This window comes from Helianthus annuus, chromosome 6 (assembly GCF_002127325.2).
Source record: "Helianthus annuus cultivar XRQ/B chromosome 6, HanXRQr2.0-SUNRISE, whole genome shotgun sequence".
Classification (NCBI taxonomy): Eukaryota; Viridiplantae; Streptophyta; class Magnoliopsida; order Asterales; family Asteraceae; genus Helianthus; species Helianthus annuus.
This window is the reverse complement of record NC_035438.2, coordinates 42,181,228-42,325,406: the sequence shown is the minus strand read 5'-3', so window position 1 is coordinate 42,325,406 and position 144,179 is coordinate 42,181,228. Positions and strand designations below refer to the sequence as shown.

The 144,179-nt window shown below is 39.4% G+C and overlaps 4 protein-coding genes, 2 long non-coding RNA genes and 1 other non-coding gene across 7 annotated transcripts; 4 read left to right on the top strand and 3 right to left on the bottom strand.

The window, feature by feature from the left end:
- Nucleotides 1-19,805: 19,805 nt before the first annotated feature.
- LOC118479941 lies at nucleotides 19,806-19,912 on the bottom strand. The gene has a single exon (XR_004861583.1). It is a non-coding gene; the product is annotated as a small nucleolar RNA R71 (small nucleolar RNA).
- A 32,117-nt stretch (nucleotides 19,913-52,029) lies between these two features.
- On the top strand, nucleotides 52,030-54,646 carry LOC110880934. The gene is made up of 3 exons (XR_002559513.2): nucleotides 52,030-52,241; nucleotides 53,863-53,921; nucleotides 54,393-54,646. It is a non-coding gene; the product is annotated as an uncharacterized LOC110880934 (long non-coding RNA).
- Nucleotides 54,647-59,416: 4,770 nt separating this feature from the next.
- On the top strand, nucleotides 59,417-61,143 carry LOC110884185 (zeatin O-xylosyltransferase). The gene has a single exon (XM_022131871.2). It carries the CDS (start codon nucleotides 59,449-59,451, stop codon nucleotides 60,853-60,855), a length of 1,407 nt encoding a protein of 468 aa, XP_021987563.1. The 5' UTR covers nucleotides 59,417-59,448; the 3' UTR covers nucleotides 60,856-61,143.
- Nucleotides 61,144-91,422: 30,279 nt separating this feature from the next.
- LOC118479787 lies at nucleotides 91,423-95,752 on the top strand. Its single transcript, XR_004860667.1, has 2 exons — nucleotides 91,423-91,725; nucleotides 95,368-95,752. It is a non-coding gene; the product is annotated as an uncharacterized LOC118479787 (long non-coding RNA).
- Nucleotides 95,753-97,649: 1,897 nt separating this feature from the next.
- LOC110884183 (zeatin O-xylosyltransferase) lies at nucleotides 97,650-99,235 on the top strand. The gene has a single exon (XM_022131870.2). The coding sequence runs from the start codon at nucleotides 97,665-97,667 to the stop codon at nucleotides 99,072-99,074; it is 1,410 nt and encodes a 469-aa protein (XP_021987562.1). The 5' UTR covers nucleotides 97,650-97,664; the 3' UTR covers nucleotides 99,075-99,235.
- Nucleotides 99,236-99,450: 215 nt separating this feature from the next.
- Nucleotides 99,451-102,624, bottom strand: LOC110884182 (transcription initiation factor IIB-2). The gene is made up of 7 exons (XM_022131868.2): nucleotides 102,156-102,624; nucleotides 100,833-100,857; nucleotides 100,545-100,674; nucleotides 100,322-100,452; nucleotides 100,136-100,224; nucleotides 99,964-100,040; nucleotides 99,451-99,866 (listed from the first exon to the last, which is right to left on the bottom strand). Exons 1-7 carry the CDS (start codon nucleotides 102,503-102,505, stop codon nucleotides 99,733-99,735), a joined length of 936 nt encoding a protein of 311 aa, XP_021987560.1. The 5' UTR covers nucleotides 102,506-102,624; the 3' UTR covers nucleotides 99,451-99,732.
- A 32,020-nt stretch (nucleotides 102,625-134,644) lies between these two features.
- Nucleotides 134,645-139,722, bottom strand: LOC110884181 (kinesin-like protein KIN-14L). Its single transcript, XM_022131867.2, has 17 exons — nucleotides 139,438-139,722; nucleotides 139,194-139,351; nucleotides 138,954-139,103; nucleotides 138,641-138,866; nucleotides 138,437-138,528; nucleotides 138,269-138,340; nucleotides 138,079-138,180; nucleotides 137,922-137,984; nucleotides 137,743-137,824; nucleotides 137,561-137,656; nucleotides 137,300-137,473; nucleotides 137,093-137,199; nucleotides 136,645-136,991; nucleotides 135,821-136,071; nucleotides 135,201-135,744; nucleotides 134,985-135,124; nucleotides 134,645-134,893 (listed from the first exon to the last, which is right to left on the bottom strand). Exons 1-17 carry the CDS (start codon nucleotides 139,505-139,507, stop codon nucleotides 134,823-134,825), a joined length of 2,745 nt encoding a protein of 914 aa, XP_021987559.1. The 5' UTR covers nucleotides 139,508-139,722; the 3' UTR covers nucleotides 134,645-134,822.
- Between the last annotated feature and the right edge of the window lie 4,457 nt (nucleotides 139,723-144,179).

Sequence of the window (144,179 nt, the reverse complement as noted above, 5' to 3'; positions counted from 1 at the left end):
ATCTCCGATAATATCCCGCAAGCCATAAAAAGCTTCGGATTTCCGAGGGATTTCTTGGAGGGCTCCATTTCGACACAGCTTCTATCTTGGATGGGTCTACTAGTACCCCATCAGCACTAATAAGATGCCGAAGAAACTGTACCTCCCGTAACCAGAAAGCACACTTCGTGAATTTTGCATACAGTTTCTCTCGTCTGAGTGTGTCTAATATTTCCCGCAAATGACACACGTGCTCGGCTTCACTTTTTGAATATACCAGAATGTCGTCGATAAATACAATTACCGACTTATCTAGCATGGGTTTGCAAACCCGGTTCATGAGGTCCATGAAAGCCGCGGGCGCATTGGTCAATCCGAAAGGCATTACGAGGAATTCATAATGCCCGTACCTCGTACGGAAAGCCGTTTTGGGTACGTCCTCCTCCTTGACTTTCAATTGGTGATAACCGGATCGGAGATCAATTTTGGAAAACCAACTTGCTCCTTGCAGTTGGTCGAATAAATCGTCAATTCTTGGAAGTGGGTATCGATTCTTCACCGTGAGTTTGTTTAACTCCCGGTAATCGATACACATGCGCATACTGCCATCCTTCTTCTTCACGAATAAGACTGGTGCGCCCCACGGAGACACACTCGGTCGGATAAACCCCTTGTCAAGGAATTCCTGAATTTGAGACATCAATTCTTGTAACTCCGACGGTGCAAGCCGGTATGGCGCCTTGGCCACGGGTTTTGCGCCCGGAATCAATTCGATTCCGAACTCTACCTCCCGTTCTGGCGGTATCCCCGGTAGTTCTTCCGGGAACACGTCTTCATAATCTCGCACGACTGGTACATCCCCAATTTTGAGGAGTTCCTTTTCCGTTTCGCTCGCATATACCATAAAGGCCTTGCATCCATGTTTCATGAGTTTGCGAGCTTCTAGCATTGTGCATATCACCGGGTTACCTCCCTTTTCTCCATATATCGTAACTTGCTTTCCGCTAGGAGACGTTAGTTTTATTTCCTTTCGGAAACAAACCACTTTTGCGTGGTAACGGGATAGCCAATCCATTCCCACTACCACTTGGAATTCTCCCATCGACATCGGGATCAAGTCTATTGCATATTCCTCGTCATCAATATTCATCGTGCAGTTTTCACATACATCACAGACAATAAAGCTTTTATTATTACCTATCTCTACCTCTAAAGGCATAGGTAATTTTGTTAGAACAAATGAAGGGTGTCGAATAAATCCATATGAAACAAAGGATTTATTCGCACCAGTATCAAATAACACACGTGCGGGAATTGAATTTATAGTGAATATACCTGAGACCACGTCAGGTTCGACCTTTGCTTCAGCAGCGGTCAATTGAAAAGATCTTGCTTTGGCTTTTGCGGCTTCACCTTTTGAGTATTGCCCTTCTTTCTTTCCCGCCAATTATGGGCACTCCGATCTTTTATGACCCGTTCGGTAACAGTTGTAACAAACGGTCACTTTTTCCGGGCATGATATAGCCATATGTCCCATTTTTCGACATATAGGACAAGGCTTATCTTTGAAGCGACATTCACCCTTATGATTCTTGCCGCAGATTTTGCAACTTGATGTACCGCCCTTTGCATCTGATTTCTTCGTCGTTTCATTCGTTCTTGCTTTCTTGGTAGGGCTTGGATTTATATCCTGTGCCCTTCGTTCACCCCGCTCTATACTCTTTTTCAACTCAATCTCCCTTTCCCGAGCAGCATTGACAATCTCGGTAAGGGTCTCATACTTTGAAGGGGTTATGAACTCCCTATATTCTGCGCTCAGCATGTTATGGTAGTAATAAACTTTTTGTTCTTCGTTTGTTATCAGATCGTCACAGAATTTCATTTTGTCCATAAACACCCCCGTGATCTTGTCTATGGATTCACCCTTGTGTCTGAGTTGCATGAACTCTTCCTTGATCTTGTTTATAACCGCTTTGGGGCTATGGTGTTTAAGAAACGGTGTCTTAAACTCTTCCCACGTCATGGCCTTGGCCGCTTCGCTTCGAATTTCCTTCTTTTTATTATCCCACCAGTCTTTCGCTTGACCTCTTAACTGACCCGTGCCATAAGCTACGTAGTCATTCTCGTCACAGTGGGTTCTCTCGAATACTCCCTCGATATCGCCTATCCATCGCTGACACACGATTGGATCAACCTCCCCATTATATATAGGTGGTTTACAAGCTATGAATTCCTTGTATGAACAAGGTTTTCGTTCCCCAGATTTTTCCTTTGCTAGATTTGAATTATCTTCTAGCTTCTTGATTCTCTCTTCTACCACTGATAAAACCGTATTTTGGATTTTATCAATGAAGTTCGACAAACTGTTTTCGATCGCCTTTCCAACTTCTTCGGCAATCACTATTCTCATTTGTTCGGTGACTCTTGGCACCGCATCACCATCACCTCCGCTTGCCATCTTTGATACTGAAATGTTTACATACATTGTTAAACATTTCATTTGTAATACATGTTTTACTTGTTTTGATTTGGTCAAGTTCGTAACTTGACTCAATCATTCTTGTTTCATGCCTTTCTTGTGTTTGAGTGTGCTTACACACTCTTGATTCTATTATTCTTATTTCATGCTTTTCTTGTGTTTGAGTGTGTTTACACACTCTTTTCCATGCATATTTGTTCGTGAATTATTTCTATACTCCTTAAAATTTACTTAAGCAATTACTCTTACCGGATGTTGATCAAGCTTGAACCGAACACTTATTGGCAACCTTAAGCTCTGATTACCAACTTGTAAGACCCAGTTTATAATACCCATTTTTAATAGCAAATAAGCTTTACATAATACACTAAAAGTAGTTTTTACAAAATAACTTCAAGATTCGAAACCATTTAATAAAACATTTACATGTTTAACCTACAACAATGTTCCAAAATAAACTACTAGAGTTTACATAATAACAAAACGAGGTTCAAGTGCGGAAGCGTAACGTTAGGTGTTCGGTCCGAATCGATTGCTTGATCATCATCCTTCACTTGAGTACCTGAAAACTAATGTTTTTAAACAGGCATTAGTGTTATTAACGATGGGAATTCACGTATTTGGATTAGGATCGATAACTCGTTCAAATCAAGAAGTAAAATTTCAGCAAAACTGGGCTTCACCGTAATTTACGGTATCACCGTAAATTACGGTGGGTCCTGGGCATTTGGGGTACCTACCGTAAATCAGTAGATCCCCACCGTAACATTTTAATAGCCACCGTAAATTACGGTGTCACCGTAATTTACGGTGGGCCCTGCATTTGTTTTCTTGCTTTTTGACCTTGAGCATTCAAGTTCCATTTTGCAGCAAAGTGACCTTGAACAGGTTTATTACCCACCCAAGGTTAATTACCCAATTTAGGACTATCACCCGTTATCACTTTTGCTATCCCAAGAGGGAAACACTCCCACATCAATCTATATATGACTATATCCAAACTTTCGTATTTGCCATCTACACAACTATTCACAATTATCAATCAAGATCACAACTCCTATATAAGGAATTTAAACTTTACAACTATCATGGCATGTCTAAATTATGACTTACACAAAGGATATATCCAAGCATTAAGCGATAGTGTCTAGCTTCATGTTTAATACAAGACTTGTTTTGACCCGTTTGGGTGCTGAATTCAAGCACCATTCAGGGCATGTAAGTATCCATGTTTGTCACTCGTTTTGACCCATTTCGCTTGTTTAGGTCACTAATCATTTTCATGGCATTTTGGTAACCTTGATTATCATGTTTCAGAATTTATTACATAAACTAGCAATTAGGTATAATGTATCGAAACAATAAATTTCGTACCTTTTAGAGCGCGTCTTTTCCTCGTGAACTCCCTCCGGCTTGTCCGCTAGATGAACCGGACTCTTTGCCTAGAAGATTCAGTTTTATAACATGTTTAGAACTCCTTTTTATGACCACAATCACATAATTATGGACCATTATCAAATCTACGTTTTTATCCAAATTTCACATTTAAATCCCCACTTAGGCATTTCTACGAACACCTAGCGGGTCAGATTTTCCCACCTTCATAAACAAGTTCATGACTTTATGATTCGACATCAATTTTCACTATAATAGTAATTTTTGCATACATTTAGTATCAATATCACAGGAGTTACTTCCTATGATGAAATTTATACTATGATTACACTCAAAATCCTAATGTTCATCATCAACATTTAAAACCCATAACCTATCATCCATGGATTCATGGAATTTTCCTGAATTAGGGCATGATTTCATATATAGTTGTCTAGGTTTTAATCCTAGACACTATATCATCTTTAATCTAACTAATTACTGTCATGCATCAACAAAATTTCAGATTTGCTTAGATTCATGAGGATTTCAAGTAGTGAATTCTCATAAAATTTTACATACCTCTTAATCCTCTTGCGATGAGGAACACAATTCTAAGCTCGGATTTCGTTTTGGTTAGGATTTGAGCCTTCAATTTGCAAGAAATGGTGACTTTAGGGTTTTGGAACAATGGGGGTCGCCCCTTTTCTTGCTTCTGTTGACCAGACACACCAATTTGGTGTGTTTGGTTTAGTTTTGTTACAATTAAAAATTAAACTTTTGATTCTTGGCAAGCTTAGTCCCTTAACTACCATTTCTTTTTAAATGCTAGAGTTTTAACCAAGTGTAGGTTATTTTCAAGACTTGTAAACTTTGACTAGGTTAAAGTTTCTACATGATTATTTCTTGTTTATGGAATCCTTAAATTCTTATATAAAGATTTATATTTTCGGGGTGTTACACTGGTGTGAACCAAAGTTTTATTAATACTTCATTTTGCAAACTTCTCAACCAACCATTAACTAAACTTCCACAAGAATATCTAGTAGAGACAACAAATGGGGAAACCGTTAGGATTTCTGAAATCTTGCAGGGAGCAAGAATAGAATTTTTTAAATCAAAAGTTTATTGCAAACCTTTATCAAATGAATCTGGCAGGATTTGATGTTGTATTAGGAATGGATTGGTTAATAGCCAATAAAGCCAGTATTTTATGTGATCAAAAGTCAATCCAAGTAAATTCACCAAGGGGTGAAAAGATCACAATTAAAGGAGATAAGCCATCTAGATCCACGAAATTCATCTCTGTAATGAAAACAGCAAGTTATGTAAGAAAAGGACCGTTAGTGTATTTGATTTCTATAATCACTAACACTAAAGGAAAAGAATTGAAAGATATTCCAGTAGTGTCTCAGTTTTCAGATGTGTTTCCAGAAGAATTACCAGGACTACAGCCAGACAGAGAAGTTGAATTCATAATCCACCTACTGCGAGGGACAACACCAATTGCCAAAGCACCTTACCGTTTGGAACCCGCGGAAATGCAGGAACTGAAGAAACAGTTAGATGAACTGTTGGAGAAGGGATTCGTACAGCCAAGTTCATTGCCATGGGGAGCGCCGTTCTTATTCGTTAAAAAGAAAGACGGATCAATGCGTATGTGCATTGACTACCGTGAATTGAACAAAGTCACGATTAAGAATCGGTATCCATTACCAAGGATCGATGATCTGTTCGATCAGTTGCAAGGAGCTCGATTTTTCTCTAAAATCGATTTACGGATAGGATACATCAGTTAAGGGTACAGGAAGAGGACATTCCTAAAACTGCTTTTAGATCAAGGTATGGCCATTATGAATTTACTGTCATGCCATTTGGTTTAACCAATGCCCCAGTTGCATTTATGGACATGATGAACCGAATATGTAAGCCATATTTGGATAAATTAATAATTGTCTTTATAGATGATATTCTCATTTACTCTAAGAGTAAAGAGGAACATGCAAAGCATTTGCACGCACTTTTAGGTTTATTGAGAAAAGAAAAGCTTTATGCTAAGTTTTCAAAGTGCGAGTTTTGATTAGAACATGTACAGTTTCTTGGACATTTAGTTAATGATGAAGGAATTCATGTGGATCCCACCAAGATCGAGGCAATTACTAAATGGAAAACCCCTGAGTCACCAACCGAGGTTAGAAGTTTCTTAGGATTGGCCGGTTATTATAGAAAATTTATTCGAGATTTTTCTAGAATAGCCATTCCCTTAACTAAACTAACCTGTAAATCTATTAAGTTTGAATGGGGACCAAAACAAGAAGAAGCCTTTAGAATTCTTAAGCAAAGATTAACCAACGCACCCATACTAGCGTTACCAGAAGGAACTGAAGACTTTGTAGTCTATTGTGACGCTTCTAAGTTAGGTTATGGATGTGTATTGATGCAATGTCAAAAGGTTATAGCTTATGCATCTAGACAACTTAAGAATCATGAAGAGAATTATTCGACCCATGATTTAGAATTAGGAGCTATAATTTTTGCCCTTAAGATTTGGAGACATTACCTTTACGGTAGTAAGTTTACCATTTTCACCGAACTGAATATGTTATGAAAAGGAACTGAATATTGTGACGCTTCTAAGTAAGATTTGGGCAAAAGGAACTGAATATGAGGCAAAGACGCTGGATGGAGATACTTAGTGATTATGATTGTAATATCCAATATCTTGCAGGAAAGGCAAATGTAGTGGCTGATCCTTTAAGTCGAAAGTATCATGAAAAGCCAGAAATAGTGTGTTCTCTTAAATTAAATCTACAGATAGATTTAAATGAACAGATTAGAAAAGCACAAGAATCAATAATCAAGGATGATACTGAAAAATTAAAAGGAATGATTAAGGAATTAGAACAAGGAACAGATGGAATTTGGAGATTCCATAAGAAGAGAATGTGGATACCTAAATTAGGAAACCTACGCCACCGCATACTTGAAGAAGCCCATAAGTCTAAGTATACGATGCATCCTGGAAGTGATAAGATGTATCAAGATTTAAGAAAGAATTTTTGGTGGATAGGAATGAAAAAGGATATAGCAACTTATGTTTCTAAGCGTTTAACCTGTTCCCAAGTCAAGGCTGAACACCAGAAACCCTCAGGTTTATTGCAGCAGTTAGGAATGGCAGTGTGGAAATGGGAATTGATAACAATGGATTTTGTTACCAAATTACCCAAAACAAGGAAAGGTAATGATATAATCTGGGTGATTGTAGTGAGGTGCACAAAATGCAACATATAAATTACATCAATTGTGGCATAAAACTAGCCCTTTTTAGTACTAATGTTGGAAAAAGTGTGTTTTTGTCTTCCTTTTGTATTTTCAGGATTAAATGAGCTCAAATGAACAAAAGAAGCAAAAAGGCAACTAAATCTAACATAAATACGAGAAAAGGAACAAACGTGGCATGCCCGACCTCCCAGAAAGCATCTTCCCAAGCAAAACAAGAGAACAGAAGGCTGAACACGCCCTGTTCTCACTGAGCACGGGGGCGTGCCCAAGTGTTAGCAGAAAAGACAAAGTTGTAGAAGCTTCTATCGCCCACCACGGGGGCGTGCCCACTGGACATGGGGCCGTGGTCAACTCTAAGATTCACAGAATCTAGGGAAATCTTGATAGTACAGATACGCTTCTACACATGGGGTCGTGCTTAGCGGACACGGGGGCGTGGTCAACTAATGCAGACAAACTACAATTAATGAAGAAAGAGAAGGGGGATGGACATGGGGCCGTGACCGAGCTGCTGTTCAGGCTATAAATAGGGGTGCTTGGCTCATTTGCAAACCATCCCTTGGCACACCACCTCTCTCACACTTCACCCACCACCCACCACCATCACAACACCATCATCCACCACCATCATCCATCATAGAGTGTGTGAGTCGTCTCGGGATCCAAGATTGATCGTAAGAGTTCTTGACAATCAAAGGCCATGTTTGCCTAAGTCTCTTACATCACTTGGTGAAGACAAGTGTTTAGTGTAATACTTTTTATTTTTAATCTTTTCGCACTTTTTATTTGGTTATGTATTAATGACTTTAATAATAGTTTCTTATGTTGAAGGTGATTCTTCCTTATCGTTTGTCCGTGGTGTCTTGGCATTATTTTACTGTCTATATAAAATAAAAGATTTTCACCATTCATATCTCTACGGTCTATATGGAGATATGTTGGCTACCTGGTCGGGGGTTAAGGGAACGGTTTGGTAAGAGTCTTGCCATTGTTCAGTGTATAGATCCTGCAAAGGACCTGGGTAAAATTTAGTAGGACCTCCTTCAATACCCACCGGTATTGGATGGCGGGGGTCCAAACTCTTTGATCCCCTCATAAGTAAGCTACTATTAAAACTTTAACCCGGCTACTTAGGATTGTATCCCTGCTGACTCAGACTACTTAGCCGAGGGTAACGTTACCTTCAAAAGAGGGGCCTACCAAATTATGCATTAATAACTTAATTAATTATCTTTCAATAATCCGACCCTTTAGGATTGTATCCTTGCTGACTCAAACTACTGGGTTGAGGGTAACATCACCTTCAAAAGAGGGGCCTACTACAATAACTAAGATAATCTCTTAAAAATGCAAAAGTGCAGAAATAATCAAAGGTTACTGTTGGTGCACTGAATGTCTGTTAACTACGTCTGTATTGAGTCTTAGGTCTAGATAGGTTGTACGGAGTCAAAAAACAGGTTTTGTAATGTTAGAGGTTAATTTCGCTCCTAATGACACATAGGTCATTAGAAGCGAAATCAGTTAGTCATGCTATTTCGCTCCTGGTGCACATGTTAGGTTGATTTCGCCCGAAGTTCACACAAGGGGTTTCGCTCCTGGCTGTTTGGAGCGAAATCAGATGTACTATATATACCTTGTTGTGTGATTTCATTTGGTAACGGGTTGGAGCGAAATCTAAGCTGAGGTGCTGCCGGATTTTTGTCAGAATACATTGTAAAAGCTTGGATTTTAGTAATATAAAGAGGAATTAAAGAGGAAAAGCTGTTGTTACTTTGTTTACACTGATTCCGCCTTTGTACACAAAGATGAACTGCCTTAACTGACTATTTAGGGTCATACCGGTCCAACAAGTGGTATCAGAGCTCAGGACGAGGAGTTCATACTACTACAGCTTGATTCTACCAGATTCTCTTACTTCTACTCACTTCTTCTCATACTTTTCTGATTTGAACTGGTTCCTACGGTTGAAATGGACTGAATTTCGAATATAACGTGTAAAACACAGAACTAACAAACCCTAGAAAGAATCAGGTTAAAATACGAATTAAAAATGGTAAAAATTCACTAAAAACTTGATTTCGCTCCTACTGTTCATTGAAGGATTTCGCTTGAAAACAGCTTATTTCGCTCGAAAGTTATCTGGTCAATTGGAGCGAAATACCTAATTTCGCTCGAAGGAAACATAAAGTCTAATTTCGCTCGTGGGAACATTCGCTGATTTCGCTCGAAATCAGTCAAAAACTGATTTCGCTCGAACCATTTTACTGATTTCGCTCGAAATCAGTCAAAAACTGATTTCGCTTGAACTTGTTTGCTGATTTCTCTCATAATCAGATAGTTATCTGATTTCGCTCAACAGTGATTGTTGATTTCGCTCGAAATAGCTAATTTCGCTCGAAATCACCATTTTTCAAAATTTCGAAAATTTTTCTAAGTATTTGCTGATCTTTTAGGTACATTCAAGATGGATGACATTTTCTTGAACCCGTTTAGTGACATGTATGCATTTGCTGGAAATTCGGGAGATGATACATCTACAAGCAACCACAATGAGAACCCGCCAAATGCCAAGCAGAAATTATCAGATGCTTTGGAGGTTGAAAGTGCTTTCGGAACTTACAACAAACCACCGAAGTTGATGGCTATCGAGGAATATAGTCGGTGGGCAAAGAAATTCGAAGATTGGTTGATGGCTTTTGCTTTTCCTAGCTGGAAGAGTCTCAAAAATGGATACGATGTTGGAGGCAAAAAGGGTGAAACTTTATCAACATCTGATGAGATAGAGTCGTTTGTTGCTGAACAGAAATGTGTGGTGTTGTTGTTTCAATCTGTTCGTGAAGATATTATCTCTCTGATCGAATACTCTAGTTCTAAAGATCTCTGGGATAAGTTAGAAAAGAAATGTTTAGGAAGTACTGAAATTGTGAAAAACAAAAAGAAACTTCTTAGGAAAGAATTTGATTTGTTTGGGTGTTTAAAGAATGAATCAGTTTCAAAAATGATCGAGAGGTTTGGGCACCTGAAGCTGGAACTAGCTAGACATGGAATTAAGTATCCTGAAGATGAGCTAGTAGACAAATTGTTCGATTCGTTGCCAGACGAGATGGATTGGCAATATTATGCGATGATGCTGAAAAATACTATCAAAGCGCCAGAAGTGTTGACTGTAGATTTGCTGATTGAGAAACTCGAGAGTCATGAGTTGGAACTGAAGAAGACATTCAAAGTCACTCACTCATCATATCAGCAGAATTTGGATTTGTATTATCCAAAGAGCATGATGCCAAAAACAACATCTCCCAAGACTGCGTTTTCTGCTGAGAATGTGTCCACAACTAGCAAAGAAAGTCAAAGCAGTGGATATCACAGTGGATCTTCATCAAATTCAAACCAGTCTGATGCAAAGAATTTGTTTCATTGCAACATCGCTGTAGACATGAAGAATGCTCAGAATTTCAGCGAGGAGTCGGCTAAGCAGCAGATGGTTTTCCTAGCATCGGTTTTGGAATCGTATGAAAGCCTTGTAGCTGGGAAGATTGGCAACACCAACTTGACAGAAGAAGATTATGATCAAATAGATCCTGAAGAAATGGAACTGGTCGACATAAGGTGGTGCATGGCCAGTGTTGTTCGTCGAGTACAGCGTTTCATGGAAATAACCGGCAGGAAGTCAATTGGTGGACCATCTACCAAGTTGGGGTTTGACAAGTCCAAGGTGACATGCTTCAAGTGTAAGCAAAAAGGTCACTTCAAGCGTGAATGCAGAAACGCGTATGCTGATGAGTCTGAGAATCCGTTCAGGAAGATTACTACAAGAAGGCGATATATCATCAAAACAAATCGGAGCCGCCAAGAATGAAGCATATTGAAGAGAACAAAGAGAAATCTAGAGCTCTTGCGGTGATTTATGATGATGAGGGTTATGACTGGAGTGAACTGTTACCTGAGGAAGATGCGGTTGGATACGCTTTCATGGCAAAGAATGAACCTGTTCCGTGGAAAGACAACAGAACTGAAGAACAGAAGTATAATTACAGAAGGTTGTTGGCCACAAACAGAATGATCAGAATATCTGGTATCTTTTCGGAAGCAAAGAGAGCAAATAGATGGGATCCAGATAGGGAGTGTTATCTTGATCCATATGGAAACATTGCTATTGATCATAACACTCTTGATTTAGAGGCCATAATCAAAGAGTTAAAAGATGATGATGATTATTGGCAGAATAAATGGTGGGGAACTGGAGATGAGAAGGAGAAAGAAGAGAAAGAGAAGAAGGAGAAAGAAGAGAAAGAGAAGTCAAAGAAGGTTGATACTGGGATCATTGACACTACTCAGGAGTTGACTGCTGAAAACCTTGGAAAGATGGCTGACAAGGTGATGGCAGCTAAGGCGATTGAGGTAGATTCTAAATCCGTCTCTGAGTCTAAAAGCCAGGTCAGTTCAAACACGTCAACGACTGAATCAGGTAAGAAAGTCAATGGGGATGTTGATTGCAAAAATTGCATCAAAGAATGCAAATTTTGTAATACGGTCACGTATCTCAACGGAAAGAAGATTGAAGATCTGACAGCGAAAGTCAGAAACGTTGAGGATCAAATTCTTGATCGTGACAAGATGGTTAAAGCTTCAACTGAACGGATAAAAGAATTAACTAACAAAATTGAAAATGATAAAACTGATCATGAAAGAATTAGACAAGAAAATGAAAAGTTAGTTCTTGAAAACCGTCAAATTACTGAAAAATTTGAGAAGCTGAAAAACACAATGAAAGATAATGATGATCGAAATGGTAAAACTTATAAAGAAAATATTCAACTAAAAGCCGTGCTTAGGGTAAAAGAAGAATCAATCAACCAACAACTGGATGAAATCGCTAAATTGAAACTAAAAGTTCAAGAGGCTGAAATTGAAAATGAGCGAATCCAGTTGAAGCTTAACAGTTACAACTCCGCAAGCTTTGTTTTGCAACACATTGTTCCCAAACCCATCGGGAAAAACAAAGCAGGCGAAGATGTGTACTCAGATGGAACTAGGGTGGGTTTTCATCAAGTTCCACCACCGATTCTGGAAAATTATACGAAAAAGCAATTTGGGTTGGTTGAAATCGAGGAAGAGAATGAAGTTAGACTTCCGGAGAACATTGATGTTACTTTTACATCATCTGATGATAGTGTTCAAACAGAGATTGTTAAGAGCACAGCTGAAAGTGTTTTGATGTCTGATTCAGCTGAAGATGATGGATGTTTTCTGGACAAATACATTCCGAAACAAAAATCCAAAAACAACTTAAATGATGAACCTACTCTTGTCATGTACAAGATATCGGGATCTGATAAGTTGTATTCGGATTCAGAGTTTCCAATTGAGAATGTGAATGTGAAAAAGTTAACAAATGTTTTCAAGTTGGTTGAAGTTGAATTGTCAGAAGTGAACAGTTTGAGTCAAACAAAAAGACAAATGAACTTTGAAAAAGATAAATCATACTACAAGAAACATGTTGTTCCACCACGTTTTTATAATAACAAGAATCGAAACAAGTGGTCAGGTGGTTATCAGGGTGGTAAGAGTTATCAAAAGAGAAATGTTCAGAACAAGAGGTTTGTTGAAAAGAAAAAGTTTGTGAATAGTTCGAGTTCACTTGCTGATGAAGAGAAAGAGATTTTTTCAAAATCAAATGAAGAATTCTTTGAGAAGAGAGCTTCACAGTCTCAGTCTGAAGGCACAAGTCGAGTTGTTGACACTCGAACATGTTTTAGATGTAATCAAGTTGGTCACATTGCATGAAAGTGTACCAATGCGAAGCCTAAGACTGAAACTGTGAAGATTCAACAGAAGAAAGTTGAGGTGAGGGTAAAGCACAAGTGGTTGATGAGAAAAAGAGTGTGAAAAATGACAACATCAAAGTGAAAAATGAACCCGTAAAGAAAGTGGTAACTAAAAATGACAAATTTTACAAACGGGTAGCATTATCTCAACAAGTTTGGAAACCTAAAACTGAGAAAAAGATTTCACCTTCTGAGGATTCAATTAAGATTGAATATGATGCAAATTTTCCACCTCTTAAGGCTGAAAACTTTAAAATTCAAGCTGCGAGAGTTAAAAGTACCAAGGTTACACCCAAGACTGATGAGGCTTGGGTGGACACAATGTTTGACTAAGCAGTTTGAATTGCCGGAGCTTCCTTGATCGTGAAGCATGAATCGGCATCCTTATTGAAGTGTTTGAATCATGTTGTTATATGTGCAGGATCTTCCGAGATTAGTCTCACGCTGGATTATGGATAGTGGAGCGTCTCGACATATGACAGGGAAGACTGCATTGTTGTATGATGTGAAGAATATCAATGGAGGTTATGTTGGTTTTGCAGGTAATCAAGGAGGAAGGATCATTGGTGAAGGAACGTTATCCAACGGGATTGTGACGTTTGAAAGAGTTAACTACATTGCTGAGCTGGAGAACAATCTGCTGAGTATCTCGCAGATCTGTGACAGGATGTATACCACTCACTTCACTGATAAAGAATGTTTGATCTTGAAGCCAGGATTTGTTATCCCTGAGGAATGGATTATCATGAGGGCACCGAGAGTTAATGATCTGTATGTGTTGGATATGAGCGTAGCTACTACAACCACAGGTCAGGCTCATTGCTTCGTGTCCAGAGCAACTGAAAAAGAATCGAGATTGTGGCACCGGAAGATGGGACATATACATCTTAGAAAAATGAATCACTTGGTGCACAACGATTTGGTTACAGGAGTTCATGTCAAAGGTTTTCATCTGGAAGGGGAGTGCATTAGCTGTGTTAAAGGCAAGCAAAAGAAAAAGTCACACCCTACAAAGCAAGTCAATTCAGTCTCAAGACCCCTGGAGAGACTTCACATGGATTTGTTTGGTCCGGTGAATGTCAAGAGTATTACGGGAGACAAATATTGTCTTGTGGTTGTTCAAAAGAATTGAGAATCTGTACCAAAGGCGTATCAAAAGAATTCGAAGTGATAATGGTACTGAATTCAAGAACAGCAAGATGGAAGAATTTTGTGATGAAAGAGGTATTTTGCATGAGTTTAGTGCTCCGCACACTCCGTAGCAGAATGGAGTCGCAGAACGCAAAAAACGGACACTAATCGAGACGGCTAGAATGATGCTCGCAGATTCAAAGTTACCGATTAATTTTTGGGCTGAAGCTGTTTCCGTCGCATGCTATACGCTCAACAGAGTTCTCACTGTCAAGAAGTTCAACAAAACATGCTTTGAGCTAATCAATAACCGCAAACCGAATTTGAAGTATCTTGAACCGTTCGGGTCACCCTGTACTGTTATAGAGCCTTTTGGAAAGTTTGGTCCGAAGTGCATTGAGGGTATATTTGTTGGCTATGCAAGTCCTTCGCGACGTGTCTTCGTTCCAAGTGAGAAGCGGATTATTGAAGCTGAAAATGTTGAATGTCAAGGTTATACTATGCCGCAAAATCCAGGAGATTCATGGCGATATCATTATGACAAGTTGTGGGATTCGTTTGACATGAGAGAAGAAGAAGAAGAAGATTTCTTTGATGAGTTGGATATTTTTCGTGAGTACGAGTCACAGCAAAGGTTCCCAGCTGAATATTCAAGGCGACCACGGGAAACTTCAAATGACGATGAAGCAGGTCCGAGTAATGCTGGTGAACACGATGATGTCCAACAGAATAAAGTTGCTCAAGATAATCAGATGGTTGAGAATGACAATCAAGAATCTGAGAACATGCCGATATTTGATCGAGGAGATTCAGATTCTGAGGGGGAGCTGATTCAGGATTTAAGTCAAACAAACCAAATAAGTGAACAAGGTGCAAATCAAAATGTTACTAATCTGGAAGGTGATGTGGATGTTCCTAGCGAAGCAATGCCGCGAACTCTTTTATATCATCCAGAGGAGTTGATCATAGGAGAATTGCAAGCAGGCGTTCGCACGAGACGTCAAATTGACCAAGGGCTTACATGTTTTTATTCTACAGTAGCACCTTTACAAACTGAATTTTCATTGATTTGTTTTATTTCGCAGATCGAACCAAGAACATACAAAGAGGCGCTTACTGAAGACTCTTGTGTCATTGCGATGCAAGAAGAGTTAAGTCAGTTTGAAAAGTTGGGTGTGTGGAAGCTAGTGGATTTACCGGATGGTCACAGGAAAATCAATACAAAATGGGTATTTAAGTGTAAGAGAGACGACAGAGGAGTTGTTGTACGGAACAAAGCTCGACTCGTTGTTCAGGGCTTAAGTCAACAGGAGGGGATTGATTTTACAGAAGTCTATGCTCTTGTGGCATGACTAGAGGCAATCAGAATTTTCCTTGCATTTGCGTCTTGGAAGAACTTCAAAGTTTATCAGCTAGATGTAAAATTGGCGTTTCTTTATGGGAAGGTTAAAGAGGAGGTTTATGTCGGTCAGCCACCGGGCTTTACCGATCCAATCCACAAAAACAAGGTCTATTTATTGGACAAAGCGCTGTATGGTTTACACCAGGCCCCGAGAGCCTGGTACGAGACTTTGTCTCAACACCTACTAGCCAACAGCTTTATTCGTGGAAAAGTGGATGCCACTCTCTTCACTAAAGAGGTCGACGGACATCTTCTGATAGTTCAGATTTATGTGGACGATATAATCTTTGGGTCGAAGAATGAGAATCTGTGCAAAGATTTCGAACAGGTGATGAAGCAAAAAATTCGAAATGTCATCAATGGGGGAGATGAAATTCTTTCTGGGTCTACAAGTTGAACAACTACCTGAGGGAATTTTCATTCACCAGACGAAGTACGTCCATGATATTCTAGAGAAATTTGGAATGTCAAGTTCTACTCCAGCTGCTACCCCTCTTGCAACAAATCATGGGATTCACCCAGATCTCACCGGAGACAGGGCTGATGAGACGTTTTATCGATCCATGTTAGGTTCATTGATGTACTTAACTGCTTCACGTCCTGATATCATGTACCCAACGTGCCTCGCAGCAAGATATCAATCTAACCCGAGAGCTTTGCACATGATTATTGTGAAGACGATATTACGCTACCTGAAGGGAACTCCTACATTGGGGTTGTGGTATCCTAGAACAGGCGACTTTACGCTCGAAGGGTATTCCGATTCGGATTTCGGATGCTGCAAAGTCAATTCAAAACCAACAACTGCAGGATGCCAGTTCTTTGGACCTAGATTGGTTACCTGGCAGTGTAAGAAACAAACGTCTGTGGCGCTATCTACATGTGAAGCGGAGTACATATCTGCTAGCAGTTGCTGCTCTCAGATCCTATGGATACAGCAACAGATGCGCGACTACGGTTTGCAGTTTCTTAACACACCTCTTTTTGTTGATAATGAGGTCGCAATTAATATAACAAAGAATCCAGTACATCACGCTAAAACTAAACATATAGAAATTCGTCATCACTTTATTCGCGATTGTTTCGAGGAAAAGTTGATACGAATTGAGAAAATCCACACTGACGAACAGAAAGCTGATTTACATACCAAAGCTTTTGATAAAACACGGTTTAAATATCTGTTAAAACTGAATGGTATGAAGCTTCTTTCGGTGTCGGATGGCATAATTGGCGTTGATGAGAGTACTGTTGCGGATGAAGATGAGAAACAATCTGCAATGGTTTGTCGATTTTTTACTTGTTTTGGTATTTAGGGGGAGTAGATATATTTTTCAGAAAATACAAAAACAGTAAAAAATGCAAAAATACAAAAAACATGATAAAATTTCAAAATCCAAAAACAATAGAAAACTGAAAAAGAGCTTGTGTAAAAAGGGAAAATGATAGTACATCGGCTAGACAATTACAGTATGCTAAAGATTTGTTAAGAATTAAATGGGTTAAACAGTCTCACTGATGATGTGCCGATAGGTTTTCGCACATTTAGTAGATTTATTCGGGATATAAACATAAAATTTCAAATTTGCGTAATTCATGGGGAACACTACTTGGATATATAGGTAACCCCTGAAATCTTGTTTGAATGGTCCCGTATTCTTAGATACTAGGTCTTTATACTCAGTGATATCTAGGGTATTATTCCGGGACTTCTGCTGAATGGAAGTTCTGACCTAGTCCCCGAATAATACTTTCCGCATTGCTTGAAATATAGCAACCACCCTCAGCATAAAAAACGATGAAACATTGCAAAATGCTAATCGTGTGTTGTTGTAACTAAAAGATCCTCTAAAGGGGACACACCGAAAAGTCGAAGCCGTCATCTCTCTGCGTATACGGAAGTATCGACCTGAGCTCTCACGGCCCTCGCATTTAACCCCTGACAGATATCATATGTGGTATACTCACCTGTAAGATTGAATATTTTGGATTCTGGATACGGGAGTATATTCAAGAGGTGGGACACATGAATGAGCTAAGTTCATAAGACATCTAAATCGTATCCTGAATAGATTGAAATTTTTGTAAGAATTTAAAATGGATCAGTATATCGACAATCGACGTGAATTGTTTAAGTCTGAGTATGAAATGAAGCTTAACGGTACTTGTAATTTGTCTGATAAGCAGATATGATTCCCTGACACGCTCACCAAAAATATGTTTGTAAATAGTTTAATTTCTTTAATTTCTGCAACTTAAGTTTCTGTATTTCATTTCTTAGTTTCTGTATTTCATGAGGGTTCTCTCCAACCAACAATGCTGGGCACGGCCCGTGTCCGACCAGGCACGGCCCGTGCTGAGCTCTGCAGGAACTGAAAAATTAAGAAAATCCTAAAAAAACAGAAAAATTAGAAAAAACGATTAGGCCGTTGATTCCTAACTTTCTTAAAATCCTTGTGTCCCCGGCAACGGCGCCAAAAACTTGATGTGCGTGAAGTGTGCTATATTTTTAATGTATATTTTAAGCCCTTTCATACTTTTTTGCCAAGTTTTAAATTTATAAAACACGATATTTACTAACACTAAACACACATATGGGCAAGTGCACCCATCGTGGACGTAGTATAGTGTTGGTAAGATACCGAGGTCGTCTAAGGACACAAGAGCTTTTAGTACCGGTTTATCCTCAATGTCTAATCAAATCAAAAAGTTAGAAAAAAGGTTTTTGAACTAGAAAAAAAACTAACTAAAATGCTGAAAAATAAAATAAAAGTAAAAACATATAGACAAGATGAATCACTTGGATCCGACTCGTGTGTAGTGTAACTGTTGGACCGTTGTATGACCCTAAATAGTCAGTTAAGGCAGTTTATCTTTGTGTACAAAGGCGGAATCAGTGTAAACAAAGTAACAACAGCTTTTTCTGCCGGATTTTTGTCAGAATACATTGTAAAAGCTTGGATTTCAGTAATATAAAGAGGAATTAAAGAGGAAAAGCTGTTATTACTTTGTTTACACTGATTCCGCCTTTGTACACAAAGATGAACTGCCTTAACTGACTATTTAGGGTCATACAACGGTCCAACTGTTACACTACACACGAGTCGGATCCAAGTGATTCATCTTGTCTATATGTTTTTACTTTTATTTTATTTTTCAGCATTTTAGTTAGTTTTTTTTTTCTAGTTCAAAAACCTTTTTTCAAACTTTTTGATTTGATTAGACATTGAGGATAAACCGGTACTAAAAGCTCTTGTGTCCTTGGACGACCTCGGTATCTTACCAACACTATACTACGTCCACGATGGGTGCACTTGCCCATATGTGTGTTTAGTGTTAGTAAATATTGTGTTTTATAAATTTAAAACTTGGCAAAAAAGTATGAAAGAGCTTAAAATATACATTAAAAATATAGCACACTTCACGCACATCAAGTTTTTGGCGCCGTTGCCGGGGACACAAGGATTTTAAGAAAGTTAGGAATCAACGGCCTAATCGTTTTTTCTAATTTTTCTGTTTTTTTAGGATTTTCTTAATTTTTCAGTTCCTGCAGAGCTCAGCACGGGTCGTGCCTGGTCGGACACGGGCCATGACCAGCATTGTTACTGGCAGTTTTTATTTTCTGAGTTACAGAGAGTTGAGCACAGGGCCGTGTCGGTGCAACACGGGGCCGTGTCGAACTCCCCAGTAACAGGGATCCGGAAAACAATCACTGTATCTCCGACCACGGGCCGTGTTCATCTGAACACAGAGCCGTGGTGAAGCTTCTGACCAATGTTCTTTTTTGTTTTATTGTAGGACTTGGAACTCAGGCGCCACATCTGAACTCTCCACGTAGTGTATGAGCTCCAGTTCTAATAGAGACATAAAAGAACCCCTAGACGAACCCGAACGCTTTCTAAGAAAAAGACTTAAAGCTAAAAACCAAGAGAAAGTTTCGGGGGACCCATTTCCAATGGCGGACCAACGTACCTTTATGGATTACTTACGACCCACCGTAGGTAATCTCGGCGCCGCTATCAATGCACCGAATGTCGAAGCCAACAACTTCGAACTTCGGCCACATTTGATACAAATGCTTCAAAACTCCGCAACCTTCCATGGGCTTGCGGACGAGGATCCTCATCTACATATTACTAATTTCTTAGAAATATGTGATACCTTCCGGATCAAGGGAGCATCAAACGACGCCATCCGCCTTCGAATGTTTCCATTTTCACTAAAAGACCAAGCTAAGGCTTGGCTTAACGCCCTCCCAGTTGGCTCGGTAAACACCTGGGATGAACTAGCCCAAAAGTTTCTATATAAGCATTTCCCTCCTGCTAAAACGGCTAAATTAATGACTGAAATTAATACATATTCACAAGAGGAGGGGGAATCCTAATATGAAACATGGGAAAGGTTCAAGGAGCTACTAAGAAAGTGTCCTCATCACGGTTTTGCGGTGTGGCAAGAAGTATCCACTTTCTACAATGGGTTGTTGCCACACACAAGACAAACACTTGACTCTAGCTCCGGGGGACTCTTAGGTAATCGTCGCCCAAATGAAATATATAATCAAATTAAGGAAATTGCTCAAACCAATTTTCAGTGGCACACTCCCCGAGGCAATAAATCTATTGCCCCGGGTGCCCTTAAGGTTGATGAAAGCACTTCTTTACAAGCCCAAATCGAGGCCCTTTTTTCAAAAATCAAAAGGCTAGAAATGGCAAAAACAGCCTCGGTCATGGCCTGTGAAGGGTGTGGTGGGCCACATGAAAATTGGAGTTGTATGAAAGAAATAGATGATCAAACAGAGTCGGTAAACTACATTGATAATAGACCTAGGCCGTCGGATCCTCCAACGGGTACCTACAACCAAGGATGGCGTAACCACCCTAACCTTGGTTAGAGAGAACCCGACAATGGTAGTAACCAACAAAACCAAAGAACAAACTTTCAACAACCAAGAGTCGAGTTACAAAATTTCTCTCAACAACAAGGTGGAAGAGAAAGGCTTGAAGATACTGTATCTCGCCTCATCTCCGACACCGAAAAGAAAAACTCGGATCGATTTCAACAATTGGAATCGAATTTTAGAAATCAACAAGCTAGTATACAAAACATTGAAAAGCAATTAAATCAAATAGTTCAGAATATCTCCGAGAGACCACAAGGCGCGTTACCAAGTAATACCGAGACCAACCCAAAAGCGCAAGTCCATCTCATAACATTGAGAAACCGTACCGTGGGTTCCGAAGAGGCTCCATTACCGCCAACTGAAAGAAGCTAAACCACAACTCCGCCCCAACAAGAGAAGGCTTCTCCACCAATTTAAGAGCCTACTAAGACTCCTCCGGTTCCATACCCCGGTCGGTTAATTCGTCAAAAGACCGATGAGCAATTCGCAAAGTTCGAAAATTTATTAAAACAATTGCATGTTAATATTCCATTTATCGAAGTCCTAACTCAAATGCCTAAATATTCAAAATTTATAAGGGACTTCCTCACTCATAAAAGGAAAATTGAATCATTGCAATTAGTTAATTTAGGTGAAGAATGCTCCGCCTTACTACTCAACAAACTCCCGCAAAAGAAGCTTGACCCCGGAAGCTTCACAGTTCCTTGCTCGATTGGGGAATCCCCCGTTCGTAATGCACTAGCCGATCTTGGGGCAAGCATCAACCTCATGCCCTCATCAATGTTCAACCGACTCGGCTTAGGGAAAACAAGCCCTACAAAAATAAGCATACAACTCGCTGATAGATCCGTCAAATATCCACAAGGTGTCGCTGAAAATCTACTAGTCAAAGTCGGCGAATTTGTCTTTCCGGCCGACTTTGTCATACTAGATATGGAGGAAGATGCAAAGTACCACTCATCCTAGGGAGGCCATTCCTAGCTACGGCCCAAGCAGTGGTAGATATGAATGATGGAACACTAACATTGAGGATTGGGGACGAGGAAATGAAGTTTGGAGTTGGAAAAAGAGTAAAAGACGACGACCCGGTCAACTACATGAAGGTCATTGACTCAAGTTTGGATGATGCTCTCCGAAGGTGTAGCATGGGATGCAAAACATCCCACCTGGGTAACATATGACCAGGCATTGGGTCTAGCCAAGGACCCTTATAAATATGGCGCACCACGGAGGCATTCCGCGGAACTATCCTTTAGTTTAGTTTAGATTAATTTTTATGTTTTCTAGTTTAGTTTTAATTTTCAGGAATAAAACACACTCGGGATGGTAAAGGATAACAAGGGAAACTTGAACCAGCACCCCATACACGAAAACAGGGCCCTCCGACAAAATTTTCTTCATTACACCAAGTTCAGCACGGGCCGTGCCCCCCAACACGGCCTCGTGCTGCACAATCTGCAGAAAATGCCCAGTTCAGGTAACTGGACACGGGGCGTGCTCATTGAACACGCCCCCGTGCCCAGGCTTCTGTTTTTTTTTTACAAACTTTTGTTACTGGCGATCTGAACACGGGGCCGTGCCCGGACACCACAGGGCCGTGTCCAGACGCCCAGTAACATAAACTTTTGCTTTTTCACATTTTTTTTACACATTCAATCAACCTAAAAACTTATTTTTGGGACACATTGAGGACAATGTGTAATTTAAGTGTAGGGGGATGCTAAAACCTTGAATCTTGCAAATCCTAAATACAAGCCTTACACAAAACTCCATTGGAACCACTAATCACCCCAAATTTTTTTCAAAAATTTTTCATTTTTTTTGTCTAGGTTTAAGTTGGGATATTCAAGTCCTAAAAAGGTTATATTTTTACAAATTTACAACCGATAGCGTCGTGATAAAAAGAACCAACATAAGAAAATTATGAAACGGCATGACAAGTTTAGTTAAAATTTGATTATATATACTTGATCACATAAAAACCCATTCCCACAAAAAGTGAGTTTTGAGCCTTTATTGAGAATACAAATACATATCTTTAAACTAATTGCTCATTTTTCGTTTCTTGTGTGAATAGCCGCTTGTTTCTTACGACTCTAGAACTTGCCATGACGATACATTCCCGGTCCTTACCAACCTAAACCCAAGTAAGTAAATGATGGAGGCATTAGGACTAACCCTTTTTATTTCTACACCATTATTTTTCTTTTTTTTACCACCTACCCAAAATCCCCCTAGTTAACCCCTTTGAGCCTAAACCTTTTCATTTCTTAACCCAAAACAAACACCCGTTTACCCATCAAAACCCTTTTTTTTATTTTAAACCCCTTTATTTTAGTAACAAGGCTCGGTTTTTCTTTTGACTTACTTATTGAAAAAAATGATCATGATGATGATGAAGCCAAAAGAAATAAACAAACAAGTTTATCAAAAAGAACTTTGTTTGAAAGAAATGCTTCATCAAAATAAAAAGTTATGAAAAATAAAAAGTCTTCCGAAAACCGACGCTTTTTACGCCTTTCACCCTTTTACTAACCACTAACCCAACCACCTATCTTTAGCCCAAGCCTAACCCTTCACCCCAAAAGTCCTCTTGATATTTACAAAGGTCTATAGTTAAAAACGAGGAAGATTGATTGCTTGTCAAGCTTATGGTAAGAGTAAGTTTCATGCCGCTCTCGAGTGATTCACTAAAATACATCTTCGGCCGAGTATTGAGTGATCCCCCGTGAGGTATGTGAACTTCTATATAAATGGAATTTTAAAAAGGCACGTTATGCCCTAATAAGTAATTTATCTTATGTAATGTTTTTAATAAATCATGACGAATAGGATTGTAAATAAATAAAAATAAAACTTAATAAAGAATCTTGGAAATCCTGACACTCTATGACAAGCCCAAAAACCTTCTCTTCTACCCATTCCATTTGGGAGTGTAAAGCCACATTATAAAGAATTTTGCTTGAGAACAAGCAAAGATTCAAGTGTGGGGGTATTTGATGTGCACAAAATGCAACATATAAATTACATCAATTGTGGCATAAAACTAACCCCTTTTTAGTACTAATGTTAGAAAAAGTGTTTTTTTGTCTTCCTTTTGTATTTTCAGGATTAAATGAGCTCAAATGAACAAAAGAAGCAAAAAGGCAGCTAAATCAAACATAAATACAAGAAAAGGAACAAACGTGGCATGCCCGACCTCCTCGACAGCATCTTCCCAAGCAAAACAAGAGAACAGAAGGTTGAACACGCCCCGTGCTCACTGAGCACGGGGGCGTGCCTAAGTGTCAGCAGAAAAGACAAAGTTGTAGAAGCTTCTATCGCCCACCACGGGGGCGTGCCCACTGGACACGGGGTCGTGGTCAACTCTAAGATTCGCAGAATCTAGGGAAATCTTGACAGTACAGATACGCTTCTGCACACGGGGTCGTGCTCAGCGGACACGGGGGCATGGTCAACTAATGCAGACAAACTGCAATTAATGAAGAAGAGAAGGAGGATGGATACGGGGCCGTGCCCGAGCTGCTATTCAGGCTATAAATAGGGTTGCTTGGCTCATTTGCAAACCATCCCTTGGCACACCCCCTCTCTCACACTTCACCCACCACCCACCACCATCACAACACCATCATCCACCACCATCATCCATCATCCATCATAGAGTGTGTGAGTCATCTCGGGATCCAAGATTGATCGTAAGAGTTCTTGACAATCAAAGGCCATGTTTGCCTAAGTCTCTTACATCACTTGGTGAAGACAAGTGTTTAGTGTAATACTTTTTATTTTTAATCTTTTCGCACTTTTTATTTGGTTATGTATTAATGACTTTAATAACTAGTTTCTTATGTTGAAGGTGATTCTTCCTAATCGTTTGTCCGTGGTGTCTTGGCATTATTTTACTGTCTATATAAAATAAAAGATTTTCTCCATTCATATCTCCACGGTCTATATGGAGATATGTTGGCTACCTGGTCGGGGGTTAAGGGAACGGTTTGGTAAGAGTCTTGCCATTGTTCAGTGTATAGATCCTGCAAAGGACCTGGGTCAAATTTAGTAGGACCTCCTTCAATACCCACCGGTATTGGATGGCGGGGGTCCAAACTCTTTGATCCGCTCATAAGTAAGCTACTATTAAAACTTTAACCCGGCTACTTAGGACTGTATCCCTGCTGACTCATACTACTTAGCCGAGGGTAACGTCACCTTCAAAAGAGGGGCCTACCACATTATGCATTAATAACTTAATTAATTATCTTTCAATAATCCGACCCTTTAGGATTGTATCCTTGCTGACTCAAACTACTGGGTTGAGGGTAACGTCACCTTCAAAAGAGGGGCCTACTACAATAACTAAGATAATCTCTTAAAAAATGCAAAAGTGCGGAAATAATCAAAGGTTACACTACACACGAGTCGGATCCAAGTGATTCATCTTGTCTATCTGTTTTTACTTTTATTTTATTTTTCAGCATTTTAGTTAGTTTTATTTTTTCTAGTTTAAAAACCTTTTTTCTAAACTATTGATTTGATAAGACGTTGAGGATAAACCGGTACTAAAAGCTCTTGTATCCTTGGACGAGCTCGGTATCTTACCAACACTATACTACGTCCACGATGGGTGCACTTGCCCATATGAGTGTTTAGTGTTAGTAAATATCGTGTTTTATAAATTTAAAACTTGGCAAAAAAGTGTAAAAGGGCTTAAAATATACATTAAAAATATAGCACACTTCACGCACATCAGTAGACAGGCTAACTAAGTCAGCACATTTCCTACCAATTAAGGAAACTTTCAGTATGGAACAATTAGCTAAGTTGTATGTAAATGAAATGGTTTCATTACATGGAATTCCTTTATCAATTGTTTCGGATAGGGATAGCCGTTTTACCTCTCATTTTTGGACAAGTTTCCAAAAAGCAATGGGAACCAAGTTGAATCTAAGCACAACTTATCATCCTCAAACGGACGGACAAAGCGAAAGAACAATTCAGAAAATGGAGGACATGCTTAGAGCTTGTGTAATTGATTTCGGAGGTAATTGGGACGATCATTTACCACTAATAGAAATTTCTTATAATAACAATTATCACACAAGTATCAATGCTGCACCATTCGAAGCACTTTATGGACGAAAGTGCCGAACCCCAGTCTGTTGGGTAGAAATTGGAGAAAAGCAACTATCCAGACCTGAAATAGTGCAAGAAACAACCGACAAAATCATTCAAGTCAAGGAACGACTGAAAGCAGCACGTGACGGACAAAAGAGTTATGCTGATAACAGACGAAAGCCATTGGAATTTCAGGTAGGAGACAAAGTGTTATTGAAAGTTTCCCCTTGTAAATGAGTGGTAAGATTCATCAAAAGAGGAAAGCTAAGCCCCAGTATGTTGGACCTTTTGAGATTATTAAAAGAATAGGACCTGTAGCCTATCAGCTACAACTGCCAGAGGAAATGGCAGGGATACATGATGTATTTCATGTATGTAATCTCAAAAAGTGCTTAGCCGATGAATCGCTAGTAGTACCTCTTAAGGAAATAGAGGTAAATGAACAATTAAAATTTGTAGAAAGACCCCTATAGATTGAAGACATGAAAGTCAGGAACCTCAAACACAAGAGATTAGTTCTGGTCAAAGTAAAATGGGATTCCAAAAGAGGACCAGAATACACTTGGGAGCTTGAATCGGAAATGCAAAGGAAATACCCACACCTATTCCAGTACACCTCGAGGACGAGTTCTAAAACAAGGTAGGGAGGATATAACAACCCTCCTAATTTTTTTCGACACCCTAAAAATATTTAAAATATCCCAATATGTCCTAAAAATACACCCCGTATGCGAAAACGGGCCCCGAATACCTTTAAGTTTGCAAAAATAAAATAAAAAACCAGAAAATAAGGCGCTCGCGGGCCGCGTAGCCCTTGGCTACCTCCTACGTGGGGCGCGACAGATTGGCCACCCGGCTTAACCCGGTGTTGCCACGTGTCGTTGGTCGTGTCGAGGCTAGTTGGCTGATTAAGCGAAGCTAGGCCCTACCACCCTATGTCGCGGGCCGCGTAAGACGACCCTTTGGTCTTCGCGGGGAGCGACGAAGCGTGAATCAGGCCCTATATATAGAGGGCATCGGCCGTTCATTTGAATTCGCTCACAAACAATTTCATTTCTCGAAATTCTATAGTATAGGCATAATTCTTGGGTATTATACCCCCTAATTAACGATGTTCTGCCCCGTTGTAAGTATCATAACCCTAATTACGTATTGGATACGCTGCTCGATTGATACAGGGTTCCGTAACGACTGTCGAGGTTCTGCCCAACGTAGTCGTTGGAATGTCGTCTCGGGGAGGGTATTACTAATGTCAATATTGGGTTATTATACTAACGCGTGTGCATTTGTGTAATTTATAGATAATCACCAGGAAACCCTAAAGGAAAACCTAAGACAGCAATGTGAGTAATCTCCTTTTTCACTTAATTAATTACATTAAACAGTGACTGAGTATTTGTATTCTACAATTATCGTCGGTATGTTGGGGTTTTGTATACAAAATTTGTTACTATCTTGCGAGGAGTAACATGGCCACAAGTCGGGTTGACAGTATCGTGGGTGGTAATTAAAGTAGATGGGAACAAATGTAATTGCGCGACCGCCCTCAATACTGTACAATGGTTTTACTTAACTTGATTAAACTGAGATTTACTCACCAGTATTTCCAACTGACAAAATGTTTTTAAACGCGTTTCAGGTAACAAAATGTGAAAGCCAAATAGAAGCCAGCTGGACAGCACTGAAGGCTTGGAAAAGTGGCTATAAAGTTACCTAAAATAAAGAGATGTTTTATTAAATAAAATAGGGTTTATCCCTATGAAAATGTGTGCACTTAAAACTTGGGATTATTCCCACGTGTTTAATATTATGAAAATGTGGTATTTTACTCTGATAAAATATTTCCTAACTACGGTTCTGATGTAATTTCCGCTCATAAACAAGAATACCACCGAAACTGGTCGCGGCCGCCCGTTCCCGGGTAATTAAGGGACGGGGGTTGCGACATCTATACATCCGGGTTCGGATAAGATATACCAAGATTTAAAAGAATTTTATTGGTTGCCTAAGCTTAAAAGCGACATTGCTACTTATGTTGGGAAATGCCTTACATGTGCCAAGGTTAAGGGCGGAATATCAAAAGCCTTCAGGTTTGTTCTAACAACCTGAAATTCCCGTTTGGAAATGGGAACAAATCTCAATGGACTTTATTACTAAGTTACCTCGAACCTCGAGAGGCCATGATATGATTTGGGTAATTGTAGATCGACTTACAAAGTCCGCACATTTTCTAACGATTAGTTAGAAGGATAGCACCAAGAAACTGGCCGAAATATATCTCAAGGAGATTGTGGCACAACATGGAGTGCCTGTTTCTATTATATCAGACCGAGATGGTCGATTCGTGTCAAGAATATGGCAATCATTCCAAAAGGCCTTTGGATCCCAACTGAATCTTAGTACGGCCTTTCACCCTCAAACGGACGGCCAAAGTGAATGAACGATACAAACTTTGGAGGACATGTTACGTGCTTGTGTGATGGATTTGGGTGGAAACTGGGATACTCACTTGCCCTTAGTGGAGTTCTCGTACAATAATAGTTATCATACTAGCATCCAGGCCGCCCCATTTGAAGCATTTTATGGACGAAAGTGTCGATCCCCGCTATATTGGGCGGAGACCGGGGATAAACAACTCATTGGTCCGGATTTGGTCCAGGAAATCACAGATAAGATCATTCAGATACGAGACCGTATCAAGACGGCTCGTGACAGACAAAAGCCGACAAACGACGCAAACCATTAGCTTTCGAGGTCGGAGACATGGTATTGTTGAAAGTCTCGCCTTGGAAGGGCGTAGTAAGATTTGGTAAACGGGGAAAGTTGAACCCACGTTACATTGGACCCTTCAAAATCGTGGAAAAGATCGGAACTATTGTGTACAAGTTAAAACTACCAGAAGAACTGAGCAGTGTGCACGACACGTTTCACGTGTCAAATCTCAAGAAAAGTCCTTGATGTGGGTGCGGTGTGATATATTTTTATGTATATTTTTAGCCCTTTTTAACACTTTACTCAAGTTTTAAATTTATAAAACATGATATTTTACTAACACCAAACACACATATGGGCAAGTGCACCCATCGTGAGCGTAATATAGTGTTGGTAAGTTACCGAGGTCGTCCAAGGACACAAGAGCTTTAAGTACCGGTTTATCCTCAACGTCTAATCAAATCAAAATTTTAGAAAAATGTTTTAAATTAGAAAATAAAAAACTAAAAATGCTGAAAATAAAAATAAAAAGAAACACAGATAGACAAGATGAATCACTTGGATCCGACTCGTCTTTAGTGTAACCTTGATTATTTACGCACTTTTGCACTTTTTAAGAGATTATCTCAGTTATAGTAATAGGCCTCTCTTTTGAAGGTGGCGTTACCCTCAACCCAGTAGTTTGAGTCAGCAAGGATACAATCCTAAAGGGTTGGATTATTGATAGATAATTAATTAAGTTATTAATGCATAATGTGGTAGGCCCCTCTTTTGAAGGTGACGTTACCCTCGGCTAAGTAGTTTGAGTCAGCAGGGATACAATCCTAAGTAGCCGGGTTAATGTTTTAATAGTAGATCACATATGAGGGGATCAAGAAATTCGAACCCCCGCCATCCAATACCAGTGGGTATTGAAGGAGGTCCTACTAAGCTTGACCCAGGTCCTTGCAGGATCTATACACTGAACAAGGCAAGACTCTTACCAAACCATTCCCTTAACCCCCGACCAGGTAGCCAACATATCTCCATATAGACCGTGGAGATATGAATGGTGTAAATCTTTTATTTTATATAGACAGTAAAATAACGCCAAGACACCATGGACAAATGATAAGGAAGTTTCACCTTCAATATAAGAAACTAGTTATTAAAGTCATTAATACATAACCAAATAAAAGGTGCGAAAAGATTAACAATAAAAAGTATTACACTAAATGCTTGTCTTCACCAAGTGATGTAAAAGACTTAGGCAAACATGGCCTTTGATTGTCAAGAACTCTTACGATCAATCTTGGATCCCGAGACTACTACACACACTCTATGATGGATGATGGATGATGGTGGTGGATGTGGGTTGTGATGGTGGATGTGGGTTGTGATGGTGGTGCTGGGTGGGTGAAGTGTGAGAGGGGTGGTTTGCCAAGGGATGATTTGCAAGTGAGCCAAGCACCCCTATTTATAGCCTGCACAGAAGCCCGGACACGACCCTGTGTCCATTGGGCACGGCCCCGTGTCCACCCTTCTTCTCTTTCTTCATTAAATGCAGTTTGTCTACATTAGTTGACCACGCCCCCGTGTCTGCTGGGCACGGCCCCGTGTGCAGAAGAGAATATGTACTATCAAGATTTGCTTGGATTCTGCGAATCTTAACGTTGACCACGGCCCCGTGTCTGTTGGGCACGCCCCCGTGGTGGGTGATAGAAGCTTCTACAACTTTGTCTTTTCTGCAGACACTTGGGCACGCCCCCGTGCTCAACGAGCACGGGGCGTGTTCAACCTTCTGTTCTTTTGTTTTTGCTTGGGAGGATGCTGTCGAGGGGTCGGGCATGCCACGTTTATTCCTTTTCTTGTATTATTGTTAGATTTGGCTGCATTTTTGCTTCTTTTGTTCAATTAAGCTCTTTTAATCCTGAAAATACAAAAGGAAGAGAAAAGCACACTTTTTCCAACATTAGTACTAAAAAGGGTTAGTTTTATGCCACCTTTGATGTAATTTATATGTTGCATTTTGCACACGTCAAATACCCCCACACTTGAATCTTTGCTTGTCCTCAAGCAAAACTCTTTATAATGTGGCTTACACTCCCAAAAGGAAGGGGTAGAAGAGAAGGTTTTTGGGCTTGTCTTGAGTGTCAGGATTCCAAGATTTTTATTAGGTTTTATTTTTATGTTATTTACAATCCTATTCATCATGATTTATTTAGAACATTACATAAGATAGATTACTTATTTGGGCATAACATGCCTTTTTTAAATTCTATTTATATACAAGTTCACATACCTCACGGGAGATCATCAACACTCGGCCGAAGATGTATTTTTGTGAAACACTCGGTACCGGCATGGAACTTACTTCTACCATAAGCTTGCCAAGCAATCAATCCTCCTCCTTTTTAACTCTACACCTTTGTAAATATCAAGAGGAATTTGGGGGAAGGGTTAGGCTTGGGTTAAAGGTAGGTGGTTGGATTAGTGGTTAGTAGAAAAGGGCAAAAGGCGTAAAAAGCATCGGTTTTCGTAAGACTTTATTTTTATGACTTTTTTATTTTAATGAAGCAATTTTTCAAACAAAGTTCTTTTTGATGAACTTGGTTGTTTATTTCTTGGCTTCATCATCATTTTTTTATAAGGAATGTCATATGAAAAACCGAGCTTTTTACTAAAATAAATGGTTTAAAATGAAAAAGGGTTTTAGTGGGTAAAGGGTGTTTGTTTTGTGGGTTAAGAAATGAAAAGGTTTAGACTCAAGGGGGGTTAACTAGGGGGATTTTGGGTAGGTGGTAAAAAAAGGAAAATAATAGTGCAGAAAGAAAAAGGGTTAGTCCTAATGCCTCCATCATTTACTTAGTTGGGTTTAAGTTGGTAAGGACCGGGAATGTATCGTCGTGGCAAGTTCTAGAGTCGTAAGAAACCAAGCGGCTATTCACACAAGAAACGAAAAATTTGCATTTAGTTTAAAGATGTGTATTTGTATGCTCAATAAAGGCTCAAAACTCACTTTTTGTGGGAATGGGTTTTTATGTGATCAAGTATATATAATCAAGTTTTAACTAGATTTGTCATGCCGTTTTATAATTTTCTTATGTTGGTTCTTTTTATCACGACGCTATCGGTTGTAAATTTGTAAAAATATCACCTTTTTAAAACTTGTAATTCCCAAATTAAACCAAGACAAGTAAAAAAAATGAAAAGTTTTCGAAAAAATTTGGGGTTCCAATAGAGTTTTGTGTAAGGCTTGTAATTAGGACTTGCAAAATTCAAGGTTTTAGCATCCCCCCCACACACACACACACACTTAAATTACACATTGTCCTCAATATGTCCCAAAAAATAAGTTTCTAGGTTGATTGAATGTGTAAAAGGTGTGTTAAAAACAAATTTTTATGTTACTAGGCATCTGGACACGGGCCCGTGGTGTCCGGGCACGGCCCCGTGTTCAGGTTGCCAGTAACAAAAATCATTAGAAAGTAACAGAAGCCTGGGCACGGGGTCGTGTTCAGCGAACACGCCCCGTGTCCAGTTACCTGAACTGGGCGATTTCCTGCAGACTGTTCAGCACGGGGTCGTGTTGGCTGGACACGGCCCGTGCCGAACTTGCTGTAATGAAGAAAACTTGTCGGGAGGCTCTGTTTTTGTGCATGGGGTGTTGGTTCAAGTTTCCCTTAGTATCCTTCACCATCCCGAGTGTGTTTTACCCATTACAACATCATCCAAACACCAATTTATTTAAACCATCATTCATTAAATAGAGAGAGTTACATAAAGTTCCTAATATTAAAATTTTAGATAAATAGGTCAGAAAACACAAGAAGTCTAAACCCGGAAAGAAGTTCTAGCCTAAAGTTTATTCTATTAGCAAAATTTCCGAAAAGATAATTCTCTCGGTTTGATGTGGCTTGAAGAACCTCTTCCTCCCGATATGGGTCCCTCACACGTCGGCGAGCCATTCTTCTATCTCCCTAGGGAGAAGAAAGGTGGGCTCATTCGCATCATCATTTTGAGGGGGTGTAACTTCCACCGGGACTTCTTGCAAATCGTCAAGAGCAGGTTCCGCGGGGATGTCATCCCACCCGGTGGGATTATTGACTCCAAGTGCTAGGTTCCAATTCTCTTGAGGGAGGATTGGTTCCATGGGAGGTGTTACAAGAATGTTTAACCTCTGGTGCAAGAGGTTGATTTCTTGGAAACTGTTTTCCAACCCCACCGTAAGATAATTTATACGGTATATCAGGACCTTCTCTACCGATGTCATCTCATCAAGAGCTTCACGTAATGCCATCACGTAGCGTACGAGAGTTGCTTCGATTGAAGACCTCCGTTCTCTTCGACTGTTTCTGGAATGTGCTGATGAAGTTCTACTATTTTGGCTCGACATTCTACGAAAATAAACTGAAAAGAGTTCATTTTAATGAAACAGTAACCTCGGACATGGCCCCGTGCTCAATGAGCACGGCCCCGTGTTCACCTGTCTGCAGATTTTTAAAATAAGGAATCTTCGAGTTTTAAATTATTTTTATAACTTTTAAAGCATTTTTAAGCAGAAATAACTTAAAACAATGTTGTAACACTTATTTTTAACAAGATTCCTTGAAAAAAAATCTAACAAACATCTCAATAAAGCATGAAACCATGTTGATTTCATGCTTTAATGGAGGTGTTTTGTGGTAAAAATGAAGAAGAAGGCAATAGACAAAAGTTGAAAAGACAAGATGGTTGTTGGGAACCTTCTTTAGAATATACCTAGGATGGTATGTGTGAAGATCCACAAAATCTCTGTCTTTTGGAGTGGTCCAAATGTGCAGGAATCTTGGCTGCATTTATAGAAAACGACAGGAAGCTATACACGCCCCGTGTCGGCTGGACACGGCCCCGTGTGCAGACAAGATCCTGACACATTTTGTTCGTATTCTGACAAAAATTCAGACGGGAATCTTTTGGTGGACACGTGGGCGTGCTGACCTGGACACGGCCCCGTGTCTAGAGGCTGGTTATGAAGTTCCGTCTATTTTTAAGGAATTTATTCGGATCGGGTGGTTCCTTACTGGATGGAACAACACCGAAGTGCCTGAGATACCTTAATTGCTCAAGATTTAGACGAGAACGCAAGAGGTTATTGTTGGTGCACGAATGTCTAAAGCCTGCGTCTTAGTCTTAGTTGTTGAATGTATAGGGTCTAGATGTGTTAATTATGTATTGTATAGAGGTTGAAAATGTAAATGTCTAGTTTTAATGTTGAGGTTTCGCTTATATGGACATGTGCCATAAGAGCGAAACTACTTGATTGAGGTTTCGCTCCAAGGGACATGTTCATATGAGCGAAACTACCTCCCCTATAAATACCCAAGTTGTTTTCTCATTTTGTACGTTCATGTCTCCCGTGTAGCCGACCTGCTGCCTGTGTATTTTGTGAAGATTGAATGAGAAAATTGTTTTAAAGTGAATTCCTTCTGTTTCTACACCTTTCTGCTTTGATTCATGCCGATTTTGTATTTTCCGCTGCATTTTCGGTAGTTGCTAGCTCGAATTGACTCAATTGACTGTCAAATACGGTCTTACAATTGGTATCAGAGCCAGTTGTGAGCTAGTTGACCCGAATCAAAGCCTTTTTCAAGCACATTTTGAGTTTCTGGACTTTCCGACGGACAAAATGGACTGAAATTTGAACATATAGTGTAAAAGTGTCTAATTTCAAACCCTTGAGATTTTCAGACCTAAAAACAGATTAAAAGTGACCTAAAATGGCTCGTGAATAGGTTTCGCTTTTGTGTCATCTTGAGAGGTTTCGCTTTTACGGCATTAGAAACCAGAGGTTTCGCTCGTATAGCTTCGCTCATAAGGTCATTTGAGAGGTTTCGCTCATAGGTTTCGCTCCAAGTGTCAGTTTTGTGGTTTCGCTCGAGTGGTTTCGCTTATTAGTCAAGTTAGTGGTTCCGCTCATAAGGTCATTAAGTGGTTTCGCTTATTAGGTCATTACTTGGTTTCGCTTTTGTGAACAACTAAGTGGTTTCGCTTATACATACACTTAGAATCTGATTTCGCTTATTTGACCTGTGTTTGGGTAAAAATCATGTTTTGAGCGTTTAGTCCATTTCGTACGTGATCGGGTGTTGGAAACTCAGTCTGTGTTAAAAGTTTTCAATAAAAACAACCTGTTAATCAAAAAGTTAAACATTTTTAGAAATTTGTCACTAAAAATGGAACATCAAGATTTTTATACCTTGTTTGCGGGAAGTGGTTTGATGGCTACGCAAAGTCCGGCGAGTATAGTGCAGAACGTTAACATGGTAAACGAGTTGGGGACTATGCAAAAGCCACCGAAGCTCATGAGTTTGGATGAATATGTGGGTTGGTCCGGCCGTTTCAAAAACTGGGTGCAAGCCAATCACTTCGAGTGTTGGATGAAAATAGAGGCTAAGTATGTACCACCAGTTAACAGTATGGGATTGGAAAAGGGCATCGGGAGCTTGACAGAATCTGAACAGATTGACTTCAAGGTTGAAAAGAAGATGGTGAGCATTCTGCAACAGGCCATCACGGAAGATATCCTCGTTTTGCTACAACATGAAGATAATTCACAGTCGATGTGGCAAGCGTTGAAGCTGAAATTCCAAGGCAGTGTTTCGAAGATTAAAAGCAAGAAGGCTTTAATCAAAAAGGAATTCGACATTTTTACCGGAATTAAAGGCGAGACAACAAAGCAGTTAATCGAAAGATATTGTCATCTCGTGGTTGAAATGAAGCGTTTGGAAATAACAAAGACGAATGAAGAGTGGATTGATAAACTGTGCGATGCACTTCTGTATGATGAGTGGGGCACTTATCTAATGATGTTGAAGAACAATTCTGATTTTGTGAATCCTAACCTCAGCTCATTCATCGAGAAGATTGAAGCCCACGAGTTAGAATTGCTGAAAATCAAGAAAATGAACTCAGCGAGTGTGCAGCAGGATGTATCGTTGTATTACAAAGGCAACCCTACAGTTTCAACCAATCAAAGTCCAAAAATACATACAGGGTTCAGTGCTGATAACACGTCAAGTGTTTCTTCAAACACTCCGCAATCCGGCAATTCTTCACCATTCACGAACTTTGAACCAAATGTCAAAGCTCAGGAATAGCCTTCACCTCAAAGCTCAACAGGATCAAATCATCAGGCGTACGTTTCTGGGGTTCAGTGCAACATTGCGGTAAACATAAAGAATGAAAACGAGATAACTGAAACAGCCGCAAAACAGCACATAGCAATGCTTGCTTCCGTTCTTGAGGCTTATGAGGGCTTAGTCGCAGGGAGGATCGGTAATCCGGACATGACGAAGGAGGATTACGACCAAATTGATCCCGAAGAGCTTGAATTAATTGACATCAAGTGGTGTATGGCGAGTTTGGTGCGTAGGGCTCAACGTTTCATGGAAATTACAGGCCGGAACAGTCTATCAGGCCCCGATCAAAAGTTAGGGTTTGATAAGTCGAAAGTTACATGCTTTAAATGTAAAGAACGCAGTCACTTCAAACGAGAATGTCCCAATCGTGAAGTAAACAATCATCAAAACCGGTTCACCAACGACTACTACAGGCAAGCGATATATCACCGACCAAATCAACAGCAAACTGTTCAGAGGCCACAGATTGAGAATAAACCGGAAAAGGCGCTGATCGTGAATCAAGACGATGAGAAGGTTGCTTCAGGTTTCAGCTGGGATAAGTATATCCCCGGTAGCGATGGTCAGGCCATGATGGATGAAGTTGTTGAAATTTCTGAGACAGTGCCTGAACCAGAAACAGTTACTGAAGATGTTATGAGGTTGTTGAAGAGGTTTCTGCTGATAATGCAGTCGATATGGAAGAAATAGCTGCTGGAGTGTATTATTACCAGTCAGAGCAGGAGGTTTTGGGAAGTTTAATGAAATCTGTATTGCCTCCTAACATTTCTGAATCTTTTGCAGGTTACTTTGAAGAACCAAGGACCGGATCGTGCCCAAGGTTTGAAGAGAAGAAAGAAGTCGTTGAAGAGTTGATAGATGTGTCGAAAGAGATGACTGGAGAAGCTTTGAAAGACATAGCTGACAAAGCACTGATGGGAAAACTCAAAGAGGTAGACTCAGAATCCGAGGAGTCAAAGTCTGTCAGTTGTGTGTCTGTCAAACGAGAGGAATCTGGAGTTCAGGAGATCAAATCAGTCAAACTATCTGAGTCTGAGTCAAACTATGTCGGTAAAACTGATTGTGTAGAGCAAATTGTTGAAAAGGTTGTTTCAATCCCTGAAACACCGTGCAAACAGTGTTTAGAACCATGCACGGAGTGTCTTGAAAAAGACACTAAGTATCAGTAATTGAAACACCACGCTGATATGATTAAGTTTGACCTTGGCCAAGTTAAAAAGGCGTACGATACTCTCGCCAGGTCAATCAAGATGATTCAAAAGGAAAGTGTTGAGAACGATAAAGCTACAAAATTGGCTAAAGCAAGACTTTTAGATAAACAAACTGAAGTTAATTTTCATTTAGATACAATCGCATCACTTAAGAAAGAACTCGAATTGGTTAAAATTGAGAACGATCGGATTGATAAAAAGTTAATGAGTTATGTGGCTTCATCGTACGTTCTGGATCAGATTGTCCCCCAACAGCCACATTCGGCACCTATCTTTAAGAGCATTCCACCCCCAATGTGGAATCATTACACACAGAAATATCCAGATGGGGTGGAAGCGGCTCTGAATCTCAAATTGAGATCAATAGAAGATGATTTGCCTGAAACCATAGATGTCACATTCTCCCCATCCGATACCGACAACGAATCTCAGGTTATCAAAAATGTTGTCGATCAAGTGTTGGATGAGGAGAGTGAGAAGTCTGAAAAGGATCATTCTGAGAAAGTTGTTAGTGATTCTGAAGACGAAGGAAATTTCTTAGATCGATATGTACCGAAATCGGAAACGAGTGCGAATGAAGATCCGATCATGGTGGTATACACTATGGTTGGAACTGACAAACTTTATTCCGACTTCGAGTACCCACTTCAGAATGTCAAAATCGAAAATGTTGAAAAAGTGTTTAAACTGATTGAAATGAACATTAACGAAGTTAATAACAATGAATTCTTTTCGAAAACCAAAAAGTCATTTGTTACTTCACGTCCCACAAGTTCAGAAAAGAAAGAAGGGGTTGGTAAAGGTCAAAACAAGAAAAACACCTTTAAAAACAAAGGAATCGGGTTTGAAAAGAGAACGGCTAAGCAGGTGTTTAAGCCGAAAGAGAAGATCAATGAAGTATTTGTCGCTGGTCCTAGTGTTGACGATGAGAAAGATTATATTTTTAGTCAAAAAGTTGTGGACGATTTCAATGCAGCAAAGAAGTTGAAAGAAGAGTCATTCAAATCTACTTTTGTCGAATATGACAAAAGGGTGTGTTACCGCTGCAATGAGATCGGCCACATGGCGAAACAGTGTCAGAAAGTCATTGAGAAACTTGTTGTTGTAAAACCGGTTCAAAAACAAATTGCTTCAAAATAAAGTGTTCAAAAACAAGTTGTTTCTAAACCAACTGTTCAAAAGTCAAACATTCAAAAACCTCGACCTAAATCTCCAACTGACACAAAGGGCAAAAAGCCAATGGTTTCTCCGATCCGTATTTTGAAATGAGGTGAATCGTTGAAGTCGGAGGATAAGCCAAAATCGATTTTCGAGATTGGTGAATCCTCTAAGACTAGCAAGACTTCAAAGTTTTACCCTAAGACAAAAATTTTTGAAAATCAATCTTGGGTCGTGAAATCGAAACCATCTGCTGAGGTTAAGAAGATGGAGAATGCTTTGAAAATTGATTCAAACATTTTTAAAGATGATGTGGTTGAGTTTGAAAATGAAGTTGATAAGTTTCTTGATGAATTTCCACCAATAACTAACAAAGTTAAATCAATTGTGAAAGAAGAGGTTCCAAATGTCACATTTGATTTTCCGAAAACAAATGAGAAATGTGATGTTGTGTTCGGAAGTGTGTCGAAAGTTAAGAAATCATGGGCTTCATTGTTTGAATAAATGTGTTTTGATGTTTGCAGGGGCTGCCCAAGTCAATTCTATCGAAGTGGATTATGGGTAGTGGCGCTTCAAGGCATATGACTGGGACGCTTGCTTTGCTCTATGATGTCAAATCCATAAACGGAAGCTATGTTGGATTTGCTGGGAATCAAGGTGGAAGGATCGTTGGTCAAGGAACGCTGTCAAATGGAGTAATTTCGTTCGAAAAAGTGAACTACATAGTAGAGTTAACAAACAATTTACTCAGTATCTCACAAATCTGTGATAAAGCGTTTAGTGTACACTTTACTAAAACTGAATGTGTTGTGTTGAAACCAAGGTTTAAAATCCCTGATGAGATGGTGCTGTTGCGCGCCCCGCGGGAGAATGATCTTTATATTTTGGATATGAGCATCGCAACGCCAACATCTCATCAGAAATAGTGTTTTGTGTCTAAAACTAAAGCGACAGAAAAAGATTCTATAATGTGGCATCGAAAGATGGGCCACATTCATGTTCGCAAAATGAACTTTTTGGTACACAATGATTTAGTTGATGGTGTTAATCTGAAGAATTTTTACTTAAATGATGATTGTGTAGCGTGCAAGAAGGGAAAGCAGACTCGAAAGTCACACCCATTAAAGATGATGAATACAATCAGGTTACCTCTTGAGAGATTGCACATGGATCTCTTCGGGCCTGTCAACGTAAAGAGCATCAGCGGAGACTTATATTGTTTGGTGGTAGCTGATGACTTTACGAGATTTTCTTGGGTAGTGTGCTTGGAACGAAAAGATCAAACTTTCAAGTCATTGATGGTGCTTTTCAAGAAGATGGAAACGGTGTACAAACTGCCAATCCGGAGGATTCGGAGCGACAACGGAACGGAATTCAAGAATAACAAGATGTACGAGTTTTGCAACGAGAAGGGAATTCTTCATGAATTCAGTGCGCCTTACACACCACAGCAAAAGGGGATAGCTGAACGAAAGAATCGGACCCTGATTGAAACAGCACGTATAATGTTAGCTGATTCCAAGCTACCAATCTTTTTCTGGAGTGAAGCAGTTTCAGCAGCCTATTACACATTGAATACAGTTCTCACTGTCAAGAAGTATAAAAATACTTGCTTTGAGCTGCTGCACCGTTATAAGCCAAACCTTGAGTTTTTGGAGCCGTTTGAGTCTCCTTGCACTTTTATTGATGAAAACGGTAAATTTGGCGCTAAGTCTAATGAGGGTTTCTTTGTAGGTTACGCAAGCCCGCTGAAGAGGGTGTTCGTAGCATGCCTGGGGAAGGTGATTCAAGTCCTACATGTGGATTGTCAGAAACACACTCCATCGCCACAACTTCCCGGATAAAGATTCCTGTTCGACTACGATAAGCTCTGGGAGTCGTTTCATCTGCCGGTTGAGCCGAGTGATGAGGAACTAGCTCTTATGTACCTGTATCAGCAAAATGCATCACAAGAGCCAGTGCTTAGACCACTAGAAGTTTTTCAACCTGCCGTGGGTACTCACGACAATGAAGCCGCGCCAAGTAGAACAGCTCACGAACCACCAGAGGAACCAGCTCCATCTTTTGATGAATCTGATGACTCAGAAGCGGAACCCGCTCCGACTTTTGACGAGGATCCAATGGAAGCTGAGGATCAAACGGTTGATCTTGACATATCGAGCTTGGAATCGGAAGTGAATGCGCCTGACAATGTTATGCCACGGACGTTGTCTTACCATCCTTCAGAACAAATTATTGGCGACCTGCAAAGTGGTGTCAAAACCCGACATCAAATAGATCGAGCTCTTACATGTTTCTATTCATCTATTGCTGATATACAGAAAGAAGTCTTATTAAAATGTTTTATTTCGCAGATAGAGCCCAGAACTTACAAACAGGCATTGACCGAGGATAGCTGGGTGAATGCAATGCAGGAGGAGCTGCAACAGTTTGAAAAGTTGGGCGTCTGGAGACTTTTCGATCTGCCGAAAAATCAGAAGTTAATCAAGACGAAATGGGTCTTTAAGTGCAAACGTGATGACAGAGGTGTTGTGGTGAGAAACAAATCGCGACTTGTGGTTCAAGGCTTCAGTCAACAGGAAGGAATAGAATTACGATGAAGTTTACGCGCCGGTTGCCAGACTTGAGGCAATTCGGATTTTTCTAGCCTTCGCGTCATGGAAAGATTTTAAAGTATATCAACTTGAAGTCAAATCTGCCTTCCTTTACGGAACAATCAGAGAAGAAGTGTATGTGGGGCAACCACCGGGGTTCACAGACCCACTGCACAGAAACAAGGTGTATCTACTGGATAAAGCACTTTACGGACTTCACCAGGCCCCGAGAGCCTGGTACGAGATGCTTTCGACATACTTGCTGGACAACGGGTTCACAAGAGGGACAGTAGACAGCACTTTGTTGACCAAGGAAGAAGCAGGCCACTTGTTGATCGTGCAGATATATGTTGACGATATCATTTTTGGATCCACCAACGACGATCTGTGCAAAGAATTTGAAAAGGTGATGAAGAAAAAGTTCGAGATGAGCTCAATGGGGGAGATGAAGTTCTTCCTCGGGCTGCAAGTGAAACAAATGCCCGACGGAATCTTCATTCACCAAACGAAGTATGTAAAGGACGTGCTTCACAAGTTCGACATGACAGATTGCAGTCCTGCATCCACCCCCCTGGCGCAGAATCATGGAATTTGTCCAGACGAGCATGGTGTGAAGATGGACGAGACATTGTATCGATCTATCATTGGCTCTCTGATGTATCTCACAGCTTCCCGTCCAAACATCATGTATCCGACGTGTCTCTGCGCCAGATATCAGTCAAATCCAAAGCAGTCACACCTGACAATAGTGAAACGTATCTTACGGTATTTGAAGGGCTGCCCAAGCATTGGCTTGTGGTACCCTCGATCGGGTGACTTTACTTTATCTGGTTTTGCTGATTCTGATTTTGGGAGCTGCAAGCAAAACGCAAAGTCCACCACTGCTGGGTGTCAGTTCTTCGGAACTCGACTCGTTACCTGGCAGTGTAAGAAACAAACCACAGTAGCGCTCTCTACTTGCGAGGCTGAATACGTTTCAGCCTCCAGCTGTTGCTCGCAGATCCTTTGGATCCAGCAGCAGATGCGCGACTTCGGTTTGCATTTCTTAGATACACCTATCTACGTGGACAATGAAGCAGCTATCAACATAACTAAAAATCCGGTTCACCATTCAAAAACTAAACACATTGAAATCCGTCACCACTTTATCCGTGATTGTCACGAGAAAAAGTTAATTCGGATTGAACACTTGCACACCGATGATCAGAAAGCGGATTTCTATACTAAACCATTTGATAAAAAGAGATTTTATTATCTTTTGAGGTTAAATGGGATGAAAAATCTGCAATCTGGGAGGGTTATTGAATGTGAAGCCGATTTGGGCGGCGATCTGACGTGAACCTTTGTCGTGTTGTCAATTTGTTTGTACAGTTTATTTTCTGCTTTTCGATAAAAACAAAAACACAAAAATATGTTTTAGTTTTAGGGGGAGAAAATCGCAGAAAAATACAAAAACATGATAAAATTCAAAAATCCAAAAACATTAAAAAATACAAAAAGAGTTGTGTAGAATAGGGGAAATGATAGTACATCAGCTAGACGGACACAGTACGCTAAAGAGTTGTAATGTATAAAATGCAATTAAGCAGTCTCGCTAAAGATGTGCCGGTAGGTTTTCGCAAAATTAGTAGATCAGTTTGGGATATAAACATAAATTTCACTTGCGTCTACGTGGGGAACACCTCCAGGATATATAGGTAACCCCTGAAATCCTGTTTGAAGGGTCCCGTATTCTGAGATACTAGGTCTTTATGCTCAGTGATATCTGGGGTATTATCCCGAGACTTCTGCTGTATGGAAGTACTGACCTATTCCCCGGATAATACTTTCTGCAAAAAGCTTTGAAATATAAGCTCGCCCTCAGCATGCTGATGAAACAATAAAATTGCTAGTCGCTGCTGTTGAAAACAAAAGATCCTCTAAAGGGGACACACCTTAAAGTCGAAGCCGTCATCTCTCTGCGTATACGGAAGTATCGACCTGAGCTCTCACGGCCCTCGCACCTACCCCTGAACAGATATCAGCTGTGGTATACTCACCTGTAAGACTGAATACTGGGTCTGGATACGGGAGTATATTCTGAGGTGGGACACATGTAGATGTTTAAGCCTTAAAACACTAATACTGTATCCCGAACGGATTGAAAGTTTGGTGAGAATTTAAGAGGATCAGTATATCGACAATCTATGCGAATTGTTTAATGCTTAAAATGAAATAACAGCTTAACGGTGCTAGTGTCTAGTCGGCAGCTGATATTATCCCCTAACACACTCACAAAAATATTGTGTGTACAGTTTTCTGTTTATCCAGTTAAAAATCCAAAAAGATTTTAGTTTTTCATTCTATTTTCGACAACTGACATTGGGAATCGGAAGATCAAAGCTTAGTGCAGATCATGTCAGTGTTTGATGAGGGCTTGGTAAGCTGGTGATGCAGAACAATGATTGGTACAGTGTTGGACAGTTGAAAAGTGTTTGGAAGTTTCAAAATGTTCAAAAGTTTATTCATTTGAACTATTTTCAGAATGAGATAACTGCGTACTTCATAACTCGGTCAACCAAGGTCATTAACTTGGACTTGGTGGGCCAAGCAGTTGACCAAGGTCATTGACTTGGACTTGGTCAACTGGGTGTGACGGTGGTTAATCTGAAAGGTGTTAAAAAAAATTAAATTTTTGAAAACAAATTCATGGTTTCGCTCATGTGTCACCTAAATATGGTTTCGCTTTTATGTCACTTAAATCATGGTTTCGCTCATTTGGTTGCTTCATATGTAGTTTCGCTTGAAGGACCCATGTGGTTTTGCTTATTTGACAATTGGTCACAAGAGCGAAACCACACCACCTATATAAGACATTGGGTTCCGCTCATATGTCATTTTTCACCCCTTTCGCTCATACGTCTTCTTCTCCGGCGAACTTGAAGCGAAACCCTAAAACCACCATTTTCAGGCGAAGTGCTGCCCAATTTTTCACAGATCTTGTTGATTATTATAATAACTAATCATGGGCAAGGTATTTTGAGGACTAATTTGTTCAAAATCATGCTTAATTTGATCTGTCGGCAACTACTGTTGAACGAAACATAGTTTTAGGCATTTAATAGCTAAATCTGAACTTAAAATTAAACGTGTGTTGTTGTCTGAGTGTGTAGATCATGATAGTATGTTTTGATTGTTTCAAATTTGTTGTCTGATGATGTTTGTTGATGTCCGGGGGTTACGATTGCAGATCTAGGATATTTGTTAAGTCAAAAACGAAATAAAAAACAACCCCAAGTGTCGAATTTCTCATGTTATCAGACTAGTGATTTCAATTTTGGGATTTGATGAGTTTTCTGAGGGTTTGACAGAGGTTTCGCTCAAACGGTCATGATTAAATGTTTCGCTCATAGGACACTTTGTAATTTCGCTTATGTGACCATGTGAATGAGATTCCGCTTGTATGTACATAAGTAGTTTCGCTTTTAGTGCACTGGTAGTTTCGCTCATGATACACTTAGGGTTTTCAAGTAAAACTAGTGTGATAAAATTTTTCTAAGTGTCTGATTTAGTGTATATGTTTTGATGTGCAGGGATCTAGTGTTGTATTTGATCCTCTTCACAACAGTTGTTGTGATTTGGATATTCAGAAATATCCGGAATTGGTCAAGTTCAGTGGTATATTGGAATTCATGGGTCATATTCCCATTCAGAAGGCATTAACTGATCAAAGACCATTATACAAATCTCACATTGAACGTTTCTGGAAGAATGCCAGCTATGATGATCAAAACAAAGTTATATCGTCAATTGTTGAAGTGCATGGAAAGATGGAGAAGATTCTTGTTACCGAAGCTCTTATTCGTGAAGTTATTAACTTTCCAGATGAATCAGATTCGCCAATGAGATTTCCGGAAAGACTGGTGAAAGGTTGCATGTTAAGAATGGGATATCAGGGAGCTTTGAATGCTGGGAATTATTTGAAGTCAAAGTTTACAAAGCCGTATAAGTTCCTGATTCACTGTGTATTGATGTCTTTGAGTCATACAAAAGGAGGTTATGATGCGATGCGTGACTATCAAATGAATATGGTTACTGCTTTAGTGCTAAACAAGAAATACAACTTTTCGCATATTGTGTTTCATTACATGGCAGAGAATATTACATCAAAGAGCAAGACCTGGACGTATCCGAGGTTCGTGCAGATGTTGATTGATCACGCGTATCCTGAGATTGACAGAAATATAAAGGATGATTTATTGGTGCAATCACATATGAACGAAGTTACAATCAAACAGCTTGTGAGATATCACCCGAACCACCCAGAACCGAAAGTTAGTGCAGAATTCTTTGGTTTCATAAAAGATGCAAACTACGTCGATCCAGATCCAGTTGATCACCAGAACTGGAGAAATGAAGCTGAAATGAAAGAAGCGGCATATGCTGAAGAGTTGAAAGTTCTTGAAGATTTCAAGAACACAAAGAATGAATGGTATGTGAAAGAAACTGGGAGAAGACGCAGAAAGGCCACTCCTATTGTTAAAAAGGATTAGGGATCTTCTTCACAACCAAAGAAGAAGCAAAAGAAGGCTTCTAAAACGTCTTTGATCGGTGAACCTGAAGAAGATGAACAGGTGGTCACTGTGGAAAAGGAAACAGTGGTAGCTGCGGAAGATGATCCTTTTAATGTTGATGATTTGTTTGATACTGATGTCTTAGAGACAGGGCCAACAGTGGTTGCTGATGTTGATAAAGTTGTTGATGTTGAAGCACAGAAAGAGAAAGAAAAGGTTATTGATGATATTGAGGGAGATGATGTGGATAAAGACACAACAAGTTCCTCAAGTTCTTCAGATGAAGAGGTTGTAGATGAAACCGAACGTCGAAAAAGAATTCAAGATGAGATAGAAAAAGAGAAACAACTGAGGAAAAGAAAGAGACAAGAAAAGGACGATGATGCTGCTTACGTTCCTTCACCAGAACATGTCTCTGAATCGCAATCTCCTCTAGGTGGCAGAAAGAAAGCTGGAGCTCGTAAGAAAGTGGTTTCTCCAAAGATTCGCAAAGTTACTCCAAAGATCAAAATGCCAAAGATTGTGCTCAAGAAGAAGACAACCAAAGAAACCAAGAAACCACCAACACCACCACATGAACCAACTCCACAACAATCACCAATCCAATCACCACCCCGACAATCTACACCACCACAACAATCTTCACCACCTAAACAACCAACACCACCAAGACAACCTTCACCTCTACATCATTCATCTCCACCACAACAAACCCTTTTCACCTCGCAAGAACTCTTTTATACCCCTCCACTCACCCAAATGCAACGTGGTTCTTCTACCAAAGGTCTTTATACTCCACATGATAATCTTGAAGACATCGGAGACTTCGGTTTTGCGAACAATGAACAAGTGTTGAAGTTGGAGAAAAAGATGGATGAAGTGTTAGTGGAAAACAAGAAATTAGCCGCTGAAAATAAGAAAGTTGCAGATTGCGAGAGAATTCTAGAAATGCGTGTGAAGAAGTTGGAAATTGATAATAAAGAGTTGGTGAAAAAGATTGATTCTGATCAGTCAGAGATAGACATTTTGAAGGTAAAAATTGATGAGCTGGAAGAAGAAAAAGCTAGACGTGATGAGCAAAATGAGTATTTCAAGTTGAAGAACAAAGAATTTGAGGCAGCTAAAGCATTAAGAGATCATGAGTTCTATATGCTGAATAAAGTAGTGGAAAGCATGCTCGGAACGTCAGTAGAGCAAAAGTTTGAAGAGCTACAAGTTGAAGAGCTCAGAGCTGAACGTCAAGCCAAAATAGACGAACAAATGAAAGACAAAGGCAAAGGAGTTGAAGGAAGTTCTGCAGTGACAGAAAGATCGATTGTTCCTTCAATGGTGGTTTAAAATCCCAAGCCTATCTCTGCAGTTTCTGGTCTGTTTGAGGATTATACTCCTCTTGAAGAGTTGATGGGTGACAGTGATGATGAAGATGATGAGGAGGAGGATGAAGAGGAAGATGTAAAAGATGAGAAAGTATACTCTGTGAGCAGTCATGGTTCAGGTAAAGATGATGATGACAATGATGCTCAGGGTGGTACAGGTTTGAAAGTTACTGAGGCTTCTGCTGAACAGAATGTTGATAATTTGATGAATGACTCTGTGAACGAAGAATCAGGGGGAGCTGATAGACAGGGGGAGTCAGGAGATGCAGAGAATGTTCAACAAACTGAGAAGTTGATCTTGAGGTTAGATACTTATCGTGAAGAAGGAGAGCATTTCCATACTTACACGTTGGAAGCAATTAAGGAAATGACTCGAGTGATGGATCCAGACTTTAAATTCGACTTTGAAGAAGAATTGAATGCATTTGATATCAATCAGCAGCGTGATTACGAGTATAAGTATGTTGAAGATGCTGATTTGTATGATAGAGTTGAAGTCGAAGACTGGACAGATGATGAAAGCGTTAATGAAGATATCTCACAGTTGCCAACGTTAATGGGATTCTTTACTGAGGAGAATCGTGATGAGTTACGAAGGAAAGTTGCTGAAATTCTGAAAGATAAAAACTTTGATGGCACTCAGAAAGATATGGCAAAGGAAGAACGGAAGAAATGGTTCAAAGTTAGTCACGAGAGGAAGTTTAAACGGCCTTTGAAGTATTATCAGCGTGATAGAAGCGTATCTCTCGGTGACATTATCAGTTGGGGATTCTTACCACAAGTTAATGCGTATGCGATAAGAAGAGAATGTGGCGTGCAGTATTTTGAAAAGTTAAATGATATTATGTCACTTCCATGGTGGGATGTGGATGAATTGTTAAAGGTTAGAACGTTGGGATATAATGTCAGGAAGAACGATATTGCTATGTGGGGATTGATTAAGTTTGAGGCGTTGAGAGACTTCAAGCACTGGAAGCCACATTATCCGAAAAGAGTTACAAGAAGAGATCCAGTGATAGGTGTTGAAGAGACGATATTGAATGTGAAAAGGCCGAAAACGATGAAGACTGTACCAGTTCCTCCAATGGAGCAAGAGTTTTACAAAGGCTTCATGGGCTGGGTTTATAGTTGCATTACTACTGAAGCAGTGATTACTTACAGAGCAGGTGGAGAATTGAGACAGATTCATGTTTATGATCCTATGTGGCTTGTAAATTGCTCTGCAAAGGATATCGAATGTCTTTTCATCAACAAAATTCATTATCAGCAAGAGGATAGAGAGCAGGCCATGCAATTTCAACGAGTTGTAACCCTTTGCATTCAGAAAAGTATCAACTTTGAAAGTAAATGGAAGTCAGCATGGTGGTCGCTCGAGGAGAAAATGAAAAGGAAAGCTGCTCGTGAACGTCAAAAGCTTGATGAGAACAAAGGTAAATGGATGCATATTCAAGCTGAAGAAGATAAAGCAAGAAAGAAACAGAACGACATGATAAGGAATGCGCTTAGGAGGAAGCCTAAGCAACACGAAGAAAAGTTCAAGTCGTTGTGAAGACCCAAGACCAAGACTGAACACTGCGGCTGTATCCAATGGGGAGTTTGTTGGTGCACGAATGTCTAAAGCCTGCGTCTTAGTCTTAGTTGTTGAATGTATAGGGTCTAGATGTGTTAATTATGTATTGTATAGGGGTTGAAAATGTAAATGTCTAGTTTTAATGTTGAGGTTTCGCTTATATGGACATGTGCCACAAGAGCGAAACTACTTGATTGAGGTTTCGCTCCAAGGGACATGTTCATATGAGCGAAACTACCTCCCCTATAAATACCCAAGTTGTTTTCTCCTTTTGTACGTTCATGTCTCCCGTGTAGCCGACCTGCTGCCCATGTATTTTGTGAAGATTGAATGAGAAAACTGTTTTAAAGTGAATTTCTTCTGTTTCTACACCTTTCTGCTTTGATTCATGCCGATTTTGTATTTCCGCTGCATTTTCGGTAGTTGCTAGCTCGAATTGACTCAATTGACTGTCAAATACGGTCCTACAGTTATCGGTGAGGGTGATTCCTATGCTAAATGTAGGTGGACAAGTCCAACCCTTTCCCGGGCTCTCATTAAAGAAGGTGTGTGCCGAATCGCTCAGGTCTATCTATGCATCGAAAGAAGTCCGATGGGGAGTCCTTCATGGCACAATCGACACAGGGACAACTATCGTTTAAGTCTTCACAAGAGTTAGAGGTGATATCGGGAACAACAAAGTTGTTTTTATCCGAATGCGATCTCAATAATTCTTCTTGGGCATCGTCTTGAGATGAATTGATGATATCCTTCTCAAGTTCTTTTACCCAATTAAGAATTAGATCTTCCATTTGAAATAATTCATCAAGAAGCATTTCTCCTAGAAGGGTCGATTGAGAGCATTCGAGGGAGAGATAGGGATTATTTTTACTTTCGCCCCTCTTAAGGCTACAGGAAAACAATGGGTCTATATAGTGGGGCTTATAATTTAAAAAATAACATTTTAAATCTTCATGATTTCCGCCACATATTTGACACCACGTACCATAAGAGGACCGATAGTAAAAAAAATCAGTATCGCTCACGTTTGTGTCAGAAATTACCAACCGTCGGGATCTTACGGTTCTGTTTTCAGTAACTGGTACTTGGGCACGGGGTGTGTTGAGTGGGCACGACCCCGTGTTCAGCTACTGTCTGACTTAAAACAGGATTGCCAGTACCAAAGATTGGGCACGGGGCGTGTTCAGCGGGCACGACCCGTGCTGAGTTCTGCAGAAGCTGAAAATTTATAAAAAAATCCTAAAAAAACAAAAAAAATAAGAAAAAACGATTAGGTCGTTGATTCCTAACTTTCTTAAAATCCTTGTGTCTCCGGCAACGGCGCCAAAAACTTGATGTGCGTGCGGTGTGATATATTTTTATGTATATTTTTAGCCCTTTTTAACACTTTACTCAAGTTTTAAATTTATAAAACACAATATTTTACTAACACCAAACACACATATGGGCAAGTGCACCCATCGTGAGCGTAGTATAGTGTTAGTAAGATACCGAGGTCGTACAAGGACACAAGAGCTTTTAGTACCGGTTTATCCTCAACGTCTAATCAAATCAAAATTTTAGAAAAAGGTTTTAAATTAGAAAATAAAAAACTAAAAATACTGAAAATAAAAATAAAAAGAAAAACAGATAGACAAGATGAATCACTTGGATCCGACTCGCCTTTAGTGTAACCTTTGATTATTTCCGCACTTTTGCACTTTTTAAGAGATTATCTTAGTTATATTAGTAGGCCCCTCTTTTGAAGGTGACGTTACCCTCAACCCAGTAGTTTGAGTCAGCAAGGATACAATCCTAAAGGGTTGGATTATTGAAAGATAATTAATTAAGTTATTAATGCGTAATGTGGTAGGCCCCTCTTTTAAAGGTGACGTTACCCTCGGCTAAGTAGTTTGAGTCAGCAGGGATACAATCCTAAGTAGCCAGGTTAATGTTTTAATAGTAGTTTACATATGAAGGGATCAAGAAATTCGAACCCCCGTCATCCAATACCAGTGGGTATTGAAGGAGGTCCTACTAAGCTTGACCCAGGTCCTTGCAGGATCTATACACTGAACAAGGCAAGACTCTTATCAAACCATTCCCTTAACCCCCGACCAGGTAGCCAACATATCTCCATATAGACCGTGGAGATATGAATGGTGTAAATCTTTTATTTTATATAGACAGTAAAATAACGCCAAGACACCACGGACAAATGATAAGGAAATTTCACCTTCAACATAAGAAACTAGTTATTAAAGTCATTAATATATAACCAAATAAAAAGTGCAAAAAGATTAAAAATAAAAAGTATTACACTAAATGCTTGTCTTCACCAAGTGATGGTAGAGACTTAGGCAAACATGGCCTTTGATTGTCAAGAACTCTTACGATCAATCTTGGATCCCGAGACTACTACACACACTCTATGATGGATGATAGTGGTGGATGTGGGTTGTGATGGTGGTGGTGGGTGGGTGAAGTGTGAGAGAGGTGGTTTGCCAAGGGATGATTTGCAAGTGAGCCAAACACCCCTATTTATAGCCTGCACAGAAGCCCGGACACGGCCCCGTGTCCACCCATCTTCTCTTTCTTCATTAAATGCAGTTTGTCTGCATTAGTTGACCACACCCCCGTTTCTGCTGGGCACGGCCCCGTGTGCAGAAGTGTATCTGTACTATCAAGATTCGCTTGGATTCTGCGAATCTTAGCGTTGACTCCAGAATGCTTCTCAAGTTTCTCAATTAGCCTACACGGCCCCGTGTCCGCTGAGCACGCCCTCGTGGTGGGTGATAGAAGCTTCTACAACTTTGTCTTTTCTGCAGACACTTTGGCACGCCCCCGTGCTCAACGAGCACGGGGCGTGTTCAGCCTTCTGTTCTTTTGTTTTTGCTCGGGAGGATGCTGTCGAGGGGTCGGGCATGCCACGTTTATTCTTTTCTTGTATTATTGTTAGATTTGGCTGCATTTTTTCTTCTTTTGTTCATTTAAGCTCTTTTAACCCTGAAAATACAAAAGGAAGACAAAAGCACACTTTTTCCAACATTAGTACTAAAAAAGGGTTAGTTTTATGCCACATTTGATGTAATTTATATGTTGCATTTTGCTCACATCAGTCCTACTCAAGAAACCGTAGTCATCCCAGCAGATGAGATACATGTCAACGACAAACTCCAATTTACTAAAGAACCTGTTGAGGTTACGGACTGGAAGGTCCTCACCTGTTTCCAGACTCCCCTGCAACCAGTAACACGACTTGAATTTCGGGACGAAATTCTCTTAACGGGGGGAGAATGTGACAACTAGCAAAAATAATGGTAATTCCGTACAACTTAAACACTTGATTTAACGTGTAATTTCTCTCTTTACTATTTAGTTATTGCATGATTAGGTCGTATAAGTTCTAGCAATCATAGGACATGGTTAAAAATGCTAAACAATATTAACACAATCGCCATGTCGCGAGAAAACCACAAACTATGTCCTAATATGTTGGCAAAATGCTGAAAACACTATTCACCTGAGCACACTATTCATGCCAGCTAGTTCTGAAAACTGTCGGAACGAGCAACGAAGGGCACGGACGCACTTGGTAGATAGAATACAAATAAAAATCCCAAACTAGGGACACTAAATCGTTAAAACGCTTCAACTTTCCGGTGAACACGTATGAATGCACTTTGTCCGCTCTGCGCCAAAATATAACCAAAATAAAGCATCCGCGACACCAGAATCCATCATTTGAATGTCCGTAGGACTTGTTAATAATATATTACATCCTAAACAAGCTTGGGGATATCAATGGGATGTCCGAAATACAAGCTTCCGGTACTACGCCGCAAAATTCACAATTTCGCCAATTTCGCGCCGACGAACTAGTTAGTGGTAATTTTACCACTCTAATGCCTAAGCTAACAATCTAGTGAACTAGTGAGCCATCTTTTGGCATCAAAAATATTGTCATAAAGCTAATGATACAAGAACTTATCTATTTCCCTAACCCCCTAAACAACTATATAATTTATAAGACTTTTTATTATGTAAACTTAAAAAAAATAAATAAATAAACTAGACACCCCCCACTCCAATCGGTCAAGGGTGGACCCCACCACCAAATCACCTACACAATTTGGAAAATATGGTGATAGATTTGAAGGAGTGGTATGTGAGATTTTTTTTTTATTTAACACTATACTTTCTCAATCATTTATGACATCTTTATCATTCTTACACTCAAGTTTTTGAAACCAAAAACTTCCCCTTGTTCTCCTTCCAATTCGGCAGCCAACAAGCACCACAAACCACCTTAAAATTTCCACTTAAAATCACACATTTTCTAGCCATAACAAGATAACCTACGTATGGGTTAAGCATGAGGAGCTTTTAGGGGAGTTCTTGGAGCTTAATCTCTTCTAAATCATCATCTTAAGGCACTTGCAAAGTTGTAAGCCTTTTTCTCATATTTTTAAGCTTGTTATTATATGTAGATTACTAAAGTACTTGTTGATCATCTTGAAGATTAAGGAAAATCTAACTTAAAACCCTAAACCAAAACTTAACAACTTACTAAATGTGAAGTATTATGTGATTATTATGTGTTTTAGTGTTGAATGAGTTGTATGATCATGTTGATTTTTGTTAAAGTAGGTTGATTAGTCATGAGATTTATGATGATCATGTTGCTTATTTAGTGTAGTAACTTATATAAGTGATGATCTTGTTATGTTAAGTTTAAAAATATATTTAAACAACTAGATGTTTAAATCATGAAAGATCATCATCATTATGTTCATGAGCTCTATATATATATATAAGTTTTAATACTTGATAGATTAACGACTTTAATGGTCTAAACTTGATGTTTTAAGAACTAATAAAGGTGATTTTTAAAAGTGACAAGTGATTCAATAAATAGTTATGAAAACCACACTTAAGAAGTCTTGGATTCAAGACATAAAAATCTTAGATTTTTTTTAGAAAAATTATATATATAAGTGCTCATGATTTAAGAAAATAAGTGGTAGAATTTGTTTACTCAAGGTTGTAAATTGTTGAGATTAGTAGACTAATGTTGATGGTAAATCGAAAATGATTTTTTTAAACATGTTTTGAATACATGGGAAAAACACCATAGTTTAGGAAACTATAACGAAATTTTATAAAAATCTAATCGCGATTAAAAAGAGATTAATGGGGTGATTAACATGATTAATCGTGATTAGTAAACTTAATTGTGATTAGCGACTCTAATCATGATTATACAAACCCTAAGGACGATGGTTAAGTCCTAACCATCCAAGAGTTTATATAAACTCAAAAGGATACTTTTATGACATAAAATTGGTAAAGTTTTTAAATAAAACAATAAATGTAATTTTTGAGAAGATTATATTTACATATGTTAAAATACTATATTTGGTGTATGCTACTTATATAATGGGTGTATGTATTAGTAGTAGGAAGAATACTTACCAAATATAAAAATACACTACATTTGGAAAATACACCAAACTTATACACATGAGGTTCCATATATATTATGGTTAACACAAATAAACGGACAATGAAACGCGGTATACCTACACGTATAATACGGTATACATACACGTCTAATACGGTATACCTACACGTATAATACGGCACACCCACGCGTATAATACGGTACACCTACACGTATAAATACGGTATACGTACGCGTATAAAGCACACAAATACAAGTATACATACGGTATATGTATATGTATAAAAGACTCTAGTACATGATGATATACACACATACACTCATTGAAGTATACTCTCTCACTAATGTCGTACGCATACGACAACGTATTTCGACGTTAAAAATAAATATTTTCAGCACTTTTATCAATTAAAGGTATACACTTATATTTGTGTAAGTCTCGAATCAAGTATACCAGAAACAAATGCCAACGTATTATTATCGAACTACACAAACTACACAAGCGTTCCAAAAAAACGAAATAAAACTAATAAACGTTCAAGATGAACAACGAGTACACGGTCTAGGAAGGACCGATGTGTCTAACGAGTTAGAACCCTTGTAGGTTGACTCGCGTTTACGGAACACGTTGATTGAATATCTCTCTATCAGGAACGCAAAGCTGTGAGTTCATGTCCCCCTTTTCTTTTAACGTTTTCGATTTACAACTCTCGGGGGGAAATACATGTTAACAAGGGTATGATTAAGCTATGGAATGAATTATTGGATCACGTGCGAATAGGCGCTAACTTAGGCGCCATTAATCCTTTTAAGGACCACGGGACAGGGGGTAGATCTATCGGGTACGGACGAGCCCCACTCACGGTCCTTGTGCAGCCACTTAGAGTGCTTTTGTGTCCCTGTCGAAGTGAATCGACACTTAAATCGTCTACCGGGTTGAGTGCTTCCTATGTTGGCACACATATTAATGTCCTTGCAAAACATTAATGATCATTATATTCATAGACGCTCTACATACCTACTTATAACACTTGAACTTTCAAATGTTTTTGAGATTCATTTAATACTTACGAACTTAAAACACATAAACTCGCTCAACTTTTCTTGATGTTTTCAAACTTACATGTATTTCAGGAAACTAATGGGACTTTGGTGCTGGTGTTTACTATGAAGCTTTTGGATTACAAGTTATCGATGTCATCCCTTTTGGAGGGTTTGGTCCATATATCTCATCTTCAATGAGATATAGGATGCAAAGCCTTATGTTTTAATCTTATGTCAAACTAGTCCTTTTGTAAAACTTAAAACTTATGACGGTTTGTATCCTAAACAACTTATGATGTGTAATATTTTAAATTATGTCAATGGATGAACATTGTTTGTTTTAATCATGTAGTTATTTACTTAAATCGTATGCAATGAAAACTAATCAAGTTCACCCCGTGCGCTTCCGCTAATAAACGGGTGTGACATTACTAATTGTTTTAATTAACTCATAGTAGATGACCGGTATATCCCTTCTAAGGAGTAGGGGCGCTACGTGATGGAACGTGGTGGTTGGGTGACCACGAGTGGAACACCGCCGCCACTGAATTCCATCACTCGTGGTGGTGACCACGCGTGAAAATCTTTTAAAGTTATCGTTGAGGGGACCATTGTGGTGTGTGATGAAAAGTGATGGGCACCCCTACTAAAATTCATCACTGGTTTACGTTTTTTTTTCTTTTGAGGGGGGGGGTTAGGTTTTTTTAGCTATTTTAGGTTGTGTTCACATTGGTTCTCGCGGTTCTCGCAATAAATGGAGTTCTCGCATGAGCCCCTCCCTATATTCCCTATATATATATATATATATATATATATATATATATATATATATATATATATATATATATATATATATATAGGGGGCTGCTAGAATGAAAACCACCCCGAGTTGTAAGAACCGCGAGAACCACACCATCCGGGTCGCCGTTTACCATGATTTTTTTTACAACTAGATGTGTATATTATAAACACATCCGTAAAAAAAAAAAATTTAACCCCCCCCCCTGAGGGGGTAGTTTTTTACACCACAAGTTTGGTGTTTTTATTATTATTTTTTTTTGTTTTCTTTTTTTTTTTCACCAAACTTGTGGTGTAAAAAACTACCCCCTCGGGGGGGAGGGGGCGTTTAAATTTTTTTTTTTTACGGATGTGTTTATAATATACACATCTAGTTGTAAAAAAAATCATGGTAAACGGCGACCCGGATGGTGTGGTTCTCGCGGTTCTTACAACTCGGTGTGGTTTTCATTCTAGCGGCTCCCTATATATATATATATATATATATATATATATATATATATATATATATATATATATATATATATATATATATATATATATATATATATATATATATATATATATACTATATAATAAAAGAAAGCAATTTAGGGACAATTGTCATTATATTAGGCCATCTCTTACAGATAATTATTATTTTAATTTAATTTTTTCTAATTAATTATAGATAATCATCCTATTAAATATTATTTAGTTTAATATATTATATTATAGATAACCGTCCTGCTAAATATTATTAGTTTAATATCTTATGGATAAATATTATTAGTTTAATTTCAGTGAATTTTATATATTCATAAATCTTAAGTATAAAACAACTTATTTCACTATTCCATATTTAGACCATGCACACTTTATTTTTTTATTTTACTTTACTCCATAATTAGACCATATACTCTACTTTAGTTCAATTTCTTTATAGTCTATTCGGTTAACTTTATACTCGGTATTTCATATCCACCTCCCTTTTTGTAGTGTTGTTTGTCACATTTGTAGCGTTGGTTATGGATCCATGATATGAAAACAAATTATGTTATCGATTGAAACAACCGACGATATGAACATCTATATCTATATCTATACTATATAATTAAAGAAACCAATATGTGACACGTGTCATTCATTAGAGGCACCTATTTTGAGGGTTTTTCGCCTTTCTTTTATATTTATTATTTAGTATATAAATTAGATTTTTTACTATTATTAGTATTTTTATTATTTATCAAATATATTGATTACTTAAAATTTATATATAAGACTTTATCCAAAATTATATTTATTTAATACATCATTAATCCAAAATTATATTTATTTAGTATACTATTAATCTAAAATTAAACCACCATAAGTGGCCTAGTGGTGGAGTGACTTGGGTTCTCCAATGGAGACCCAAGTTCAATTCCCATTAGTGCCACTTTGGTGGCCACCGACACCCGTTTTAAAGCCGGACCGAGGACACTCGAGGTCTCGGGTTCGAAACATGTTTCTTACCCCTCTTTGATGGCTATGGGTATTTGCCGCCAGGGATCCTTGTCGGGTGGTGAACTGGGAAGGGAGATCCCTTCCGCGGTCAGGGGTACCGTGCAACTACCCTTTTTTAATCTAAAATTACATTTATTCAACTCGTGTAATACATAGAGTTTTAAAGATTTAACTTGTAACAACCTGCACCTTCGTGCGTTGTTACTACTCGTTATACTCGTTACGCCTAGCACCAGAGATTCGGATCATAATGTAACTATATCGGATACATCGCTAAATCGAAGTATAATCGAATAATTACGCATATTCTATCGCTATTACAAGCTATTTTCGTAAATAATAACACTCACGATGATGTTGAGTGAGGAGCTATTCTACCCTCCTCGATAGCCGTGAGGTGTCGAGACGTAAACAATCAAAGCTAAAAAGGACTTTCGAGTGAGTACCATGCCTCCAGCCATCGTGACGATGATGGCAATACGAGCAAGTGGTGCCCCGATAATCCTTGTGGCACATCACATCGAAGAACCCACTCGAAGGCACTCGTAACTCGATCATCGCACCGAATATTGAATATATATATATATATGTATATACGACCCTTTTGTGATTAATTATAATAAATAGATAAATAATAATATAAATATATGAAAATGTGGCCCAAACTATCGCAACACACCAAAAACGAGGATCAAGAAGCCTCCGGACGGATGGGCCAGCCGAACGACTGGGCCAGCCGATCGGACAGGCCGGCCGAACGGCTGGGCCAGTCGATCGGACAGGCCGGCCGAACGGCTGGACCGACCGATCGGACAGGCCGTCCGATCGAACGGGCCGTCCGATCCAGGCCAACTTACCCTCCTTTCCTTCATCCTTGCCTATAAATACCCCTCATTCACCCCCAAAACACTTGTTGTCACTGTTGCTGCTCGACCAGAAGTTCCAACCCCTTTATCTCTCGATTTCTCGCGATTCTTGTAAGTTTTCAACTCAAATCTTGTACTTCCTTGATCTTTATGCATTCCTCCACCTTTCTATCTTTCAAATTTCAACTTTTAACCGTGAAATCAACGGATTTGAGGTGTTCTAGGGTGATGTCATCATGGAGTTCTTATGAACTTCAAGTGTTGGCCTCATTCCACCAAGAACAACTCAGGTCTAAGGGATTTCCACAAGAATAAAAAAGGTTTTCAAATCAGATCTACACATAATCATGAAAAAAGGGGTTGAAGGATGGTTTTCCAACTTTCTTTCAACTCTTTTACTCTCAAAGTGTTCAAAAACGGTGGAATCGGAGCTTATACCGACCTTCTACTCATTTCTAGTGTCGTGTTGGTCAAAGATCTGATTCCTAACGATGAGATGACCAATTTCGGGTTAAGCAAGGGAAAACCGCCAAGAACGGCAAGTTTTGATGGAACGGGGTGATTCCCGGCCGCTAGAACAAGCCGGTTTTGATGGAACTTCAGTTGTTTAACACGTCGCAGGAACGTCTGGACCAAAACCACCGAAAAACACGCAAAATTGTCGAAAACAGCTGGACGGGCCAGTCGATCGGACAGCCCCACCGATCGGACAGGCTGGCCGATCGGACAGCCCCACCGATCGGACAGGCTGGCCGATCGGACAGCCCAACCGATCGGACAGGCCATCAGATCGGATAGCCCATCCAATCAGACAGCCCATCCGCACGGGCCAACCTTTGATCTAATTTTCGTTCAATTCCGTGTATTCCGATATCATTTAACGCGCTATTCAATACTCATGTAATCGGTCTGAAATCAGGGCATTCTCAGGCATTAACCCGTCAATCCAACCAAATACACACTGTGAGTATACTTGACCCCTTTTTAACGAATTTTGGGTGTAACATACGTTCCTTATAAATCGAACTTATCAAATGAATAATTCAATCAGTCAATTTATCACTTGCGAATAACTGTTTGCATAGATATACGTGATGCTAGTTACATATGTGCTAGGACTTATACTCGTGACGTCCCACCACGACTAGTATAGTACTATTGCGCCCGACGGGGTCTAATTATGCCATCGAAGAATCGAGCATCGAGGACTTAGCTGGTAGTATCAGTTTTGTGAGTATATATGTCGTGTATTACTTTTATGCATGTGGGAATTCGCAGCACTTTTTAACCTATTATACTATTACATATCAAACATGTATACTCGCCAATACTTTTGTATTGACAATATTTTAACGTATGTTGCAGGTTTAGTTGAAGTCTACATCAAATCAAGCTAGGAAGTCTAGAAACTCACCTAAAATCTAGGTTGTCGGAATTGTTCGAGAGGACAAGAAATCTGTGATGACTTTTGTGATTGTATTATTTGTTAGTATGGGATAACGAATGTAATGAATATTATCGCAATATAGTTGTTATGGACTTTCTTGAGCAATCTGATTCGCCTAGTGCCGCGCCCCGATGATTCCGCCATCGGTTGGGGTGTGACATAACTTTTGCCATCCCTAAATTCGGGCGGGTATCACTAAATCCCCATACCCATACCCATACCCAAATTTTTTCCCTTTTTCAGCCCATACCCGGCCCATATTCATCGGGCTTCGGGTATACCCAGCCTGTATGTTTTGGATTTCGGGTATACCTGTCGGGGGCTTGGGCTTTTTTGCCATCCCTATTCCATACTTTGACAAGAGTTTCCATATTTTGACGGAGTCTAAATGAGACCATCCGACCCGAGAGGATTACGGCAGAGTGATGTTTCCTTGGATACATGATACATCCTATGATGCTATCAACAAAGTCCATACATTTTTATTTACTTGACATCTCTCTATATATACCATAAAGACTCCAACAACTAGTACTCCAAACAAAACCAAATGGATCAAAATCAAGATATATGTGTTGTGATGGTGCCTTTTATAGCACAAGGCCATCTCAACCAGCTCATCCACCTCTCTCGCCTCATCTCCGCCTACAACCTCCCCGTCCACTTCGTATGCGCCCCCAGTCATACGCGCCAAGCCAAGCTTCGGGTCCATGGTTGGGACCCTCTCTCCATTTCCAACATCCATTTCCACGAGTTTCCGATACCCGCTTTCCCTAACCATCCACCCACCCCGAATGCCACCCTACGCTTCCCTAACCACTTCATGCCATCGTTCAATGCCATCATGCATCTACGGGAACCCTTCCTCAAACTATTATCCGATCTCTCGACCAAAATGAAACGCGTAGTGATCGTTCATGATTACTTGATGAGCTCCATCATTCAAGACTTTGTTTCGGTCCCTAACGCTGAAGCTTACATGTTTCAAGCTTGTTCTGCTTTTACTGCTTTTTGGTTCCATTGGGAGGAAACACAAGCGTTAAAGTTGGACGATGAAACCGAATCGTTGAGGATGAAACTCCCTTCGTTAGAAGGGTGTTTCAGCAACGAGTTTGTAGAGTTACTCAATTCAGAAGACACATCGTTCAAGAAAATCAGCTCGGGAACGCTTTACGACACAAGCAAAGTGTTTGAAGATAAGTACTTGGAGTTACTTAAGCACGAAAAAGTGACATCCGGTACTACCAAGAATTGGGCTATCGGTCCATTCAATCCGGTTACCATTAGCGATCACAAAAACTTCAGTCCCGAATCGGTCAAGTTATTCAACTGGCTTGATAAACAAGAACCAAATTCAGTGATTTATGTCTCGTTTGGTACCACGGTTTCACTAACGGATGAAGAAGTGAAAGAAATTGCTTTCGGGTTGGAGGAAAGCGGTCAGAAGTTTATATGGGTGGTGAGGGAGGCCGATAAAGCCGACATTTTTGACGGTGTTGATCGGAGAGTGGAGTTGCCGGAGGGTTATGAAGAGAGGGTGGAAAGCAGTGAGGTGGGTGTAGTGGTGAGGGGCTGGGCACCACAGCTTGAAATATTGAAACACTCATCTACAGGTGGGTTCATGAGTCACTGTGGTTGGAACTCATGCATGGAGGGGATCACAATGGGGGTTCCTATAGCTGCATGGCCCATGCATTCCGATCAACCAAGGAACGCTACTCTGGTAAGAGAGGTGCTTGGAACGGGGATATACGCGAGGGAGTGGGAGCGTAGAGACGAAAAGGTGACGGCAGCGATGGTTTCAGAAGCGGTTAGACGATTGATGGCATCGGAAGAAGGATGTCAAGTAAGAAAGAAGGCGGCAGAACTTGGCGTTGCGGTCAGGCAATCGGTGGAAGAAGGTGGCGTTATGCGCAAGGAACTGGATGAGTTTCTTGGTCATATCACCAGACAGTAACAGATTTGAATTTACTATCGTTTGTGACGAAACATCACAAAGCCATCGAAGATTTCTAATCTTTGTCTCTATCAGTGTCACCACCATAAAGTGATAAAATTATTACTAGTTTGATACTATATTTTCTGTCACCTCTTGCTATTATCTATCTACTCTTGTTTGTATTTTAGAATAAACGGATTGACTGCAAACAGTTTCATACTATTCAGTCCGCTAATTGGTTGAGCCGGGTAATGACTCAAAAGTTGGAGAATGTTAAATGGTTTAGTTTGGATGGAAAATTTAATATTTATGGTAGTTTTAAATTATTTTATTTGATTTCCTTATAGGAGTATGTTACTTGTTTTCCAAAGGGTTGTTATTATATATATAGGAGTGGGTTAAGTTATTCTACAAATGCTCCTAATTGTAAGAAGTGTAAGAAGAATTTATAGAATGACAAGTGTCCAATAACCTAAAATTAAACTCACTACATCACCACCCAAAACCTAAACACCCACCACCACCCAAAAACCTAAACCCCCACCCCCTCGGCAAAACCCAAAACCTAAACACCCACCACCACCCAAAAACCTAACCCCCCACCCACCCAAAAACCTAAACACCCCCCCCCCCTCGGCAAATTTTTTTTTTGGGTTGGTGATGGGGGAGGGGGTGGGTGGGGTTGGGGGTTTAGGTTTTGGGGTGGTGGTGAATGTTTAAGTTTTTTTTTTTTGTAGTGGGTTTTTTTAGGAGACTTTGTACCCTTTTTACAATTAGGATTCTTTGTATTTGATCCTAATCCATATAGGAGTTATATTTCAGGTTTATATATCTTCAATTTTAATCAAAGAGATTTTCTCGTTAAATCTATTATTTGATTGTATTGAAGAAGACATGAACCCATGACATTATAGCCTAGTGTTATCTTGGTGGTGGGATAAGGCTTATGACCATTAGGTCATGGGTTCGATTCCCACAAAGGGGGTTTTTCTCAGATTTATTGGGTTTTCTCCTGAATTGGTGCATAGGCATTATATTGCCTAGTGGAGATTGATATGATCGGGTGGTTCTGTTGGTGGCACGATGATACCCTAGTGGTCCGTCAGTGATCCAAATTTGTCGTTCAAAAAAAAAATTGAAGAAGACATGATTTCCAACAAAATCTTCGTTGGTTTTATCCATGATCCATGAGGACTTTAATTGTATGTGGTTTTCTTTTGAGTTGATGAAAGTTTCCAAGATTGAGTTATGATCTAAAAACTTGTGTGTTTCTGGTTTACCAATTGTTTATATATGTTTCATTACCCGTCCAAAATGTTTTGAAATTTCACATCGACTTCGGGTGATGAATAGCAAGAATGCAAGATTCATGTATCTATTACTTGTACATCATCTTTCACCAATATGACGTGTGATCACACAGACAACCATCTATTTATAGTGTTATGTTTGTCTGTGTATTAGTCTGTTTATTTTTTTATTTTTAAATTAGTAATAATACTAATCCATTATCAGAAAAAACTAACTTTATCCAAATGGATTAAATAATGAAAACCATGACCGGTAACATATCCGACCAGTTACTAATTGTTTTAATTAATACATAGTAGATGGTAAACTATGGCCGGTAACATATCGGACCAGTTACTAATTGTTTTAATTAACACATAGTAGATGGTCTAAACCAGTGGCGAAGCTTGAAAAAAAAGTTTGGGGGGTCGGAAGGTAACGAACCTAAAAAACTTTTTCTATCGCGTAGTTTCGAGGTATATGTTCGGGTCATACGTCGGTGATTTGATTCGGGTCGGGTCGGGTCATACATTAATATCAAATAAAAAACGTTCTCAAACATTATTCCGTAAACATTGTTTAACCAACAAACGAACAAAGACACCAAAACATTAAAAAGGAGAGAGGAAGGTGGACACCCGGTTCTCCTGGATGAGAATTATAGTTCTGCCCGTCTTCCCCATAGCATAATCTAATAACAAAACAAGTTAACAAATCACCCTAAATTTCAAACTCTAATCACATAATTTGCAGCCCTAAATTAAACCTAAAGATAAAAAACACATACCTTTAACCTTATGAAGATTGAAGAAGTCGAACAAGAGTACAAGACCACAACAACGAGCAGCGTTTTGGCTTCTGTTCTCGAACAAGAAGCTGAAGTCGAACAGTTTTGGAACCCGCGTTTTCCCCCCTTCTGCAGTTCTGGCTTGTGGCTTCTGTTCTTCTTCTGGTCGATGTCCCAAAGTAACTGAATTTGGGTTTTTTTTATACGGTGGGCTTTTAAGTTGGGCTATATATGATTTGATTTGGGTTATATAATATACATAGTATTCTACCAAATATAATGATTTGGGCTATAACATTTGGGCTAATTAAATATTTTATTTGGGCTATATAAATTAAAAAAATTAAAACTAGGGGGTCGAAAACGTATATACCTATTTTTTTTATAAAATCGGGGGGTCGAAAACGTATATACCTACAAAATCCTATACGAAACGTACATATATAACACTACTGGCCAAAAAGTTCGGGGGGTCGGGCGCCCCCTCCCGCCCCTTAAATCCTACGCCCCTGGTCTAAACAATATTACCACCATTCTTATTCTTTAATTATTTGTTTTGTTTGCTTGATTCTTTTCCCAGATAACGACCATTTTTATTCTTTAATTCTTTGTTTTGTTTGCTTGATTTATCTATCTTATATAATAATTTTTGATGTGTTACAGTAGTGCGGACCCAGATTTATCTATCTTATATAATAATTTTTTCGCTCCGGTTTGGTCGGGTAAGGTCAAATATTTTTTCATTTCCGATTGAAATTTCAAACATTCATACATCCAATCATAAATTTGATTTTTTTTTTTTTTTTTGTAAACCTTAGACCCTAATCAAATAAACTAAAACAAACTATCAAAATAGCGTGAAATCAGAATAACACACTTCATTTTGAATAGCTGAAAGCATATTAATTTTAGAGTTTTTTTTTTTTTTATTGTACGTGTCTAATGTCTATTGACAAAATCTACGTGATAGGTTTTTTAGCTATATATGCATTTTTTGTATACAAAGTAATAAACTATAAATCAAAAGATGAAGAAAAAAATAAGTAAGCAAATCAGAATAAAGGACGAGAAAACAAACAGGCTAAATAAAAAAAACTACTAACAAAACATATCAATGAATTAATAAATCATAAACCAAGTAAGTAAAAAAACAAATAAAAAAAAATTATCTTTCTATATTAATTTAAGTGAATTAATTCACAAAAAGTAAATTACTTTGTTTTTATCTGTCCCTACCCAACTAAGGTGCACCCCTATTGAACTTTTAATTTTTACTTTTATCCTAAAAGATTATATTCAATTCTATTCTATTCTATATGCTAACAAAAACCATGGACATATACAGTAAGTAACTTATATATGATGTACTGGTGTAGCTTTGTGACTAAATTATTATGCATCACCTATCATAGCCAGTCCCATTTTTTAATGTGCAACTTACACCTCGCCTCCACCTCCTCTAAACCAAACACCACCACCACCATTTCTACATTTCATAAACTAATTATATTTAATTTTAAGCATTTTTAGCTTGACTTTTATAACTTTTTAAACACGGTATGTAATCAAATTATGATAAATATCTACGTCTTAATATAAATGTTACTCAAAATTGAGTTGTGAAAAGTAACAAACAAGTGATCGAAACACAAACATACATATCATTAAAGTCATCTCACGATTTAAGATTTTTTTTTATTGTTTACCCTTTTCGTTATTTTAATAAAATAATGCGACATGCTTATTTTTACCTACGTTTCGTTAAAACTAAGTTTAATTCAAAAATGAGAAGGTCAAATATACTTGATTTTTTTGTTCGTTATCGTGACGAGCCGTACCGATACCGTTCGGACAACATCCATACTGGTACCTGCATTCGTTTTATTGTTTTCTTGATGTTCCTATCGGTGTCATGACATACCGAACCGCTTCCGACCACAAACATCGGTATCGGTGTCGATGTTATCTTAGCCGATACCAATATATGTTTTAATGGTCTTCTGTCAATATATATCTTTCGGTTTCTATACTAAGAGTTAATATTTTACCGGTATTGTAACAAAACGAACTGATACTGACTAAATAGTCACCACAACGCGCTAGGGAATCCCACTAGTTATCTATAAATAATACAATTACCACTTTGATTAATAGTACTTTGACTTTTTTAATCATTTTTTAGTGTTTTTGTATCTTTTATACTTTTATCCCTCAATTTTAGAATTGACACTTATAGCCCCTTAATTTTGTAACTGAGTTTTACGTGTTTATTTTTATATACGTATCGGTATAAATTAAAGTTGATTTACGTCTCGACATATATTTTCCCCGGAAATGAGTTGAGTCAATTATAATATGTTCTTATGCTTATTATTATGTACGTTCACAGTAGGTCTACGTTTTAATGTAAATTTTTTTCCCGGAAATGAGTTGGGTCAACTATAATACGTTTTCATTAGACGATATAAATTCAAATCACTTTACATTTCTAACACCGACGCAACACGCCGTACCATTCTTTAACTTAAAAAACACTATTTTTTTCACGTGCTTATTTTTATGCACGTATCGGTATAAATTCAAGTTAGTTACATTTAGAAGTAAATTTTCTTTAACGTTATATTTAAGATAATGTTTACGTTTCTATTTACAATTAATTTAAAATCAGTCCTTTCTCACTATCCAATTTAATTTTATTTTTATGGTTTTCAGTTGATTAAAAAACATATGTCAATATTTTTTTGAGTATATTTCTTTCGGTTGCTATACTAAACCAAAATATATATCGACTGAAACCCCGCAGCATAGCGCGGGTAATCTTACTATATTTAAACAAAAGTAAGATAAGGTTAAGAATTGGGCTATGGGTTGGGCCCAACTTACCACATGCCAAGAATTACCCTATTAGGTCACCATTTCTATACACTTCGTGTAACCAGTTTTCTTCTGCCGTTATCCTCATCAGAGCAGCCAGTTCAACATCTAGTTTCAACTTTTACGTTACGCCCTTGGTGCTCTTTGATAAGCAGCTGGCCTCTGCCAGTTTGCAAAAACCTGCTCCTTACAACGGATGCTTCAACAAATCAATCTGTGAAACAGTGGCTGAATAATCTCCATCATTTGGCTTACAACATAGATGACGTACTCGACGATTTAGCACAGACGAATCAGAAAACCGCACCAGCAAGGTAAGAAAGTTTTTTTCTCAAAGCATTCGGTATAGAGTAAGAGGATGAAAGATAAGGTAAATGATATTATCACTAGGTTACAAGATCTAGTAGAGGATAAAGCTACTCTAAGGTTGATTGTGAAAGAGGGGCCTAGGTTGAAAATTGTAAATAGAAGATTACAGACCTCTAAGGTTGATGATGGATCTAGTATTGTTGGACGCGAAGGGGAGAAAGAGGTGTTGGTCTGTCGGTTCGAAACTTTAGCGTTCCCATAGTTGGTATGGGTGGGGTAGGTAAGGAGAATATTGGGAATAAATTTTGAATAGTGAGATATGGAGGTTACAAGATGTTGGTAGATTGTCCCAGCAGTTAGGCTAAGCTACCATGATCTTTCTGCACGTTTGAAAGGGTAAGCTACCATGATCTTTCTGCATGTTTGAAAGGCTAAGCTACCATGATCTTTCTGCACGTTTGAAGCAATTGTTTGCATATTGGTCTTTGTTCCCGAAGGATTTCATGTTTGACGGGGACAAATTGATTTTATTGGGGATTGCAGAAGGGTTTCTGTAGCAGTTAACTCTAATTGAAAGATGAGTGATATAACTTAGTAGAGGCTGCAGAGGAATTCTTGTCTGAAGTTGTTCCATTAGAGCAATCACATGTATGTGTAATTACTGTTCATTTTTTATAAATGATTTTGGATTGCCAGTTGTAGAAAAATTACATACAAGTTCTGGTGTTTTTAATATATATGATTGGTAAAAGGAATGTGATTGAATAGTTGTGAATATGAGAAGTCCTTCAAATATAGTTATTGGATATTAGAGGAGGCAATTTTGACCCGTTTACTTTTGAATGGATCAACTTGGATATTAAAAGGGTTGAAAGTCGAAGGAAAATTTTAGTGTATACAGTCTCCTAAATCACAATATTTAAAGATTTAGATTACCAATATAATAGTATTGTTTTTTTGGTAATCACATATCAAATGCTTTAATCATTTATTAAAATGTTAGTTATCTGCATTATCTTTTATTCTATCAGTTATCTCGAAAGAATGTCGCAGTGTCTTGTGACCGGCCTTCCAAAGGGCCTTTGGTATATAGTTTTTAGATCTTTTCATAGGCTTTGGGGAGTTATGGCACTGGGTATTTTCAATTAAAGAGAGCAACAGTACAACCACTACCTTAGATAGTTAGATGATCTACACAATAATAGTCAACCTTGACTAGAAAAGGTCAACCTAAACATGAAGGTGGTGGTCAATCAAAAGTCAAATCTACTGAAAGACTCGACTCTGGAAGAAGAGTGTAATACTGATTCTTTTACATCACAATATGAAAATTTAATGGAGAATGTTAGCATTGGTTAGGTAAAATCCGCTTTTTTATCATAGTTATCAAAGGCGCTAGGAACGTAGACCTCGACTGGGCGCAAAGAAAAAGGGGCCTATAAAAAAAAGCACATTTAAATGAAGAAAATAAAAAATATATTATGAGCTCTATTTTAAAGCTCAAGTTCAGATTGTGGGTAGTTTATCAACCTTAATCATGAGTCCTTCACTCTATTACTTGGTGTTTTATCAACCACATAGTACACCAAATTGTCATCTTTTGTACATGCTGATCATAAACACCATTTATAACTGGGAAACTAAAAGGGCCATGTTGTTGTGGTTATATGTTTGTACTTACTTCTAACTCCTTATTATCCCATTGAGTAAAATCATATTCTGTTTTGAGTAACAAAACATATGAAAATCAACTTGCTCCCAGCTATGCATTTTCGGAAATCACTAGTAGAATGCCACTATACTTAAGTTATACATTAGATCAAAATAGGTCAATACTACGAAACATGGAAATGAAAATATCGCTACCTCATCCATTATCGTCACTAGCCACTGTAAAAACAGATATAGCGGATGAACCTGATCTGAACAGATCCGTTTTCACCCGAACCAATTTGACATCACTTTTCAAAATGACCCGCTTGCACCCTAACCAATCTGACATATGATTTAAAGTTGACTCCAACCTGTTATGCAACCAGAGCAAAGTTATGAAAATTTGAAGACATGAGATCTGATTAGTATTGAAGAAGCACCAATGAAAGCAAATCGGATGCTGGAACACTTGTTTTAGTAGATCAAAATTATGGATTATTCCTAAGATACAATGATTCAGAGTTGCACACAAGGCGTGTGATGGAATGCATAAAAGAAATTCAGATGAAAATAATACTGATCAAAAACCATGGACATATACAGTGACTTATATATGATGTAATGGTGTAGCTTTGTGACTAACTTATTATGCATCACCTTTCATAGCCAGTCCGATTCTTCAATGTGCAACCTACACCTCGCCTCCACCTCCTCTAAACCAAACAACACAACCACCATTTCTGCATTTCATAAACTAAATATAGTTCATTTTAAGCATTTTTACCTTTTCTTTTATAACTTTCTAAACACTATATGTAATCAAATTATGATAAATGTCTACGTCTTAATATAAATGTTTCTCAAAATTGAGTTGTGAAAAGTAACATACAAGTGATCGAAACACAAATATACATATCATTAAAGTCATCTCACGGTTTAAGATTTTTTTTATCGTTTACCTTTTTCGTTATTTTAATAAAATAATGCGACATGCTTATTTTTACCTACTTTTCGTTAAAAGTAAGTTTAATTCAAAAATGAAAAGGTCAAATATACTTGATTTTTTTGTTCTTTATCGTGACGAGCCGTACCGATACCGTTCGAACAACATATGTACTGATATCGGCATTCGTTTTATTGTTTTCTTGATGATCTTACCGGTAGGGTGCTAAACGGGTCGTGTTTGCGGGTTGGTGGGTTCAAACCGACCCGAACCCGAAAATTTTACACGAACCCGAACTCAACCGTAACCCGAAAATCGTATCATACATATTAACCCGAACACGACCCGAAGTTTTGTGAGTTGACCCGAACATGACCCGTTCAACCCGAATTTTTTTATTTTTTTTTATGAAACTAATATATTAAAATTAAAATTTACTTAGAAAACACTAATGTATATAACTTAGTTATATTTAAATTATAAAATCTCATGTTAATTTCTCTTTTTAAGTTATAATTATGACATAAAATACACACTCTATTTATATGACGTAAAATATATTATAAAAATATTAATATAATATAAATGTGTTAAACGGGTCAACCCGCCAACCGACCGGGTTGACCCGAACACGACCCGTTAATCTAAACGGATTCATGGATTCAACCTGAAACTGACCCGAACCCGTTTAGACTAAACCTAAACCCGCAAATTTCATGTTAGGTTTGTGTCGTGTTTCCGGTCGTGTCAGAAATTCACACCCCTACCTACAGGTGTCGTGACAAACCGAACTCCGACCACAAAACATTGGTATCGGTGTCGATATTATCTTAGCCGATACCGGTATACGTTTAATGGTTTTCTGTCAATGTATCTTTTTCGGTTTCTATACCGAGAGTTGATATCGTACCGGTATTGTAACAAAACGAGCTGGTAACGCGCTAGGGAATCCCACTAGTTATCTATAATACAATTACCAACTTTGATTAATAGTAATTTGACTTTTTGACTTGTTTAAATCATTTTTAGTGTTTTTGTATTTTTTATACTTTTACCCATCAACTTTTAGAATTGACATTTTCAACCCCTTATTTGTAACTGAGTTTTACATGTTTATTTTTATGTAGAGTAAATTTCAAAGTTCGTCCTTTATGTATGTCTAAAATATCAAAGTATGTCCTTTGTCTTTAATAACATCAGAAAACATCCTTAATGTTTGCAAATCATTACATGTTACGTCCTTTAGTCCTAATCCAGTTACTTTTCATGGTTAAATTTGACTAAGTCAGCCCCACATAAGGGTATTTTGGTCATTTTATCATAAATAATAAAATAAATAATCATCAAAAACAATAAATACAATCAATACTAACCAATTTCTATTCTGTAATCATCAAAACCTGCATATATTCATTCTCCCACTATTCAACAATTCAGTCAACGCCTCTTTCGATTTCACATGAACCCTAACAAATCATGCTGGACCTCAAAGCAAGACTGCTCCATTTTACCCTGTTTGAACTCAGAAGTGAAGAAAGTACCTGCCACCGCCACCGCCACCGATCTGCCACCACCCGACCACCGCCACTCGACCACCACCATCACCCTGTTTGAACTCAGAAGTGAAGAAAGTCCATTTTTTCCGGCTACGGATGTTAGTGGGGAACAAAGAGATAACCATTTATGTCAGCCGCCACCTAAAATTGGAGCTATCTGTTCGTCTCGTGATGCCGCCCTCAAACATCAAGAAGCCCCAAATCTGAGCCCTCCTGAAGTGTCGGCTAGTGTTCAAGCAGAGCATTCAAGAGCCCACAGAGCTGTCAATCGATCCACCAGGTCTGTTCCAAGCTCCGGTGATGAAGATTTGGACCGAATTAGGGCAGCCAATGTAGCACATGACCATGCGCTTATGTGTGAGGCTGGTTTACCACCTGGTGGCCTTCGATCTGCAAACCCTAAAAAGACTTCGATTAAAATCAAGGGGTTTCGAAACAATCGCAGAACCAAACCTGCTGTGAAGTACAGCCCTGCTCTCTCTGATTTGCGGATTAAAGGCTCTGGTGGTGGTTGTGGTCTTGCAATTAGAGAGAGAGATAGAGCTGGTGTGTGTGTGAGAGAGAACAATACGGCGGTGGTGGTCCGTCTGCTGTGGTGTACGGGCGGTGGTGGTCGGTCTGCTGAGGTGTACGGCGGTGGTGGTGGTGGTCTTGCAATGAGAGGGAGAGAAAGCTGGTGTGTGTGTGTGAGAGAGAGAGGGTGTGGTGGCAGGTGAATGTTGAAGATGATTATGATTATTAATTTTATAGTAAATTACAAAAGACAGGGTAAAATGACCAATATACCCTCATGTGCTTCACATGTGACCTGACTTAACTGGGAAAACAAACAAGGTTTAGGGTAAAGGACATAACTTGATTGGTTTTTCAAACATTAAGGATGTTTTCTGAGGTTATTAAAGACAAAGGACATACTTTGATATTTTAGACATACATAAAGGACGAACTTTGAAATTTACTCTTTTATGTACGTGTCGGTATAAATTAAAGTTGGTTTACGTCTCGACATAAATTTTCCCCGGAAATGAGTTTAGTCAATTATAATATGTTCTTATGCTTATTATTATGTACGTTTACAGTAGGTCTACGTTTTAATGTAAATTTTTTTTCCCAGAAACGAGTCGTGTCAGCTATAATACATTTTCATTAGATGATATAAATTCGAGTCACTTTACAATTTAACACCGCCGCAACGAGCCGTACCATTCTTTAACTTAAAAAAACACTATTTTCTCACGTGCTTATTTTTATGCACGTGTCGGTATAATTTCAAGTTAGTTTACATTTCTATTTACAATTAATTTAAAATTAGTCCTTTCTCGCTATCCAATTTAATTTTATCTTTATGGTTTTCGGTCGATATAAAACATGTGTCGATATTGTTTTGAGTACATTTCTTTCGGTTGCTATACTGAACCAAAATATATATCGACCGAAACCCCGCAGCATAGCGCGGGTAATCTTACTATATACTATAACAACAAAAGCCATGGCAGGGAATAGTGTTTCCCTGCCATTGGTTTAAATGGGCGGCGACCAATAGTGCTAATTCCCTATTGGTTCAACCAATTTACGATTTTCTCCCAATTTTAAAATTACGGTTTCGCCCTCAGTTTAAAATTACATTTTTGCCCCCAGTTCAAAATAAAATTATGTTTTTACCCCAGCTTAAAATTACGTTTTTGCCCTCCGTTGAAAATAATGATTCTGCCCTCTGCTAAAAATTATGTTTTTGTCCCGGTTCAAAATAAAGTTATATTTTTTCCCTAGCTCAAAATTATGATTTTGCCCTCAGTTTAAAATTATGATTTTGCACCAGTTGAAAATAAAATTATAATTTTGCCCCCAGCTTAAAATTACGCTTTTGCCCCCATTTAAAAATTACGCTTTTCCCTGCGGTTAAAAATTGTGATCTTGCCATCGTTTTAGTTTTTTTTTCTCCAAAACTATAGTAGTGTTTTATTTTACTTGGTTGACTCAGTCTAACTTTTATTATGTCAAGCAGTTGTCAAACACTTGTTTATTGGTCCTGACAATTTAGTATTTTACCCCAGCTCAAAATTACAGACCTGCCATAATTTCACTTTTTTTTAGCAAAACTATGGTGGTATTTTGGTTTAATTGGTTGCCTCGATGTATTTTTTATTGAGATCGTGTTATAAGTAGTATGTACAGGTAGCCTAAATACATGCGTATAACAATATTCGATTTAACGCCTCGCAACGCGGGCAGTCATAACACTAATTTTCAATATATACAAACCAAAAAGTCGGCGGGAATAGTTAAAGCATTTGGTTGGCCAAAAGTGGCGGCCAACCCTTTTTTTCATAATATAGTTATTTTTTTTTGCATAATATTGTTATTTATAACTCCTGTTAAATTACGATTTTACCCCCTGCCTAAAATTACGATCTTGCCCCCGGTTTGAAATTAATTTACGCTTTGCCCCCGGTTTAAATTTACGATTTTGCCCTCAGTTTAAAAATACGATTTTCCCCTGGTTCAAAAAAAATATATTTTTGCCCCCAGCTACAGTCTTGCCAAATTACATTTTGTTTCCCAGTTTTAAATTACAATTTTACCCCCAGTTCAAAATAAAATTTTCTTTTGCCCCCAGCTAAAAATTACGATTTTGCCCTTAGTAAAAAATTACGATTTTGCCTCCAATTCAAAATAAAAAATGGTTTTGCCCTCAGTTCAAAATATTATTTTACCTCCAGTTTAAAATTACGATTTTACCCTATCTAAAAATTGCAATCTTGCCATTGTTTTTTGGGGCAAAACTATGGTGGTGTTTTATTTTACTTGGTTGACTCAAGTTAGTTTTTATTCATGCCAAACAGCTGCCTAGCACTCGCTAATTGGTACTGATAAATTATTGTTTTGCCCCAACTCTAAATTACACGTTTGTCGTCACTGTAGTTATTTTTGTATCATAACTATGATAGTGTTTTCCTTTACTTCGTTATCTCGATGTATCTTTTTTATATCGTGTTATAAGTACCATGTATAACTAACCGAAATAAATGCTTGCATATTATTAAACTTAGAAATTTTCGGTTTAGCGCCCCGCAACACGGGCGACGCATAACTCTAGTGAATTGGGCTATGTGTTGGGCCCAACTTACCACATGCTAAGAATTAGCCTATTAGGTCACCGTTTCTGTACACTTCGTGTTACCATTTTGCTTCTGCCGTTATCCTCATGAGAGCAGCAGCCAGCGACTGGAAAATTTTGAAGTTCTTGATTCTGTTCAACATCTCGTTTCTACAAACTGCAACGGATGTTTCAACCAATCAATCTGAGAAACAGTGGCTGAATCATCTCCATCATTTGGCTTACGACATAGATGACGTACTCGCGATTTAGCAATCGAAGCTATGCACCGACGAATCAGAAACCCGCACCAGCAAGGTAAGAAAGTTTTTTTCTCAAAGCATTCGTTATAGAGTAAGAGGATGAAAGATAACGTAAATGATATTATCACTAGGTTACAAGATCTAGTAGAAGATAAAGCTACTCTAAGGTTGATTGTGAAAGAGGGGACTAGGTTGAAAATTGTAAATAGAAGATTACAGACCTCTAAGGTTGATGTATCTAGCATTGTTGGACACGAAGGGGAGAAAGAAGTGTTGGTCTGTCGGTTCGAAACTTTAGCGTTGTTCCCATAGTTGGTATGGGTGGGGTAGGTAAAAAAACTCTAGCTAAGGTTACAAACAAAAAGTACCCGTCGGATCTAATTTCTCAACTCTGTAAACTTCTTAGTCATCCCTCCACTTTAGCAGCGTCATGGGCGGAAAGTCCTTCAACACAAATCTTAACTTCAGGCTTAGCATCGGCGCATGATCCTCCACTTCCCCAGTAACAGAGCTCTACGTAAGTAGTAGAAGAACAGGCCTTTATTGCGAGACTTTTGTATGATGAAAAACAAGTTAAGGATCACTTTGAACTCAAGGCATGGGTTTGTGTTTCTGATAAGGTTGATAACTTTAATATAAGCAAAGTTATGAGGATTAGGAAACCTTGGTTGGCCCCTTTCATGTGCGTGCTCTTGGAAGTAAAATCATCATAACAACAAGAAAGAATTAGCTGCTCAAAAAGTTGCTATACATGCATTAGGTGTAAAAAACGTTGATTCACATTTGTCACTTAAAAAACATGGTGAAGGTATTGTGAAAAAATGTGACAGCTTGCCTTTGGCTTTGAGTACACTTGGTAGATTATTGAGAACAAAAAAGGGTGAGGAGGAATATTGGGAAGGAGTTTTTAATAGTGAGATATGGAGGTTACAAGATGTTGGTAGATTATCCCAGCCCTTAGGCTAAGCTACCATGATCTTTCTGCACGTTTGAAGCAATTGTTTGCATATTGGTCATTGTTCCCGAAGGACTTCATGTTTGACGGGGACGAATAGATTTTATTGGGGATTGTAGAAGGGTTTCTGCAGCAGTTAACTCGAATCGAAAGATGAGTGATATAACTTAGTAGAGCTGCACAAGAATTTTTGTCTGAAGTTGTTCCATTAGAGCAACTACATGTATGTGTAATTACTATTCATTTTTTATACATGTTTGTAGATTGCCAATTGTAGAAAAAATACATACAAGTTCTGGTGTTTTAAATATATATGATTGGTAAAAGGCATGTGATGGAATAGTTGTGAATATGAGAAGTCTTTCAAATATAGTTATTGGATATGAGAAGAGGCAATTTTGACCCGTTTACTTTTGAATGGATTAACTTGGTTAGTTTTAAGCTCAAACGGGTCAAAAAAGTTAAAAGGGTTGAAAGTCGAAGGGAAATTTTAGTGTATATAGTCTCCTAGGGGTCCGCTAAAATGAGAACCACCTCGAGTTGTAAGAACCGTGAGAACTACACCGTACGGGGCGAGGTGGACCAATTTTTTTTTCACAAACGTAGGTGCGTGTACTATAAACACATTTGTAAAAAAAATCAAAAAAAAAATTTTTGAGCACCACAAGTGTAACGCCCGGCTCTTTTGTACCTTCCATTTATAGAAAGTTTTGTTCGTATTTCTATTTTTGGAAACCTTGTATTCTTGTAATCGTTCCTTTCGTTGTAATAATTATCAAACCGAGACTTGGATCATTAATGAAGCTTGAATTTTGTTACATTTATGTTGTACGTACCCTAATCATGCTCGTATGTTCGAATTTGTGAATCAATTTGTGCTTGAACGTTATTCTTGGAAACTATGTTCTAAACTTGTAATTAAACTAAACTTATGCATTGAACGTGTTATGAACGAGAACGATACTTGAATATGACATTTATGCGCTTAATTATACTTTGGTTTTGATTATCATGCTTAACTACACCTTATACTATGCTTTTGTATCAAAACAAGTCCCTAAACTCTCAAGATTATACCTAAAAGGATCAAATACAAACTTCAGGGACTAAAGTGTAACAAAACGAAAGTTGGGAGACCCCTACCCGCCGCGTGACGCGAGGGTCCTAGACGTCACGCGACGCCCTTGTTTCGGCAGAATGTGTTTCTTGAGCTGTTGTGCACGAAATCCAACTCTCCAACCTCACCCAATCACCTTTAATCCACCTCTAATCACCTCAAATCACCTTCTAACTCTTCCATTATAAATACCCACCTTCTCCAACCCATTTGACACTTTCACAACTCCTAAATCTTCACAAATTCACTCTCAATCTGCAGTAAATCTGAGTTTTGGACAGATTATTGTATCTTCACAAAAGTGAGTGTAACATGCTCATTTCTTAACCAAACTACTTGGTTCTTCTTTCTAATGCTTTGTTATGTTCTTGGGTTTGAATCCTTGGTTTTTCCTTGGAAGAATCATGCTTGGATTTGCCCTAAAATGGACTAAAACTTTCTGTTTTGTTTATTATTAATCAACAACTTGTTATTTCTTATCCAACTTGTGTCTAACACATCTCACACCAATGTCCTAATGCTTACAACCTCTCCTATGGTTGGGTAAGCTTAAAAACATGGTTGAGACACTCAAAATCAGAGGATTAAACCTCATAAACTTGGTGTTTTGATTAGGGTTTTAACCCACAAGTCATGTCAAACTTAGACTTTGATACATGAGTGATTATGGAACAACTTGGGTTGTCCAAACATACAATCCTCACATGATTTGATGATTTCTATTAAGTTAGCTTATCTTACATACTCGTATAAACCTTAGTTCGTGACCCTCCTTGGTTGTCTTTACATCAAGAGAAGTGGTGAACTTCAAAGGGGTGCCTAAATGGAAGCTTAGACTTTCTACCCCATACATGACATCCTTGTAACTAAAAGGTGCCTAAATGGAGATTTAATCTTCTACCTCCTACTTGACATATTGGACCTAAATAATATGTAATATTTAGCCTAATTATAAGCATATACTCATTCGAACCTTTGACGTTAAACTTGTGTTTACATGTTAAAGAAGTAGAATATCATCCAAGACCTAAACCCTAATATGATTCTAATGGGTTCACTACCCATGAAAAACATTAAATAACCATATTGGTTACCTAGTGTCATATGATGGTTACAAAGTCTAAAAGATGATTATTTTCACATACACATATACTTTCGTTATACTAAGTTATTTCCATATTCTTAATCTTCCGTAAACGCCAAACTCACACACCTACGTTTCCTCGTGTAGAAGGACTAGGTGCTCCAAGCTAAATCATCCACCAAACTTACTCTCGGAACTTCCAAGTCAAGACTTGTAAACTGTGAGTATACTCGATCCCTTTTTCCCCTTTACACTTTGGGATGCAACATGTATACCTATTCAAAACAACTTTTATGCTTAAACAAAACATACTCTATCTATGAACGTGACATGAAACTATTATGAATATTTGCTATGCTTGTATGCTCTATGAACGATTTGGAACGTTATATGCTCATTAACTTTGCTAGCCCACCTTAACAATTATAGCGCTATAGGATTAACGCCCCGCCCGCTATTCTAATTGGGTATTGTTAAGTTAAACATTACCACCCCGCTGAACGATTGGGATTAGGCTATTTTTATGCGTTGTATTCATGGGTTTGATCATATTGTACGCCAAAAATTGCATTGCTAGTAAATTTATTCACTTAGTAACATGTTGGATATGAGTTTTATTCTATTATGCTATGTAGTCAAACTTGTATACTCGCCTTTGCTTTTGCATTGAACTCTATTTTAATACATGTTGCAGGTTAATTATTGAGATGATATGCAAGACGAAACAAGATTTAGGGTGGACTAGATACACACCTAGATTAATCTATCTTTTGTTGTTATGTTACAATTTTGAAACTATGTTGTTATTTCTATTTGAATCTTGTATGACAATTTAGCTTTGAAATGAATTTGAATTTAATTAAATATTGTCACATAGTGTTATGACGTCTCTAGCAATCTATACACACTTCGTCTCATCCCGATGTTTCCGCCGTCGGTTGGGGTGTGACAGATTGGTATCAGAGCCATAACTGTAGGGAATTAGGAAAAATTGCCATGTGCCCTAATCTATAGTTCTAGGAATTTTGCCTCTTATTTGTTGTTTAAAACTTTTATGCTCTACCATGCATGCTTCCTAGCTATACTTTCTATTAAAATTATGTGCCTTTCCTAAGACAAACACTAATACACTTATGCTATTTTTATACTCTTGTAACACCAACGAGAAGAATTTACCAAAATAGGCGTGAAACCCACAATTTGGTAAACGACTCTCATTCTACCTTTAATCTATTTTGCACGAAATTTCACCATTAAGCTAGGAGTGACATCCACAACTTAATGGTAATTTCCATTTCAACTCTAGTGGACCCTCGTCAAAGTGTCAAAATTTTATTTTGATCGACGAGTACCAACCACATTTAGGGTACGAAATCGTCAAGTTAGGGGTGAAACCCGCATCTCGTCGACTAAGTCCCATTCCTCGATTTTTATTCTCGCCAAAGTCCCGAATGTTTCGATCATTTAGAGATGTGTAGTAACCGGAAGGGTAAGATACCGTTAATCGCTTCTCGACGAGAGTATCTTACTTATAGGCCAAAGCACAATATCTCTAAATCGAAAGAACTTTCGACCCACTTTGGAATAGTCGACGTTTCTCTACCCGAAACAATCCAATGTTTTATTGAGCCTCTCTTTTATGTATCTCAATTTATATGTGATTTTTATACTTGAACGTTCGTTCATATCAAAATGTCGTTTTAATCATTTCGCACGTTATCGCAATCACAAACAATAATAATCCCTCGTGAACAAACTAAATTTACAATGCTTTCGTTTATTCATGTTATGCTATGTGGAATTCATGACTATGCTATATGAAACACTTTTATGCTATGAAAATCAAATTGAACCTTTTATGCTATGTGACCCTTTATGCTATGTGATCAATCTCATTTTTCTAAAACAAGCATTATGACCAAGTCTCACTCATTTCGTTATTTTGAATCTTAGATGTCTTCTCGTCACTCCAACGCGTCTAGGAAGTCAAAGTCTCGCTCCACCAAGAAGATGATGGCTTTCATGGCCGATCAATTTGCTCGCGTCGTTCCAAAGGTCATTTCCGAGATTCGAGCCTCTGAAACTCCTCACTCTTCCGTCGACTCTAAAGTCGAAGCACGCAAGCCCGTCTCGTTCAACTTCAAGCACTTTTCATCGTGCAATCCGAAGCCATTCACTGGCAATGATGGGGTGACCGCCATGCTTGAGTGGTTTGACAGCATCGAGGTCACATTCATCAATAGCGAGTGCCCCGATGAGCTCAAGACGCGCAGCGCGACGGGGGTATTCCAAGCCTGAGCTCTTGAGTGGTGGACGAATGAAAGAAACATACGTTCGAACGAGCTAGCTTATGCTTTGACATGGGAAGAGACTAAGGCCCTAATGATGGATGAGTTTTGTCCTCCGCATGAGCAACAAAAGTTGGAGGAAGAATTTTGGGTATTAAAGCAGATTGGTGATGACAACCTAGCCTACACCACCCGTTTCAAACAACTCTGTTTCATTGTCCCTCACCTTGTTTCGACCCCTGATCGCAAGAAAAGCAAGTATATCAATGGTTTACCCCCTAGTATGCGTGACACAATCGAGGCAGCCAAACTCGATAGCATCGAAGACATTTACCGTTTGGCCGCGTCTTTGAACAACAACCGTGTTCGCGATAAGCAAGCCGCAAACCCCGTTCCTTCGAAGCAAGCCAATCAAATCACCCAACAATCGAATAACAATAGGGGAAAGAAGCGAAAGCAATCCAACCCCGTTTGTAAGCCGATTGTGCCACCTGTTAACCCAAACCCTGTTGCTCCTGATAACGCCCAAAGGTCGTACACTGGGATTCACCCCAAGTGTGCCACTTGTAACTACCATCATCCCGTCAATGCTAGGTGCCGCCGTTGTGGAAATTGTAACCGTTATGGACACGACACCGCCTTTTGTCGATACCAACAACAACAAGCACCACAAGCTCAGCAAGCACCACAAGCTCAGCAAGCGCCACAAGCTGCACCTGCTCCTCAGAACGCAAGACCACCTAGGGCATGTTTCAAATGTGGGGATGTTAATCATCTTCGTCCCCAATGCCCTCAATGGATCCAAGAGCAGCAGCAACCTCCTCGTGGACGCGCCTTCAACCTAAACGCGAATCAAGCACGCAACGACAATGATGTCGTTAATGGTACGTTTCTTGTTAACCATCTTTATGCTTCGATACTATTTGATACTGGTGCGGACAAAAGCTTTGTGTCCCTAGAATTCGAATCATTGTTAAATTGCACACGCTCTAAGCTACCTAAGTCGTTTTCCGTTGAAGTCGCCAATGGCAAATCTATCCTAGTCGATTCCATTCTCCTCGATTGTCGTCTTACTCTTAACGAGCATGCTTTCTCTATTGATCTCATACCCATGCAATTGGGTAGTTTTGACGTCATCATAGGCATGGATTGGCTTCAAAAGAATCATGCTGAAATCGCTTGTCACGAGAAATTCGTTCGCTTACCTCTTCCTTCTGGTGATGTTTTATACGTTTATGGAGACCGACCTTCAAAGGGACTGAAGTTGATGTCCTGCACCCAAGCGAACAAGTACTTACGCAAACAGTACTTTGCCTTTTTAGCCCACGTCGTGGAAGAAAAGGGCAAGGGAAAATGTACAAGTGATGTTCCAGTGGTGTGCGACTTCCCTGACGTTTTCCCTGAAGATTTGCCTGGTCCTCCTCCACCTCGATCTGTTGATTTTCGTATTGATCTCATACCTGGTGCAACTCCCGTTGCTAAGGCTCCTTATCGTCTTGCACCTTCCGAGATGCAAGAATTGTCTTCTCAGCTTCAAGAACTCCTCGATAAGGGTTTCATTCGTCCAAGTACCTCTCCTTGGGGTGCTCCTGTGCTCTTCGTTAAAAAGAAGGATGGTTCTTTCCGCATGTGTATCGACTATCGTGAGCTCAACAAACTCACCGTTAAGAATCGCTATCGTTTTCCCTGAAGATTTGCCTGGTCCTCCTCCACCTCGATCTGTTGATTTTCGTATTGATCTCATACCTGGTGCAACTCCCGTTGCTAAGGCTCCTTATCGTCTTGCACCTTCCGAGATGCAAGAATTGTCTTCTCAGCTTCAAGAACTCCTCGATAAGGGTTTCATTCGTCCAAGTACCTCTCCTTGGGGTGCTCCTGTGCTCTTCGTTAAAAAGAAGGATGGTTCTTTCCGCATGTGTATCGACTATCGTGAGCTCAACAAACTCACCGTTAAGAATCGCTATCCCCTTCCGCGTATAGACGACCTCTTTGATCAACTTCAAGGCGCTACCTGTTTCTCCAAAATCGATCTTCGTTCTGGTTATCATCAACTTCGAGTCCTCGAAGAGGACGTTCCCAAAACCGCTTTTCGCACTCGCTATGGACATTACGAGTTCGTGGTCATGCCCTTTGGCTTGACCAACGCACCCGCTGTGTTCATGGATCTCATGAATCGTATTTGTAAACCATACTTGGATTGCTTTGTGATCGTCTTCATTGATGATATTCTCATTTATTCTAAATCTCGAGCCGATCACGAGTCATCTTCGCCTTATACTTGAACTTTTGCGTGTTGAACGTTTATATGCTAAGTTTTCTAAATGCGAGTTTTGGATCAAAGAAGTTCAATTCCTTGGGCACGTTGTTAGTGAAAAAGGAATCCATGTCGACCCTTCAAAAATCGAAGCCGTGAAGAATTGGACCGCACCTAAATCTCCTTCTGAAATCCGTTCTTTCTTAGGATTGGCGGGTTATTACCGTCGATTCATCTCGATTTTTTCAAAGATCGCCGTTCCTCTCACCTCGTTGACTCAAAAAGAGAAACCTTTTGCTTGGGGTCCTGAGCAAGAGGAATCCTTTCAAACTCTCAAGGACTTGCTTTGCAACGCTCCTATTCTCGCTCTTCCTGATGGGAATGATGATTTCGTGGTGTATTGCGATGCCTCAAATCGTGGTCTTGGTTGTGTGCTCATGCAACGAGACAAAGTCATCGCTTACGCCTCTCGTCAACTCAAAATACATGAGAAGAATTATACTACCCACGACCTCGAGCTTGGCGCAGTTGTTTTTGCGTTAATGATTTGGCGACACTACCTATATGGTACTAAGTGTGTGGTTTTCACTGACCATAAGAGCCTACAACACATCTTTGACCAAAAAGAACTCAACATGCGACAGCGACGTTGGGTGGAATTACTCAACGACTACGACTGCGAGATTCGCTACCATCCTGGTAAGGCGAATATCGTGGCCGATGCGCTTAGTCGTAAGGCTCATGTAGATGTCATTCGTTGTTTTCATATCTCGAGCGATCTTCACAATCGCATTCGTGAAGCGCAGTACTCCTCTATCAATGAAGGTTCCATGGCTGTAGAAATACGTGGAGCATCTGAAAGTCAACTCGTTTCAAAACCTGATGGTCTCCTCTATTGTTGCGATCGCGTTTGGATACCAGATCGTGACAATCTTCGTGACCTTATCATGAACGAAGCACACAAATCTAGGTACTCAATTCACCCTGGCGCTGACAAGATGTACCATAACCTACGTACATCCTATTGGTGGCCTGGTATGAAGAGAGACATTGCTGTGTACGTTTCCAAGTGTCTTACCTGTTCGAAAGTCAAAGCCGAGCACCAACGACCTTCTGGCCTACTCGAACAACCCGAAATTCCCGTTTGGAAATGGGATAGCATTGCGATGGACTTCATAACTAAACTCCCACGTACACCTTCTGGTTACGATAGCATTTGGGTAGTCATTGATCGTTTGACTAAGTCCGCACAATTCATTCCCATTCGCGAGGATTTCAAGGTTGAACGACTTGCTCGTGTCTATACCAATGAAGTCATACGCCATCATGGTGTTCCTCTCGACATCATTTCTGATCGTGATGGTCGATTCACTTCGCGTCTCTGGCAAACTTTTCAGTCCGCTATGGGTACTCATTTGAATCTTAGTACGGCTTTTCATCCTCAAACGGATGGACAGACTGAACGTACTATCCAAACCCTAGAGGACATGATCCGTTCTTGTGTCATCGACTTTGGTGGTAGTTGGGATGTGCATTTACCTTTGATCGAGTTCTCGTATAACAATAGCTACCACTCCAGTATTCAAATGGCTCCTTTCGAGGCATTGTATGGTCGCAAATGCCGATCTCCTTTAAGCTGGCACGAGATTGGTGACAAACATTTTACTGGCCCTGAGATCATACAAGAAGCAACGGATAAGATTCTTCAAATCCGTGACAATCTACTCAAGGCTCGAAATCGTCAAAAGAGCTACGCAGACAAGGGACGCAAACCTATGGAATTCGACGTTGGGGACCATGTCCTACTCAAGGTGTCTCCTTGGAAAGGAGTGGTTCGTTTTGGTAAAAAGGGAAAACTTGCCCCTCGCTATGTTGGTCATTTCAAGATACTTGAAAGGATTGGTAAGGTGGCTTATCGACTCGATTTACCTCAAGAGCTCAGCGATGTTCATCCAACGTTCCACGTCTCGAACCTAAAGAAATGTCTCGCTGATGAAGGACTTCAAGTTCCTCTCGAAGATCTTCAAATCAACGATACTATGCATTTCGTGGAAAAACCGGTAGAAATCGTGGACCAGCAAGTCAAGTTACTAAGGCGCAGTAAGATTCCTATAGTCAAGGTTAGATGGGAAGGAAAACGTGGCGCCGAATTTACTTGGGAACTCAAAAAGGATATGAAGTCAAAGTATCCTCATCTTTTCCCTACGTCTTCCTAAATTTCGGGATGAAATTTCCTAAAGGAGGGGAGACTGTAACGCCCGGCTCTTTTGTACCTTCCATTTATAGAAAGTTTTGTTCGTATTTCTATTTTTGGAAACCTTGTATTCTTGTAATCGTTCCTTTCGTTGTAATCATTATCAAACCGAGACTTGGATCATTAATGAAGCTTGAATTTTGTTACATTTATGTTGTACGTACCCTAATCATGCTCGTATGTTCGAATTTGTGAATCAATTTGTGCTTGAACGTTATTCTTGGAAACTATGTTCTAAACTTGTAATTAAACTAAACTTATGCATTGAACGTGTTATGAACGAGAACGATACTTGAATATGACATTTATGCGCTTAATTATACTTTGGTTTTGATTATCATGCTTAACTACACCTTATACTATGCTTTTGTATCAAAACAAGTCCCTAAACTCTCAAGATTGTACCTAAAAGGATCAAATACAAACTTCAGGGACTAAAGTGTAACAAAACGAAAGTTGGGAGACCCCTACCCGCCGCGTGACGCGAGGGTCCTAGACGTCACGCGACGCCCTTGTTTCGGCAGAATGTGTTTCTTGAGCTGTTGTGCACGAAATCCAACTCTCCAACCTCACCCAATCACCTTTAATCCACCTCTAATCACCTCCAATCACCTTCTAACTCTTCCATTATAAATACCCACCTTCTCCAACCCATTTGACACTTTCACAACTCCTAAATCTTCACAAATTCACTCTCAATCTGCAGTAAATCTGAGTTTTGGACAGATTATTGTATCTTCACAAAAGTGAGTGTAACATGCTCATTTCTTAACCAAACTACTTGGTTCTTCTTTCTAATGCTTTGTTATGTTCTTGGGTTTGAATCCTTGGTTTTTCCTTGGAAGAATCATGCTTGGATGTGCCCTAAAATGGACTAAAACTTTCTGTTTTGTTTATTATTAATCAACAACTTGTTATTTCTTATCCAACTTGTGTCTAACACATCTCACACCAATGTCCTAATGCTTACAACCTCTCCTATGGTTGGGTAAGCTTAAAAACATGGTTGAGACACTCAAAATCAGAGGATTAAACCTCATAAACTTGGTGTTTTGATTAGGGTTTTAACCCACAAGTCATGTCAAACTTAGACTTTGATACATGAGTGATTATGGAACAACTTGGGTTGTCCAAACATACAATCCTCACATGATTTGATGATTTCTATTAAGTTAGCTTATCTTACATACTCGTATAAACCTTAGTTCGTGACCCTCCTTGGTTGTCTTTACATCAAGAGAAGTGGTGAACTTCAAAGGGGTGCCTAAATGGAAGCTTAGACTTTCTACCCCATACATGACATCCTTGTAACTAAAAGGTGCCTAAATGGAGATTTAATCTTCTACCTCCTACTTGACATATTGGACCTAAATAATATGTAATATTTAGCCTAAGTATAAGCATATACTCATTCGAACCTTTGACGTTAAACTTGTGTTTACATGTTAAAGAAGTAGAATATCATCCAAGACCTAAACCCTAATATGATTCTAATGGGTTCACTACCCATGAAAAACATTAAATAACCATATTGGTTACCTAGTGTCATATGATGGTTACAAAGTCTAAAAGATGATTATTTTCACATACACATATACTTTCGTTATACTAAGTTATTTCCATATTCTTAATCTTCCGTAAACGCCAAACTCACACACCTACGTTTCCTCGTGTAGAAGGACTAGGTGCTCCAAGCTAAATCATCCACCAAACTTACTCTCGGAACTTCCAAGTCAAGACTTGTAAACTGTGAGTATACTCGATCCCTTTTTCCCCTTTACACTTTGGGATGCAACATGTATACCTATTCAAAACAACTTTTATGCTTAAACAAAACATACTCTATCTATGAACGTGACATGAAACTATTATGAATATTTGCTATGCTTGTATGCTCTATGAACGATTTGGAACGTTATATGCTCATTAACTTTGCTAGCCCACCTTAACAATTATAGCGCTATAGGATTAACGCCCCGCCCGCTATTCTAATTGGGTATTGTTAAGTTAAACATTACCACCCCGCTGAACGATTGGGATTAGGCTATTTTTATGCGTTGTATTCATGGGTTTGATCATATTGTACGCCAAAAATTGCATTGCTAGTAAATTTATTCACTTAGTAACATGTTGGATATGAGTTTTATTCTATTATGCTATGTAGTCAAACTTGTATACTCGCCTTTGCTTTTGCATTGAACTCTATTTTAATACATGTTGCAGGTTAATTATTGAGATGATATGCAAGACGAAACAAGATTTAGGGTGGACTAGATACACACCTAGATTAATCTATCTTTTGTTGTTATGTTACAATTTTGAAACTATGTTGTTATTTCTATTTGAATCTTGTATGACAATTTAGCTTTGAAATGAATTTGAATTTAATTAAATATTGTCACATAGTTTATGACGTCTCTAGCAATCTATACACACTTCGTCTCATCCCGATGTTTCCGCCGTCGGTTGGGGTGTGACAACAAGTGTATGTTTACGGGTACCGTAAATTTCCGGTAGGATTTACGGTACCCGTAAACACAAACTTGTGGTGCTCAAAACTACAAAAAAAAGTTTTTGAGCACCACAAGTGTATGTTTACGGGTACCGTAAATTTCCGGTAGGATTTACGGTACCCGTAAACACAAACTTGTGGTGCTCAAAACTACACACACGACATTTTTTTTTTTGAATTTTTTTTTACAAATGTGTTTATAATACACGAACCTACATTTATGAAAAAAAAATTTGGTCCACCTCGCCCAATACGGTGTAATTCTCACGGTTCTTACAACTCGAGGTGGTTCTCATTTTAGCGGTCCCCTAGTCTCCTAAATCACAATAATTAAAGATTTCGATTACCAATATAATAGTATTGTTTTTTGGTAATCACATATCAAATGCTTTAATCATTTATTAAAGCATTAGTTATCTGCATTATCTTTTATTCTATCAGTTATAGTTATCTCGAAAAAATGTCGCAGTGTCTTGTGACCGGCCTTCCAAGGGGCCTTTGGTATATAGTTTTTTGAGCTTTTCATAGGCGTTGGGGAGTCATGGCACTGGGGATTTTCAGTTGAAGAGAGAAGCAAGACAACCATTGCCTTAGTTAGATGATCTCCACAATAATAGTCAACCTTGACTAGAAAAGGTCAACCTAAACATGAAGGTGGTGGTCAACCAAAAGTCAAATCTACTAAAAGACCCGACTCTGGAAGAAGATTGTAAGAGTACTGATTCTTTTACTGAAAATTTAATGGAGAATGTTAGCATTGGTTAGGTAAAATCTGCTTTTTTGATCATAGTTATCAAAGGCGCTAGGCGCGTAGACCTCGCCTCGATGCAAAGAAAGAGGGGCCTATAAAAAAAGCGCATTTAAATTAAAAAAATAAAAAAATATGTTATGAGCTCTATTTTTAAAGCTCAGGTTCAGATCATAGGTAGTTTATCAACCTTAATCATGAGTCCTTCACTCTATTACTTGGTGTTTTATCAACCACATAGTACACCAAATTGTCATCTTTTGTACAGGAAACTAAAAAGGGCATGTTGTGGTTATATGTTTGTACTTACTTCTAACTCCTTATTATCCCATTGAGGAAAAACATTTTCTATTTTGAGTAACAAAACATATGAAAATCAACTTGCTCCCAGCTATGCATTTTCGGAAATCACTAGTAGAATGTCACTATACGTAAGTTATGCTTTCGATCAAAATAGGTCTATACTATGAAACATGGAAATGAAAATGTCTCCACCTCATCCACTATCGTCGTTAGCCACTGTAAAAACAGATATAGCGGTTGAACCTGATCTGAACAGATCCGTTTTCACCCGAACCAATTTGACATCTCTTTTCAAAATGACCCGCTTGCACCCTAACCAATCTGACATATTTTTTAAAGTTGACTCCAACATGTTATGCAGCCAGAGCAAAGTTATGACGAGGAATATTCTCATTTTCCCTGCTGATATAATAAAAATAGCCTTGTGCCCTGGTCTGAAAAATTGAAAACATGAGATGTGATTAGTATTGAAGAAGCACCAATGAAATCAAATCAATCAAATCGGATGCTGGAACACTTGTTTTAGGAGATCAAAATTATGGGTTATTCCTAAGATACAACATTTCAAAGTTGCACACAAGGCGTGTGATGGAATGCACAAAAGAAATTCAGATGAAAATAATATTTGATCAAATACTTGTGGAACTGCATCTGAAACTGAAAATAATAGCCAGTCCCATTCTTCAATGTGCAACCTACACCTCGGCTCCACCTCTAAACGAAACAACACAATCACCATTTCTGCATTTCATAAACTAAATATAGTTCATTTTAAGCATTTTTACCTTTTCTTTTATAACGTTCTAAACACGATATCTAATCAAATTATGATAAATGTCTACGTCTTAATATAAATGTTTCTCAAAATTGAGTTGTGAAAAGTAACATACAAGTTATCGAAACACAAATATACATATCATTAAACTCATCTCACGGCTTAAGATTTTTTTTATCGTTTACCTTTTTCATTATTTTAATAAAATAATGCGACATGCTTATTTTTACCTACGTTTCGTTAAAAGTAAGTTTAATTCAAAAATGAAAAGGTCAAATATACTTGATTTTTTTGTTCTTTATTGTGACGAGCCATACCAATACCGTTCGAACAACATATGTACTGATACCGGCATTCGTTTTATTGTTTTCTTGATGATCCTACCGGTAGGGGTGCTAAACGAGTCGTGTTTGCGGGTTGGTGGGTTCAATCCGACCCGAACCCGAAAATTTTACACGAACCCGAACTCGACCGGAACCCGAAAATCGTATCATACATATTAACCCGAACACGACCTGAAGTTTTGTGGGTTGACCCGAACACGACCCGTTCAACCCGAATTTTTTAATTTTTTTATGAAACAAATATATTAAAATTAAAATTTACTTAGAAAACACTAATGTATATAACTTAGTTGTATTTAAATTATAAAATCTCGTGTTAATTTCTCGTTTTAAATTATAATTATGACATAAAATACACATTCTATTTAAATTATGACATAAAATATATTGTAAAAAAATTAATATAATATAAATGTGTTAAACGGGTCAACCCGACGGGTTGACCCGAACCCGACCCGTTAACCTAAACGGGTTCGTGGGTTCAACCTGAAACTGACCCGAACCCGTTTAGACCAAAACCTAAACCCGCGAATTTCGTGTTAGGTTTGTGTCGTGTTTTCGGGTCGTGTCAGAAATTCACACCCCTACCTACCGGTGTCGTGACAAACCGAACTCCGACCACAAAACATCGGTATCGGTGTCGGTATTATCTTAGCCGATTCCAGTATACGTTTTAATGGTTTTCTGTCAATGTATCTTTTTCGGTTTCAATACCGAGAGTTGATATCGTACTGGTATTGTAACAAAACGAACTCGTAACGCGCTAGGGAATCCCACTAGTTATCTAGAATACAATTACCAACTTTGATTAATAGTACTTTGACTTTTTTAAATCATTTTTAGTGTTTTTGTATTTTTTATATTTTTACCCCTCAACTTTTAAAATTGACACTTTCAACCCCTTAATTTTGCAACTGAGTTTTACATGTTTATATTTATGTACGTGTCGTTATAAATTAAAGTTGATTTACGTCTCGACATAAATTTTCCCCGGAAATGAGTTGAGTCAATTATAATATGTTCTTATGCTTATTATTATGTACGTTTACAGTAGGTCTACGTTTTAATGTAAATTTTTTTTCCTAGAAACAAGTCGGGTCAGCTATAATACGTTTTCATTAGATGATATAAATTCGAGTCACTTTACAGTTCAACACTGCCACAACGCGCCGTACCATTCTTTAACTTAAAAAACACTATTTTCTCACGTGCTTATTTTTATGCACGTGTCGGTATAATTTCAAGTTAGTTTACATTTGTATTTACAATTAATTTAAAATCAGTCCTTTCTCGCTATCCAATTTAATTTTATTTTTTATGGTTTTCGGTCGATGTAAAACATGTGTCGATATTGTTTTGAGTATATTTCTTTCGGTTCCTATCCTATACTGAACCAAAATATATATATCGACCGAAACCCCGCAGCATAGCGCGGGTAATCTTACTATTTACTATTTACTATAACAACAAAAACCATGGCAGGGAATAGTGTTTCCCTGCCATTGGTTTAAATGGGCGGCGACCAATAGTGCTAGTTCCCTATTGGTTCAATCAATTTACGATTTTATCTCCATTTTAAAATTACGATTTCGCCCCCAGCCAATTTCCTGTTGGTTCAACCAATTTACGATTTTATTCCAATTTTAAAATTACGGTTTCGCTCTCAGTTCAAAAGTACATTTTTGCCCCCAGTTCAAAATAAAATTATGTTTTTACCCCAGCTTAAAATTACGTTTTTGCCCTCAGTTTAAAATAATGATTTTGCCCTCTGCTAAAAATTATGTTTTTGTCCCGATTCAAAATAAAGTTATGTTTTTTCCCTAGCTCAAAATGACGATTTTGCCGTCAGTTCAAATTATGATTTTGCCCCAATTCAAAATATAATTATGATTTTGCCCCCATCTTAAAATTACGCTTTTGCCCCCATTTAAAAATTACGCTTTTCCCGCGGTTAAAAATTGTGATCTTGCCACCATTTTAGTTTTTTTTTTCTCCAAAACTATAGTAGTGTTTTATTTTACTTGGTTGACTCAATCTAACTTTTATTATGTCAAGCAGTTGTCTAACACTCGCTTATTGGTTTTGACAATTTAGTATTTTACCTCAGCTCAAAATCACAGACCTACCATAATTTTACTTTTTTTAGCAAAACTATGGTGGTCTTTTGGTTTAATTGGTTGCCTCGATGTATTTTTTATTGAGATCATGTTATAAGTAGTATGTACAGGTAGCCTAAATACATGCGTATAAGAAAGATTCGATTTAACGCCCCGCAACGCGGCGATCATAACACTAATTTCCTACATATACAAAAGGAAGTTAGGGGAATAGTGTCACGCAGCTGCGTGACACTTCCCTATTTTATTGTTTTATATTCGTTTTAAAATTACGGTTTCGTCCTTTATTTAAAATATAATTACGTTTTTGCCCCTACTTCAAAATAAAATTATGTTTTTGTCCCTCGCTCAAAATTACGATTTTGCCCTCGGTTCAAAATTATGATTTTATCCCCATATTACAATTACATGCTTTTACCCCAAACTAAAAATGACGATTTTGTATTTTCGCCCTGTTTCAAATATTATGATTTCGCCTTCAAATTAAAATTATGTTTTTGCCCTGTTCAAAATAAAAGTATGCTTTTGCCCCCCCCCCCCCAATTCAAAATTACGATTTTGCCCTCAGTTCAAAATTTTGATCTTGCCCCAGTTCAAATTAAAAATATAGTTTTGTTCCCTGCTTAAAATTACGATTTTGTCCTTAGTGCAAAGTTATATTTCGATTTTGTCTCTGGTTCAAATTTATGGTATTGCCATTACTTTAACTTTTGGCAAATTACGATTTTACCCAAGTCAACAAATACAACTTTGCCCTCAGTTCAAATTACAGTATTGCTATCGTTTTAGTTTTTTTAGCAAAACTACAAATGTGTTTTTTTAATTGGTTGACTGGATTTAATTTTTTTCCATGTCAAGGAGATGCCTAACGCTCGCTCATTAATCCTAACAAACTACAGTTTGTCCTGAGCTCAGAACTACGGTCTTGTCATCGTTTTAGTTTTTTTTCCTAACAAAACTAAAATAGTGTTTTTTTAATTGATTGAGAATTATTCCGTTATCGCGTTACGACCAACAACTGGTTTTAAATAAAAGTAAGATAAGGTTAAGAATTGGGCTACGTGTTGGGCCCAACTTACCACATGCTAAGAATTAGCCTATTAGGTCACCATTTCTGTACACTTCGTGTAACCATTTTGCTTCTGCCGTTATCCTCATCAGAGCAGCAGCCAGCGACTGGAAAATTTTGAAGTTCTTGATTCTGTTCAACATCTCGTTTCTACAAACTGCAACGGATGCTTCAACCAATCAATCTGAAACAGTGGCTGAATCATCTCCATCATTTGGCTTACGACATAGATGACGTACTCGACGATTTAGCAATCGAAGCTATGCACCGATGAATCAGAAACCCACACCAGCAAGGTAAGAAAGTTTTTTCTCAAAACATTCGTTATAGAGTAAGAGGATGAAAGATAAAATAAATGATATTATCACTAGGCTACAAGATCTAGTAGAGGATAAAGCTACTCTAAGGTTGATTGTGAAAGAGGGGACTAGGTTGAAAATTATAAATAGAAGATTACAGACGGTTGATGTATCTAGGATTGTTGGACGCGAAGGGGAGAAAGAGGTGTTGGTCTGTCGGTTATTGGGGGATGAACCATGTGATCGAAACTTTAGCGTTGTTCCCATAGTTGGTATGGGTGGGGTAGGTAAAAAAAACTCTAGCTAGACTTTTGTATAACGAAGAGCAAGTTAAGGATCACTTTGAACTCAAGGCATGGGTTTGTGTTTCAGATGACTTTGATAGCTTTAATATAAGCAAAGTTATATTTCAGTCTGTGGCGGAGATAAACAAGGAATTTGCAGATTTGAATCTGCTTCAAGTAGATCTTAGAAATCATTTAAGAGAGAAAAAATTTCTATTGGTATTAGATGATGTATGGAGTGAAAGTTACGAGGATTAGGAAGCCTTGGTTGGCCCTCTTTCATGTGTGTGCTTCAGGAAGTAAAATCATCATGACAACAAGAAAGAATTAGCTGCTCAAAAAGTTGTTATATATGCATTAGATGTAAACAACTTTGATTCACATTTGTCACTTAAAAAACATGGTGAAGGTATTGTGAAAAAATGTGACGGCTTGCCTTTGACTTTGATTTTACTTGGTAGATTATTAAGAAAAAAAAGGTGAGGAGGAATATTGGGAAGAAGTTTTAAATAGTGAGATATGGAGGTTACAAGATGTTGGTAGATTGTCCCAGCCCTTAGGCTAAGTTACCATGATCTTTTTGCACGTTTGAAGCAATTGTTTGCATATTGGTCCTTGTTCCCGAAGGACTTCATGTTTGACGGGGACGAATTGGTTTTATTGGGGATTGCAGAAGGGTTTCTGCAGAAGTTAACTCTAATTGAAAAATGAGTGATATAACTTAGTAGAGGCTGCACAGGAATTCTTGTCTGAAGTTGTTCCATTAGAGCAACCACATGTATGTGTAATTAATTACTATTCATTTTTTATACATGTTTATGGATTGCCAATTGTAGAAAAATTACATACAAGTTCTGGTGTTTTTAATATATATGATTGGTAAAAGGCATATGATTGAATAGTTGTGAATATGAGAAGTCCTTCAAATATAGTTATTGGATATGAAAGGGGGCAATTTTGACCAGTTTACTTTTGAATGGATTAACTTGGGTTAATTTTAATCTCAAACGGGTCAAAAAAGTTAAAAGGGTTGAAAGTCGAAGGGAAATTTTAGTGTATATAGTCTCCTAAATCACAATATTTAAAGATTTAGATTACCAATATAATAGTATTGTTTTTTGGTAATCACATATCAAATGCTTTAATTATTTATTAAAACATTAGTTATCTGCATTATCTTTTATTCTATCAGTTATAGTTATCTCGAAAGAATGTCGCAGTGTCTTGTGACCGGCCTTCCAAGGGGCCTTTGGTATATAGGTTTTAGATCTTTTCATAGGCTTTGGGGAGTCATGGCACTGGGGATTTCCAGTTGAAGAGAGCAGCAGTACAACCATTGCCTTAGATAGTCAGATGATCTGCACAATAATAGTCAACCTTAACCAGAAAAGGTCAACCTAAACATGAAGGTGGTGGTCAACCAAATGTCAAATCTACTGAAAGACCCGACTCTGGAAGAAAAGTGTAAGAGTACTGATTCTTTTACATCACAACAGTGGCGAAGCTTGAGATTTTCGACTGGGAGGTCGAAAACGTATATAACAAAAATTTCTATAAAATCGGGGGGGGGGGGGGGGTCAAAAACGTGTATACCCAAAAAATTCTATACGAAAACTACATACTCTACACTAACGAGCAAAAAGTTCGGAGGGTCGGCCGCCCCCTCCCGCCCCTACAAAGCTACGCCATTGCATCACAATATGAAAATTTAATGGAGAATGTTAGCATTGGTTAGGTAAAAGCTGCTTTTTTTATCATAGTTATCAAAGGCGCTAGGCTCGTAGACCTCGCTTGGGCCTAGGTGCAAAGAAAGAGGGGCCTATAAAAAAGTGCATTTAAATGAAGAAAATTAAAAATATATTTTTTTTGAAGGGCAAAATTAAAAATATATTATGAGCTCTATTTTTAAAGCTCAAGTTCGGATCGTGAGTAGTTTATCAACCTTAATCATGAGTCCTTCACTCTATTAGTTGGTGTTTTATCAACCACATAGTACACCAAATTGTCATCTTTTGTACATGCTGATCATAAAACATCATTTATAACTAGGAAACTAAAAAGGGCATGTTGTTGTGGTTATATGTTTGTACTTGCTTCTAACTCCTTATTATCCCATCGAGGAAAAACGTATTCTGTTTTGAGTACCAAAACATATGAAAATCAACTTGCTCCCAGCTATGCATTTTCGGAACTCACTAGTAGAATGTCACTATACTTTAGTTATACATTGGATCAAAATAGGTCAATACTACGAACATGGAAATGAAAATGTCGCCACCTCATCCACTGTCGTCACTACCCACTGTAAAAACAGATATAGCGGATGAACCTGATCTGAACAGATCCGTTTTCACCCGAACCAATTTGACATCTCTTTTCAAAATGACCTGCTTGCACCCTAACCAATCTGACATGTTTTTTAAAGTTGACTCCAACCTGTTATGCAACTAGAACAAAGCTATGACAAGAGGAATATTCTCATTTTCCCTGCTGATACAGTAAAAGTAGCCTGGTTGAAATCATAATGCAGATATATAGGTCTGAAAATTTGAAAACATGAGATCTGATTAGTATTGAAGAAGCACCAATGAAATCAAATTTGATGCTGGAACACTTGTTTTAGGAGATCAAAATTATGGAATATTCCTAAGATGCAACGATTCAGAGTTGCACATAAGGCATGTGATGGAATAACCAACTGGGGTAGCCCAGTTGGCCAGTCCCACCCTTTCTCTTCCAAGAGACCCGGGTTCGACTCCAGTGATGGTCACAAGCCACACACCTCTTCCCAGAGGAAACGGAATCAATTCAGGGCCAAGGGTATTCACCGCCAGGCAGTATTGGGACGGTACTAGCTTGTGGAGTGGGATCACTCCAGCGGCCGGGAGGTCCGTGCAATAACCCCCCCCCCCCCATGTGATGGAATGCATAAAAGAAATTCAGATGAAAATAATATATTGATCGGAACTGCATCTGAAACGGTTGAAAGGACTGAAATGGTTGATCAAATACTAGTCAACCCATTTTTATACCAGAACCATAACTACCATCAATGATGCACACATCACTAATTGGCATTCACAAAAAGGAATCCAACATCATACTCTGCAATCCGTACAACTAACTCAAGTATCCTAATCTTCAATAAGTCTTCATCTTATAGCTTCGTGTTTCATCCACAAAATAATACACCAAAAATCGTCTTTTGTACATGCTGATGATACACACAATTTATAACTAGAAAACTCAAAAGAAACCTCACTTAGGGTGGGACAAACAATTTCTCAAGTGCGACCGACGCCACCGGCTGCAGAGACAAAGTCTGATATGCTTCTTTGATTTGATTATGTTACAGTGTAATTGTCAGCAGAATTAAGACCGGAGGGTATGGAGAGCCTCATCCCCAAGGGGATGGGCCGCCACGTCACCGCCACGTAAGCGGGGCTTGAAGGGGATGGACCTAGGGGGTGGGGGATGAACCCCTTTTTATATATATATGTATGTATGTATAGCTGTGTGTGTGTGAGGAGAGAGAAGAGAGGCCCGTCGAACCCGGCTTGTGGAGGACGGAGACGACGCGCCGGGCATGAGGGGGGCGGTGTGGGGGACCGGAACCGGGCCAGGCCGGCCCCCATACCCTTTAGTCTAATGCAATAATGTAGCTATTGGATTCATAACATTGTACTCTGTATATTTAATAGATCAGGTTACTTAATAATTACAAGATTTTCATGTTGAAATTAAGTGAGATAACGAAAACAGAGGTTCATACTTGAAGGGTTATAGGTCTCGTTGAATTCATTTGCCTTGTGCCACACGGCCTAATTTCATTGGTTTAAATTAAAGTTACATTATTGAAACAAAAAATCAATTGTTTTTTGCAATAGTAATAGTCAAACACTATTTGTCCCCCATCATAAATCCTGGTAGTGGAGATGGTGGGCAGTGTTGATGGAGGTGAGGTGGCGGACATTGTAGATGGAGATGAGGTGGTGGGGTGGTTATGGAGTGGGAGATGGGTGGTTGTGGTAGGGGTTGTAGAGAGAGATTGGGTTGGTGGTGGAGGTAGAGCCGTAGAGGGAGAAGAGGAAGAGAGACATATCCACATCATTATCCACGTTATTGTATATCCACGTTAGCATCCACGTTATCGTCCACATCAGCAAAAATTAACTGGGTTATAACCCAGTTAGAAAAGGATCGATGTGGGCCAAATTCTTAAAAGTTGGGATTATTGGAGAGAATTTTTTAAGTGGGATTATTATCGGCCAACTAGTAAAACTTAGGATTATTAAAATCCAAGAGTTAAATGCCATTTTAGTCCCTGTGGTTTGAGCTATTTTGCCAGTTTAGTTTAAACGTTTTATTTTTTACATGTGGGTCCAAAAAGGTTACACTGTTGCCATTTTAGTCCACTAGGTTAATTTTATCCATTTTTTCTGTTAACGAGAAAGGCAATTCGATCATTTTATATGTAATTCTGTTAACTAGAAGAGCAATTTGTCTATGTAAAATGACCGAATTACCCTTCTCGTTAACAGAAAAAATAGATAAAGTTAACCCAGTGGACTAAAATGGCAACAGTGAAACCTTTTTGGACCCACAGGTGAAAAATAAAACCTTTGGACTAAACTGGCAAAATGGCCCAAACCACAGGGACTAAAATGACATTTAACTCAAAATCCAATAACCCATAAAAAACCAGTTCCTTCATACTTGGTTCCATACTCGACCCTACTCGCTGGTTATTTATCAGTGCCATGCCCTATGATTTGAAACTGGTTCTAACCTGGTTAGACCTCACCCGAACCGATCAAAATCTAAAAGAAAAAAAAAACAGATCGAAACCAAAAAAAAAAAGCGGATCACTTTCCTTCAAAACCAGTTTCCATGAATTTCTATCGGGTGGCATATGCCCTCCTCCCCTTAAGAAGCCGGGTTTTGTATTGTTTGTCTTAAGAGCAGAAATTCATAAAATGATGTTTAGATTCATACTTGTGTAATAAAACACTAACCAAGTAATATCATATCTTTCGTTTTGTTTAATAAACGTTCGATATATATATTTGATCTCCTATACGAGTAAACATTAATTATAACGATTAAAACCGACCAAATTAATAAGAATACATTTTTTAACGGCCAACAAATACTATACAAGCCCGGCCATCCGGGCAAACTTATTGGCGAAAGGCCATCCACGCCCTACGTACACAGACAGCACTGGTGACTAGACCCGTCCACCATTCTAGTGGAAACCCACCGCCTGAAGGCTCACTGTGGTAAAACTCATGGCCCACCTGAAACAAATCGTAACCAAATTGCACTAAGTGAGACTCCAACTCATGACCTTCACATTGGAAGGTCATGGGGTTATCTCCTCCCAAACCAATTGATCTACTACTTATCGGCTAATAAAAATATTTTTATTCTGGTAAAATAGTTTACCTTCTTATTTAATAGATCAAATTATTTACAGAAATGAAAAGGAAAAAAATATATTGACCCTAAAGAAGACCATCCGACCCGAGAGGATGATGCCTCCTATGATACTATCAACAAAATTCCATACAATTTTAATAGCTTGACACCTATATATACCATAAACCTACACTCCAAAAATGAAGAAATTACTACTCCAAACAAAACCAAATGGATCAAAATCAAGAAATATGTGTTGTGATGGTGCCTTTTATAGCACAAGGCCATCTCAACCAGCTCATCCACCTCTCTCGCCTCATCTCCGCCTACAACCTCCCCGTCCACTTCGTCTGCGCACCTAGTCATACACGCCAAGCCAAGCTTCGGGTCCATGGTTGGGACCCTCTCTCTGTCGCCAACATCCACTTCCACGAGTTTCCGATTCCCTCTTACCCTAACGATCCACCCACCCCCAATGCCACCCTACGCTTTCCCAACCACCTCATGCCATCATTTAAAGCCATCATGCACCTACGCGAACCATTCCTCAAATTGTTATCCGATCTCTCGACCAAAATGAAACGGATTGTGATCATTCATGATTACTTGATGAGCTCCATCGTTCAAGACTATGTTTTGTTCCCCAACGCTGAAGTTTACATGTTTCAAAGCTGTTCTGCTTTTACTGCCTTTTGGTATCATTGGGAGGAAACACAAAAGTTAAAGTTGGACGATGAAACCGAATCATTATGGATGAAACTCCCTTCTTTAGAAGGGTGTTTCAGTAATGAGTTTCTAGACGTGATTGTTTCAGAAGACTCATTGTTCAGGAAAGTATCCAGCTTGGGAACACTTTACGACACAAGCAAAGTGTTTGAAGAGAAGTACTTGGAGTTACTTAAACACGAAGAGGTCACCGCCGGTACGACCAAGAATTGGGCTATCGGTCCATTCAATCCGGTTACAATTAGTGATCACAAGAACTCCAGTCCCGAATCGGTCAAGTTATTCAATTGGCTCGACAAACAAGAACCAAATTCAGTGATTTATGTCTCGTTTGGAACCACGGTTTCACTAACAGATGAAGAAGTGAAAGAAATTGCTTTCGGGTTGGAAGAAAGCGGTCAGAAGTTTATATGGGTTGTGAGGGAAGCCGATAAAGCCAACATTTTTAACGGTGTCAATCGGAGAGTGGATTTGCCAGAGGGTTATGAAGAGAGGGTGGAAAGCAGTGAGGTGGGTGTAGTGATGAGGGGCTGGGCACCACAGCTTGAAATATTGAAACACTCATCTACAGGTGGGTTCATGAGTCACTGTGGTTGGAATTCAAGCATGGAGGGGATCACAATGGGGGTTCCTATAGCTGCATGGCCCATGCATTCCGATCAACCGAGGAACGCTACTCTGATAACAGAGGTGCTCGGAACAGGAATATACGCGAGGGAGTGGGTGCGTAGAGACGAAAAGGTGCCGGCAGCGATGGTTTCAGAAGCGGTTAGACGATTGATGGCATCGGAAGAAGGATGTCAAGTAAGAAAGAAGGCGGCAGAACTTGGCGTTGCGGTCAGGCAATCGGTGGAAGAAGGTGGCGTTATGCGCAAGGAACTGGATGAGTTTCTTGGTCATATCACCAGACAGTAACAGATTTGAATTTACTATCGTTTGTGACGAAACATCACAAAGCCATCGATGATTTCTAATCTATGTCTCTATCAGTGTCACCATAATAAAGTAATAGATACTATATTTTCTGTCACCTCTTGCTCCCTTGCTATTATCTATCTACTCTTGTTTGTATTTTAGACCTCTTGCTCCCTTGCTATTATCTATCTACTCTTGTATTTTAGAATAAACGGATTGACTGCAAACAGTTTCATACTATTCAATCAGCTAATTGGTTGAGCCGGTTTGGTTCCTGTTTCTGAAAGTGTAGTTAGCAGTTCAGCCTATAATTTAGTCAAAACCGACCAAGCCGGACAACAAACACCGCCACTACTTCCTCCGATGAATACAAGTATTTGATAACAACCAATATATTATTATAGTTAGTTAAAGTTGGTCTGGATTACAATATAACTAAAGTAAATTTTGACACTAACAAAAATCATCACAAGTTGACAACTCAAATTATCCAGTGGACTTTTGTTGACACAAAAATACAGTTCCACAAACGAAACCAGACTCCAACCCAGACACAGATTGAGACCAAGATGAGGACATGAACCTGGAATTTAAGCGTACCATGATGGTTTGTTTTCATGCGTATTAACATCACAACTTGTGAAATCAAATTTATTATTCACGGGCTGCAGAGGTTCTTGAGATCCTCTTCCTGGGCGTACCAAGTCGGTATTATTTTTGATAAATGAGGATACAGATCCTTGTATGAGTTCCTTATTGTCCCTTCTGCAACACCTGTTGCTAGTGATACATCTGCATAAACCCACGTTTCTCGACTCGGTAACAATAATATTTCGAAAACAGAATGAACATATATCATCAAGAACACAGTACGTGGAAGCAAGTTTACCTTTGAGGGGTTTCTTATCATCAGAAAGTTGAGTCACGATGTAAATAACAGCTGCAGCTATAGAGATTGGGCTTCTCCTAAAATAAAATAAAAAAATGCATATCACCAAATTAAAACTTGAAAATAAATATTTTAATTGTAATACTTAATCACACAAAGACAACATAAGTACCTTATATCAAACTGTTCAGACTTCTGGACAGATTCCTGGGCCGCTTTAACGGTCTGGTTAGTCATGCCAAGATTGGAACAAAAGCGCCTCTATTATCCAAAATTATTTAACCATTAATCCGATAACCACAACATGTAATACTTAACATGACCGCTACACAAGCTAAGAACATAAAATATAACAGACCATAAAATCGCCAGCGTGTATAGTCCCCATTTCCACTGACTGACCCATCTCAAGTTCTAGTTGCTTCACAATGTATTCTTTTGCACGTCCAATTTCCTTCTTGGTGGCTCCGTTGGCAACCGAACAGATTTCTATTTGAACACAGGTTCAAGACAATGGAAATCCAGTTCATATAAACAGAGACCAGTAAGCATCCGATTAAACTAATGTGGATTGTTTATACCCTTTACAGTGCGTGGCTTGTCTTCTTGACGGCAAGCGATGTAAAGACAGGCCGCCAATATGGCGTCTTGGTTTCTTCCCCTACTTGACTTCTGGTCTTCGACCTTCTTAAATATCTCATTAGCACGATCCTAGAAAGTCAAAGGACACCAACCACAACACACAAATGAATATATGTCAAGGGGGGATAGGCGACAGCATTAAATGAATGACTTCAAATGGAATATATAACAAGACACTGCCACTGATTATTATTTCCATTTATATGATACTGCCAATAAAAGCATACCTTTATTGTTGCAACAAGGCCCAACCTGTATTGACACATTAAATGCATCAGAACAAACTCAAACTCCAAACAGCATTGATGTGAGTTTGTGTGAGAATGCAGAAGCAAAGAATGGGTCTATGTTATAATAATATTCTTGAATCAAAGAATAAACTGGACAAATATTTGTCCAAACGATATCAACACCCTCAAAAACAACAAACAGAAAAAAAATTAATCCAACTAATACTTAAATAGGCTGGATAACAAGTTGCTGCTGTTACTGTTATCTAACAAAAGAATCCTTAAAAATCATATTTTGACATTTAGATTTTTCTCTAAAGTCTAAACTTTTCCACTTTCCCATATCAAAATAGTATTATAGAATAGCACTATAACCATGTGTATTATGCGTCCCCTCTACCAAAGGTGTATCTTCTCTCTAAAGAAACACATTGCAAGACATCTAAGGGTGCTATGTCCAAATAGGGCTCTACACAGCACTTTGCATCAATACAGATTAACATTTCTCTCTTTAAGACTCAATAGTGTAAGCAAATAGCCAGACTATGTTCTTGAGTTTATAAATTAGAGAAAAAATATAGCTTCGACCATTGGCATCATGCAACTTCAAAGTAAAACCAGACAAAGCAGATGCAAACAAACACCCCAAAACATCACTTAGTTCCTAAAATCTCATTTTATCATCTTCTAATCTGCTATAAACTCAGACTTGCAGACAAATAAAATCAGCAACCCTTCATTATACTAATGGTGACTTTGATCACAAAAGCATAAACCTTAACACACTTCACATACTTTACATTTGCAGTATTCTGTTAACCAATCTCATATAACAAAAGATGATACGCAAGTAGAACTCCTAATGCTTCAAAACTTCACCAATCAGTATCATGCAGCTTAAAAGTAAAACCAGACAATGTGCGTGTAAACAAATAACCCCAAACATCACTTAGTTCCCAAAACCTCATTTCACCACCTCCCAATCTGCTATAAACTCAGACTTGCAGACAAAAGATCCCTTGATACTAACAGCGACTTTAGTCACATTAACATAAACCTTAACACGCTTCACATACTTTACATTTGCAGTATTCTCAATCTGTTAACCTATCTCATTAATTAACAAATAATAATACATAATGCTTCATAACCTGCAATTTCAAAATTCTCAAATTCAACCAATACACATACAGTAAACCTAGGGTTTACATAATAACAACCTAACCTAGGGTTTATATAACAATAATAATAACTTCTGAGTCCTACAAAACCATTAATAAGTTAATAACCAAAACAAAACCCTAAAACAATCACTCTCACCTATCAGACATAGTAGCAATCGTTTTAAACGCCATAATAAGGCTCCGGTCCGGATTAGATCCACGGTTCTGCCACCGGCCCAACGAGGTGGACAAAAAGTCGCTAGTAACGCCGTTAGGTTTCGAAATGACCGTGGATAAACCGCCGTCGTTAAGGAGGACATTAGTAGGGCCACCGACACGCACAGGATCGTTATCGCCGGACTCGTTGGCGAACGTACGCCACTCGGAGGTTTCATCGATGGAGTGCGATTCGAGGACGAGTCCGCACTCGGAGCAGACGGTGTCTCCGGCGGAGTGGTCAAACACGACCTCCGTGCTCCGCTTGCAGTCCGAGCAATAGGCGTCCATATCGTTGTGAGGATGAATGTTGTGGTGTTAATGGTGGTCTTAGGGTTTTACAGGGGAGAGGCCTTGGTAGGGAAGTCACGTAGGTATTGCTTATTGTGACCTTACGAGGATGAGAATCAGACATATATGTGGATTGTATGGGTTTTGGTTCGGTTTAGGGATGAGTATGGTATTCGTTACCATTTGCTCATCCCTAGTTTGGTTTATTGTAGTACTCATATGATGTTGAAACTTGATATAGTAACTGAAAGAGATATGTCCAACAGGATATCGATACTTGTTTTACATTGATTGAAAACAATAAAAATGAATATTGGTACCGATGTTTTACTACGGTATCTGTTTGGTTTGCCAGTGTATTCTTATTGTACTTATTGTACTGACGTTCACTATAGCTTACGACACTAAAAGAATAGTCAATATTTATTGTAACTATATCCTCATTATTTTCCTCTTTAGTTGTTGTAATTTTGTATTTAAATATCTAGTGATTAATGATAAGATAACAATTTCCTTTCTAATTCAATATCTCTCGTATGTATCTAGAGCGACCTAAATCTCCACCAAGAAAAGCGAATTGTTTGCAGGAGTATGTGTTTTGTACAAGGAAAGATTACTTCTGGGTGAGCATGAAATATCAAAGTGTTTATGAGCAAGTCCATGTTCCAAACAGCGACTTTCAAGCACATGTTCCTGCAAACCTGCCAACATTCTGATTGTCTCTGAACATCGCTGAATGAAACAGAAATATTAAGAAAGTCGATGTATGATACCAATAACTTATTAAAGTCGTTGATTCAACCTGCATACATAAATCAAAGTCGTTGAATGAAATGCATAACTAATGAACATCGTTGTTTCAACCTGCAAACATAAATGAAAGTCGTTGATATGTTCGAAGACCTTATTAAAGTCGTTGTTTTGTTTAGTGAACATAAAGAAAGTTGTTGTTTCGTTTAGTGAACTTAATTCAAAGCCTCTCAAGACCCATGTGATTCTGAAGAACCCATGTGGAAAAAGTAAAATGCTAAAATTAATAGGTTGAATAGTTCATAGGCACAAAAAATTCAGGGAGGAAGCTATCGTTTTAATATTGGAATAATGGAATTTTTTGCAGGTTTAGGTGGTTTGGAACTCAAAATAGCACTTCTAGGTGGTCTTGAACAATGAAAGCATTATTAGGTATATAGTGGTTTGAAACAGCAGCATTCATGATAAAAACCTGCAAAAGCTGCAACAATTCTTAAACATTCCTTTTGTAGCCTAATGTCGTTGTTTTAAACCCATACTTAAAGAATGTCGTTGTTTCATTCCAATATGTTCATGAATGTCGCTGTTTTGTTGTGATACTTACAACAACTTCGCTATTTCAATCTGACATGTTCAATTAAAGTGCTGCCAATTTTCAGACGTGAATCTTTAATATATTCAAGCTTCACGTGAACTTATGTGAAAAGAATAGTGTTGGCAGATGTAATTTGACCATATCTCAGTAGATTTACATGTTAAATTAAATTTTGTTGCCATGTTCACGTGATCTCTTCAACATTTACAGGGGAAATAGTCTTGGTAGATATTTTAACCATATCTCCTAGGCTAGCTAGTATAGCAGAAGGAATAGCATTAGGAATAGTATGAACTGAAATTTGCAGGATGAATAGTGGTTTTGGAAGTATATAAACAATACAACGATGATTATTAAGTATGCAAACCATTAAGCGACATTCTTTAACATATTGGGACGAAACAACGACATTCTTTAACATATGGAAAGGAAACATAGACATTCTTTAAGTACGGGTTTAAAACATCGACATTAGGCTACAAAAGGAATGTTTCAGGATTGTTGCAGCTTTTGCAGGTTTTTATCATGAATGTCGTTGTTTCAAACCACTATATACCTAATAATGCTTTCATTGTTCAAGACTACCTAGAAGTGCTATTTTGAGTTCCAAACCGCCTAAATCTGCAAAAAGTTCGAAATAATGAGTAGCAGGCTATCTTGTCTAATGAGTAAATAAGCTTATAGGGTGAAGGTATTAGTTTAGATTTTATGAAGGTATTAATTCAAAATTGTTGGATTAATCGGTTCGTTTACGGGTCACGGTCGGCACGTTATCAGGTCGCAAATTGTAAATCGGGTTTATCCTATACAGAAAATGGTTCATTTACGGATCACTGGTTACGGGTCAGCATGTAAACGGGTCAAATGGGTTGTAATAGTTGGGATATTTTGGTCATGTTTTATCAGTTTGGAAGAGGGTCTTGGTTGTTGAAGACTTTGGCAGAAAGTGACCAAGTTTGATGGAGATGAATGTGAACGTTGGTTTGTTGCCTAACAAGCAGGAAAACGTGGAGTTTTAATGCATGTGCTTTGTTTCTTTTTAATTATAAATAGGATAGTTAACTGCTTATTTATGTACCTCTTTTGATATCGAATACAATAGCCATTTTTATAATCTCTGCAGCTTTACACTCATATATATTTATATATTCTTGTCAGACCCCAACCGATGGCGAAAACATCGGGGCGCGGCACTAGGCGAACCAGATTGCTCAAGAAAATCCATAACAATTATTAAATGACAATATTGAAAAGGTTCATTGTCCCATACCAATAAACAAACATTTCAAAAACAGTCATTACAGAGTTCACATCTCTTAAACAAGCAAGTCCGACAACCTAGATTTTATTGTAGGTTTCTAGACTTCCTAACTTGATTCCAACATAGCACAACATCCAATCAACCTGTCACATACGTTAAAATAAAAGTCAATACATAAAGTAAAGGTGAGTACACAAGTTTGCATAGTAATAGTATGAAAAGCGTTTACGCATAACCAGCATGTAACACGTAGCGGGCGAAGCATGTAACTATTCAACAACGATACAACCTAACCACGAGACTGCGTCGTAGAGTATGCGCGACACATGTTCACCGAAGCGAACACGTGAAGTAAAGTAATGTGATCCCTAGCAACCCCTGTCACACAGGTTCCTTGTCCAAACTATAGTACTATCGTTGCTAGAGGCGGTCTAGTGTAACACTGTATAAGCATAGTAACAAGCATTCAACAAATCACGTATAACATGCGGGAGCGGTTAGCGTTTATAAAGTGTTTACGTTGTGTGATGTGTTTTGATATAGAACGTATGTAACACCCAAAAGTGCGTTAAACGAAAATGGGTTCGAGTATACTCACAGTGTGTGTTTAGCAAGTAAACACCAGCTAGATTGGATTGAAGGGAGCGCGTCGGGTCAGCCTGTGCACGGAAACAGAAGCATAAGTATTCCACAAGGCTGAATGGTTGTAAATAGAATGTCGGACGGGTTAAGTGTTTAACAGTTCATCTGAACGGATGGGTCCCATCCGAACGGATGGTCATCCGGGCAGATGGCCAATCGAACGGATGGCCATTCGACTAGAATGTGATTGTTTGCGAAACTTTAAAATTCGGAGTTTAGTTAAATGCGTTTAAACAATGGAGATCGTTAGGGACAGGTCATCCGAACGGATGGTCATCCGGACGGATGGTCATTCGGGCGGGTAATCTGTAGTTGAGTTTTTTTGTAAAACTTCTAAGTAAAAGTTGTGAGTTAACGGGGACGGCGAGACGGCGTGTCAAACAACGGAATTCACCAACTCCAGTTCATTCGGCCGGATGGGCCCAACCCATTCGGACAACGTACTGTTCGTTGATGAAGATTCATGTTTGACCCGTTAATCGATCCATCTCTTCGGTAGAAATCAGTTTTCAACCGGCTTTTGACTAAGGAACGAGTCGAGAGTCTGGTTGAATCCAGATTCCATCAATATTATGTAGAAAACTGAAGAAAAGTTCAAAACAAGTTGAAAAAGTGTTGAAATCGTTCATAATTAAGTTGAAAAGTGTGAAATCCTTTAGATCTTGAACCAATCTCGATTGAATGGTGTTCCACAACAGTTTAACTTAGCAAAAAGAGTGAAATCCACCTTCGAGAGGTCCGAAATCAGTGATTTCGAGAAAAAGTTGAAGTGTGTGATTTTGATGAAAAAGATGGAGTAGAAGTGATTGGAGATGAAGACTGTGGAAGATTTGAGAGAAAATGCTTACAAATTGGCCTTGAATTGTGACTGAGAGCTTGGGAGCGGATGAGAGTGTCAAAGTGTGAGAATGAGGGCGTACGGCTAGTATTTATAGGGGGAGAGTGAGATTTAAGGCGGTGCATGAGTGGCAGCGTTCGGATGGCTCCATCCGGTCAGATGGTCATCCGGACGGATGGTCATCCGGGCGGATGTCCATTCGGACGGAAAGCCATTCGGACGGCCGAGTTTGCGCGAGTTAGTTTTCCAACTTTGGTTCGTTTGTTAAGCGTTGCGTTGCATTTAATTGAGTTGCGAGTGAGCGTTGAGCGTGTAAGGGTTGCGTTGATAACCACATAACATTCACAAATAATCACAAAAATAACACACATAATATAGTTAAATCCGCGTTTCGAGTTTGCGTTGCGATAGCGTTTAGTCTAAATAAGCGATGTAGAATGTGATAAAGTGCGTTTAAGTAGTAAGCGTTATAAGTAGCGTTTAAATGCGATAATCGTGATTAAGTAAGCGTTGTAATAAGCGTTTAAAATGCGTTGAAAAATATAGTTTTAACCCATTGCGTTAATCGAATCCCAAGAGTACAAGCGTTTACGAAAGAAATGACAGCGATAGGTAACGATCCGAAAAGTCGGGTTGTTACAATACTTACGTGAGAGTTTGAGTATGTGTGTGTGTTGTGAGAGTGTGAGTGTGGGACCAGAAACCAACAAAAACAACAACTTCTACAAGGTCTGGGAATGAAACAGCGACTTTTGTTGAAAGTATGAGACCGAAACAATGACTTTCTGAAGGTATAAGTATCAAACAGCGACTTTGATTGAAAGTATATAATTGAAACAACGACTTCTGGATGTCTTGGTTCAAAACAGCGATGTTCAGAGACAATCAAAATGTTGGCAGGTTTGCAGGAACATGGGCTTGAAAGTCGATGTTTGGAACATGGACTTACCCATAAACACTTTGATATTTCATGCCCACCTAGAAGTAACCTTTCCTTGTACGAAACACCTACTCTTGCAAAAAAATCGAGAAAAGCCAATCCTTCTCCTTTTTTTTCTTTTCACAGTCGCTACCTACATGGCTCCTCAATCCATCATTCAAATAATAGCATCCACCCACCTTCCAATTAAACTCACGTCAAACAACTTCCCTTCATGGCGTAAACAAGTTGTTTCAACCCTCATAGGACTCGAACTTGATCATCATATTTTCGGCAACTCCGATCCACTGGCTAAAACCTTAGTAACCGGTGATATCACGAAATCAAACCATGAATATCTCAGGTGGTTCCGCCAAGATCAGATGATAACAGTGCACTCCTTAGCAGTTGCAATCCAGCCAATTGTTTCAGTCGTTGAGTCTGCTCGATAAGCCTAAAATGCTCTAAATTCCAGTTAAGCAAACAAGTCTAGATCCCGCATTATTTCTCTCAAGTCTCACCTCGCCAAAAATCCGAAGGGCTCTCGCTCTATCTCCGATTTTTTACATGATATGAAGTCAATCTCGGATGATCTTGCACTAGCTCAAAGTCTGGTTTCTGAAGAAGACCTTGTAGTTCACATCATGAACCAATTAGGCGATGAATATGCCAACTTTGTTGCCGCTCTAAAAACCCGCGACACCACCATCTCCTTTCCAGACTTATTAGACAAGCTCCTAGACCATGAACATACCCTCAAGGAAACTACGGTTTCCACTAAGCCGCTTATCACCACTATGAACCAAACCCGACATCAACCATCTCGTTCATACACCCGCTCTTCCGCTGAAAATTGCTTCAACAAACCTACACACCAAATAACCGAACTCAATGGTCATCTAGATCAGCCCCCCTATGGCTCGACCAAACCGTACCCAAACTTATTGTCAGTTTTGCAACATACCGAGTCATGAAACAAAAAACTGTTGAAAGCTCAGACGATTCCTATGGGAAAACAATGTTATTATTCAAGGAAATCCTTCCCAACAGTTCCGTTTGTCAACACCACTTCACCATAATAAGCTGCTATGCACCCATCATGGATGTGGGAAACCGGCGCATTAGGTCACACCACACCACACCACTCCGAATCAGAATTCGTTGCCCGTTCTTTCCAAATACAAAGGCCCAGGTGAGATTGTCCTACACCGGTCATACTACCATTCCCATTAACTTACGACCACTTCTTTTGAATGATGTTTTAGTTGTTCCTCATTTACGTAATCATCTTATTTCCGTTGCTAAAGTGTGTCGAACTAACCATGTTTTCGTTGAAATTTTTCCTTATCATTTTTTGGTCAAGGATCTACGCACCTGGGCGCCTCTCATGTGGTGAGTGAACGTTAATGAGGTTTACTACAAACCACTCGCTACTTCTCCTCAAATAAATGCAACCAACACAGGATCTTTACTCATGTGACATCACACTCTTGGACATCCATCATTCAAACAAGTCTTTAATTGCTAAATTAGGACTTCATTCTAATAAAATGTCATATGAGTCATTTCATTGTAATTCTTGTTCATTGAATAAAAGTCACAAACTTTCGTTTGGCCATAATTCTTTTGTTGCAAACAAACCTTTAGAACTTGTTTACTCTGATATTTGGGGACCGGTTCAAACCTCATTTGATGGGTATAAATATTACATTGTTTTTATTGATTTTTACTCGAAATATGTATGGTTATACCCGCCCAAACGCAAATCAGAGGTGTCTATTCTTTTCCCACAATTCAAAATGTTAGTGGAAAAGTTTTTTGAAACGCCTTTGGTTGCCTTAATCACTGATAATGGTAGGGAATATGTTGACCTAACACCCTACCTTACCTCTCAAGGCATCTCCCATTACACAACTCTACCTTACACACCCGAGCAAAACGGGGTAGTTGAACGTCGCCACCGCCATGTAGTTGAAACAGGCCTTGCCTTCCTCCATTACGCTCACTTACCATCGCATTTTTGGCGTCATGCCTTCCAAACCGCTACTGTCACACCCCAACCGATGGCGGAATCACCGAGGCATGGCACTGAGCGAAACAGATTGTCCAGAAGTTTCCACAACAACTATCATTACTATTCAGTTTAAATAATACGTCCCATACCGTATCCCAAATAGTAAAACAAATTATTACAGATAACAACTAGTCAAATATTCTGTTTCGACAACTCAGATTTTAAATATAATATAAATATGAAAATCGTTCAGATGCTTCTAGAGACTCGATCTGCAAGATCTACAGACAACTATGCTCTAGACTCTTATTCTAAGCTCGCCTTCCTAGCAGATAAGCATCCTAATTACCTGCCACATACGTTAAAATAAGGTCAATACATAAGATGTAAAGGTGAGCATACAAGTTTGATAATAGCATAACAGAGTTCGAAATAGTTTACGCATAACCAACACGTACACAGAGGAAAAAGAAGCATGTTAATTATCGACATGGATCTATCGATACCAATGACTGCGGGTTGACTACCCGGGGTAGTTCGCAATACATGATTACCACCGTAATCCATGCAAGTAATTGTCGTTAACAACCCCCGTGTGAATGGGTGCTGAGTCCAAACTATAGTACTATCGTCGTTAAGTCAGGTAGACTGTAATGCCCATAAATTTAAAATCATTAACCACTAAGAAAACCCTAATTAAGACACCCAAGTAATTCTGCACTAACCCTAAAATTTTCGAAACAATCGGAATCAGGATCAGGGTGTCACACCCCCAAAATCCCACCTGCGGAGTACTACCGCTTGGAGGCGTGACTGACCAGGATCCAGCCACCAATCATACTGAACAAGCATATAAATAGTTATAAAAGTTTAACCATCACGATTGGTGTTTCAAAACAAACAAGTTAAGTTGCAAGCGGAAGCATAAGTTTAAAGTTATAACATAAGTTCCAAAAGTTTCAAGTTTAACATATCATGTAGCAATCCCTGTCCCACAACGATCCTCCTCCATGCAAGCTCCAGTTGAGTACCTAGGGTCCTGCAAAGCATGTAGTAACGAGTCAACAACTAGTTGAGTGAGTTCACGGTTGGGTGTTTGTTTTAGTTATTCCGAAAACAGTTTCCTTTAGCTGGCATCCTGCCGTGGGAGTTACCCCATAGTTTAAAAAACGTGACATGTTCATTCCCAGTTACTCCGGCACTCCGGCCGTGGGGGCTACCCCATGTAGTTATCAGGCATTTCGGCCGTGGGGGCTACCCCATGCGTACACTAGACTCGTTACCATATCGACTGCTGACTGTAGTCATGTTTATGTGCCCTGAAAACATCAATGTCTATCATCATTGACGTGCCCCAGATCCATTAGTTCACGCCCGTCCTCTGCGGCACGGTGTGAGGCTTGTCAGACCTAAATAGCGCTATCTAACTAATGACCCGCTCGCCATTGGCCCGGCGATTAGTCGATACAAAAAGGAGGGACTTCGTGATAGAGTTTTAGTCTAGTACGTTTATCCGTCCATCCGGACGAGGAATCACATTCCTGAACCACTGACGTCCTACCCAAGGAGGACGAGGAATCCACGTTCCTTAACCCCGTTCCCAACCCAGGGAATCCCATGCTTTGTAGAGGGTGTGAACTCACCTTGGTTTGCTCGGCAGTTAATCGCAGAAAGTCAATCAAGTCGCAAGTAGTCAGTTACGTCCTAACACGGATATCACTTATAATCAGATTCAAGCCAGCAATGCACGTATGTTTAACACGTATGGCAAACACGTTTAACAGTTCACAGTTCTCAGTTAACAATCAGACATAATCCAAAGTCTAAGTGTAAGGCCCAAACAGTTGGGCTCGTGATAACAGACCCAAATAACATCTCAACAGTAGCACAGAAGTCCATAAATTCGGCCCACTAACTTAGGCCCGAGGTGTGGTCTCGAGTCGCAACTGGACTCGCAAGCATGGTCTCGAGTCATGCTGTGTGTGCTGATCTCAGGTGGTTGCGAGTCGCAACCGGTGTCGCAACCGTGGTCTCGGTTCATCATGCTGAGGTCTCGAGTCGCAACGGGACTCGTAACCTGTGGTTTCGGCTTGTCCTGCTATGGTTGCGAGTCGCAACCGCGTGGTCTCGAGTCATCATGCTGTGGTTGCGAGTCGCAACTGCGTGATTGCGAGTCGGTAGCAGTCGTTTTCAAGTTCACGTGTTGATGCAGATGTAGTCAGATTAGTGGTACAATATAATCAGGCCCAAATCCGGAAATAACCAATAGAATCCCACTAACATATTTCCTAATCAGGCTATTAGTCAAAGATGGATCAAAATCACAAGGGTTTTCAATCTTCAACTATCATTCAAAGTGTTCTTCAATATTCAAACCCATATTCAACAAGTTCATAACATATTAATCACTTATTCACCCAAAACTATGAACAAGCATCAAAACACTAAACATAACACACAACTCGGTTTTCATATATGTCCGATTTCATGGCAAGTGCAACCCGATTTCATGTTTATCAACAAAAGTGGTTCAAACTTCATTTAGACACAAAATATCACACTCATCATATAGTATATGCTAACCGGTTCATCATTGTGCATATTAGAATCATCATAAACATCAAGAACAACATGTAATCTCTAACCATAAACATCATCTTATTCATGCATCACAAAACACAACAAAAATCAACCATAAACATGATAGATACTAACCGGTTGGTGATGTGTGTGTGTGTGTCGATCCAAAGTTCCAAATCCGAGAGTTCTTGTGCCAACCGAGTGGATCCGAGAGTCTTGGAAATGTGTTTGTGTTCTTAAGGCTTAGAGAGAAAAGTAGGAGAGTGTGTGTGTGTAATGTTCAACAAATGGCAAGAACTAACTAAGGGTGGTTTATATATAGGCTAGTTCCAAGTGGTGCACCCTTAGTGGGTTTCGAGTGGGATTTACGGCCCAAAGGCCCAACCGGCCAAAGGTTCTCGGCCCAAAGGCCCATTCGGTCACTATTCACTCGAGACCTCATGGTCTCGAGTCGGGTTCTTTGTTCTCGGGTTGGGTTCTCGGTTCACATAAAACACGTACACGTATATATATACAAATGCACACATACAAAGCACATAAAAGTTCACGTTTATCATTAAGTTTAATCATTCAACTAATCACATAATGTACAAGCAAGTTACATCACGACACAACGAAAGGTTCTAGATTTCGAGTTGTCACATCATCCCCAAGTTGAAAGAAATTTCGTCCCGAAATTTGATGGCACTCACTGAGGAAGCTAGTTAAGTTGCATGGTTTTCCTGGTTTTCCTGGGGTGTCACATCCACCCCCCGTTGATCTGGAATTTCGTCCCGAAATTCCGTAGCTTCAGCCTCAGTAGCGTTTGTACTGTTCTCAAACAGTTGGGGATACTTTTGTTTCATCCGATCTTCGCGCTCCCAGGTAAACTCTGGGCCGCGACGTGAGTTCCAACGAACTCGAACAAGAGGTATTCTAGTGCTCTTGAGGACCTTAACATCCCGGTCCGTGATTTCGACAGGTTCTTCGACGAATTTCAACTGTTCGTCGATCGTGAGTTCCTTCAGAGGAACTACGTGCGTCTCATCTGACAGACACTTCTTCAGATTTGACACATGGAAAACGTTGTGAACTGCACCGAGTTCTGCTGGTAATTTCAGTCTGTAGGCCACCTTGCCTATTTTCTCAAGAATTTCGAAAGGTCCAACGTATCGTGGGTTGAGTTTGCCGCGTTTACCAAAACGAACCACACCCTTCCAGGGTGAAACTTTGAGTAAAACCCGCTCCCCAACCTGGAGCTCGAGTGGTTTCCTGCCCTTATCGGCGTAGGCCTTCTGACGGTCACGAGCCGCCGCCATGCGTTGTCGTATCTGAGCAATCCGCTCAGTAGTGTCTACCACATGTTCTGGACCAGTGATTTGACTATCCCCCACCTCTGCCCAACAGAGGGGTGACCGGCATTTACGTCCGTACAATGCCTCAAACGGAGCAGCTTTAATGCTGGTGTGGTAGCTGTTATTATACGAAAATTCCACGAGTGGCAGATGCCTTTCCCAGCTGTTGCCAAAGTCGATTACACAAGCGCGAAGCATGTCTTCTAGTGTTTGGATAGTACGCTCGGACTGCCCGTCCGTCTGCGGGTGATACGCTGTGCTCATATCAAGACGTGAGCCAAAAGACTTGTGCATTGCCTGCCACAGTTCCGAAGTAAAACGTGCATCTCGATCAGAGATAATAGAGGTGGGCACCCCGTGCCTCGAAACAACTTCCTTGAGGTATATTTCCGCTAGAGTGGAGAACTTATCCGTCTCCTTGATTGCCAAAAAGTGTGCGGATTTTGTGAGTCGATCCACGATCACCCATATAGTATCGTTTCCGCGCTGTGATCTAGGTAGGCCAGTAACGAAATCCATGGAAATTTGCTCCCATTTCCATTGTGGTATCTCTGGTTGCTGAAGTAGGCCTGAAGGTTTCTGATATTCCGTCTTGACTCGCGCACAAGTCAAACACTTGCTGACATAAGTTGCTATGTGGGCCTTCATGCTAGGCCACCAATACGTAGTTTTAATATCGTGGTACATTTTGTCCGAACCAGGGTGTACCGAGTAGCGAGATTTGTGCGCTTCATCCATCACAAGTTCTCGTAAGTCGCCATAGAGTGGGACCCAAATGCGTCCTGTCACATAATAAGCACCGTCTTCCTTCTGTTCTAAGCGTTGTCTTGACCCGCGTAGGGCTTCAGCTCTAACGTTTTCTGGTTTCAGCGCTTCTATCTGAGCAGCTCGTATTTGCGAAGGTAGACTAGAATGGATCGTGAGTTGTAAAGCTCTTACGCGCTTAGGCGTAGTGTCCTTCCGACTGAGGGCGTCTGCCACAACATTGGCCTTGCCCGGGTGATACCTGATAGAGCACTCGTAATCATTCAGCAGCTCGACCCATCGTCGCTGCCGCATATTCAGTTCCTTCTGCTTGAATATGTGTTCTAAACTTCTGTGGTCGGTGTAGATGGCGCACTTGGTTCCGTACAGGTAATGCCGCCATAGTTTAAGTGCGAAAACAACAGCTCCCAGCTCTAAATCATGTGTCGTGTAGTTCTTCTCGTGAACTTTGAGTTGTCGTGAGGCGTAAGCTATGACTTTATCTCGTTGCATCAATACACAACCAAGACCTTGAATTGATGCATCACAGTAAACCACAAAATCTTCTGTGCCCTCTGGCAGTGAAAGGATAGGTGCACTACAGAGTCTATCCTTTAGATGCTGAAAAGCTAACTCTTGTGCATTTCCCCAATGATAGACAACGCCTTTCTGTGTTAGTAGGGTGAGAGGCTGCGCGATCTTAGAAAAATCCTTAATGAATCTCCTGTAGTAACCTGCCAATCCCAAAAATTGGCGAATTTCCTTTGGTGTGCGAGGCGCAGGCCAGTTCTTAATAGAGTCCACTTTGGATGGATCAACGTGAATCCCATCCTTGTTCACCACATGCCCTAGGAAATGGACTTCACGAAGCCAGAAGTCGCACTTCGAGAACTTTGCGTAAAGCTGTTCCTTCCGGAGGAGTTCCAAAATAAGTCGTAGATGTTGTTCGTGTTCCTCTTTGCTCTTAGAATAGATCAGGATGTCGTCGATAAAGACTATAACAAACTTGTCCAGATACGGTTTGCACACTCGATTCATCAAATCCATAAAAACTGCCGGTGCGTTCGTCAGCCCAAACGGCATGACCAGAAACTCATAGTGCCCATATCGAGTCCTAAAGGCCGTCTTAGAGACATCCTCTTCCCGAACTCTCAGCTGGTGATATCCCGATCTCAGATCGATCTTTGAATAGTAGCTCGACCCCTGCAACTGGTCGAACAAGTCGTCAATACGCGGTAGAGGATAACGATTCTTCACAGTCACCTTGTTGAGTTCTCGATAGTCGATACACATTCTGAAGGTACCGTCCTTTTTCTTCACAAATAGTACTGGAGCTCCCCAAGGCGATGAGCTAGGACGAATGAAACCCTTATCCAAGAGTTCTTGTAGTTGCGTGGAGAGTTCTTCCAACTCTGATGGCGCTAAACGATAAGGTGCACGGGCTACAGGCGCAGCTCCAGGAGCTAGATCAATCTGAAACTCGACTTGGCGATGGGGCGGAAGACCAGGTAATTCCTCAGGGAATACCTCAGGATAGTCGCGTACAACGGGAAAATCTTCTAGCTTCTTCTCCTTTTCTGTGGTATCAGTAACTAGAGCCAAAATCGCAGTGTGGCCCTTTCGTAAGCATTTCTGGGCTTTAAGAAGAGAGATGATGTTCTCAACAGCACTTCTCTTGTCGCCACGAATCATGAGAGGTTCACCACCTAAACCAGGAATACGAACGATCTTCTCGTTACAAAGAATCTCTGCTCGGTGTTGGGATAACCAATCCATCCCAATGACAACGTCGAAACTACCCAAGACAATAGGAATAAGATCAATAGAGAAGGTCTGGTTAGCGAGAATAAGCTGGCAACCCTTGACTACGTGTGAGGCTTCCAAACTCTTACCATTAGCTAGCTCTACAGTGTGCTTGTCGCTCAGGGGTGTAGGAATACGCTTAAGCATCTTACTAACTTCTAGTGACACATAGCTAGTATCGGCACCCGAATCAAATAAGACTGTAACATAAAAGTCGTCGAGAAGGAACTTACCCGTCACCACGTTGGGATCATTCCTTGCTTCACCTTGACCAATCACGAACACTCGTCCCCTAGCACCATTGTTGTTGTTGTTGTTCCCATTGTTACCATTCCCCTGATTGTTGTTGTTGTTCTGGTTCAGTTGGGGACAATCTTTCTTGAAGTGGCCTTCAGCTCCACACTGAAAGCACCCTTTGTTGTTACCCTGCTGCTGTCGCTGGTTCTGCTGAGGTTGCTGACGATTCTGATTGACGGGGTATGCGCTCCTGCAATCCTTTGCAACATGACCAGGCTTGTTGCACCGATGACAGTTGCCCCTGGTGCATGGCCCACTGTGGTGTAGGTTGCAACGATTGCATTTGGGGTGATTTCCTTTGTATCCACCGTGACTTTGACCACTAGACGACTGCTGACTGGGGCTCTTGTGATCATCCGTCTTTCTCTGCTGAGACTGAGTTTGCACCGAAGTTGAACCCCTGCTTGAAGTTCCATCCCATTTCCGTTTATCCCCACTAGAAGCACCAGAAGTAGTTGCAGCACCTATACGCTTCGGTAACTTGTTCTGCTCCACCGCTTGGTCAGTGAGGCGGTGAGCCAACTGTACAACCTGCTGGATAGTAGTCAAGTTCGCTGAAGTCACATGACTTTGGATCTCTGGTACCAAGCCCTTGAGATAGAGTTCAATTCGCTTATACGGAGGATCCACCATAGTAGGACACAACAAGGCAAGCTCATGCGATCTCTTAGTGTATGCCTCAATCTCTGACCCTGACATCTTGAGATTGTAGAACTCATCTTCCAGTTTGTGAATGTCGTCACGACTGCAGTATTCCTCCCTGATCATTTCCTTGAAAGTTTCCCATGGGGTGGCGTTGGCAGCAACCAACCCTAACATCTGCACTTGAGCATTCCACCACGTGAGAGCCAAACCCTCGAGAGTACCAGTAGCATACTTCACCCTGCGCGCTTCAGGGCATTCACACATTTCGAACACAGATTCCAGTTTCTCAAACCAGTGTAGGAGACCTACTGCTCCTTCAGTGCCGCTAAAGGTAGTGGGTCGACAGTCCATAAAGGTCTTAAAAGTGCACACCGGTGCCTGAGCATATTGACCTAAGGTAGGTGAAAGAAAGACAGAGTTTAACACACAAAGGTTGGTTCACGAGAGTAGGATCCAAATGATCCTAGAACAATTTCAGACTGCAGGATATACCTCCTGCGTGTGCAGCTGCGAGCGCTGCGGCAACTCGTTCGTTGATCAAAGCCGTCAACTGGGCTTGTGTCATGTTAACGCGTCCAGACATGTTTCTTCATAATAAGAGTAATACGTGTGAGAGTGGTTCGCGAAAGTACAATAGTAGGACAGGGTAAGCACGCACGTGTTCAAACAACAGTAGTTATACTAATCAAGCATACCATGAGCAATGTACTACGCAACTAACAAGTAGGCAATATACATACATCATATTACCTAGAACGTCGAGCCTTGCATGAGGAGCGAAGTGTCGTTGTGGACCGTTGAGCACTAAACCGGTTATAGTCTGGTTTTAACAAAAACGTTTCTCCTTTATTAAAACCAAGTTCACTATAACCAATGGCTCTGATACCAATCTGTCACACCCCCAAAATCCCACCTGCGGAGTACTACCGCTTGGAGGCGTGACTGACCAGGATCCAGCCACCAATCATACTGAACAAGCATATAAATAGTTATAAAAGTTTAACCATCACGATTGGTGTTTCAAAACAAACAAGTTAAGTTGCAAGCGGAAGCATAAGTTTAAAGTTATAACATAAGTTCCAAAAGTTTCAAGTTTAACATATCATGTAGCAATCCCTGTCCCACAACGATCCTCCTCCATGCAAGCTCCAGTTGAGTACCTAGGGTCCTGCAAAGCATGTAGTAACGAGTCAACAACTAGTTGAGTGAGTTCACGGTTGGGTGTTTGTTTTAGTTATTCCGAAAACAGTTTCCTTTAGCTGGCATCCTGCCGTGGGAGTTACCCCATAGTTTAAAAAACGTGACATGTTCATTCCCAGTTACTCCGGCACTCCGGCCGTGGGGGCTACCCCATGTAGTTATCAGGCATTTCGGCCGTGGGGGCTACCCCATGCGTACACTAGACTCGTTACCATATCGACTGCTGACTGTAGTCATGTTTATGTGCCCTGAAAACATCAATGTCTATCATCATTGACGTGCCCCAGATCCATTAGTTCACGCCCGTCCTCTGCGGCACGGTGTGAGGCTTGTCAGACCTAAATAGCGCTATCTAACTAATGACCCGCTCGCCATTGGCCCGGCGATTAGTCGATACAAAAAGGAGGGACTTCGTGATAGAGTTTTAGTCTAGTACGTTTATCCGTCCATCCGGACGAGGAATCACATTCCTGAACCACTGACGTCCTACCCAAGGAGGACGAGGAATCCACGTTCCTTAACCCCGTTCCCAACCCAGGGAATCCCATGCTTTGTAGAGGGTGTGAACTCACCTTGGTTTGCTCGGCAGTTAATCGCAGAAAGTCAATCAAGTCGCAAGTAGTCAGTTACGTCCTAACACGGATATCACTTATAATCAGATTCAAGCCAGCAATGCACGTATGTTTAACACGTATGGCAAACACGTTTAACAGTTCACAGTTCTCAGTTAACAATCAGACATAATCCAAAGTCTAAGTGTAAGGCCCAAACAGTTGGGCTCGTGATAACAGACCCAAATAACATCTCAACAGTAGCACAGAAGTCCATAAATTCGGCCCACTAACTTAGGCCCGAGGTGTGGTCTCGAGTCGCAACTGGACTCGCAAGCATGGTCTCGAGTCATGCTGTGTGTGCTGATCTCAGGTGGTTGCGAGTCACAACCGGTGTCGCAACCGTGGTCTCGGTTCATCATGCTGAGGTCTCGAGTCGCAACGGGACTCGTAACCTGTGGTTTCGGCTTGTCCTGCTATGGTTGCGAGTCGCAACCGCGTGGTCTCGAGTCATCATGCTGTGGTTGCGAGTCGCAACTGCGTGATTGCGAGTCGGTAGCAGTCGTTTTCAAGTTCACGTGTTGATGCAGATGTAGTCAGATTAGTGGTACAATATAATCAGGCCCAAATCCGGAAATAACCAATAGAATCCCACTAACATATTTCCTAATCAGGCTATTAGTCAAAGATGGATCAAAATCACAAGGGTTTTCAATCTTCAACTATCATTCAAAGTGTTCTTCAATATTCAAACCCATATTCAACAAGTTCATAACATATTAATCACTTATTCACCCAAAACTATGAACAAGCATCAAAACACTAAACATAACACACAACTCGGTTTTCATATATGTCCGATTTCATGGCAAGTGCAACCCGATTTCATGTTTATCAACAAAAGTGGTTCAAACTTCATTTAGACACAAAATATCACACTCATCATATAGTATATGCTAACCGGTTCATCATTGTGCATATTAGAATCATCATAAACATCAAGAACAACATGTAATCTCTAACCATAAACATCATCTTATTCATGCATCACAAAACACAACAAAAATCAACCATAAACATGATAGATACTAACCGGTTGGTGATGTGTGTGTGTGTGTCGATCCAAAGTTCCAAATCCGAGAGTTCTTGTGCCAACCGAGTGGATCCGAGAGTCTTGGAAATGTGTTTGTGTTCTTAAGGCTTAGAGAGAAAAGTAGGAGAGTGTGTGTGTGTAATGTTCAACAAATGGCAAGAACTAACTAAGGGTGGTTTATATATAGGCTAGTTCCAAGTGGTGCACCCTTAGTGGGTTTCGAGTGGGATTTACGGCCCAAAGGCCCAACCGGCCAAAGGTTCTCGGCCCAAAGGCCCATTCGGTCACTATTCACTCGAGACCTCATGGTCTCGAGTCGGGTTCTTTGTTCTCGGGTTGGGTTCTCGGTTCACATAAAACACGTACACGTATATATATACAAATGCACACATACAAAGCACATAAAAGTTCACGTTTATCATTAAGTTTAATCATTCAACTAATCACATAATGTACAAGCAAGTTACATCACGACACAACGAAAGGTTCTAGATTTCGAGTTGTCACATCATCCCCAAGTTGAAAGAAATTTCGTCCCGAAATTTGATGGCACTCACTGAGGAAGCTAGTTAAGTTGCATGGTTTTCCTGGTTTTCCTGGGGTGTCACACAGGGCCCCTAAAACTCAGGGGGGGTAAAACCTAGTTGACGATTATCTTTATAATTCGTTGTCTGAATTAAAATTTCCTGCGAAACCAACTCAGCTAAGCTACTTAGACACGAAGCAACCTAGGCTAGAAAGTAGACCCGTCGCGCCACGCGACGGGTACACATGTCTCTTTCGCGTGGCGCGAAGGAGTACATTTTCCAGCTATAAATAGTCGGGTCTGGGACTTGATTTCTGGCACAAAATCGATGTTAAAAGTCGAATTACCTACGAAGTTATACTCTATATACTATTAAAACACACACCGATCTCGAATTGCTGCCGCAATCAGGGTAATAACTCGATCGCTATTACGATTCAACGTCCGATCGATTATAACTATCCAACGATTGTCCGAGTGCTGCTCAAATTGAGCTTGTACTTTGATTATTCGTCGTGATTTCAACTTGAATATTTGAGTGTTGTTCGAATTCGGACTATGCTCTGTTATTCGTTGTGAATCCGATTGAATTGTTAAGTATTGCACTTGTTAATCATTGTGAGGGTTTAATCACGTGAATTGACGTAAATGCTGTATTAAGTTACTAACCTAGTTTGTGTGCATGTTATTTAAATTAGGTTAAAAGATTAATCAGTAGTCTAAACTCTGCCCGTATAAATCTAAAATATTAGCACAAGGTAGCTTCACTTTGGAGTTATTAAGGTACGGATCCTTACCCCACTCTTTATTGCTTCATATTCAAATTGTTATAAAACCACTAAATTACTATATCTGTTAAAAACTCCTCACGTCTTTGATTATCGATTCATTTGACAGTCCGTTCGATTCCTATCCTAATCATTTGATTTAACTTTCATGTCATGCGATAGTATTATGTTGTTATACTCATTATCGCATGTTCCAATATATGTTCCGTTTTGTTATGAAAATAAGTTTTATAAGTTATGTGAATAAGACCATTTGTACTCTGATACCCTGAGTATCGCTTCTCGTGGAGTGTCCCACGAGCATGTTGTTGTGGCATCAACATCATGTGCTCCATCCGTGACGGAGAGATCAGTTCACGGCGTCTCTTAAGTACAAGTGTGGTACATAAGGCTATTAGGAGGCGTATGGATCGATCCTAGGATTTAAGTATAAGGAGGTGGATAACGGGTATGCCAATTCGCCATCTCATGTGATAATTATGCAGGAGTAGCTACCTATGTATTGTCACGTTTTCAGTTTGCTCATGGGTACATCCGTAAGATATGATGATGAAATTTTGTTCTTGCATGGTATCATTTTCGCATAAAGTTCCATCCGGATAGGATTTCATATAAAGCATTATATGTTATTTGAGCCTAAAATTCCGTACTGAGCATTCGGCTCATTCCGTAAAGTTTTTGTATATACAGGTCCACAGGTTACTTTGGGAGGGGAAAAGAGAGAAGAATAAAGCCTAGGAATAAATCTGAAGATGTTAGTTAATTAAGATGAATGTATCCGCTTGTATATTAATCTTAATTTTAATAGTCGTGTGGTTGTATCCTATCAAATAAATAAATGGAATTATGACTTTTGTTTATGTTACCGTTATTGTGACACGTCAGCCCTTCCGGGTTGGGGTGTTACAGCTATGGTATCAGAGCAAAGGCTCTTTCCTGTAGAAAACTTGAAGATAGTAATTAAGACCTGTGAGGAATGGGTAGATATCTATAGGATTCAACTTGATCTCTTATTTGGTTTAACTCCTATGTCTATTCTTATAGATGCCTCCTCGTCGTCCGCCACGTAGGAATACTCGTACTAACCATGAACGTAACAACACTTCTTCGAATGAGACTCCAGTTGATCCAAACATAATTAATGCTATCAACCAGGCTGTTACTGGGTTGCTTCCAAACCTGGTTGCTCAAACAGCTGAGGCCGTTATTCAACAAACTCTTCATCCAGAACGCACTAACATTAATCCAACCTCTGGTGGTGAAACTCGTGAGAATACCACTAACAATATTACTTATAGTATAGACATATGGATTAGTAAATTCCAAAAACAAAAGCCGAAATCCTTTAGTCACGCTACTAATCCAGTCGAAGCAAGAAACTGGATAGCTCATGTTGAAAAGATCTTCGGAGTTCTTGGAGTTCCGGAGCAATACAAAGTTAGACTAGCTACCTACAAATTGGAAGATGACGCACAAACTTGGTGGGAAGGATATAAGCAAGTCAAAGGAGGGGATGCTTTTGACGCTAATCTTTCATGGGTTGACTTTCGTAATATCTTTTACGAAAAGTATTTTTCGACCGCTGATAAAGAAGCTTATATCAGGGAGTATGCAATAATTCGACAGGGGAGTGATGAACCAGCCTCTGAGTTCATTACTCGATTTTCAAGGTTGGCTAGTATTGTAGGAGATGTTGCAGGATCAGCAGAAGTCCAGGCAGAAAAATGCAAGTGGGCAGTTAATGATCAAATTCGGAAATCGATCATGTACATGAAATTTAAGGATATCACCGAAGTTACTGATGCAATCAAAACTTTTGAATTCGAAAGGAAAGAATTCCTATCCCGAACTGGGGATAATAAGAAGAGAAATAGGGAAGGCCAATTTAAGCAAGAAATCGGCCAATCATCCACTACACCACAACAGCAAGATCGTAAAGTGCAAGGAAATCAAAACTCTGGAAATCAAGCACGTCCATGGCAACCTAGACTTCAAAACCCGAAGCCTGCTCAAAACCAGATTCAGTTGTATGCAGAACCTATTAGAGCTCAACCACTGAATCAACAAGTAAACCCGAATCAGATTACATATCCTCTATGTAATACTTGTGGTAAGAGACATCAGGGCATATGTCACCGAAGTACAGGAGCATGCTTTAGATGTGGCCAAACTGGACACATGATCAAGGAATGTCCTAAGAAAGATACTAAGAAGAATAATCAACCCAATGTTGGAGGAAGAATTTTCACACTTTCTGCTACTGACGCTGCTAATATTCCAGGTACTGTATCTGGAACCCTTCAGATTGGTGAACGTAGTATCTATGTGTTATTCGATACAGGAGCGACCCATTCTTTAGTATCCCACTCGTTTACCAAGTATCTTCCGATAAGACCAACTCTCTTAGATCACACTTTCACCATTTCCACTCCCATAGGAACTTCATCCGTAATCACTTACGTATATAAAGATTGTCCGATCCGTATTGAATCTATTGTGTGTAAGGCAGACCTATTTCCAATACATATGTGTGACTTTGATGTTATTCTAGGAATAGATTGGTTGTCTGGACATCGTGTAACTATAGATTGTCATTCTCGCCGGGTTATTTTCGGTGATCTTCATCATCCTGATATTATATATCAGGGAACTCAAGCCCATAAATCTCTTAAAATTATCTCTGCACTTAAGGCTCGAAAATCCATATCAAACGGCTGTGCTGGATTCCTAGCATCGATTAAGGATACTTCTGCTAGTATTAAGAGTATCGATAGCCACTCTGTTGTTCGTGAATATCCTGGTGTATTTCCGGATGAACTCCCGGGATTACCACCCGACCGTCAGTTGGAATTCACCATCGACTTGATCCCTGGTGCCGAACCTATTTCTAAAGCTCCATACCGTATGGCCCCGGTGGAACTGAAGGAGTTGAAGGAACAATTGCAAGAATTGTTAGATTTAGGATTCATAAGACCCAGTGTTTCACCTTGGGGTGCTCCGGTCTTATTTGTAAAGAAGAAAGACGGTAGTATGCGTTTATGTATTGACTACCGAGAGCTGAACAAGATTACTATTCGTAATCAGTATCCTCTGCCTCGCATTGATGATCTCTTTGATCAACTCCAGGGGGCTCAGTTCTTCTCAAAAATCGACCTGAGGTCTGGGTACCATCAGCTAAAGGTTAAGAATGATGATGTTCCCAAGACCGCTTTTCGTACTCGATATGGTCATTACGAATTTTTGGTTATGCCCTTTGGGCTAACTAATGCACCCGCAGTCTTTATGGATTTGATGAATCGCGTATTTCACAAATTCCTAGACAAATTCGTTATTGTCTTTATTGATGACATTCTGGTGTATTCTAAGAGTCGCAAAGAGCATGAAGCACATCTACATGAAGTACTTGGAACCTTGCGGCATGAGAAGTTGTACGCGAAGTTTTCCAAATGTGACTTTTGGCTTAGCCAAGTGTCATTTCTAGGTCATGTCATATCAGCATAGGGAATTATGGTAGACCCAACAAAGGTTGAAGCTATTACAAAATGGCCAAGACCCACTTCTGTTACCGAAATACGAAGTTTCTTGGGTCTTGCTGGCTATTACCGAAGATTTGTTGAAAGATTCTCGGTAATTGCTTTACCACTTACAAAACTCCTAAGGAAAGGGGTGAAGTACTCATGGAATGAGGAACAAGAGAAAAGCTTTGAAGAATTAAAGAAACGACTTGTATCCTCTCCGATACTCACTCTCCCTTCTGGATCAGGAGGTTACCAAGTCTACAGTGATGCCTCAAAGAAAGGATTAGGTTGTGTGCTAATGCAACATGGGAAGGTTATCGCTTATGCCTCCCGTCAGTTGAAGCCTTATGAAGTTAACTATCATACACATGATTTAGAACTAGCCGCAGTCGTCTTTGCACTTAAGATTTGGCGACATTATCTGTATGGTGAAAGTTGTGACATCTTTACCGACCACAAGAGCCTCAAGTATATATTTACGCAAAAGGAGCTAAATATGAGGCAAAGAAGGTGGTTAGAACTTTTAAAAGATTATGACGCAAATATTCAATACCATCCAGGCAGAGCCAATGTTGTAGCTGACGCATTAAGCCGAAAGAACTCCGGGACTATATCTTGCCTACAAATTCAACCTCATGTTAGGAGAGATCTCGAAAGGATGGACATTTGGCTTCAGATTAGTAAATCTGATGGATATCTAGCTAGAATGCAGATTGAACCCAACCTCATATCCCGGATCAAAGAAGCACAAAAGCAAGATGGAGAACTTTGGGCAATTGTGCAAAATCTCGAGGTGGGTAAGCAATCTGAATTTAGTATAGACCATCAGGGGGTGATTTGGTGCGGCAAAAGACTTTGTGTACCCAATGACTCCACCCTTCGTGAGTCATTGTTAGCCGAAGCTCACAGCTCACCATTTTCGATTCACCCAGGATCTACCAAGATGTATAGAGATTTAAGACAGAACTTCTGGTGGAATGGCATGAAGGAAGACGTTGCTCGATACGTAAGTAAATGTCTCACTTGCCAACAAGTGAAAATTGAACACAAACGAGCAAGCGGTCTGTTGCAGCCATTGGATATTCCCATATGGAAGTGGGATGAGATCATAATGGATTTTGTTACTGGTTTACCTAAGACATTCAAGAAGAATGATGTTGTATGGGTTGTTGTCGATAGATTATCAAAGTCAGCACATTTTCTACCAATTCAGCAAGGATTTTCGGTTAATAAGTTATCCGAAATATTTCTTCAAGAAATTATTCGACTCCATGGCACACCATCTTCCATTGTTTCCGATAGAGACCCACGTTTCACCTCACGATTTTGGAAAGGTTTTCAGGCAGCTTGGGGGACACGACTAAAGTTTAGTACGGCTTTCCATCCACAAACAGATGGGCAGTCAGAACGTACGATTCAGACCTTGGAAGACATGCTCCGAGCATGCGCACTTGAATGGTCTGGAAACTGGGATGAATATTTATGTCTTGTTGAGTTCGCTTACAACAATAGTTGGCAAGCAAGTATTGGCATGGCACCTTTTGAACTTTTGTATGGTCGGAAATGTCGCGCACCATTATGCTGGGATGAAGTCGGAGAAAAGATTATTGAAGGGCCAGAATTAGTTCAGATTACAAATGAAAAAGTCACTATAGCCCGAGAAAAACTGAAAGAAGCTCAGAGTAGACAAAAGAGCTATGCAGATCAAGATAGACGACCCCTCGAATTTAAAATTGGTGACCACGTATTCTTAAAGGTATCACCTTGGCGTGGTGTTCGTAGATTTGGAATTAAAGGGAAACTTAGTCCCCGTTTCATCGGTCCATTTGAAATCCTTGAAAGAATTGGAGAAGTGTCATATCGACTAGCTTTACCACCTCAACTCTCTCACGTTCATAACGTTTTTCATGTATCCTCTTTAAGAGGATATAATTATCATCCACTCCATGTCATTAGTTATCCGTTACTTACAATTCACGAAGATTTGTCCTACGAAGATGAACCGGAAGCTATCTTAGATCGACAAGAAAGGGTTTTGCGTAGGAAAGTAATTCCGTTTGTTAAAGTCCTTTGGAAAAATCACTCTGAACACGAAGCAACATGGGAATCTGAAGAATCAATTCGTTCTCTATACCCTAATCTATTCTCGCAATAGAATTTTAGTCGAGTAACGGTAAATCTTGCTATTTGATATATGTTCATTTGTTTCTGTTTACGGTCATTTATGCTTTACCTTATGAGAAGATATTTTAGCTATGACTAAGTATATCTATGTAGGAAATGTCAGTACTAATAGTCACTCTAAGTATCTGTAAATCTCCATTAACTTTTCATACGGTAAGATATCTTATTAAGAAGGACCATTAGGGCACATATATAAGGTAATTGACAAGTATAGTCATGACCTTAGCTATGAATTTCAGATACCCATGTGTGGTTAGGAAATTCTGGTTATATAAGTTAGTAACTCTGCTATGAAAGTTTCATTTCTGTTGCAATAGGTTATATTCTTATTTGAAAAATTTCGAGGACGAAATTTCTTTTAAGGGGGTAATAGTTGTAATGCCCATAAATTTAAAATCATTAACCACTAAGAAAACCCTAATTAAGACACCCAAGTAATTCTGCACTAACCCTAAAATTTTCGAAACAATCGGAATCAGGATCAGGGCCCCTAAAACTCAGGGGGGGTAAAACCTAGTTGACGAGTATCTTTATAATTCGTTGTCTGAATTAAAATTACCTGCGAAACCAACTCAGCTAAGCTACTTAGACACGAAGCAACCTAGGCTAGAAAGTAGACCCGTCGCGCCACGCGACGGGTACACATGTCTCTTTCGCGTGGCGCGAAGGAGTACATTTTCCAGCTATAAATAGTCGGGTCTGGGACTTGATTTCTGGCACAAAATCGATGTTAAAAGTCGAATTACCTACGAAGTTATACTCTATATACTATTAAAACACACACCGATCTCGAATTGCTGCCGCAATCAGGGTAATAACTCGATCGTTATTACGATTCAACGTCCGATCGATTATAACTATCCAACGATTGTCCGAGTGCTGCTCAAATTGAGCTTGTACTTTGATTATTCGTCGTGATTTCAACTTGAATATTTGAGTGCTGTTCGAATTCGGACTATGCTCTGTTATTCGTTGTGAATCCGATTGAATTGTTAAGTATTGCACTTGTTAATCATTGTGAGGGTTTAATCACGTGAATTGACGTAAATGTTGTATTAAGTTACTAACCTAGTTTGTGTGCATGTTATTTAAATTAGGTTAAAAGATTAATCAGTAGTCTAAACTCTGCCCGTATAAATCTAAAATCTTAGCACAAGGTAGCTTCACTTTGGAGTTATTAAGGTACGGATCCTTACCCCACTCTTTATTGCTTCATATTCAAATTGTTATAAAACCACTAAATTACTATATCTGTTAAAAACTCCTCACGTCTTTGATTATCGATTCATTTGACAGTCCGTTCGATTCCTATCCTAATCATTTGATTTAACTTTCATGTCATGCGATAGTATTATGTTGTTATACTCATTATCGCATGTTCCAATATATGTTCCGTTTTGTTATGAAAATAAGTTTTATAAGTTATGTGAATAAGACCATTTGTACTCTGATACCCTGAGTATCGCTTCTCGTGGAGTGTCCCACGAGCATGTTGTTGTGGCATCAACATCATGTGCTCCATCCGTGACGGAGAGATCGGTTCACGGCGTCTCTTAAGTACAAGTGTGGTACATAAGGCTATTAGGAGGCGTATGGATCGATCCTAGGATTTAAGTATAAGGAGGTGGATAACGGGTATGCCAATTCGCCATCTCATGTGATAATTATGCAGGAGTAGCTACCTATGTATTGTCACGTTTTGAGTTTGCTCATGGGTACATCCGTAAGATATGATGATGAAATTTTGTTCTTGCATGGTATCATTTTCGCATAAAGTTCCATCCGGATAGGATTTCATATAAAGCATTATATGTTATTTGAGCCTAAAATTCCGTACTGAGCATTCGGCTCATTCCGTAAACTTTTTGTATATACAGGTCCACAGGTTACTTTGGGAGGGGAAAAGAGAGAAGAATAAAGCCTAGGAATAAATATGAAGATGTTAGTTAATTAAGATGAATGTATCCGCTTGTATATTAATCTTAATTTTAATAGTCGTGTGGTTGTATCCTATCAAATAAATAAATGAAATTATGACTTTTGTTTATGTTACCGTTATTGTGACACGTCAGCCCTTCCGGGTTGGGGTGTTACATAGACAGCATTCCACGTGTAAACATAACAACAAGCATACATTTAGTCACGTAATACATGCAGTAACGGTTAGCGTTTAAAGTAATTGAGTAGTGTGTTCGATTGTGATTTAGAATAAGTAACGTATGTAACACCCAAAAGTGCTAAAGCAAAAAGGGTTCGAGTATACTCACAACAGTTGATGGATTGAAGGGAGTGCTTGAGAGTAGGGTTAGCCTGAATAGTTCGATAGCATAACAATGAGTAACACGTAAAACGAATACAAGTGTTGATGGTTCGAACAGCCTGGTCGATCGAACGGTAGGTTCGATCGGACGAGTTGTTCGTTCAGTTTGACAGTCCGTTCGGACAGCCTGTTCGGTCGGCCGGTAGGCTCGATCGGTTGGGCTGTTCGAGTGGATTGTTTCTTCCTTTGGTAGGATGTGTTTGTGTATGATGGTTTGTCCTTTTGAAGTTTTCGTTGTAGTATTTGAGAACATTGAAGTGTCCTTACCTTTCAGGTCGATCGATCGAACGGGCCGTTCGATTGGCCGGCTTAACCGATCGGTTAGGTACCTCAGTAATATGTCCTCAGCAGGATGTCACCTGATCGGACGGCATGTTCGATCGGGTGGCACTCCAATACGTCGAACGAGTTGAAAATCGATTAAGTGTTGAAGCATAGTATCTCATGATCCGAAGTGTAATTCAAATCAAACCGTAGTTCGATCGAACAGCACTTCATTCAATACTAGACTTCATGAAATTGTTAAAGTGTGGGGCCATGTGCTAGCCGATCGGCTGGCCTGGTCGATCGGCTGACATGTCCGATCGGTTGGGCTGTTTGTTCGAACAGCCTGTCTGATCGGTCAGCATCCTGACCTGGTCGGCCTGTTCATCTAACACTTGGCTGTTCTGATGGTTTAGACGTTATATCGAAGTATTTTGAGTTGAACCATGGAACCTTCGTTCTTACTTGTTTCCCCTGCTTGGACAGGAATCACCCAAATCCGGCCGGTGAACGGTTTGGAACGGAGTTTATAGTTTAACCCGAAATCGGTGAACCTCGTAGATAGAATCCGGATCTTGAACCACACAACTATTAGAATGATTAGTGAGTTGGCTCAAGCTTCATTTCTACCGGTTTAGATCTAGGATAGATCTTTGTTTGTTTATGTGGAAATCGGCTAGATCCAAGTGATTCTTGGTGGATTGAGGCCAAAACATGAAGTTCTTCAAGAACACCATGATGACATCATCCTAGAACACTTAGATCTTGATGATTTCACGGTTAGAAATCAAGATTTGAAAGATAGAAAGGTGTAGGAGCGTGCATTGATCAAGAAAGTACAAGATTTAGGATGAAATCTTACCGGGATTGAGAGAAATCTGAAAAATAGTGAAGAGCACGAGCTGGTCGGTTAGAGAGTTTCCAAAAGTGGAAAGAATGACAATGACAGGGCTATTTATAGACTTCCCAAAGAGGAAAGGGCTGGCCGATCGGCCAGGCATCCCGATCGGACAACCTGCTCGATCAGACAGTCCGTCCGATCGGCTGGGCTGTTCGATCGGCTAGGAGCCTGATCGATCAACAGCCTGTTTCGAGCGTTCGGTGCGACGATTTCTGATATTTCGATTTCGATTGATGATGACGCGGATACGATAGAGTTTCCTATTCAAATTACTTTTAATCCCAACCACTATATCTACATACAAGCATCTATATTTCCCACTATCTTTTCGCCACCATTTATCATAATTTGATTTCGATTGAGTTTGATTGAGTTTCGAGTTTCGATTAGATTGATCACCACGCATAACATAAAGTAAACACGCACAAGTAACACATAAGGCATACACACACGTATAACAACACCAAAGTTTGCACAATTCGAGTTTCGTGTTCGATGATGATCCGATTAACTTGATTATTGATTGATTGACTTTATCGCATTGTTACTTCCTACTATTCACAGTCGCGAATCGTTTCGCGTCGATAAACATTCGATTACTTCGATTTCTTTGATTAATAACACTTACTCCACATAATACAACTAATAAATCATAAAAATAAACTAATTACAGTCAAAGAGGTCGATCTTGACTTTGACTTTGACTTTGACATTCGGTGACACGGGGTGTTACAGCTACATACTTAATAAATCACCTTCCCACACCTATTCTAAACAATACCTCACATTTCAACATGCCCTTCAACGCAAACCCAACCTACTCTAAACTCAAACCCTTTTGTTGCCTCTGTTATCTGTGGCTCCGACCGTACACCACGTCCAAGCTCCAAGCTCGTTCCAAGTCGTACGCTTTTCTTGACTACTCCGCATCCTAATCTACTTATAAATGTGTAGATCCGGAAAACAACCAGATTTACATCATGTGGAGTTCGTTCCACACCTATTCCCTTTGTCGTGATACCCACACCTCTCCTATTAGCGACACTTTTTCTACTTTTCTACCCATACAAAAACCCCATGCAGCCCACCCCACCTTCCTAATCACATACCATTACCCCTTCCTGTCCAACACCTTTTCTCCCTCCATCAACATATACCTCCTAACCGCCTTTTACCCCAGACATTTCCTCTACATCATTTCCCCACCCTAATCTCTTATTCCCATACAACACGTTACCCAAGCCGTCTCACCCAATTCCCACTCCACTGCAGTTCATGTCCCCTCTACGCCTACATCACTAACTCCACTCCAGTCTCACATATTCCCTTTTCGTGACACACACCTCTCCTATTAGCGACACCTTTTCTACGCTTCTACCCACATAAAAAACCCCATGCAACCCTATCTCGCCTTCCCAAACACCTACTGTTACCCCTTCCTGTCCACCACCTTTTCACTCTCCATCAACCTATACCTCCCAACCTCCTTTTACCCCAGACCTTTCCTCTACATTATTTCCCCACCCCAATATCCTATTCCCATACAACAAATCACCCAACCCGTCTCACCCAATTCCCACCCACTACAACTTACGTACCATCTATGCCTACATCACCAACTCCACTCCAATCTCACTCTTCTGTTAACTCGCCCCCACCCGTCGCCAACCTAAGCCCAACCCCAAGTTCATCAACTCCCCCACCTTACACCCTTTTCCCCAGTCTCTCGAAACCTTAAGTCACATTCAAGCAATGAAGGATCTTGAATGGCATCTTGCCATGGATCTCGAATTTAATGCCCTTCTACAAAACCACACGTGGGATCTCATTCCTCACACAAATCAACATCCCATTGGTTGCAAATGGGTTTCCGTATCAAACGCAAACCCGACGGCACGATTGATAAGTATTGAGCACGTCTTGTCGCCAAGGGGTTTCACCAATAATATGGCAAGGACTACTTTGATACTTTTAGTAATGGTTACAAAACCGATCACCATTCGAACGGTTCTATCCATTGTCCTCTCTCAGCGGTGGTCCTTACGTCAGCTTCATGTAAACAATGCTTTTCTTCATGGTACCTTACATGAAGACGTGCACATGGTTCAACCCCCCGGCTTTGTTAACTATGAATTCTTGAGTCACATTTGCAAGCAAAGGAAGTCCCTCTTCGGACTTAAACAAGCTTCAAGGTCTTGGTACAATGAGTTAGCTTCATTTCTAATCACTTTCGGCTTCAAAAGGTCCCTCTCAGATGCCTCTCTCTTTATCAATCAACACGATGCCATCAATTGCTACTTTCTTGTCTATGTCGATGACATCGTTCTCACGAGCAACAACGACACCTTTCTAAACCATTTCATTCAGGCCTTAGGTAACAAATTTTCCATTAAAGATCTTGGTCCCCTTCATCACTTCTCGAGAATCGAGGTCATTTCAACACCCAATGGTTTATTTCTTTTGCAACATCGCCATATTCAAGACATACCCACCACCTTCAAAATGGATGGTGCCAAGGATGTTCTCACACCTCTAAGTGCTTTGGACACCCTTTCACCCGATGACTCATCTCCCTCGGTTGACCTAACTCCGTATCGCCAACTTGTGGGCATACTCCAATATCTCACCTTTACCCGACCGAACATCTCCTTTGTTGTTAGAAAGCTTTCCCAATTCATGCACAATCCCAAACAGTCCCATTGGCAATCTCTCAAATGGGTTTTTCGAAATTTGAAAGGAACGGTGTACCATGGATTATTTTGGCATCAAAATTCACCTATTGATTTACGTGTATTCTCGGATTCTGATTGGGGGGATCACTAATGGGGGACATTCTAAAACTGCTTATTTGCTATACCTCAGTTCTAACATCATCTCATGGCGGTCCTCCAGACAAAAGACAGTCCCACAGTTCTCTACGGAGGCTGGATATAAAGCCATCACAAATGCTACTGTCAAGGTTTCTTGGGTCAAAAACCTACTTTGTGAACTTGGCGTCAAGAACATTAAAACACCTAGACTGTTTTAGGACTACACGGGAGCTGCATACTTGTGTGCAAATCCAGTTTATCATTCACATGTGAAACATGTTGCGTTAAATTACCACTTTGTTCGAGAACAAGTCAATACGCCAGGCATATTACAAGAGTTACATGTTAGCTCCAAAGATCAATTCGCCGATGTTCTTAACAAAGCCGCTTCCAAGATCACCTTTTTACGTATCCGTTCCAAGATTGGAGTATCTAACAGATCCTCCATCTTGCGAGGGCGTATTAACATTAAATAAATTATGTATTATTGTAAAGTTAATTATGCAACTTATCTATAATGTTCGGTAGCATTGATAGTCAATATGTGTTGTAACTATATCCTCATTATTCTCCTCCTTAGTTGTTGTAATTCTGTATTTAAGTGTATCTGATGATTAATGAGAAGATAACAATTTCCTTTCCAATTCAATATCTCTCATAAAATACACTTTTCCTTATATATTTCTATTTTATATAAGTTTAAAGTTGGTGTTTAGAATGTGTGAGCTAGTTTAAAATTATATAACATGACTTGGTTTTTTAAATGCGTTTCAACCGGCCTAAGACCCTCTGTAGTGCGGCGTGATGTGTGGCTTTTTTTGATGATAGCGCCCCATAGCTCCCCGAACACCACGACAGGCGGCACTATGGAGGGTCAAATTGGTGGGTGGCGCCATGCTCATAGCGGCGTGATGTTTGGTTTGAATTTTTTTTTTATTTTCTGGTTTTCCCCCTCACTCACACACATATATATACATACATATGTATAATTGAAGGCGGTATTGGCCGGAAAATCAGAGAAGAAGACAGGAAAGTTGGCCGGAAAAGTTGGCTGGAAAAGCGGAGAAGAAGACAGGAAGCGGTTTTTTATTTTGAAAGTTTTTGGGTTAGACACATTTGGTCCCTGCATTTTCCCAAATATCTAACTTGGTTTTTAAAACACATTTAGTCCCTGAAAGTTTTTAAAACGCATTTGGTCCCTGAAAGTTTTGGAGAAGAAAACTTGGTTTATAATTTAAAAAAGTTAGAAATTAACTAAAAAATTGAAAATTAACTAATTGAGTAATGATGAGGTAGGAGCTTTATGACTACGGGCTCTAGTGACATAACGCCCCATAAAGCCCCTGTGTGACGTGGCACGACACGTGCCGCATAACGCCCCCAAAGGGGCTTTATGACTACGGATGGCCTAATGAGTGAACCAGTGGAACGGCTGGTTTGATGACTGAACCGGTTTCAAAAACATTGCCAACGAGATCATATTGATACGTAAGGCGGATAGCATGATGATCCTAGCTTGCCTGCATCAAGAACTAATTGCATCTAAGGTTATTTCTAGCCTGTTAAACAGAAAGTTATATCTATGGTGGAATTTCCATCAAAATCAATCAAATGAATTCTTACATGTACACAACTAAATTGCATCTAAATTTCTAGCCTGCTATTAAACAAAAGTTGCAGCTCAACAATGCCATACGCTTCGAGTCAAAGCCATGAAGGTTTCTCAACTCAAACTCAACATTACATCCACTTAGTTTTGCTTGAACGGCTGACCGTTGGTGGCGTTCTCACATCCGTATTCCCATCAACACCTTTAACAAACGAATAAAACCCGCGTCATAATCAAGCCAGGTAACTTTTATAACCAAGTGATGGTCACATTTCCAACTAATTACGACTTACAAGGGTTAACTCCTTCAAGTGAAGATCTTCTTGACCTCTCCGGCGGCTGAACCCCAGTTAAAGACTGCCGTCGTGATGGCCTAGCAATAACAGGTGGCGTCAGCGTGGATGTTTGCACTTCATTGGTTTTCATTTGAATCCTGCAAAGAACAAGATAACATCATGAATGGGTTCTCTTTACATTACAAGTTCAAACAAGAAGTTATAATTACCCACCGTTTTTCGGAGCCATTAATCAATTTCCCAATGGTCCGAAGCGATTTCCTGATATGTGACGATTTCACATTGGCAGTGCTACCTCTAATTTCCGACGAAATAATGATTTCATTTCTGATCGACACTTGAGATTCAGGTGTTTTCGGTAGCACAAGTGGCTTCACTTGTCGGCTTTTTGAAGCAGAATTTGGCGGAGTTCTGTCCATCGTTGCTACTGCTACTTTTGGTCGTGGTAATGGCGATCGTGGACTCTTGGGAGTCCTGTCTATCGTAACAGCTGCTGCTTTTGCTCGTGGTAACGGCGATCTCGGTTCAAGTTTGTTGACTTGTGGCGCGCTTTGCGGGTCCTTCTCTGCCAACTGTTTCTTCAGGCTCTCGATTTGTTCTTTAAGGTCCATAACCTCCCTGCTTTCCTTGTTTAATCGAGCCGCACCGAGTTCGACAGTTGAAGCACGTTGAGCGAACTTCAACGTACTAACCGTTTCCCCGAAAGAATCACCTTCTGGGCTCACATGAGCAAACATCAAAGTCTTTGCATTTCCACCTGCAAATTTTATATAGATAAACCCGATCAAAATCGACGTTCTATCAAGAACTACCTAATTTCTTGCATTATATACCTAACGAGTTTTGAAGGAGTAGTGTAAGCTTGCTGTTTCGGTATGGAATGTACGAGTTCTTCTGTGATAAAGCGGTGATTACGTCTCCTAAACAAGAGAGTGACTTGTTTATATGTTGAGCTTCTTTAAGCCCTTCACCCGTGACTTCCGATTTATCCACACGTTCACTTCCGGCTAAATCCACCAAATGAAGACAGCTTCGAATCGTCCCTCCGTTTACGTCCTTTCCGTGCACATGCACCGTCAATATGCTGAAAACAAGAAACACGTCACAACTTGTTAAATTCAAAAGCATCTGTTTTGACCCCGTTACCCAACCTGCCCATAGTGAATATTAGCGATGAGATTTTTTCCCAAATACCTATACCCGGTACCGTACCATATCGGCACCCGTATGTATCCATACCGATTTTGAGTATTCAATACATGTATCAGTACTTAGTTTTATTGATTTCAGTATTCGTTACTTTCGGTATTAGTGCCGGTACGGATACAAATGATACCGGTACCGAATTTGATTATGAATGTATTTGATATTATGTTTTATTTTCGTATTATGGTATTATGGTACCCGTATTGTATTACTGTTCGTACCGATTTTACCTTATCGGTACCCGTACTTTATTGGTACTCGTACCGATTTTACCTATTTAGTACTATGAGTGCTTAAAACATAGTAAAAAACCAAAATGCTGGTACCCGTACCATACCATAATATTGATTACCCAGTTTTGTTCAGATTCGGTACCGGTACGGGTACTATACCGATCCCATCATCCCATCCATAGTGAATATGACTAGTTATGACTTAAAAGAAATGTTACCTGTGGGACCGGCTACTTTGGTTGTTTAAAGCCGTTGAACTCACAGCACGGTTCACTTGACCAGTTTTCATTAAGTTTAGGACGTCAGTGGTTGACTTGACCGGGTGAATGGTTGCATCAGGAAGGCTCAAACCATTCTCACTCGTGCAGCTACGGATCTCCAATTTGTTACTGGATGTAGAATCAGTGGTCAATAGATCTCTGACTTGTTCATTGTATATTTCCACCATTTGTACGAAAATCTCGTATTTTAGAACATCTTTTCTACTGTTTGATAGATCAAAAAGATCATTGAGAGCCAAATAGTTGATTCCCATTTCCTTTCTCGATGCACCAACAGGACCACACTACAAAAATAAAGCGAAACATCAGCCAAACCAAATTTGTAATTTCGTACCACACGTTTTACTCCAAAAAGGGTACCGGATGTATTATTATCTTATCTCACCATTGTATGTGTTTTCCCGGATCCTGTCTGCCCGTATGCAAAAATGCACACGTTGTAACCGTCCATAACTGATCTTATAAGTGGTTGAGTGTCCCCGAATACCTCCTCTGATAAAAATAAAAAACGTTAGAATCTACCGAGCCTATAGAAGCATGTAACTAAAAAACAATAGAAAATGGTCATTTATAGGTAAAAATTAATATTCACCTTGAGTGGCAGTTGGACCGAAGACACGGTTGAATTGAAACAACTTTTTTCCGTCTTTATTCGGTTTTGAAGGATCCAACACAACTAACGAGCCATCTTCCCCAATATAATCGATCACATTTTTTGTGTCGGATCTAAATGCAGGTCTGATCCTGCAGTATACCCGAATATTTCCTGAAATATGTAGATTTGTTAGATAATAAGTTAATAACTAACAACATTATATCCATTTTGATGAAATTAATAACAAACAGGATATACCTTTTAGATCCTGGACCATATTGTATAAATTCCTGTTTTCTTGAACCACCTTATGATATCCCTGCGCAGCAGCGGATAATTCCTCTATTTGACCCTCTGAAAACCCATGTAAAAATATAGGATTTAGACACATTCGGTAAGAAATGTATTGGTTGAACATTGAAAAGTATCTTGGCCCGTACCCATTTGTTTTAGATCGTTTTGAAGTTGAGACTGCAAGTCTCCGAATTCGGCCTTTGTACTCGACAACAGTTCCTTTAAGTTCTGCAATGGAGAGATATAACATATATAATTGACATTGAATGTGACTTAACATTTTGTTGTTAGTTTAAGTGTCGGTAAAAACGGAAAGAAAGCATACCAGTAGGTTTTTTTCTTGTACTTGAACCACCTGCAAGTGGTTGCAATCACCAACTCGACAACGCTGCAACAAAGTTTTCAAGAATAGATGAACATAATATATGCAAACTAAAGTTTATTTATTTAAAAAGAAGGCATTAATCATTTAATCCTCATACTTTGGCATTTACAGTTAATGATGAATGTGGCGATAACGAACTTGCAGAGCTTGTAACAGATCCGCTTTCTTCTGTGGATAGATCTTTGGAAATTGGATTACACTGATAGACGAGAAACAGACGAAGGGTTAATATTGCGAACTGAATATACTAAAGTTACTACTGAATCTTGTTCAACTAAATATGTTACCATGGGGAGTTTGTACTGAAGTTGTTCCTCCAAAGTGCTTGAAATCATCTTAGTAAGCAACTTGACAGAATCCTGTTTAACATGATTTCGGTTATAATTCGCCAACTTTGTATATCGGACCAACAAATGTTTATAGAAAAATGAAGGCGTAAAGATGGCAGTAGTTACCGTATTTCCGTTACGAATAGAGGCCAACAAGTTACCATCTAAATTCTCTTTTGCATCAGTCATACATTCGGCTAAAGCCTTGACAATTAAATCTACAATGTACCAAAAAATTCATATGAAGCGATTGAAAGACAACAATTTACGCATATGACCACCAAATTCATATTTTTATATATAGATAAAATAAAGTGAAAATCTGTAAACCTTCAAGCTTCTGAGCATCGTTTTGAGACGGTGGCTGCTTTTCAAAATTGGCAGACAAATCCAACTGCTTGTTGAAGTTCCTACCATTTGAATGCATCATCAAAGGAGATCTGAAATCATGCTTAAAAGATCCATTCCCTTTTTTCTTCTGTTTCCTATCATTGTACTCTTTAAGCCCCAACACGCAATCGACAATCTTAGCAGACGAACCCGCCACCATATTATCCTAAAAAACATTCATAAAACAACTAGGTTCATAACAGACCCAAAGAAAATGTATTGAATTTGTTAGAACTATAACATATGTATGTACCCTTTCGAAAACCGAAGCTTCAAAAACCGGAAGCCTTAACCCTTCAACCGCTTTCAAAAAGTTCCTAACATTCTCAAAAAACTGATAAGCAGGTAACGGCTGAGAATCCCAAGTAAGCGACTGCGAAGGAAACCGACTAATCTCCACAACCTTTACATAAACAAAATCAAACAAACCCACATCACTAATCAAGAATCCAGTCAACCCCACTTGTATAAACACCAATATAACAAACTGTACCTTTGGGACAGACCCGGGTTCAATCTCATTAATAGCATGACACAGAATCAACCCGTTTCTCAAACACTCAATAAACTGTTTCTCCGTAGGCTGTTTCGGAATCCCTAATGGGCCGACAATAGTTTCAAGCCATTCGGTAGCATGAAACCTCCTCAAAGCTATAAAGATATTAACATACTCATAATCAAAATAACATTTTATATATCTTTATAATAAAATTGATGGTAAAAAATTATAACTTTACCTGCTTCTTGTGCTTTTCTTGAAGCAAGATTGCGATCATCCCCTGCTCTTGATGCAATAACAAGCTCCATCAATTATCGGAATTTGGAATTGATCTTTAATGTTGCATACAAGAAACCCTAAATGGTTTCTACAAACCCTAAAGAAATTGGGTATTTTTTGGTCAATGATGTGAATTGTACGAAATATCGAAAACCCAGGGTTCTAGAGAGAGAGGGATTGAATGAAGTGAAGAAGGGTTGTATAGGGTATCAGTTTGTTGGCTAAAGAAACATGGGATTCACGAATTTTCAATTAAGTTGCAGAGAAGACCGTTGGTGAGATTTGAATTCAAATGTGTAGGGTCTGATAAAGAGGAAGTCAGCTTGATCAACGGCTGTGGTTGCATCTAGTGTATGGGTCTTTTTGGCTTGCTAGAAGAACGTTATTTTACGGGTAATTTTTTTGTTTTTCTGCCAACACGAGATGAGGTAAGTTTATACTTTTATCAGTTTATTATGGGTAATTTATTTTCTATTAAATTAATGCATATGATATCCACGCTACTCACTTTATCAATGTTTTTTACTAATAGCCGTTAAAAAATGTGGTGATTAGAAAAGGAGATTTATGAAGTCACACCTTTAAGATTTTAAATTCACATTGTATAATGTTATACGCGTTGTACATAGGGTGTGTGAACTTAAGATCTTAGGGTGCTCGTATAAAGTGTATACGACCATCGTATACAACCCGTATGAGGTTATACGGGTCGTATACAATGCCTGATTTTTTTTAATTGTTGATCTAACGTAATATTCCTCGATACGTATGCGACTCGACGTAAGATTCCTTGATTCGCGTGCGAGTTATTTATTCGACGTAATATTCCTCGATTCGCACGCTAATTATTTGACTAGACGTAATATTACTCGATTCGTGCATTAACTATAGAATTGCTTTATAACTCCAAAATATTTATTTAGGAATTCAATACCATGGATAATTTGGTGAACTGGTGTAGAGCCGTCAGACGCGACAACAGGTACGCCATAGTCACCAAAAGAACGAAGTACGAGGATCCCCCTAGTCACTAGCCTCTAGAAATATGGCTTTGCGAGTGTGGTGGTGGAACCAGGAAAACTAGTTGCGAGTTCCAACTGATTGGGACATTCAGAAAGAGGTTAGAAGTTTGGACTCTAAAGGTTGAAAAATCTAAGCACAACCATGAACCCTTTCTGTATCCTGAGGGACATCCGTCCCTAATGAAGCTGTCTTCAGAGGAAGAAAGGACGGTGGAGCAACTGACGCATAAGAACATACGACCACGAGATATTCTTTCAACCATTAAAAAATGGAACCCCGAAAATGTGTCACTAAGAAATACAATATATAATGCGTGAGCGAAACTAGGTCGAAGGGAGCAATTTGGCGAGATTCCAATGTAGATTCTTCTCAACCGATTGAACAAAATTGGGTTTGTTTTCTTCCACCGAACAGATAAAAAGGACGAAAGGCTACAAGATGCTTTCTTTATCCACCCAAAGTTGAACATGTTGTGGTGTGCCTTCTTGCATGTGTTGCTTATAGATGCCACCTACAAGACGAACCAGTACAAAATGCCGCTTGTCCAGATTATTAGTGTTACACCTACATACCTTTTGTATTGCATTGCCCATGCGTTCATAACCAACTAACGAGAGGAAAACTTCACGTGGGTGTTACAAAAGTTGAAAGATCTATTGGACAGTGATATGGAGCCTCGTGTAACAGTAACCGACAGAGACCCCGCCCTAATGCACGCATGTTTCCGAACACTAGTCATTCACTGTGTAGGTGACACATACAGAAGAATATTGCTAGACATTGCAAGGTAAGATTTAAAACGGAAAAAGAATGCGATAAGTTTCTATACAAGTGGACCAGGTTGATTAACTCCACCACGGTTGATGATTACAACTATTTGTACGAGCGAATATAAGAAGGACTGCCAAGCAAAAAAACGTGATGGTAAGTTTCATACTAATTCTTTGACTAATCATACTTATCTGAATAACAACTGTAACTATCTTTGGTTCAAGACATTATGGGTTATGTGTTCTCTATCTGGCTAAAACCGAATAAACAAAGGTTTGTATCTCACTGGACCGATCAACATCTTAACTTTGGGTAGCGTACAACCAACAGGGTGGAAAGTCAGCATGCACTTTTGAAGAAATACCTCAATGAATCAAATAACACATTGGAAAAAGTTGTACCTTTTATCGATCAGTTCCTAGATAATCAAGTAGCAAAGATAAGACGTAACATGGAGCAAAGCATGAGTCCTACAATGGATCACCATGACATACCAATCTTTGATTCCCTACGAAAGAAGGTTTCACATGTTTATCTGAATTTGTTACTTAATGAAATTAACTCCATAGATGAGTTGCAAGATGCTAATGGTACATACGACTGCTGTTTGTTTACCAGTTGTGGGTTGCCATGCGCATGCTGGTTGTTATGGTGTCTACAAATAGGTAATATATCCTTTGACCCATCACGTCTTATCTTTGTCGCATTTCGTTACACCATGATTAACACGCTCTCGATTGTTTATTGTTTTAACTTAGGTGACAAGATTCCACTAAAGTCGATAGACCCTTTTCGGAGAAAGCTAGATATGATCTCTTTGAATGAAGATGTTCAGGAGGAGGATATTTACGTTGACAACGAACTCGAGAAAGTTAAACAATATATAATGGGGAAGCCGAGAGCGATGAAGAATAGCATGATTTCATAGATAAAAGAGGTTGTTAATGCCCTTCTGACAAATGTAGAAAAACCACTCATGCAGATAAACCCATGTGGATGTCCCACTTTAAAGGCTCAACAACAAAAAAATAGTTCATTTGTGGAACCTTCCAGACACAGTTTCATTTCATCACAAGACGACTCGTGTCAGTATGCTTATGGTGAATTATGGCTCATTACAACAAAAGAGTAATACTAGGCACGTGTGAGGCGTAGCTCGTTTCTCGATACGAAGATTCTTCGTCTGTGGGCACCCATGTTCATTGCCGAGTTTGCAAAGGGCTCTAGACAAAGGAAAGGAAAAGCCAAAGGTTCAAAAACCTTATCAATACAAGATGCACCGACTTTACCTTTCTTGCCTCAAGCCCAACATAACCTCCTCAACCATTACAAAAGGTCCATTCCACCTTACTTTTATCCATACCTTACGCATATGCAGGATGTCCAGCCTGACGGGAATTGTGGTTTTTGAGCTATAGCTGTGGGGTTTTTGCGTCATGAGTTGGAGTGGCCGCTAATTCGAACGGAGCTTCTAAGTAAGCGTAACTGATACTACGACTTATGGAACACGATAAATGATTGTGACTTTCAAGACGCTCAACATTCCTTAGATTGGAAGGGCATAGTGATCGCACTCAGTGATAAGTGGCTACAAATGCCATTCATAGGACTCTAGATAGCTAACCAATGGAATGCCATTTTTCACTTAATAATCAACATTGGTAGTACTACGTTTTTCTCCTTATTTGCAACTATCGAAGCGAGTATCCATCATCAAATAGTTTCAATCGTTCATGTTAATAGATACCATTTATCTACATCAAGTTACATGGAGATTTTCCAAAGCCTACCTCATAGCACGTCTGTGCATAGGTATTTGGGTAGACCTGGGAAGATGACTTTTGATGAGCCTCGGACCATTGATATGACGTTGACTGAGATTGTATCTCTCGACCAGGTCCGGGAATTCATATCAGCTACCTCCCTGTGGGCTCGTTTATTTAAGTATGGCCTACACCGAGCCCATAGGGAGATTATCTTAGAGTTTCTAGCGACCTTTAGTTTTAAGGATACCTCGGGGAGCGGGTTAGAACATTTCTTGACTACGACCACCATGTGTTTTACTCTTTTTGGGGAGCGTCACGAGTTGACGCTCCCGCAGTTTGTGGTGGCGATCGGACTCTACACGCATGAGGAGTCCCGGTCGCAGGCGTTTTTGCATTCGTTGGTCACTATGTCCAGTGACGTGTTTTGGCCCTGGTGGCGCATTATAGGCATTAGGGAGTTTGGGGAGCCTGGTCAGCACTCCCCTAAGGTGCGGGCCCGCCATCTTTACAACTCGTTGAACCGATACCTACATTGGTGTATTGTGGTGACGATTGCGTGGAAGCAGGATAGCAACGTCACACCCCAATCGATGGCGGAAACATCGGGGCATGACGAAATACATGGCTTGAGACATCACAACTTGCTAAATGTGGCAATAATTAATTTAACTCAAATTTAATTGAAAAACTAAGTGATACATTGTTTTAAAATGTAAATACAAGATAGAAGTTCAAATACGACAAAAAGAGAAGTACATAAAATTAAAATGTGTTTCTAAATCCATCCTACTAGATTCTTGAAACGTCACATTAGCAATTTCCATCAATATATATTAAAATAAATGTCAATACATAAAGCATTGGTGAGCATACAAGTTTTGGCTACTAGCATAGATAGTAAAGTTGTCATCAATCCTACATGGCATAAAAATATGCTAAGGGATGAAGCATAACATAACTAGCATGCAACAAATATGTGTCAAACCAATTGTTTCCACAAAGTTGTGTATATTGTCACCGAAGCGAACAAAACTGTAATTGATTTACTTAACATGGACCTTTAAAAAGGGCGTTGTGCTACTTCTATAGCACTATACATGTTAAGGTTGGTTCATGACGTTAATGACAAATATTTGTACAA

Excerpts from the sequence above, each read along its gene's own strand:
- LOC110884185 (XM_022131871.2), top strand. The coding sequence starts at position 59,449 with ATGGATCAAAATCAAGATATATGTGTTGTGATGGTGCCTTTTATAGCA.
- LOC110884183 (XM_022131870.2), top strand. The coding sequence starts at position 97,665 with ATGGATCAAAATCAAGAAATATGTGTTGTGATGGTGCCTTTTATAGCA.
- LOC110884182 (XM_022131868.2), bottom strand. The coding sequence starts at position 102,505 with ATGGACGCCTATTGCTCGGACTGCAAGCGGAGCACGGAGGTCGTGTTT. Across the intron at positions 100,675-100,832 it reads GCCTTGTTGCAACAATAAAG|GATCGTGCTAATGAGATATT; the intron begins GTATGCTTTTAT and ends TTGACTTTCTAG. Across the intron at positions 100,041-100,135 it reads TCTGAACAGTTTGATATAAG|GAGAAGCCCAATCTCTATAG; the intron begins GTACTTATGTTG and ends ATTTTATTTTAG.
- LOC110884181 (XM_022131867.2), bottom strand. The coding sequence starts at position 139,507 with ATGGAGCTTGTTATTGCATCAAGAGCAGGGGATGATCGCAATCTTGCT. Across the intron at positions 137,657-137,742 it reads AAACGATCTAAAACAAATGG|AGGGTCAAATAGAGGAATTA; the intron begins GTACGGGCCAAG and ends ATGGGTTTTCAG. Across the intron at positions 135,125-135,200 it reads ATTAATGGCTCCGAAAAACG|GATTCAAATGAAAACCAATG; the intron begins GTGGGTAATTAT and ends TGTTCTTTGCAG.